Below are 144,179 nucleotides of genomic sequence, written 5' to 3'. Positions count from 1 at the left end.
GGCAGCATATGCATTGTTTAAGCACTGCTCAATCACATTCCATGTGGCAGCATGGCTCTCACTATACACATCGTTTCAACATATGTGCGCCTTGTGGACCGAATTCACAAACCAGGTAGTGTCACCCAGTAGCCACTCCCTGGTCTCTCATGGCAGCTCAAATGCTGAAGGTGCAGCTGACTGGTGCAGAATAGAAGCACCATGACTTATGCCAGAATAGCAGCCGTTGACCTGCATGATGCACTGAGTATGGCCACACACCAGCTGCACATTGAGGGAATGGAACCCTTTGTTGTTATGGTACACTTCTGAATTTACGTGCTTTAGCACTTGCAAAGCAGTCAGTAGCACCATGGGAAGCCCGCTATCCTAGTGAAGCCACATGCACATTCCACTTGTTTCTCTATAGGAAGAGAGAATGTAATGTATTCCCCTCTCTTTGCAAACAGGGCATCAGTCACCTCCCTTATGCGGTAATGGATTGCAAACTGCGAGATGTTGGAGATGGAAAGAAGTTCATCGCCATGATATTTTACTGGCAATGCTGTCAGCTCCCTGCTCTGAGGCTGCAGGTCTACATGCAACAGATGGAAGATTTCAGTGATCACCTCCTTAGTGAAATGGCAATGTCACATACACTGTTCCTGTCTTAGGCTGAGGTAGAAGTATTGCTCCCTGAATACCCTGGGTGGATATGGCCTCCTGCTGAGAGTCCTCCGCTTTCTCTTTCTCCACTCTCTATGAGCAGCTGGTCCTCCTCTGTGTCGCCTCTGCTCATTCTCCATGTCAATACTGCAAGCCAAAGGGGATGGAAACTACAGCATCCATGACTGGGAAAAAGTGGTCTCAACAGAACCCTTGAAGTGAAAACCAAGCCTTTTACCACATGTCACACCACTCCCTGTAGACTTCCCCAACTTTAAATAAGAGTACAAACACCAAACACTTCTACTAGCTCAGCAGCAGCCAGTAGAAATCAATCAGTACCCAACCTGAAAGTGGTTTAAGATCCTTTTAAATAGCACTGGTTGTGGGGGAGGGTGGAACCTCCTGCTACTGAATACATGTTCAGCTGTGCGCTGTTCGCTGGAGCAGGGAGGTCCAAAATGGCACGGCGACAGTCAAATCAGCATTACATGCTGACTGATGTCACAATCTGCCTACTCCACATGCTTCCTGCGCACGCTCCTGGTGGGTGTTACTGACCTTCCCAAAATGGTGTCTGACGTGGCCCACATCAGAAGTGTACTCAGCCAGCGTGGACACCAGTTAAGTGCAAAATGGCACCCAAATATTGCCACCATTTTTTCTAGTTTCCCCTTTCATTCTTTTTATGATTGTCATAAATTTCTATCCCTCGTTATTGTATCACTGACCAATGAAAACAAAGTATTACTATTTGTCTTATTCATAATCTTGAGGGGCTCGGGGTTACAATTATGCCATCACAATGTTAATCATGTTTAGTATTTTATCTTGATAAAAAAAATCAATATAAAAATATTGCTGTAATATTTTTATAAATTTGTTCTGCTTCATTTGTTAGTGTTGCCATGAAAACATGCTATGCTGAATGGTGATTTGTAATTCATCGGCTGGAAACCTAAATTAAACTTTTAAAAGGAAAGCTGTAATCATAATTTCAAGTTTTAAAAGTTTCAAATATATGAATAGGAAGGGAATAGAGGGATGTGGGCCCCGGAAGTGCAGAAGGTATTAGTTTCGGCAGGCATCAAGATCGGCACAGGCTTGGAGGTCCGAATGGCCTGTTCCTGTGCTGTACTGTTCTTCGTTCTTTGTTCTTTGTTCTTTGTTCTTTGTAAAAAGACAGCAGCTAAGATGGCCACCACAATGTGCATCAAAATACCTCACATTCCAAGGTATCGAGGTGGAGACACATATCTGAATAGCCCTCATCCAGAACAATTGCTTGTGCAGTTGAATGAACTACCTGCTATCACTTTCATTAGCAAGACATTCAAAGCCATCTTGGAACATTAACACCAGTGGAGATGAACATTAAAGGGTAATCATTGAAACAATAAGACCTGAGAGAAATTGGAATTCTTAGATTTGGATCTCATTAAAGTGCAAAAGAGAATACACTGGGTAATCATGTGACAGTCTCCCCATCTGTGTGAAACCTTGGAATTCCTTTTGGACACATCAGACAAGCATCTGAAGTAACAAGTGCAGGACTCCAGTGGGGCTATTGCGCTCTCTCTGGAGGTAACACTGTATGTTTCAAACCCTGCCTGCGGACTGCAAAATATCCAAGTCTATCATTGCTGCAGACAGAGAATCCGGGGAGAAAACCATTTACAACACTGTCTCCAAGAAAACCCTGAACCAGGTGGCCACCTCTACCAACCAGAAACTTCAACCAATAAACCACAAGTTCATCTGGAAGACAACTGAATTAGTAAACTCCACAGACTATATATTTGTTTATTTTTTTCTGGACTCTAATCCAGCCAAACTATCCATCTTCACTCTGTAACCTATTTGAGTGTGTGTGTGTATGTGTGTTTGTGTGTGTGTGACTCTCTTGTTTGTGTGTGTGTGAAAGTTGGGTGTAGTTTATTATTTTTACTTAGATCGGGTATTTGTTAGTACAATAAACTAACTTCTTTCTTGTTTAACCTCAAGAAAACCTGTCAGATTGGTTATTTTATGATAATAGCAATAAAGGGTTAAACACTCACTGAATTGGTAAGCACATCCACTGTTTAAAAGAAATAAACCCTGTTGCAGTCAAACAAGGAGAGAGACAAGAGGGGAGATTTTCGAACCCTTCTCACCTGAATGTAATAGTTTATTTAACATGGTGATGTAACAACAGGTAAAGGTGCCATGTGAGCTTGCCCTGGCATCAACATGATTGCTTACAGCTTCTGTCCTGGTATCAAAAGGGGGTAAGCCAACAGGTATAGCTACTGTTGCCATGACATCAACACCAAGTATAGCTCTTGCTATAATGTAAGGTTATCGTGCTATTAACATAGTGGTATTGCAGCAAGTGGCTTGGTTGCGTGTACAACTTATTGTTGCTATGTGAACTTGGCTCTACATCAACATGGTAGCATGGCAGAGGACACTCTTGCAGCACGAACATTCATTAACTTAATGGTATCGCAGCATATATAGGTTTTGCTAGTGTGAACTTGCCTTGCCATTACATTGGTTGTTTGGTAGCAGAATTTGGATCAGATTTTCTGTTTGCTGCATTGACTAAACCTGTCAAAAAACTCCCTGTTTAAGCACTGACACCTCTTTAAATTACTTATTTTGGCAAACAGCCCCTATTCAGTAGTATGCAGGTGTGTTATAACTTTTCACATTGGAATTCACAAGATACAACACAACAACCAAATGTTTTGCATAATTTGAGCTTAATATGTAAGTCCCTATTTCTGAAATGACGCTTGGTCTCCAAAGCACATAACCAAATCTACAGGAGCCCTTAAGTAGCACAGATGAAAAAAAATGAGAGGCAAGAGAAAATGAAAAACAGAAAGGAAGAAGCGATTCAAAATGAAGTAGCAAAAAGAAAAATAAGGATCATACACATATTGAATTTTCATAAGTTTCTTTCCCCATGCCCCATGGTTCTCTGCCACTCCATGTAGCATAAACCAAAATTATTTTCAATATTAGCTGTCATGCACACTGGAAGTGAGATGATGCAAACTACGGACTAACTCTGAAGGGGTATGAAAAACTGACATTGTCTTTTAAAAAATGAACCTTTATTTTAAAAAGTGAACAATGATCCAAAATGGCCACTAAAGAAAACGGGATTGTCCTTTTTGTGTATTCAAACTGTCTGACAAAGACAAAGGACAATGCTTCAAAGCTAAGAGGTGTCAATTGCACCCCATCCTAAAAACATTCCAGAATTGAATGCCTTCTTCTGAAATAAAGAAGGTGTGAAGTAGCCAAGTCCTGGGCCATTGGGCGATCACCATTGGGAAGAGATGGGAACGTCTCCTACTAGGAGGTGAGAGGTGACACGGGTTTACCTTTAAAAAAAAGACAGCCAAAAAAAGAGAGAGAGAGAGAGGAGCAACATTCTAACAGCTTGTGTTCCAGATGCAGAATCCTACATTATACAACAGTGAGAACTACAAGTGGCCCACCGTCTTCATCTGAACCTTCAATCAAGAGAGAAATTTACAATCATCTCAGGTCTGCACCCATTGAGGACCTGATTTCCAAGAGAATCCAATCGGTTTATCGTAACCTCGCCCCCAACAAAGGTAATCTTCCTTTTTCCCTTCTCTGTCTGTCTGTCTCATTTTGTGTGTGTGTGTGTGTCTGTGTGTGTACACGCGCACGCGTGTGTACGAATGAATGTGTAAGTGGATGCGATTGCAACAATTTCGGATAAGGCATATTGATCAATAAACAATTGATTTTCTGTTTTTTATAACCTACAAGAAACCTGTCACTGTCTGTTTATTTGAAAAACTAAAACACCAAGGGGCTACACTCGAATAAAAATACACTTGCTGGAGTCAGGTGGAGAGTTGAACAGTGAGAACCACTCTTAGCACATCATGTAGCAGTGGCGTAGTGGTATTGTCACTAAATTAATAACCTAGAGACCCAGTGTATTGCTCTAGGGACATGGGTTCAAATCCCACCGCAGCTGAAGGTGGAATTTGACTTCAATTTTTAAAAATCTGGAATTAAAAGCTAGTCTAATAATGGCCATGAAACCGTTGTCCATTGTTGTAAAAACCCATCTAGTTCACTAATGTCCTTTAGGGAAGGAAATCTGCTGCTCTGGCCTACATATGACTCCAGACCCACAGCAATGTGGTTGCCTCTTAAATGCCCTCTGAAATGGCCCAGCAAGCCACTCAGTTATATCTGACCACCAAGAAGTCAATAAAGAATGAAATCACACGGCATCAACCTAAGCACCGGAAACGACAACAGCCTGTTGACCCTGCAAAGTCCTCCTTACTAACATCTGGGGCTTGTGCCAAAATGGGAAGAGCTGTCCCACAGACTAGTCAAATAACAACCTGACATAGTCATACTCACCGAATCATACCTTACAGACAATGTCCCAGACACTGTCATCACCATCCCCAGGTCTGTCCTGTCCCACCGGCAAGACAGACCCAGCAGAGGTGTTGGCACAGTGGCACACATGTGGGAGGGAGTTACCCTGGGAGACTTCAACATTGACTCCAGACCCCATGAAGTCTCATGGCATCGGGCCAAACATGGGCAAGGAAACCTCCTGCTGAATACCACCTACCACCGCCACGCCACCACCCACCACCCCCCCCCCTCCCCCCTCAGCTGATGAATCCGTACTCCTCCATGTTGAACACCACTTGGAGGAAGCACCGAGGGTGGCAAAGATGCAGAATGTACTCTGGGTGGGGGATGTCAATGTCCATCACCAAGAGTGGCTTGGTGGCACCACTACTGACCAAGCTGGCCGAGTCCTAAAAGACATAGCTGCTAGACTGGGTATGCAGCAGGTGGTGAGGAAACCAACAAGAGGGAAAAACATACTTGACCTTGTCCTCACTAATCTGCCTGCTGCAGATGCATCTGTCCATGACAGTATTGGTAGGCATGACCACCACACAGTCCTTGTGGAGACGAAGTCCTGTTTTCACACTGAAGATCCCTCCATCATGTTGTGTGGCACTACCACTGTGCTAAATGGGATAGATTTAGAACAAATCTAGCATTGCAAAACTGGGCATCCATGAGGCATTGTGGGCCATCAGCAGCAGCAGAAGGTACTCAACCACAATCTGTAACCTCATGGCCCGGCATATCCCCCACTCCACCATTACCATCAGGTTGGGAGACCAACCCTGGTTCAATGCAGAATGCAGGAGGGCATGCCAGGAGTACCACCAAGCATACCTCAAAATGAGGTGTCAACCTGGTGAAGCTATAGCCCACGACTGCTTGCATGCCAAACTGCATAAACAGAATGCGATAGACAGAGCTAAGTGATCCCATAACCAACGGATCAGATCTAAGCTCTGCAGTCCTGCCACACCCAGGTGTGAATGGCAGTGGACAATTAAATAACTAACTGGAGGAGGTGGCTCCACAAATATACCTATCCTCAATGATGGGGGAGCCCAGCACATCAGTGCAAAAGATAAGGCTGAAGCATTTGCAACAATCTTCAGCCAGAAGTGCTGAGTTGATGATTCATTTTGGCCTCCTCCTGAAGTCCCCAGCATCACAGATGTCAGACTTCGGCCAATTCAATTTCACTACACGTGATATCAAAAAACGACTGAAGGCACTGGATACTGCAAAGGCAATGGTCCCTGACAACATTCCGGCAATAGTACTGAAGATCTGTGCTCCAGAACTTGCCACGCCACTAGCCAAGCTGTCCCAGTACAGCTACAACACTGGCATCTACCCGGTAATGTGGAAAATTGCCCAGGTATATCCTGTACACAAAAAGCAGGACAAGTCCAACCAAGCCAATTACTGCCCCATCAGCCTACTCTTAATCTTCAGTAAAGTGATGGAAGGTGTCATCAACAGTGCCATCAAGCGGCACTTGCTTCGCAATAACCTGCTCAGTGATGCTCAGTTTGGGTTCCGCCAGGACCACTCAGCTCCTGACCTCATTACAGCCTTGGTTCAAACAGAGACAAAAGAGCTGAACTCAAGAGATGAGGTGAGAGTGACTGCCCTTGACATCAAGGCAGCATTTGACCGAGTATGGCATCAAGGAGCCCTAGCAAAACTGGAGTCAATGGGAATCAGGGGGAAAACTCTCCGCTGGTTGGGGTCATACCTAGTGCAAAGGAAGATGTTGTGGTTGTTGGAGGTCAATCATCTCAGCTTCAGGACATCACTGCAAGAGTTCCTCAGGGTAGTGTTCTAGGCCCAACCATCTTCTGCTGCTTCATTAATGACCTTCCTTCAATCATATGGTCAGAAGCGGGGATGTTCACTGATGATTGCACAATGTTCAGCACCATTCGTGACTCCTCAGATACCGAAGCAGTCTGTGTAGAAATATAGCAAGACCTGGGCAATATCCATGTTTGGGCTGATAAGTGGCAAGTAACATTCATGCCACACAAGTGCCAGGCAATGACCATCTCCAAAAAAAAAATCTAACCATCTCCCCTTGACATTCAATGGCATTACAATTGCTGAATCCCCCATGATCAAAATCCTGGGGCTTACCATTGACCAGAAACTGAACTGGAGTAGCCATATAAATACTGTGGCTACAAGAGCAGGTCAGAGGCTAGGAAACCTGTGGTGAGTAACTCACCTCCTGACTCCCCAAAGCTTATCCACCATCTACAAGGCCAGGAGTGTGATGCAATGCTCTCTAATTGCCTGGATGGGTGCAGCTCCAACAACACTCAAGAAGCTCGACACCATCCAGGACAAAGCAGCCCACTTGATTGGCACCCCATTCACAAACATTCACTCCCTCCACCACCGTGCACAGTGGCAGCAGTGTGTACCATGTGCAAGATGCACTGCAGCAACGCACCAAGGCTCCTTACACAGCACCTTCCAAACCCACAACCTCTACCACCTAGAAGGGACAAGGGCAGCAAATGCATGGGAACACCACCACTTGCAAGTTCCCCTCCAAACCACACACCATCCTGACTTGGAACTATATCGCCGTTTCTTCACTGTCGCTGGGTAAAAATCCTGGAACTCCCTTCCTAACAGCATTGTGGGGGTACCTACCCCACATGGACTGCAACGGTTCAAGAAGGCAGCTGACCACCACCTTCTCAGGGTCAATTAGGGATGGGCAATAAATGCTGGCCTTGCCAGCAGCATCCACTTCCAATGAATAAATTAAAAAAATAGCTAATACTCAGTAATGATGCGAAAAGGCCATAAAATGTAACCAGTTTCTAACATTACTTAGTGTCCCCCCTCATTCCACAGAGACAAAGGGGTTTCATGGAGGAACCTTTTAAATGAAGATCATTCTAAATCTATTTAAAGGAAAACAGGTAGCTGCTCTGTAAGGGAGTGATAACACTTACCTGTACAATCAAATTGCATTTAATAACAACAAATTTCTCCAGAATACAGTTGAGACCCGATTATTTTGATTATTTCATCCACAGAGGAGTATCAAATCTCAAACTTGACGTTTCTAGTTGCAGAGAGTATGCACTGAATGTCATCACCAGATCATGTTGTCATGCTGCAGATGGGAACAAGATTAAAAACCACTAATGTCATCCAAAGAATTGCTCGAAACTATTGTCACCAGATCCTATCATGCTGCCTGCTGTTGGTGGGGATTCCATGGAAATCTTGGAGCATTGCATATTATTAAAAAAATTTCCAGTGTCTGGAATAGGATAATTATCAACACACTCAAAACTTCTTACTGATTAAGTCACTAACAGAAAAACATGTTTTTATGAATTTAAATTGCACAGGAAAAAAGTAGAACTATAAATAATGGAAAACTTATTGCAAGAAATGAATGGAATGCATGTGTTGTGTTATTGCTTTCTCAGCAATAATGTACCAACCACTCTTAGGCTGAGTAGTAAGGGCTTTTTATTGCAAAGTAACAGATTTACAAGAGAGCTCTATATTACACATGCTGACTGGTGACTAACACTATTCCAACTGCTTTCTTGCATGCTGGATGACATCATTTCCTGTGATGATGCATACTATACTCAAGCAGTTAAAGTGATACCACAACTGCATGTATTTCAGTCTATGTAATAAGTCAGAATTTGTACATTATGTGAAGATATTGGTGGTCCAATAGATCTGGTGGCAGAGAGCCTGCATGCAAGTCTTGACTGGTCTCTAAATACAATCTTTGGAGTTGATTTTAACTTGTTTTGCCAGGTATTAATGGGGCAGTAACACCCTCAAAATGAGGTTGGTAGCCTCACCCATTCTTTAACCCAATGACGTGGCCAATGACATTTTGAAAAAGGCCTACTGCTGGATGCCCAAAGCATCTGCCTGTTTCAGGTGGTGGACCCCTTTTAATATGCTAAATAGTCTAGGCTATTACTCACCAATAACCTGCTCAGTGACGCTCAGTTTGGGTTCTGCCAGGGCCACACAGCTCCCGACCTCATTACAGCCTTGGTCCAAAACATGGTCAAAAGAGCAGAATTCCAGAGGAGAGGTGAGGTGTGAGTGACTGCCCTTGACATCAAGGCAGCATTGGACTGGGTGAGACATCAAGGAGCCCTAGCAAAATTGAAGTGGGAATCACCACTGGTTGGAGTCATACCTAGCGCAGTGGGTGTTGGAGGTCAATCATCTCAAGGGCAATTAGGGATGGGTAATAAATGCTGCCTTGCCAGCGATACTCACATCCCATGAACGAATAATTTAAAAATAGGATGGCGATTGATATTTTCATTTGGAGCATGTTGTGATGGAGGCTGAGGTGCGAGACTGGTGGAGGAGCACTACAGACCATTATCTGAAGAGATGACTTGCTACATGAACTGTTAGGTGCTATGACTTTGGATTCAAAGCTTGTATTTTTTCTGAGATTGTTATTTACTGGGAAAAGAAGCTGAAAGCTCCAGAGAGTTCTGGGGGAGACAAAATTGCTCCTAAACAGTTTAAAACAGACAGTCTTATGATGAGAGGTGTGACCAGAGACATGTGACTGTAACTGTGACTAAACTTTTAGTTTAGAAGAATACTCTGCAGTCGGTGGAAGCAAATGGCATCCAGCTATTGTTTTAAAGAGACAAGCTGGGAGCTGTTGGCAGTTGTTTTAAAAAGACAGGCTGAGGAAACCAGATCTGAGAGCTGACCATTGGTGAATATGAATTATGGCAGCTGATTTTGGTGACTTAAAGAGTTATCAGTGGAACCACACCATCAAGACTGTTGTGGGCAAGGCCGAGGTTGTTCAAGAGACGACATGACTGAACCATTAAAGAGAAGATTGCATCTGATGGTACATCATTACTTCCATACCTGCATCCTAGAGGACAGGATTTGGAAAACTACCTGAGAAAGTTCCAGATTTTGAAGAACATTGTGACAGTTCAATGTCATTGTGCTGACAGCACTGCTCAGATGACTTGTGAGAACTATCTTTGCCGCATCTGATAATTAATGTGTAACCTTTAAGATACATATATACCGTGATTTCACTGTTAGTTCATGTTTAATTTATGTTGGTTTTGGTTTGAGTCTTAAAATAAAATTTATTAAAGTGGAATCTTGTCTGTTTTGTTTTTATTTCCTAAATTGGGGTCAGTCAGTGGATTTGATTCTTTTGGTTTATTGGTGATCTCCACGGGGATCATAACAATAGAACCATAGAACCATAGAAAAGTTACAGCACAGAAAGAGATCATTCAGCCCATCGTGTCTGCGCGGCTGAAAAAACAAGCCGCCCAATCTAATCTCACATTCCAGCACCTGATTCATAGCCTTGCAGGTTATAGCACTTCAACGTGCCCTGATATTTCCCCACTACTTCAGCTTCGCCAGAGTGTGGTATAACTGCAACTAGGGCAAAATAAATCTTTTCAGCTTAAAAACTGAAATTTAAAAATTGCTCAAATGATCCATTCAGCTGCCTTTGAGTTTCTAGTATTAGAAAAAAACTGACAGTTCAAGGCGAAGAGTAAAGCTCTACACTGAAGTATTCAGTTCTCATGCACCAAACCTCAGGAAATATGTAAAAACAAAATACTGTTGATGCTGGAAATCTGAAATAAAAACAGAAAGTGCTGGAAATATTGAGCAGGTCTGGCAGCATCTATTGACAAACAGAGTTAACCTTTCAGGTACAGTCTCTCCACAGGTGCTGCCAGACCTGCTTATAAAATATATGTTGGGCTTTGAAGAGCTACAACACAGGTTCACCAGAATGCTATCAGAGTTTAATGGGTTAAATTATGAGGACAGGTTGCATAAATTTAGCTTGTACTCCCTTGAGTTTAAGAAAGTTGAGGGGTGATTTAATTAAGGTATTTTAAATGATTAAGTGATTCGATAGGGTAGATACAGAGAAACTATTTCCTGTAGTGGGAGAGTCCAGAACAAGAGGGCCTAGTCTTAAAATTAGACCTACCAATTATAAGTGAAATCAGAAAACACTTTTTCACACAAATGGTAGTGGAAATTTGGAACTTGCTCCCCCATAAGGCTGTTGATGCTGGGTCAATTGACGTTTTCAAGGTTGAGATTGATTAGGTAAGGGTATCAAATGATATAGAACGCAGGCAGCTAAATGGAGTTGAGGTACAGATCAGCCATGATCTAATTAATGGCAGAACAAACTCAAGAGGCTGAATGGCCTTGTCCAGTTCTTATGTAACATGCTCGAGAAGCTGAATGTCCTTCTTCTGTACCCATGCACACACGCATGTATCTGTTATGTCCGAAGAGAGGTGTTTAAAAATGCTGTTGATATTAAACCTCGGGGTACAGTGTAATTGCACCAAGTGTTGATCTAAACTGCCTAATAGTTACTATGATATCAGTTTACAGGTTATCAGGTACAATCAGTCTGAATGTATCAGAAGCCAGAACAAGCATAGATTATCTCATAGATTATGTTTGTGGTCAATCAATTAACCAATTAAGCAATCAAAAGAGATTAGATTTAAACAATAATGTCTGCATCCTCCTTCTGTTTTCACAATGGCAATTCTTTGGTTCATATTTGAGGTTTTTAACCTTACTGTTCCTGTCATCATGGTTGGCCACAGCTTGAGCAAAGAAGATTAAGAATCAATCAGTATGTTTTTCTAAATCAAGTGTATCTTTCTCAATTTATTCATATTATCATATTTAAGGATAGAAATTACTTCTGGCAGCTTCCATCACCCAATTAAAATAATGGATTAATAACCATCTTCAGAAACCAGACAGAAATGTTACAGAAATGTGATAAACCTTCATCTGCTGCTATCCCTGACAGAAGCAGAGCTCCATCACACCTCAAATAGGAACATTTCCATGGCACATGCTTTTCAAATTTAGATAGGAAATGGAAATTTAAAGTTGGCTTCAGTGTACTGTGGCTCAGATATAGGGGTTGATTAAATACGGACTGGCACAAATTGTGCTGAAGCACCATGGATATCAGCTTACGGACTGTATTATGAGGCACAGAGGACTACAATAAACCCAATGTGCTCTGTGTCCCCTGGTTCAGGCCTGAAGCATTTCTGTTGCTCCAAACTGTGCGCATGGCTCATTAAGGGCCTCGGAATATATTTAAATAAGCACAAGTCTCATAATGCAACTGTAGCGCCTATGCGGATTGGAACCCCAGATAATTTCTAAGAGCTTGGAACTTTCCATGTGGCTTTACTTCTCTATATGACTACTCCAAATGGTGATAAACAGGCTCCAAAGGAACTATAACTCATGTAATATTTAATCAAGAACTCAATTAATTCTGGAAGGGACTACAAAGACTTTGAATTCAATTTTTTGAACATTTGTAGAAGTATTGTGTAACTCAGGTATTGTAAGCTTTGGTTTCTGTGCCTTTATCTAATTTGCAAATAAATGTCACTATTTAATTGTAACCCAAATGGTACAGTCTGACATTGTGATATTTACTGCCTTTCGAAGCGGGCAGGGGAATATGGCAGACAGGCTTTTGTGCAATAAGCCTGCAAAGAGTAACTGTTCGTTTTGTGCCAAGTACAATATATATTCACATATATATAACATTGCAAGTTGCAGTTCACAAGATATGGATCTCCTTATGTAAACTGACCTGCTGTTGTGAAGGTGAATTGAGTGTTGGGAGAAACTCCAACATTTAACAATACTCAACAGTAACCTCTAGCCTATATTGTCAAGTGTGATCTTTATCAAACTCACTATCAAATTTGATCAGGCTTGCAATCTATAGCTCAAGGTACATGTTACTCTATAAAACACTTACAATTGTTGCAAATGGCATGGTTATAGAACTATTGGCACTTTTGTTGGATTTTAACTCTGTTGCAAGAAAGCAAATGGGTGGATAAGTTGTCTGATAAGGGGACAGAGTGCAGATTGAAGATCCTGTATAAAGTGTTAGTCAGGCAACACCTGGAGTATTGCGTGCACTCTGCAACCTTCACTACAGGAAGAATGAAGCTAAACTCGAAAATATATCGAGCAGAGTGACTAAAATGATTCGGGCATTAGAAAATAAAGTATATGGGGATTGGCTCACGAAACAAGGACACTTCATGTTGGATGGAAGGCTGGGGAATACTTTGGAGGCATTTAAATCAATAAGATTCTGAGAATCAGTGATGAATATTTGGTTTGGTACCAGATAGCAAAATAAGGAAAGCATGCAGAAACTGTAAAGGGGTAGGACCAGTTTTGGTTTACCAAAATGTGGCACGGAGATTTGATGCTACAGCACACAGGAATTTAATTTTTGCAGAACTTTTAAAATTATCATTCTTTTTGAAATTCACTGCAACAATATTTAACACTAGTTATGTCACAGTTAACCATGACCATTTCCTTAAATACCATGCAAAAAGATTTTGATCCCTTGTGTGTTTTGATTCTCTAGGTAAAGTATTTGATAATGTTAATTCCTGAACGTTTAGGGGTCATAGATTCATAAAATAGAAAAACAGTGGTTTCACAATCCCAAGATGTTTCACAATAGCTGAAGGGATTCAAACCAGCTTTCCCCCTTTCAGCAATTCGTAGTAAAAGATTATCAGGATTTATGTTCATATATGGAGCACAACCCATAATGGTGGTTAATACTTATTATAAATCAACAGGATCTGATTCTGCATAGACATAATAATAATTTTAAGTATCAGAATAGCAAAACAATTGCTTGCTTCAATTTAATGTCAGCAGGATAATAATTAAAGTCCACACTAGCTATACAGATTTGGCATGTTAATTTCCATAGTTTATAATTTTTTTATTCGTTCATAGGATCTGGGCATCAATGGCAAGGCCAGCATTTATTTCCCAGCCCTAATTACCCTTGAAAAGGTGAGACACTTCTTAAACCATTGGATTCCATGTGCTGAAGGTACTCCGATAGTACTATTAGGTAGCGGGGAGTTTCCAGGATTTTGACCCAGCGACAATTAAGGAACCGTTATATATTTCAAAGTGAGCTGGTGTGTGACTTGTGGGGGAACTTACAGGTGGTAGTGTTCCCGTGCGCCTGCTGCCCTTGTTCCTCTAAGAGGTTACAAGATACTGTCGAAGGAGTCTTAACGAGTTGCTGCAATGAATCTTATAGATGGTGCACAGAGTCCTAGAACCCTAGAGTCATTTACAGCACAGGAGGCCATTCGGCCCATTCTGGCACTCCACAGAGCTATCCAGTCAGTCCCACTCCCCCACTCGATCCCCAAAGCCCTGCAAGTCTATTTCCCTCAAGTGGCTATCCAATTTCCTCTTGAAGCCATTGCAACAACGGTGTGGAGATAGTGGAGGAAGTGAATATTTAAGGTGGTGGATGGGGTGCTAATCAAGGGGGCTACTTTGTCCTGGATGATGTCAAGTTGGTTCAGTTTTGTTGGAGCTGCATTCATCCAGGCAAGTGGAATGTATTCCATTACATTACTGATTTGTGCCTTGTGGGAATCAGGAGACGAGTTACTTCCTACAAAATACCGAACCTCTGACCTGCTCTCGTAGCCACAGTATTTATGTGGTCGGTCCAGTTAAGTTTCCGGTCAACAGTGACCCCAAGGATGTTGACAGAGGGACATTCAATGATGGTAATGCCATTAAAGATCAAGGGGAGGTGTTTAGGCTCTCTTTTGTGAAGATGTTCATTGCCTGGTGGCTGTGTGGCATCTATGTTACTTGCCACTTATCACACCAAACCTGAATGTTGTCCATGCAGGCACAGACTACATTGTCTGAGGTCTGAGGATTTGCAAATGGAACTGAATATTGTGTAATCATCAGCAAACATCCCCACTTCTAACCTTATGATAGAGGGTTAGGTCATTGATGAAGCAGCTGAAGATGGTTGGGCCTAGGACACTAGCCTGAGGAACTCCTGTAGGGATGTCCTGGGACTGAGATAATTGGCCTCCAACACCCTTTACCTTTGTGGTAAGTATGACTCCAGCCAGTCAAATGGTTTTCCACGCATTCCCGTTGATTTCAATTTTACTCGGGCTCCTTGATGTCACACTCAGTCAAATGCTGCCTTGATGTCAAAAGCAGTCACTCTCATCTCACCTCTGGAGTTCAGCTCTTTTGTCCATGTTTGAACCAAGGCTGTAATGAATTCTGGATCTGAGGTGGCCTGGCAAAAGCTAAACTCAGCAGCGGTGAGCTGGTTATTGGTGAGTAAATGGCGCTTGATAGCACTGTCAAGGACACTTTCCTTTACTTTGCTGATTATTAAGAGTAGACTGATTGGGTGGTAATTGACAGGATTGCTAATTGTCCTCCTTTTCATGGACAGGATATACCTGGGCAATTTTCCATTTTGGCAGGTAGATGTTAGTGTTGTAGTTGTAGTGGAACCGCTTGGTTAGAGATGCAGCAAATTCAGGAGCATAAGTCCTCAGCGCCTCAGCTGGAATGTTGTCGGGCCCATACCTTTGCCATATCCAGTGTGCTCAGCCATTTCTTGTTATTATGTGGAGTGAATCGAATTGGCTGAAGACTGGCTTCTGTGGTGATGGGACCTCAGGAGGAAGTCGAAATGGATCATCCACTTGCCACTTCTGGCTGAAGACGGTTGCAAACGCTTCAGTTCCTGTCTGTTGCACTCAATTGCTGAGCTCTGCCATCATTGAAGATGGGGTTGTTCTTGAAACCTCCTCTTCCTGTTAATTGTTTAATTGTCCACCACCATTCATGACTGGATGTGGCAGGACGGCAGAGCTTTGATCTGATCCCTTGGTTGTGAGATCACTTGGCTCTCTCTACAGCATGCTGTTTCCACGGTTAGAATGCATGATCTGTTGTAGCTTCACCAGTTTGGCATCTAAATTTTGGTATGCTTGATGTTGCTCCTGGCATGCTGTCCGACATCTCATTGAACTCGGGTTGGTCCACTGGTTTGATGGTAATGGTAGAGTGAGGGATATGCCAGGCCAAGAAGTTATAGATTGTGGTACACTACAATTCTGCTGCTGCTGATGGCCCACAGCATATTATTGTAATCCAATTAAAAATAATAACATCATTTTTCATGTGATTCTGTCACGTAGATGATACAATAGGAACAAAAGATTGTCGTAGCAGATAGTAACGTCTTCCTCTGGATGGCTCTTGTTTCACCTCTGTGTGTGAATCATTGTCCATGGTTATTTTCCTGTTTATAAGCCAGTTTTTTCCATTCCTGACTTTTAGCTAAAGCCTTGCGCAGACTGGTAGCTGTTATAGTATACATGTACTGTGCTTAAGAAGTTGTGATATTAAATTAAATGTTGGAGCACATTTCCCATTCTCCACATCAACTTTAATTTCATGCAAGTTAACTGAACCAATACCTTCTCTTAAGATCGTTAAATCTCCCTGAAAGTTTACGAAACCTAATATCGGTGAACGATATTCAACTTTAAATACACTAAGCCATTGTAGCAAACATTACATGGGGATCTGTCCAATCATAACAAATGCAACGATTTGCGATACGTTATCTCACTTTACAAAGCAGTTTTAGCAATTTCTTAACTCAACATATTCCTACATAAAACCTGCACCTGAATTCTCAATATGTGAGAACATCAGTGAAGATGGCACGATATACTGATAACCTCCTTTCAAGGACTTGAATACATACCATGGACTACAAACCAGGAAAATAGCTCGCTCTTTGTCTTAGTTCTATGACTTTCTCATTATCCTTGATAATACGGCTCCCTGGAAAAACTTTTTGAAAGCCTTGTTTTTCCAATCTTAGAAGGGTAGAAATTCTCGGAATGAACATGAGTCAATTCTCCATGATTCTTTCTCCTCACACATGTTTCTCTCAAGTTGTAATTTTTGCTGAAATTAGCAAAGGGTGAAATATTGGGACCAGTATCTTATAACCATTTGCATCTGGGATTTAGATTTGAATGCAAACTAGAAAGCTGGGAATAGTAAAAGGACAGAGTATATGTAGAAAAGAATGAAAACAACACTGTACTATGTGATCAATTGCTAAGGATATTGAAAAACCTAATAACAATACCTTAAAGCACATGTTATGGAAGATCCTCTTGCCCTATGTTAAATGGAAAGTCGTTTAAGCTGGTGGTACTTGTTCATAACTTGGTCAAATAGTCAATTCTCCAAGGCAACACCTGATGATAATGTAAGTAAGTAGCAAAAGAAGAAAAAAAGACTTGCATTTATATAGCACCTTTCATGACCACCAAATATCTCAAAGAGCCTTACAGCCAGTTTTTTGAATTGTAATCACTGTTGTAATGTAGGAACTGCGGCAACCAGTATGCATGCAGCAAACTCCCACAAAGGGCAATGTGATAATATCCAGATGATCTGTTTTTGTGATGTTTATTGAGGGATAAATATTGGCCATGACACCAGGGATAACTCCCCTGCTCCTCTTCGAAATAGTGCCATGGGATCTCTTATATCCATCCGAGCAATCAGATGGAGCCTCGGTTTATAAGAACAAAAGAAACAGGAGAGGGAGTAGGCCATTTGGCCCTTCGAGCCTGCTCCACCATTTAATAAGATCATGGCTGATCTGATTGTGGCCTTAACTCCATTTACCTGTTAGCCAACACCCCACCCCCCACCCCATAATCCTTGATTCCCTCGTAAATCAAAGATCTGTCTAACTCAGTCTTGAATATATTCAATGATCCAGACCCCACAGCTCCTCTGCGGAAGCGAATTCCAAAGATTAACAATCCTCTGAGAAGAAATTCCTCCTCATCACCATCTTACATGGGAGACCCATGATTTTGAAACTGTTCCCCATAGTTCTAGCTTCCCATCCTCTCAGCACCTACCCTGTCAAACCCCCTCAGAATCTTATATGTTTCAATAAGATCACCACTCATTCTTCTAAAATCCAATGTGTATAGGCCCAACTTGCTCAACCATTACTCATAAGACAACACAGTGGTGCAGTGGTTATCACTGCAGCCTCACAGCTCCAGGGACCCGGGTTCGATTCTGGGCACTGCCTGTGTGGAGTTTGCAAGTTCTCCCTGTGTCTGCGTGGGTTTTCTCCGGGTGCTCCGGTTTCCTCCCACAAGCCAAAAGACTTGCAGGTTGGTAGGTAAATTGGCCATTATAAATTGTCACTAGTATAGGTAGGTGGTAGGGAAATATAGGGACAGATGGGGATGTTTGGTAGGAATATGGGATTAGTGTAGGATTAGTATAAATGGGTGGTTGATGGTCGGCACAGACTTGGTGGGCCGAAGGGCCTGTTTCAGTGCTGTATCTCTAATCTAATCTAAAAACCCCCTCATCCCAGGAATCAGCCTAGTGAATCTTCTCTGAACTGCTTCCAATGCAAGTATATTGTTGTGAGTGCTTCCATTTTTTTGGTTAAATTATGAAGGTTTGTGTTTTAAAAGATTCCATAGATGCTGGAATTTTGTGTTTTTTTTTAAAAAGAGGTCATCAGAAGGTCTTTTGGACTTGGCTTGTAAACAATAGTTACTGGAAGGCACCTGTTTTCAGGTAAATACCCAGCAGGGAGCTTTTTTGACTTGGGGAAGATGTTTACGGAGAAGTGACAGGACAAGGTTTACAGGGGTCAGGAGGCTTGACTCCTGAGATGTTTTTGGTTTTGCTTTGGACAGGCAGTTGGAGTAAAGGACTGCCAAGGACAAACCCCAACTCAGCCTTTTCCAGCTCTTTGAAAGGCCTGCCAGTTTCCCATCTCTTTGAGAAGCTGTTAGAAGCGAGTGTACGAAATAGAGAAATTGATGTTACATTCCTTCTGCGAGGCTTGCCTGAAACCCCTGTTGCTGCATTTCTTCTGGAAAGCCTGCCCAAACTGATCTTAAACGTTGCCTGAAAAGAACTGTTCTGGGAAGATCCCAGTGACAGCCATCTATGCATATTTGGGATGCCAAACCAAAACAAAGGACATCTGACATCTTTCCATATCTTCTCTTTTTTTCTTCAAGAATTAGCATGTATTTGACCAAGGTATTCTTTTTGACTGTTTTTTTTTTAGAGCTCTAAAGAGTAAATCTCTTCATTTTTTCAGTTAGCCGGTATATTTACGTGTGTGCGTGCGTGTGTGCGTGTGCGTGTGTGTGTGTGTGAGGGGCTAAGGTAAAAAGGGAACTTTCATCTTTCAATCTGTGTGTTAATGCTTTGCTTCGTTACTGGTTAAGTCTTGTTCTATAATAAACTGATAATTTGGTTGTTTATTTTAAAAAACCTGGTTAGTGTATTTTATTTTGGGATAAAAATAGAGTCTATGATTGACCATATCGGTAACTGGGAAAAAATGTAAATATATGCTGTGACCTGTGGAGGAGTGGAACTAGAAAAACAGTGCACTCTTCCCGCCTCAGTCGTAACAATACACCTGCTTAAGTCAGGAGACCAAAACTGTACATAGTACTCTAGGTGCAGTCTCACCAATGCCCCATACAGTTGTAGCAAGACTTCCCTACTTTTATACTCCATCTCCCTTGCAATAAAGGCCAATATTCCATTTGCCTTCCTAATTTAACATCTCATCTGAAAGGCAGCACCTCTGACAGTGCAACATTCCCTCAATACTGCACTGGAGTGTCAGCCTTCAGTTTTGTGCTCAAGCCCTGAGTAGATGTGAACCTGGAATCTTGAAACTCAGAGGTGATAGTGCTCCCAACTGAGACATGCCTGACACATCAGTAACAGTCTGAGGACATGGTCATTAAGAGCTACACCTAAAATCTACCAGTTTTAAGAAAAATTGTAAATAATTCTATTGTTGATAAAAGTAAATATATACTTCAAATATGTTAACCTGGAAACAAAGATCATATCTTAGGGTTGACCCATCACAACCAATCTTATTTCCTTCTGGCAGCAGAAGGCTTGCTGGACAGTGTACCAGCTGGAGAGCTGTGGATGAAGATCTTCATAGAGGCCAACTTCAGAAATGAGATGGTTTAAAGTGGTATGTCTACAATGGAATGTTCAGATACCAAGAAGCATGAAGAAATTGAAGTGAGGTAGTAAGCACAAAGGATGTGGTGGCTCCAGCAGAAGCTTGAAGAACAAGTGCTGATACCACCATGGTCAAGGTGATTACAAGGCACTTTTGCCTTGATCATATGTCTTGCCAAAGCCTTTGACCTCGTCAGCAGACGTGGTCTCTTCAGACTACTAGAAAAGATCGGATGTCCACCAAAGCTACTAAGTATCATCACCTCATTCCATGACAATATGAAAGGCACAATTCAACATGGTGGCTCCTCATCAGAGCCCTTTCCTATCCTGAGTGGTGTGAAACAGGGCTGTGTTCTCGCACCCACACTTTTTGGGATTTTCTTCTCCCTGCTGCTTTCACATGCGTTCAAATCCTCTGAAGAAGGAATTTTCCTCCACACAAGATCAGGGGGCAGGTTGTTCAACCTTGCCCGTCTAAGAGCGAAGTCCAAAGTACGGAAAGTCCTCATCAGAGAACTCCTCTTTGCTGACGATGCTGCTTTAACATCTCACACTGAAGAATGCCTGCAGAGTCTCATCGACAGGTTTGCGTCTGCCTGCAATGAATTTGGCCTAACCATCAGCCTCAAGAAAACGAACATCATGGGGCAGGATGTCAGAAATGCTCCATCCATCAATATTGGCGACCACGCTCTGGAAGTGGTTCAAGAGTTCACCTACCTAGGCTCAACTATCACCAGTAACCTGTCTCTAGATGCAGAAATCAACAAGCGCATGGGTAAGGCTTCCACTGCTATGTTCAGACTGGCCAAGAGAGTGTGGGAAAATGGCGCACTGACACGGAACACAAAAGTCCGAGTGTATCAGGCCTGTGTCCTCAGTACCTTGCTCTACGGCAGCGAGGCCTGGACAACGTATGCCAGCCAAGAGCGACGTCTCAATTCATTCCATCTTCGCTGCCTTCGGAGAATACTTGGCATCAGGTGGCAGGACTATATCTCCAACACAGAAGTCCTTGAAGCGGCCAACATCCCCAGCTTATACACACTACTGAGTCAGCGGCGCTTGAGATGGCTTGGCCATGTGAGCCGCATGGAAGATGGCAGGATCCCCAAAGACACATTGTACAGCGAGCTCGCCACTGGTATCAGACCCACCGGCCGTCCATGTCTCCGTTATAAAGACGTCTGCAAACGCGACATGAAATCGTGTGACATTGATCACAAGTCGTGGGAGTCAGTTGCCAGCATTCGCCAGAGCTGGCGGGCAGCCATAAAGACAGGGCTAAATTGTGGCGAGTCGAAGAGACTTAGTAGTTGGCAGGAAAAAAGACAGAGGCGCAAGGGGAGAGCCAACTGTGCAACAGCCCCAACAAACAAATTTCTCTGCAGCACCTGTGGAAGAGCCTGTTACTCCAGAATTGGCCTTTATAGCCACTCCAGGCGCTGCTTCACAAACCACTGACCACCTCCAGGCGCGTATCCATTGTCTCTCGAGATAAGGAGGCCCAAAAGAGTTTATGTCTTGCCAATTTTTATGAGTACCCTCTTCATGTTGTTGGAAGAAATAACAAAAGACATGTTGAATGAAAAGCCACTGTTAATTTTAATTAGAGATGTAGAATGGTTGTCTTGCCATAATACTGAATGCAGTATCTGTGACCTGAATGGTAGTAGAGGTCAATCATTACCATCTAAACATAAGCTTGTCATCTGGGTACTGATTGCTGAAGGATACACAATGGAAAGTGAATAAAGGACAGCTGATTACCTTTTACACAGAAACTGGCTCACTGCCAGTCTTTAGTCGTGGAGGCTTTAACATGTAAAATAAATCAGCGTGGTTTGAATCATAGAATTGTTACAGTGCAAACGAAGGTGATTCAACCCATCGTGTTTGTGCTGGCCTTCCTAAGGAGCAATCCCCACCCTCTCCCCACATCCCTGCACATTCCTCCTCTTGAGATATTTAGACTGTTTAGAAAATGTAGAAACATTTATGGCACAGAAGAAGGCCACTCTGCCCACTGCTAGGGAATATTATGCAACCAAATCGCCTCAGTACGAGGAGTTTGAGACATTGGTTTAATTGACATTATTTAATGGAGTAATCGTGACGTTTCATATCGTACAGTTTAGGGAGTACTGAATACTTCTGTAGTATCATGGTATACTATTCATTCCAATTAGGTCAATGGTCACCCTACTTACCTGTGATAATATTATTTTCAAATTTTAATTGGCTGATAAAAATGTAAGAGGTAACAACACAGTGCTCAGAAAACTTGGGCGGAATTTTATTAGCCCTCCGGCATCGGGGATTGTGGCGGGGTGACCTGGAAAATTCTTCCGGGAGAGGCCTGCCATGATCCGTGATGCTAGGAAGGCCCCGTCGTATTTTACTGGCGGTAGCGAGGCCTTGGTGTGGTTGCCCCCCGCCTCCACCCACCCCCACCGCTTGGCGGTGGAGCCTTCATCTCCATATTGAAATCAACGTAAATAATTGTAAATGAACATACCTGGTCCCGACGGCCGTTCCACACCAATATTCCAGCCACTGGCCAGAACCCCCATGCCTTTAGATGTCTGCACGAACATCCGAGGCGTGGCACTAGTGGGGAGAGGGGAGCAGTGAAATTCCCAGGGCGGTGGCGGTAGTGGAGTGGTGAAAACTGATTCAATTGGCTGAGGGGATGGTGGAAAGGGGTTGAAGGGCAAAGAGTGCAAAGTTTGGGGTTGAAAGGTCGGGACTGGCTAAAATGGTTTTTCAGTGGTGGGGTGGGGGAGAGGGAACCAAATTTATTGGTTTATGATTGAGGGTTGGAAGAGAGGCTTTGATCTGTACTTTAATGTTATTATATAAATTATAGGTAATGGTCATTTTAAAAATTAAATTGCCGGTAAGGGCTTGCAGCCCTTTAAAAATGGCGCCACACCTGCGCAGTGGCGCCGAATGCCATTGCTGGGCATGGAGCAGCTGCCCCCTCTACGTCACTGGGGATGGCCACTGTGCCTTCCATTTAAATGAGCCCCCGTGCTAAATGTCACAGGTGCTCAGCTACAGTGGGTCTGCGCAGGCAGACCGCCGAGATCAGAGCGCGCCGCTGCCGCAATTTGCGGCATGCTCATAAAATACAGCCCCTTCGGCTTACCATAGACATGGTAGTAGATAGAGATGTTACTCTTTTGTTCAATAGGATCAGTATATTTTGAATTGGTTACTTTTTGAACTGCAGATAAGGTTTCTCTTCAAATTAACCTAAGGCACAAATGTATATCAAGTTCAATTAGTATAATTGTTAAAGAATCATCTATAATGACACAACAATTATGCTCTCCATGGTTTCAGACACAGGACTTTCGAGACCTAGGGGAACCCCAGCTTCTCACTGACTTGATTAGCATTAATTATGTATAATTAGCATAATTATAATATCCTGGGCAGTACCAATTGACTTCTCTAATGGGCTGTGAACAGAATAGAAACATGGTGTCATTATACCCTTTGTTTTCACACATCATGACAAGTTCAAATAGACTGAATGTTAAAAGTGAAGGAATGCTTAGGATTTAGCTTGTTTTAGAAGTAAAGCTTCATGATATTGCACCTTTTTGTATGCCAGGCATTGGGAGTTCAACGCTGTCTCTGGGTTATAGTATACTTTGGTATAGTTCCAAATAGCTTTAGGAAAGAATAAAAAGTGTTGACAACTAAGCCTTAAAAAGAGTCAGTTGTTTGACATTAATTACTGTGGTGATTTATGCTTACAGTAATAACACTTTTATTGATAGATCAGCAGTATTAAATGCGGCAACAATCACGACATTTTCATGTATCCATCTATAAAAAGGACAGTAGTTCTCACTGCTAGTCAAGACAAGCTACATGTTTTCACTTTTATCTGCTAATTGAAACCAGCATTTTACAGTCTTGTGTCAATAACACCCATAAGCAACAGATTAAGAATGATAAAGTTCACTAAAGATAATCTTTAGGAAAAAAAATTACATCACAAAGTATAAAGCAGAGACAAAGCAGAGCAAAGCAATTGCCAAAATGAGAGACTATGCATTTTGACCAAGCTATTGATCATCTGTCCTAATACCTCCTTATGTGACTTGCTATGTTATTTTTTATTCATTCACGGCATGTCGGCATTGCTGGCACGGACAGCATTTATTGCCCATCCCTATTGCCCTTGAGAAGGTGGTGGTGAGCTGCCTTCTTGAACCACTGCAGGCCATGTGGTGAGGATATTCCCACAGTGCTGTTTGGGAGAGATTTTCAGGATTTTGTCCTATTGATGAAGGAACAGCGGGTCAGGATGATGTCTTGCTCTTGTTGCATGTGGGCATGGTCAGCTTCAGTGTCTGAGGAGTTGAGAATGGTGCTGAACATTGTGCAATCATCAGTAAACATCCCCGTTACTGTTGCCAGGGCTTGAAAGTTGCAGCTATGAGGAAAGATTGGATTGGCTAGGGTTGTTTTCTTTAGAATAGAGGAGCCTGAGGGGTGACTTAATTGAGGTGTATAAAATTATGAGGGGCCTAGATAGAGTAGACAGGAAGGATCTGTTTCCCCTAGCGGAAAGGTCAATTACCAGGGGGCACAGATTTAAGGTGATTGGTAGAAGGATTAGAGGGAACATGAAGAAAAACCTTTTCACCCAGAGGGTGGTGGGTGTCTGGAACTCACTGCCAGGAACGGTGGTGGAGGCAGAAACCCTCAACTCTTTTAAAAGGTACATGAATATGCATCTGAAATGCTCTAACCTGCAAGGCTACGGACCAGGTGCTATAAGGTGGGATTAGATTTGGCAGCTAGATTTTTCAGCCAGCACAGACACGATGGGCTGAATGGCCTCCTTCTGTGCCATATCTTTTCTATGGTTCTATGGTTCTGAACTTCTGATGGAGGGAAGGGAATTGATGGAGCAGCTGAAGATGGTTGGGCCTAGGTCACTGCCCTGAGGAACTCCTGCAGCAATGTCCTGGGGCTGAGATGATTGGCTTCCAACGACCTTTGCACTAGATGTCAGTGCAGAGTTTTCCCCTGATTCTCATTGACTTCAAATTTACTAAGGCTCCTTGATGCCATACTCATTCAAATGCTGCCTTGATGTCAGGGGCATCACTGTCACCTCACCTCTGGTATTCAGTTATTTTGATCATGTTTGGATCAAGGCTGTAACAAGGTATGGAGCCAAGTGATATTGGTGGAACCTAAACTGAGGCTATTTGTGAGTGAGTGCCACTTGATAGCACAGTCGACTACACCTTCTATTATTTTGCAGATGATTACCAGTAGGCTGATGGGGTGGTAATTTACTGGATTGGATTTGTCCTGCTTTTTGTCGACAGGATATACGTGGGCAATTTTCCACTTTGTCAGGTAGATGCCACTGTTATAGCTGTACTGGAACAGCCTGGCTAAAGGTGTGGCTAGAGCTAGAGCACAAGTCTTTAGCACTACAGTTGGGATATTAGTGGGGCCCATAGCCTTTTTTGTATCCAATATGCTCAATCATTTCTTTTATCATGTGGAATGAATCGAATTGGGGACCTTAGGAGGAGTCTGAGGTGGATTATCCACTCGGCACTTCTGGCTAAAGATGGTTGCAAATGCTTCAGCCTTGTCTTTTGTACTTAGGTGTTGGGCTTCGCCATCACTGAGGATGGGGATGTTCAGAGAGCCCCTTTCTCCCGTTAGTTGTTTAATTGCCCACTACCATTCACGACTGGATTTGGCAGAACTGCTGAGCTTTGATCTGATCCTTTACTTGTGGGATCGTTTAGCTTTGTCTATAGCATGCTGCTTGCACTGTTTAGCATGTTTGTAGTCCTATGTTGCAGCTTCACCAGGTTGGCAGCTCATTTTAAGGTACACCTAGTACTGCTTCTGGGATGCTCTCCTACACTATTCATTGAGCCAGAGTTAGTCCTCTGGCTTGGTAGTAATGGGAAAGTGAGGAATAAGCCAGGCTATGAGGTTACAGATTGCGGTGGATTGCAATTATGCTGCTGCTGGCCAACAGCATCTCAGAAGGTCTAGTTTTGAGCTGCTGAATCTGTTCTGAATCAATTCCATTTAGCATATTGGTAATGCCACACAACACAATGAAGGATGTCTTCAAATGTAAAGACTGAATTTCATCTTCCCAAGAAGGAGGCCACTCCTAATAATACTGTCATGGACGAGAGGTGGATTAGTGAGGATGTCAATTAGGTTTCTCCCTCTTGTTGGTTCTCTCACCACCTGCTGCAGGCTGCGTCTGACAGATAAAACCTTCAGGACTCGGTCAGCTCGGTCAGTAGTGGTGATACTGAGCCACTCTCGGTGATGGACATTGAAGTCCCCCACCAGGAGTAAATTCTGTGCCCTTGTTACCCTCAATGCTTCTTTAACGTGGTGTTTATCGTGGAAAAGTACTGATTTATCATCTAAAGGAGGGCAGCAGGTGGTAATCAGCAGGAGGATTTCTTGCCCACGTTTGACCTGATATCACGAGACTTCAGAGAGTCCAGCGTCAATGTTGAGAACTCCCAGGCTCACTCCCTGCTGAATGTATATGACGATTCCACCAGCTTTGGTGGGCTTGTCCTGCTGGAGGGACAGCATGTACTCAGAGATGGTGATGAAGGGCATGGGACATTGGCTGAAAAGTATGATTTTGTGGTTGTGGTTATGTCAGGCTGTTGCTTGACTAGTTTGTGGGACAGCTCTCTCAATTTTGATGCTAGACCACAGATGTTACTGAGGAGCAATTTGCAGGGTTAACTGGGATGGGCATGCCTTACTTATGTCCAAATTCAGTGCCTTGGCCAATTCCAGGTGCACTACCCAGCTTTATTCTTATTACAGTTTGTTATAGCAGTTCGGATACAAACAGGCCATTTCTGAGTCAATGTTGTGTCTCTGCAGTTGCGCATAGGCCAGACAATGTAAGGATGGCAGATTCCTTTCCCGAAAGAGCATGAGGGAACCAGATGAGTTTTTACAACAATCTGGTAGTTTCATGATCACCATTATTGGAATGAGCTTTTTATTCCAGATTTATTTTTTATTTAATTAACTGAATTTAAATTTCCCAGCTACCGTGGTGGTATTTGAACTCATGTCTCCATGGTTATTAGACTAAGCCTCTGGATTACTAGTCTAGTATCATACCCCCTTTCAGCAAGCAAATATTCAACAAATCAAGATGATTGCAGCTATCAGCTTATTCCCGTTCTCATGTTTGGAGTGTATTTGTGTGTTTAAAAAAATTACACGAGACCCTTCCTGACTTTCATTTGCCTCCTCTAATCTAAGTGTGGACCTGGAATAAGGTTTTATTACAATAACACATTGGGAGGGAACCCTGGAAGGCATTGTCAGTGGTTCTCACACATCACTGGCAGCCAATCAAGTGGCAGTATCAACAACAATCACAACAGACAACTTTCTTTCCTATTGGACAGCAAATCGAGGAAGGAGATCTGAACAGAGGAGGCAGACGAAATGTTTGCAAAATGGATATGGTGAAACACGTATGTGAACTGATACAATACTTAATTTATTTCACATACATTTAATTATATACCTGGGTAGTTAAGGGACGGTGAACTATAAGGCAATGAACTTAATAACTGTTATGGAGCGTTTGGTGTGAAAGTAAAACTATTTCTTTCATTTGAGAGTCTGTTGTGCAATTTATTTCAAGTGACTAGAGCATCTATTTAGGCTTGCAAGCCAAATATTATAGTGAGTAGATGGAAATGTCTGCTGTAGATTATAATAGCCTAACTGCCAGCAGCAACAAAGCTAAGAATATTTCTCTCCCTGGAGTAATTAAGTTCCAGAATCTGGAGGTGTTTTACAAGACAGCCAATTTTTTAAAAAGTGAGAACTTAAGTCATGTTTCTGACTTCCATAAATGCTTAAAGCTATTGCAGAAGCTTAATTCCCAGCTTCTCCTATACGTGATGATGGCTTCAATTTTCTCATTTTTGACTTGTACCTTCTACCACGTGTGAGAGATCTGGAACCCACCAAAAGTATCCATCTGAGAGCCCAGCAAGCACAAAGAATGAGATTTAATTGAAAGCTCTTTTTGCATAATATATAAATACTATGATATATTGTCCTTATAGGGTGGGGGAGACAAAGTTATATCTACTGTTACAATCAAACAAAACTACTAACTATTATATATTAAAAGTCTTGCCTCTTGCACACACTTTCCCCAAAGGCCACACTTGCTTCCTGTCACACTTTAGGGTATCCTCTGACTCCCTGTGAGCCAATGAATGAAGCACAGGATAATCACTGGCTATCATAGTCCAAAATGATGGTCAGTCACATTTACTATAAGTGACTTTTGGAGATGCTTAATTTGGTGGCAAGTAAGGTGCTGAATATTATAGTGCAATGCTTCATTAAAAGAAAGTCAGGTAAGTATCAACAAACCATTTCAAGAGATGCAGTAATATGTTAAAGCTGAACCCTGTAGGTGACACTATTTTACTTTGAAAATGTTTTTGATGATTATAAAACACACTTAGATGATAAAGATGAAAGGTTTAGTCATTATTTCTAAGTTAGTTAATAGTGACCATCATCGGCTTGAGCTTTTGGTCAAAATGGGATCCCTGCATGTAATTGTGCACCCTAATTACAAGTGGTAGAAGGCTCTGGAGTCTTTCAGTTCTGCATCCCAGGTCACTTGAGAGTTGACTCCTCCATGCATGGAGATAGAATTCATTTTTGATATGGGATAATTAAAGCGGCAGTGCTTTTTTGTGCCTCATGTAGGTGCTAAATAGTTTACCTCTGAAAGTATTATGTTTCAAGCATATTTAATTTTTAAGCATTTCGTTTAACACAAGATCATTATCAGATGCTTGTGGTTCATATTACAGACACAGAAAATAGACATAGAAAAAGACTGTCATTAGTATGACACATGTATTACTAATTCTGATGCCAGCAGTAAAAAAAAAACTATCTTAAAAATGGGTTAAGAGAACACTTTTTTTCAGATGTAGCATTCAAGAAAGCACAATTATGATACCTTGCCATTTAATAGTGCCTTGTCCTTTTTCGACCTCCTCTTCCACTTTCCTTATGCATTTTGGTATTCCTCAGGATTCTAATCTTTCTCTCCCCAACTCACCTGCTTGACATAGGCCAGGAAAGAATCAAAGCAGGACATCTATTATGTTGCAATGTCTAATTCCATTACTTCCAACACAGTAACACCAACCACAAACTAACCTAATGACAAAAATGCTGTGAGAATATTCTAAACATCCATCTCAGAAACCTATGGTTCAGGTATAATATTAATAGCATAGAATTTGACTGTGAAATTAAAGTAATAGTGTCTTTTTGACATTGCAAATCTTCCCTTCCTTTCCTATTTCATGTGTGGAAGATGATTGGCAAAATTAGGGTGAAGTAACCAACTTTGCAGGTATTTTCTGATTGTCACTAAAGAGGAACATGCACTGATAATTTCTAGTTTTACCACTGAAAGGGCATTCTGCTGATAATGTTAATATATGTTTGTCAACTCACCAGTAGTATCTCAGTGTGTTACTACGACCAGGTGAGAAAGGTGTCTAGGGGTCTGTTACTATCTTCACCTGGTCTTATTGTAACAGGGTTTTATTTTTAAACACACTGTGTTTCAAGCTCCCCTTTTTGTGAATTCTTGTTCACAGCTTTCCAATTATAAGACAAAGAAAGCAACAATCCAGGTTTTCTCAGGTTTAAAGGAGAAAAGTGAAATTTATTTAGTAAAACTTAGACTTAAACTCTAATACGGTTGACATCTATGGATATACAACGCACCCACGCTAGCACGCACATGCGATATTCACATGCAGATAAGGACAGAAAAGAGAAGAAAAGATAAAGTGGAACAGTTTGAGGCAATATTTTGTTACTGTGCTTCAAGCTCAGTGTATAGTCCTTTTGTAGGTTATTTTGCATTTCGTTGGAGCCCAGTATTCTGTTTAATCCTTGTTCACGTAGGGGACTTTTCTCTCTTTGAGGTTCACCTGTTCTCACAAGATTCAGTTCCGTGAGAAGGAGATGGGTGCAGGCAGACAGGAGAGGGTTCTGCTTCAGTTCCAGGAGCACATGGTGTTCTGAGTTCAAATCCCTTGTTGGAAGTTCAAATCTCAACAGCCAGCAAGTCATGTGACTAAAACTGGTCTGACCACTTCTTCTGTGTTTGTGGATTCTGCTATCTTAGCAGTCAACCTGGAATGCTAGCTCCCCCCACCTTCAATGTCTGGTAATCAAAAGTCCAATGTTGGATGAATGAGTCAGAGCATGGCCCTTTGTCCCTTGTTCCATCATTGTCTGTTACCATAAGAACATAAGAACTAGGAGCAGGAGTAGGCAACTCAGCCCCTCGAGCCTGCTCTGCCGTTCAATACGATCATGGCTAATCTCATCTCGGCCTCAACTCCACTTTCCTGCCCATTCTCCATAACCCTTCAACCCATTACTAATTAAAAATCTGTCTATCTCCTCCTTAAATTTACTCAATGTCCCGGCATCCACCACACTCTGGGGTAGTGAATTCCACAGATTCATGACCCTTTGAGAGAAGTAATTTCTCCTCATCTCTGTTTTAAATCTGCTACCCCTTATCCTAAAACTATGACCTCTCGTTCTAGATTGCCCCACAAGAGGAAACATCCTCTCTATGTCTACTTTGTCCATCCCCTTAATCATCTTATATACCTCAATTAGATCTCCTCTCATTCTTCTAAACTCCAGAGAGTGAAGGCCTAAACTGCTCAATCTTTCTTCATAAGAGAAACCCTCCATCTCTGGAATCAATCTAGTGAACCTCCTCTGAACTGTCTCCAATGCAACTACATCCCACCTCAAGTAAGGGGACCAAAACTATATGCAATACTCCAGGTGCGGTCTCACTAATGCCTCGTACAGTTGCAGCAACACTTCCCTACTTATATACTCTACTCCTTTAGCAATAAATTCCAAAATTCCATTTGCCTTCCTTATTACCTGCTGTACCTGCTTACTAGTTTTCTGTGATTCATGCACGATGACACCCAGATCTCTCATTTACCATGCAAATGTCTTTCCAGTCAGGGGCTTGCAATTTTAAGTTTCAATGTTCATGTGATGGAATAATGTGTTGCCTTAGTCTTGGCAGGTGGGGGGCTTGCCTGACAGTGTGCATTGAAAATAAACAGACATCGTCTTGAATGAAGGGCAACATCGATTTGTTGTTCCTTTCATCTATCATTATTGTCAAGGAAAGATTTTTGTTTTATAATTTTATAATTTAATGGTTGGAGCAGATGATAGCCTGTGTGTAGTGCTGAGCCCATTGACCAGAATAGATTATTTATCTTATAACATTGAATTGTGTTCCTGTTGCTAATTATCAGTTTATTCAAACTGACCAATGTCTCAAATTAGGTACCCTGGTCAGACTGGAGCTTGAGATTGTGTCCAGTTCTGAACACTAAGAAATAAGAAATAAAAACAAGAAATGCTGGAAATACTCAGCAGGTCTGGCAGCATCTGTGGCGAGAGAAGCAGAGTTAACGTTTCAGGTCAGTGACCCTTCTTCGGAACTGGCAAATATTAGAAATGTAAAAGGTGATAAGCAAGTAAAGCGGGGGTGGGGCAAGAGATAACAAAGGAGAAGTTGTAGATAGGACAAGGTCACAGAATAGCTGACCAGAAGGTCGTGGAGCAAAGGCAAACAATATGTTAATGGTGTGTTGAAAGACAAAGCATTAGTACGATAAGGTGTTAATGGACTGAAAAATGAACAGCTGCAAGTACAAACATGAAAAAAACAAATGGGCAAGCAAACTGAGCAAACTAAGATGAAATAAAATAAAATAAACACACAAAAAAATTATATTTAGAGATACAGCACTGAAACAGGCCCTTCGGCCCACCGAGTCTGTGCTGACCAACAACCACAATATTTAGAGATACAGCACAAAAGAAAAGGAAAAAGAAAAAAATAACTAAAAATAAAATGCTCCTAAAAACAAAATTAAATGGGCGGCCCGTCATGCTCTGAAATTATTGAACTCAATGTTCAGTCCGGCAGGCTGTAGCATGCCAAATCAGTAAATGAGATGCTGTTCCTCGAGCTTGCATTGATGTTCACTGGAACACTGCAGCAATCCCAGGACAGAAATGTGAGCATGAGAGCAGGGGAGAGTGTTGAAATGGCAAGCGACCGGAAGCTCGGGGTCCTGCTTGCGGACTGAGCGGAGGTGTTCCGCAAAGCGGTCACCCAGTCTGCGTTTGGTCTCACCAGTGTAGAGGAGAGCACATTGTGAGCAGCAAATACAGTATACTACATTGAAAGACGTACAGGTAAATCGCTGCTTCACCTGAAAGGAGTGTTTGGGGCCTGGGATAGTGAGGAGAGAGGAGGTAAATGGGCAGGTATTACACCTCCTGTGATTGCAGGGGAAGGTGCCATGGGACGGGGACGAGGTGGTGGGGGTAATGGAGGAGTGGACGAGGGTGTCACGGAGGGAACGATCCCTTCGGAATGCTGACAGGGGAAGGGAGGGGAAGATGCGTTTGGTAGTGGCATCACGCTGGAGGTGGCGGAAATGGTGGCGGATGATCCTTTGGATATGGAGACTGATGGAGTGGAAAGTGAGGACAAGGGGAACCCTGTCGAGGTTCTGAGAGGTAGGGGTAGGCGTGAGGGTAGAGGTGCAGGAAATGGGCCGGACACGGTTGAGGGCCCTGTCAACCATAGTAGGTCGCTCAGACCGCAAGCAGGACCCTGAGCTTCCGGTTGCTTGCCATTTCAACACTCCCCCCTGCTCTCATGCTCACATCTCGGTCCTGGGATTGCTGCAGTGTTCCAGTGAACATCAATGCAAGCTCGAGGAACATCATCTCATTCACTGATTAGGCACACTACAGCCTGCCGGACTGAACATTGAGTTCAATAATTTCAGAGCATGACGGGCCCCCCATTTAATTTTATTTTTATTTATTTTTTCTTTTTCCTTTTTTTAATGTATTTTTTTGTGTGTCTATTTTATTTCCTCTTAGTTTGTTCAGTTTGCTTACCCACTGTTATTTTTCATGTTTGTACTTGTGGCTGTTCAATTTTCAGTCCATTAACACCCTATCTGTACTAATGCTTTGTCTTTTAACACACCATTAACATATTGTTTGCCTTTGCTCCATGTCCTTCTGGTCAGCTATTCTGTGACCTTGTCCTATCTACAACTTCTCCTTAATTATCTCTTGCCCCACCCCTGCTTTACTTGCTTATAACCTTTTACATTTCTGATATTTGCCAGTTCCAAAGAAGGGTCACTGACCTGAAACGTTAACTCTGCTTCTCTCTCCACAGATGCTGCTATACCTGCTGAGTATTTCCTGCATTTCTTGTTTTTATTTCAGATTTCCAGCATCCACAGTATTTTGCTTTTACTAAGAAATAAGCTCTGGGAGCAGAGCAGAGAATATCCATAAGACTGATCAGGCTCTGAATTATGAGGAAACATTGGATAAATTTGGGCTTTTGCAACCTGGAAAGGAATTTGAGGTGATATTATATCGATATAAAAGTTGTTAAGGGGGCAGGAAAAGTTAACCCAGAATATTATTTTAAATTAATTTGTGGGAGTTAAATTCGGAAACACATGTTCAAACTGGTAAAAGATAATTTTAGGACTAACTTCAGGACACTGCTCTTCACAGAAAGAATAATCAATGTGGAATAAACTTCCAGGTTGAGTTGTGGAAATTCTGGTATCATAAGAAACAATTAGATTTTACAATGGACGGGGTGTAAGGATCTCTCTGGATGGATGACTTAAGCTGGGCTGAATGGTCTTCCTGATTTGTAATTAAATTTTGATCTCGTATTAGTTAACAAATTCTGAAAAGTTGAAGTCTTCATGCTCTGTATAAAGATCAGTGTTACTCTACAATAAGAGATTCATTGGGCATCATGACAGACATTAAAAACAAGAATGCTGTTAAATGATACAGTGTAACCATTCACATAGAGGACTGGAATACAGTGAGATCATTATTTGCATATAATTTGCATTGCCTTTTGTTGTGAAGCCAAAAAAGAAATTAACCTACCCGTTGGGAAACTGATGTGTTCAGGTGCTGCTGTTGTTTCACATCCCGCCCAATTTTACTCTCCAATGAGGTGTGTGGTGAATATTATTGGGCGGGGTGTAAACTGGCATTGCACCCGATCCCTTGGGTTTCCTGCTGGAGAGTTAGGTTAAAATTAAGCCCCATATTTCTTTCCTCAGAGATGGTTTCTGCCTGGCACTTGTGTGCCCTGAACGCTACTTGTCACTTATCAGTCCAAGCCTGAATGTTGTCCAGGTCTTGCTGCATATGAGGACAAACTGCTTCATTATTTGAGGAGTTGCAAATGGAACTGAACACTGTGCAATCAGCAAATATCCCCACTTCTGGCCTTCTGATGAGGAGAAGGTCATTGATGAAGCAACTAAAGATGGTTGGACCTAGGACACTGCCCTGAGGAACTCCTGCAGCGATGAGATGATTGGCCTCCAGCAACCACAACCATCTTTCTTTGTGCTAAGTAGGACTCTAGCCAGTGGAGGGTTGCCCCGATTCCCATTGACTTCAATTTTACTTGGTGCCACACTTAGTCAAATACTGCCTTGATGTCAAGGGCAGTCACTCTTCCCTCACGTCTGGAATTCAGCTCTTTTATCCATGTTTGGATCAAGGCTACAATGAGGTCTGGAACTGAGTAGTCCTGGTGGAACCCAAACTGAGCATCAGTGAGCAGGTTATTGGTGAGTAAGTGCTGCTTGCTAGCACTGTTGACAATACATTCCATCACTTTGCTGATGATTGAGAGTAGATTGATGTGGTAATTGGATTGTTCTTCTCTTGATGGATAGGATATATCTGGGCATTTTTCCAGATTGTCAGGCCGATGGCAATGTTGTAGCTGTACTGGAACAGCTTGGTTTGGGGCACAGCTTGTTCTGGAGCACAAGTCTTCAGCACTACAGCCAGGATGATATTTGGGCCCATTGCCTTTGCTGTATCCAGGTGGTCAGCCATTTCCTGATATCATGTGAATATGACTGTGATGGTGAGAACCTGAGCAGGAGGTTGAGATGGATCATCCACTCGACACTTTTGACTGGAGATGGTTTCAGCCTTGTCTTTTGCACTCATATGCTGGGCTCCATCATTGTTAAGGATGGCATGTTCATGGAGCCATCTCCTCTTGTTAGTTGTTTAATTTCCCACCATCTTCCCCACCTGGACGTGGCAGGACTGCAGAGCTTTGATCTGATCTGTTGGTTGTGTGATCATAAGCCTCTAATGCTGCTTCCGCTGTTTATCATGCATGAAGTCCTGTGCTGTACCTTCACTAGGTTGACTGCTCCTGGCCTGCTCTTCTTTCTCATTGAACTAGGGTTGGTCCCCTGGCCAAAGGTAGAGTGAGGGATATGCAAGACCATGAGGTTATAAATTATGGTGGAATGAAACTCAGCTGTTGCTAATGGTCCTCAGCACCTCATGGGTGACCAATTTTGAGCAACTAAATCTGGTCAGAATCTATTCCATTTAGTTTAGTTTAGTTTAGTTTAGAGATACAGCACTGAAACAGGCCCTTCGGCCCACTGAGTCTGTGCCGACCATCAACCACCCATTTATACTAATCCTACACTAATCCCATATTCCTACCACATCCCCACTTGTCTCTATATGTCCCGACCACCTAACTATACTAGGGGAAATTTATAATGGCCAATTTACCTATCAACCTGCAAGTCTTTTGGCTGTGGGAGGAAACCGGAGCACCCGGAGAAAACCTACGCAGACACAGGGAGAACTTGCAAACTCCACACAGGCAGTACCCAGAATTGAACCCGGGTCGCTGGAGCTGTGAGGCTGCGGTGCTAACCACTACGCCACTGTGCCGCCCATAGCACGAAGGTAGTGCCACACAACACAATGGAAGATGTCCTCAGTACAAAGAAAGGATTTTGTCTCACAAGGACTGTGCGATGGTCATTCCTACCAATACTGTCATGGATAGATGCAGTTGTGGCTGTAGATTAGTAAGGATGAGACCAAATAAGTTTTTCCATTTTGTTGGTACTCTCACCACCTGCTACAAGCCCATCACTTGGCAGCTAGTTGCACTACCGAGCTACTCTCAGTGACAGACATTGAAGTCTCCTGTGCCCCTGCTACCCTCAGTGCTTCTTCCAAGTGGCGTTCAACATGGAGGAGTACTGATACATCAGCTGAGGGAGGGCAGTACGTGGTAATCACCTGATGCCATGAGATTTCATGGGGTCCGGAGTCATTGTAGAGGACAACCAGGGCCACTCCCTCCTGACAGTCCACCACTGTGTCACCACCTTAAACATTCACTCCCTCCACCACCGGCTGAAGTGCATAGAATCTACAAGAAGCAGTGCAGCAACTCACCGAGGTTTCTCTGACAGCTTTTCCCAAATACGCAACCTTTACCACCTAGAAGAATAAGAACAGTTTGTGCATGGGAGCACCCTCTTTGATGTTTTGAGAATTGCATTGTACTTATTGTTCACTTGAGGCTACCTAACACATGAGCCATCAGAGGAAGCTGAAAGAGAAAGTGAAAGTAAAACAGATAAAGAAGACTCCATATGTTCAACAATGTGCTGTCTCAGTCTTTGCCTCTTATTTATTATTAAACTCAGCAAACCTCACTCCAGTCCCAAGAACATCACACCCTCCAAAGTGCACATTATCCTGACTTGGAACTATATCACTGTTCCTTCATCGCCATTGGGTCAAAATCGGGGAATTCCCTCCCTACCAGCTCTGCGGGACTGCAGCAGTTCAAGTAGCCAGCTCAACACCACCTTCCCGAGAGCAGTTAGGGATGGGCAACAAATGCTGGCCTTGCCAGGGATTCTCACATTCATGAATGAATAAAAAATAAATCTAAAAAATTAAGTCATTTCCAATTAATTTTTTTTTGGCACAAAAAGTACAGTTGTAGTTTGGCTACCTCAGTGATAACTTGGCTCTTTTTGTCCTGCTATTGAAGTACAATTTAAAAACCATCATTTCACAAAATTGATGCAAATAGAATTTAAATATGAAATCAGTGATTTATAGGCAGAGATTTGATAGAAGTGTTCAAAATCATGAGGGGTCTGGACAGAGTAGATAAGGAAAAACTGTTCCCATTGGTGGAAGGATCAAGAACAGGAAGGCACAGATTTAAGGCAATGGCATAAGAAGCAATGGAGTCATGAGGAAAAACATTTTCACACAGCGATTGGTTAGGATCTGGAATGCACTGAGCGTGTGGCGGAGGCAGGTTCAATCGAGGCCTTCAAGAGGTAATTGGACTGTTATCTGAAAAGGAAGAATGTGCAGAGCTATGGGGAGAAGGCAGGGGAATGGCACTGGGTAAATTGCTCTTTCGGAGAGCCAGCGCAGACACGACGGGCCAAATGGCCTCCTTCTGTGCTATAACAGTTCTGTGATTCTGTGATATTGCTCTTGAGAATCTTTTACCTCCCGTGTAGAACATACATGGTTAATATTTCGACTCAAACTGGCTGATAACTCTCAAGATCCGACTGCTTTGTGTAAAGCTGGACCAGTTGCACAAGACAGGAACAAGACAAATTGCAGAAAGCATTGAGCATATTCTGATTCATTTTTCAAATTTAAATTCAACGAATAATGCCTTTTTTAAAGGTTTATAAATATTTTCAAATTTGAAATTCTGTATGCTGCTGAAAACAGCTGAATCAAGTCCGTATGGTTTGACTGCTGAAAAGCATTCAGAGAGTGCCATCTCCTGTATTTTATTGTGAAGTGCTCTGGAAGATGTGTATAAACAGATCAACATTTTTTCTTTGGCCTGTAACAGCAATGGGCATTAAGATTTTTGCTATCTGAACCTTTTGATTTCTTTGAGTCAAATACAGTATTTTGAAAAGTAGCAAATAAAATTATTGAACAATTTCCCAAACTGAGTTGTACCTCTTTGCTATTTTGAACAGACCGTGTCCAAACAGCTGAGATAGTATTCTAAACTAAGTTGCAGTAAATGTGACTTCTTTTTCATTCAGCAGTTGACTACACAACTAAATAACTATTAATGCTGGTATAAAGTTCTACTTCTTACTTGTTATTCTGGAAATATATTTCCTACACCCTAGGCAAGTTGTTTCTTGAAGCAATTTCATGAACCTAGACAATCACAAACACACGTAGTCATTCCCCATTCACCCACTGCCCATTCAGTCACTCACCCATTGTTACAGACAGAGATAAGAGAGAAACAAAACCCCAGTTCTCTACCCTTTACTGTCTGTAATCAGTGTGGTTTTTTTTTGAAAAGGAAGATGTGTGTGTTTCTTAACCCCTGACTGTGTGGCCAATTTGAATAACCAGCAGCACGCTTTTCGTGGGTTAAAATAAAGAGGGTTATTTTTATTCACACATTCACCCCGAAAGTCTGACACTATGCCACTCACTCACCACACCCACACACACACACACCCACACCCACACACACACACTCGAGAAAGAAAGCCATTAAAGAGGATACAAACAAAGGAATAGTTCGTAAGTCACATGATTTGGCTCACCTTGGGGAAAAGGCATGCGTTGTGGGCCCAGTGAAGAAAGCATTTTCACTCCTGAAGTGTAGTAAGGCGGATTCAGTAGCAGGAGTTGTATATCGAAGTCATTGCAGGATTCTCTTCAAGGGTGGATTTTCAGCAGCAAGTTAGTTGCTTGTAGTCTTATTACTAGGAGGTCAGTGTTCTGTACTGGTGGACTTGAAAAGGAACAGGCTTGGAGACCTTCGGATGTGGTAGTCTCCAGTTTTAAGGCACAGGAGTTTTGCCTTTTCTGCTGTCTCTGCAATTGTTGTTTTGCAGACTGCCCAGTCTCTCCCTGGTGCTTGCAGTAATAAGATTCAATAGCTCACCCAGAAAGATTTGAAGTCCGAAGCCATTGCTACACAATGGGGGATGGATGGTGGCCATCCATACCTACTTATGATCGACTGGTTTCTTACAGCTCTCTTTGATAAGTTTTGAGCTCAGAGCCAGTGAGTCCAGGAATCCATAGATATTGAGTTTTGGATCAGACCACAAACAATAGCAGGTGTGAATTCCACAAAAGGTTTAGTCATGGTATGTCCATTCAAGGGAGGCACTCCATCCATGGTCATTCAATTAGGAACTTTTCAGAGGCTTGAGATACTTCTAAGTCTGGGCTGAAATTGCAAAAGATACCTGATGCTTGGCAGCTATTTTATGCAGTGACCATAATTCCATAAGTTTTAAGGTACTTGTGGATAAGGATAAGAGTAGTCCTCGGGTGAAGGTGCTAAACTGGGGGAAGGTTAATTATAACAATATTAGGCAGGAACTGAAGAATTTAGATTGGGGGCGGCTGTTTGAGGGTAAATCAACACCTGACATGTGGGAGTCTTTCAAATGTCAGTTGATTAGAATCCCGGACCAGCATGTTCCTGTGAGGAGGAAGGATAAGTTTGGCAAGTTTCGGGAACCTTAGATAACATGGGATATTGTGAGCCTAGTCAAAAACAAAAAGGAAGCATTTGTAAGGGCTGGAAGGCTATGAACAGATGAAGCACTTGAGGAATATAAAGACAGTCGAAAGGAACTTAAGCAAGGAGTCAGGAGGGCTAAAAGGGGTCATGAAAAGTCATTGGCAAACAGGATTAAGGATAATCCCAAGGCTTTTTATACATATATAAAGAGCAAGAGGGTAACTAGGGAAAGGGTTGGCCAGCTCAAGGACAGAGAAGGAAATCTATGTGTGGAGCCAGAGGAAATGGGCGAGGTACTAAATGAGTACTTTGCATCAGTATTCACCAAAGAGAAGGACTTGGTGGATGATGAGCCTAGGGAAGGGAGTGTAGATAGTCTCAGTCATCTCATTATCAAAAAGGAGGTGTTGGGTGTCTTGCAAAACATTAAGGTAGATAAGTCCCCAGGGCCTGATGGGATCTACCCTAGAATACTGAGGGAGGCAAGGGAAGAAATTGCTGGGGCCTTGACAGAAATCTTTGCATCCTCATTGGCTACAGGTGGGGTCCCAGAGGACTGGAGAATAGCCAATGTTGTTCCTTTGTTTAAGAAGGGTAGCAAGGATAATCCAGGAAATTATAGGCCGGTGAGCCTTACATCAGTGGTAGGGAAATTATTAGAGAGGATTCTTCGGGACAGGATTTACTCCCATTTGGAAACAAACAAACTTATTAGCGAGAGGCAGCATGGTTTTGCGAAGGGGAGGTCATGTCTCACTAATTTGATTGAGTTTTTTGAGGAAGTGGCAAAGATGATTGATGAAGGAAGGGCAATGGATGTTATCTATATGGACTTCAGTAAAGCCTTTGACAAGGTCCCTCATGGCAGACTGGTACAAAAGGTGAAGTCACACGGGATCAGAGGTGAGCTGGCAAGATGGATACAGAACTGGCTCTGTCATAGAAGACAGAGGATAGCAGTGGAAGGGTGCTTTTCTGAATGGAGGGATGTGACTAGTGGTGTTCTGCAGGGATCAGTGCTGGGACCTTTGCTGTTTGTAGTATATATAAATGATTTGGAGGAAAATGTAGCTGGTCTGATTAGTAAGTTTGCGGATGACACAAAGGTTGGTGGAGTTGCGGATAATGATGAGGATTGTCAGAGGATACAGCAGGCTATAGATCGGTTGGAGACTTGGGCGGAGAAATGGCAGATGGAGTTTAATCCAGACAAATGTGAGGTAATGCATTTTGGAAGGTCTAATGCAGGTGGGAAGTATACAGTAAATGGCAGAACCCTTAGGAGTATTGACAGGCAGAGAGATCTGGGCGTACAGGTCCACAGGTCACTGAAAGTGGCAACGCAGGTGGATAAGGTAGTCAAGAAGGCGTACGGCATGCTTGCCTTCATCGGTCAGGGCATAGAGTATAAAAATTGGCAAGTCATGCTACAGCTGTACAGAACCTTAGTTAGGCCACACTTAGAATATTGCGTGGAATTCTGGTCGCCACACTACCAGAAGGACGTGGAAGCTTTGGAGAGGGTACAGAAGAGGTTTACCAGGATGTTGCCTGGTCTGGAGGGCATTGGCTATGAGGAGAGGTTGGATAAACTCGGATTGTTTTCACTGGAATGACGGAGGTGGAGGGGCGACATGATAGAGGTTTACAAAGTTATGAGTGGCATGGACAGAGTGGATAGTCAAAAGCTTTTTCCCATGGTGGAAGAGTCAGTTACTAGGGGACATAGGTTTAAGGTGAGAGGGGCAAAGTTTAGAGGGGATGTGCGAGGCAAGTTCTTTACATCGAGGGTGGTGAGTTCCTGGAACTTACTGTCGGGGGAGGTGGTGGAAGCAGATACGATAATGACGTTTAAGAGGCATCTTGACAAATACATGAATAGGATGGGAATAGAGGGATACGGTCCCCGGACTGCAGAAGGTTTTAGTTGAGGCAGGCATCAAAATCGGTGCAGGCTTGGAGGGCCGAATGGCCTGTTCCTGTGCTGTACTGTTCTTTGTTCTTTGTTCTTTAACGTCCATTGTGGTTCATTTAAAAAGAAAGTTCAGCTCCTCAAGATTCTATGCTGAATATAGTCCATGTTTAAATCATAGGAATCATAGAAAGTTTATGGCACAGAAAGAGGCTATTTGGCCCATCGTGTCTGTGCAGGCAGAGAAACAAGCCACTGAGTCTAATCCCACCTTCGAGCATTTGATCCGTAGCCGTGCAAATTACGGCACTAGAGGTGCATATCCAGACATCTTTTGAATGAGTTGAGGGTTTCTGCCTGCACTACCCTTTCAGGCAGTGAGTTGCAGATCCCCACACCCTTCTGGGTGAAAACATTTTTCCTTGTCTCCCCTCTAATCTTTCTACCAATCACTTTAAATCTATGCCCCCTCGTCACTGACCTCTCTGCTGAGGTGAATAGACCCTTCATCTACACTCTATCCTGGCCCCTCACAATTTTGTACATTTCAATCAGATCTCCCCTCAGCTATCTCTGTTCCAAGGAGAACAATCCTAGCCTATCCGATCTTTCCTTATAGCTGCATTTTTCCAGTCCTGGTAACATCCTTGTAAATCTCCTCTGTACCCTCTCCAGTGCGATTACATCCTTTCTGTAATGAGGTGACCCGAACTGCACACAGTACTCAAGTTATGGCCTAACTAATGATTTATACAGTTCAAGCCTAACCTCCCTGCTCCGATATTCTATAAATTCTATATATTCTATTAAAGTTATGAATAGGACATGCTTTCCTGGGAATTACACCCATCCAAAAAAAAAACCCTGTGCAATCTGTGGCGCTTGTTCACTGTAAAGTGGAAATATTAGTTGTTGTTTCAGTAAGAACTGTCTGGAAAAAAAGTCATGCATTTATATAGCACCTTTCACAACCTCAGGATGTTCCAAAGTTCTATATAGCCAATGAAGTATTTTTGAAGTGTTGTAATATCGGAAGTGCAGCAGCCAAGCTGCAGATAGCGGGCTGGATTTAGTGGAGGCGGCAGGGCTCCTGGCAGCAGGCTGAAAAGACGTTTGGAAACCTGCCTTAGCCATTCGGAGCCCCCTGCCACCCCGGATCTATTTAACAGCGCCCGGGCAATTAAGTGCCTGGTTCTGAAATCCTTTAAAGATGAAGATCCCGCCTCCAAGAGCTGCTAGCCAATCAGAGGGCCGGCTGCTCCGTAATATTGGAGGCACCACCAGGAGTGGTGGCTACTGCCGGTACTACTGGAGGCTTTGGAACCAAAGGTAAGTGAGGAGGGGTCGCTGGCGTCAGTCTGGCAGGCCCCAGTGATGGGGGGAGGGAGGATGGGCAATAAGAGCAGGGGAGGGCACTCTGTGGGCTACAAAATGCCCATGGAGGAGGCCCTCCCCTTCCCAAGCTCGCAGGGAGGCTGCCCCATTTTACTCGCCGACCTCACCGCGTGGCGGAAACCACCCCCCTCCTTCAACCTTCCTGCCGCTGGCTTAACTCCAGCAGCAGAGGAAGAGGCCCTTAAGTGGCTGATAATAGGTCTCTGGGCAGGAAGGCCAATTTCTCCCCCAATTTAATTGTGATGAAACAGGCTCTCCACCCCAATGCTATGAAGCCACCCACCCCCACCCACCCCACCCCCCACCTCCTAGCCTGTCTCTGGGGGGCCCATTAAATCCAGCCCTGCAAGCTCCTACAGACAGCAGGCTGATAATAACCAGATAATCAGCTTTTTGATGTTGATTGAGGGATAAGTCTTGATCAGGTCACCAAGGTTAATGCCTCTCCTTCTTTGAAATAGTGCCACAGAACAATTCTCCGTGTAAAGAAGTTTCTCCTGTATCCGCTTTTGGATTTATTAGTGGCGATCATATTTGTGGCCCCTCGTTTTGGTTTCGCCTATAAGTGGAAACATTGGGCAGAATTTTGGAAGCCCACTGGAGATGGGAACGGAGGTGCCTGGGCCTGGAATTTCCCACTGTCTGTCAGCGGGCCAGTTTACCAGTACAGTCCTGTCTCGAGGCCATTTTTAAGGAAGCTGAGTCTGGGCTAATTGAGGCCACACTAGCTGGAATTTTCAAGTCAGAATGCAGGGCCCCTGCCGTGGCCAAAACAGGACCAGTGAAAGGTGGTGGCTTCCGGGCAGCAGATGCGAGGGGGTTGGGGGCAGTGCTCCTGAGGCACTTTAAGACCCCCACCCCCCCCGGCTGCCAATGCAGGAAAATGGCCACAGCTCTGACCACAGGCCAGAGGGTTTCCCTCCACAAAGGTAGTCTGCCATTTTTATTCTCAAAGATTTTAAAACTGCTGATTGGGCACTTCAATCTTGAGGTGTCTTCTCTCTCTCCTACCTGCACAGCTTTCTCCCTGCTAGAGAACCTCCTATTGGCCCTTCAGTGAGCGGATCCCGCCTGCCATCCTCAATTGGACAGCGAACATGCTTTCTGGCCATTAATTGGCCAAGCCAACAAAAATCGTGTTGGACGTGTTATGCCTACACCGTGCGGGATCGGGACCAGGAAATGGTCCCAACGTCAGGGTCCCGACGCCAAAACAAAAATCCTGCCCATTGTCTCTATGGCTACCGCATCAAACTCTTTAATGATCTTAAAGACCTCTATCAGGTCACCCTTCAGCTTCTCTTTTCTAGAGAATAGAGCCCCAGCATTTCCTGGTAGATGTAACATTTCAGTTCTGAGATTCATGCAATGCAGAAGTTTACTCAGTAACATAAATAGCAAAAGAGATGAGGTGTGGCTGAATAATGCAGTATTACCACCCTGAGGTATACATAAACACTATTAAAAGTTTTGGAGGAGTAGATGCTTGGGCAATTCGTTAGACAATACTGTGTAATTGCATAAATGTCCAGCAGAGAAAGCTAATCATGCAGAAATTACAGTAATTCAATGAACAACTTGGCATGTAGATAACCAGCAAGTTTGAAAGTGTGCTGCTGAAATCAAGTAAAAACAATGGTTTTTGTCAGCATTATTTACCATGGCGTACCATAGGTCTGGAGGCACAACAAAAGCATGCTGTTTTCCAGAATAACCTCAAATATTTTCATTGTGATCCCGAACAATTAGGCCTGAATCATCCAGGTCATAAGCAGAAAATCACATTCGTGGATCTTAATTATCATAGAGTCATTTACAGAACAGAAGGAGGCCATTCAGCCCATCGAGTCCGTGCCGACTCTTCACGGAGCAAACCTGTTAATGTTACTGAATCAACCACCATGACAACACTAAACAACATCAATTTAAATTTTCTGCCTTAATGGGGAAGGAAATTGTAAGGGGAATATTTTTTCTTCAAAGTACTTTGTGCAGGCCTCAACCTCTCCCAAAAGCCTGAGGTTGGATTTGATATTTTTGCCCAGAGTTGTGACTCTGTGGGATGAATTTGGATTGTGCAGTCTGAGCATGTGCAGTATACCTAATTTCCCAGGATTCAGCAGTACTGTTTAGTCAACTGTACCAATGGCATATTTACCTTTAGTTTCTAGTAGATTCAGCTCAAAAGCTTTTCCCAATAATTGAAGAATAGGATAAGGGCAAATCTCAAAATCTTTATTTGTGCAAAATATATATATTTTTTAAATTGTGTGGAAGTAAGAAAATGATAACTACTGATTACATGCCTGTTGTAGCTTTGTTTTGTGTTCTGTACACTTCCAATGGTATATTAGGCTCGGAGGGAGAGGCAGATCGGCCAAAATTACTCAGCATTCCATCTGAGTGCACTGGCAGGAAGACTTAATTATAGTCTGACAAGCTTACCTAGGAAGTTTCCATTATAAATAAGGATCTAGGAATTTATAATGGAAGTATATAATTAAGGACAGAATATATGTATTTAAAAAAGGGATTGAATTATATCTGTATACCCTGGGCCAAATATCTCCTGTCTTCTCAGCCAGCTTCACCTGAAGACTGCACTTGGTTTTTTGACTTCCCATGTGCAGCACTGTGGGAGATCAATTTATGTTTTGAAATCTTGAAGGAATATTTTATGAGGATTTAACTCCACCAAACGAAGGAACATTCTTTCCTTCCTCTTTAAATAAGGAAATCCATTGCTTGTAAACAAAGAAAATGGTATCACCACAACATACACACAGCGGATTTTCGACAACAATACAAAGACTTCAGTAAAGTGATTTACAAAATACAAAGTTAGTTTCTAGATATGAAATCAATATTACTGCAATAGTAGCTATTGATATCTTCTTCTTTGCCCTCCTTGTCTCGAGAGACAATGGGTAAGCGCCTAGAGGTGGTCAGTGGTTTGTGAAGCAGCGCTTGGAGTAGCTATAAAGGCCAATTCTAGAGTGACAGACTCTTCCACAGACGCTGCAGATAAAATTGGTTGTTGGAGCTGTTACACAGTTGGCTCTCCCCTTGCACTTCTGTCTTTTTTCCTGCCAACTGCTAAGTCTCTTTGACTCGCCACTCTTTAGCCCCGCCTTTATGGCTGTCCACCAGCTCTGGCAATCACTGGTAACTGACTCCCACGACTTGTGGTCAATGTCACAGGACTTCATGTCGCGTTTACAGACGTCTTTAAAGCAGAGACATGGACGGCTGGTGGGTCTGATACCAATGGCGAGCTCGCTGTACAATGTGTCCTTGGGGATCCTGCTATCTTCCATGCGGCTCACATGGCCAAGCCATCTCAAGCGCCGCTGGCTCAGTAGGATGTATATGCTGGGGATGTTCGCCACCTCAAGGACTTCTGCGTTGGAGATACGGTCCTGCCACCTGATGCCAAGGATGCTCCGGAGGCAGAGAAGATGGAATGAGTTGAGAAGTCACTCATAGCTGACGTATGTTGTCTAGGCCTCGCTGCTGTAGAGCAAGGTATCGAGGACACAGGCTTGAAACACTCGGACTTTTGTGTTGTATCAGTGCGCCATTTTCCCACACCCTCTTGGCCAGTCTGGACACAGCTGCAGACGCCTTTCCCATGCGCTTGTTAATTTCTGCATCGAAAGACAGGTTACTGGTGATAGTTGAGCCTAGGTAGGTGAACTCTTGAATCACTTCCAGAGCGTGGTCGCCGATATTGATGGATGGAGCATTTCTAACGTCCTGTCCTGGATGTTCGTTTTCTTGAGGCTGATGGTTAGGCCAAATTCATTGCAGGCAGCTGCAATCCTGTCGATGAGTCTCTGCAGACACACCTCTGTGTGGGATGTTATTGCAGCATCGTCAGCAAAGAGGAGTTCCCTGATGAGGACTTTCCGTACTTTAGTCTTCACTCTAAGACGGGCAAGGTTGAACAACCTGCCATCTGATCTTGTGTGGAGGAAAATTCCTTCTTCTGAAGACTTGAATGCATGTGAGAGCAGCAGTGAGAAGATCCCAAACATTGTAGGTGTGAGAACACAGCCCTGTTTCATGCCACTGAGGATAGGAAAGGGGTCTGATGAGGCACCGCTATGCTGAATTGTGCCTTTCATATTGTCATAGAATGAGGTGATGATACTTAGTAGCTTTGGTGGACATCCGATCTTTGCTAGTAGTCTGAAGAGACCACGTCTGCTGACGAGGTCAAAGGCTTTGGTGAGATCTATGAAAGCAACGTAGAGGGGCATCTGAAATAAAAACAAGAAATGCTGGAATCACTCAGCAGGTCTGGCAGCATCTGTGGAAAGAGAAGCAGAGTTAACGTTTCGGGTCAGTGACCCTTCATCGTAGAGGGGCATCTGTTGTTCGCGGCATTTCTCCTGTAGCTGGCGAAGGGAGTACAGCGTGTCAATGGTGGATCTCTCTGCTCAAAAGCCACACTGTGCCTCAGGGTAGACACACTCAGCCAGCTTCTGAAGTATGTTTAAACGACTCGAGTGAAGACTTTCCCCACTATGCTGAGCAGGGAGATTCCACCGTAGTTGTTGCAGTCACCGCGGTCACCCTTGTTCTTATAGAGGGTGATGATATTGGCATCGCGCATGTCCTATTGTACTGCTCCCTCATCCCAGCACAGGCAAAGTAGTTCATGGAGTGCTGAGAGTATAGCAGGCTTGGCACTCTTGATTATTTCAGGGGTAATGCCGTCCTTTCCAGGGGCTTTTCCACTGGCTAGAGAATCAATGGCATCACTGAGTTCCGATTTTGTTGGCTGTTCTTCCAACTCATCCATGACTGGCAAAGACTGGGCTGCATTGAGGGCAGTATCAGTGACAACATTTTCCCTGGAGTACAATTCTAGGGAGTGCTCCACCCAGCAGTCCATTTGCTTGCATTGGTCAGTGATCGTTTCCCCTGATTTAGACTTGAGGGCGCGCGATCTTCTTGATGGTTGGCCCAAACGCTCTCTTAATACCATCATACATTCCTCTGATGTTTCTGGTGTTCGAGGCCAACTGAATACGACTGCATAGGTGTTGCCAGTAGTCATTTTAACAGCGTCGGGCTGTTCTTTGTGCAGCGCTTCTGGCTACTTTAAGTGCTATGGATGTTAACTCGCTGGGGGCTTTCTTGTAGTTCAACAGTGCAGTGCGCTTAGCGGCTGTGACAGGTTCCAGCTCTTCAAAGTGAGATTGAAACCAGTCTGCATTCTGCTTCTCACGTTTGCCAAAGGTGGTCTTTACTGAGTCATAGATGGCGTCCCTGATGTGGGCCCACTTGGTCTCTGCATCCCCTGCAGGACTATTTTGAAGGGCTTTTTCAAGTGAATTTAGAAACTTATGTAACAGCTGTGGAGAAGACATTCTGTTAGTGTTGATGGCAGCCCTCCTGCTTGGAGTGATGTAGCTACTTTGGTTTGAGTCTAACTTTGTGCGCACCGGGGAGTGGTCGGTGTTGCAGTCAGCACTGTGGAAGCTGCGTATGATTTGGACACTGTTTATAGAGGCTCTCCTTGTGATGATGAGGTCCAGCTGGTGCCAATGACGTGATCTTGGGTGTCTCCATCAAACCTGGTGACAGGGTTTAGTATGAAAGAACGAGTTGGTAATGCAGAGGTTGCGTAGATACACAACTCCAGCAGTCTCTGTCCATTCTCATTCATCCTTCCAATGCCACAGTGTTCAAGACAGGAGAGCCATGAGTCATTGTCGGCCCCAACCCTGGCATTAAAGTCCCCCAGCAGGAACAAATGTTCAGTATTAGGAATGCTACTGATGATGTTATGGAGTTCCTCATAGAACTGGTCTTTAACTTCAGGTGGGGAGCAGAGTGTTGGAGCATAGATGCTGAGTAGGTGTACTGGACCAGAGATGGTGAGCAGTCGGATGGACAGTATGCGTTCCAAGCCTTTATAAGTGGCTCTATCATGCTGAGCAAAGAGTTTCTGTTGGCGAAGCTCACTCCATGCTGTTTTTGTTCTTCAGGATCCCTACCCTGCCAGTAGAAGGTGTAGTCTTGCTTTCTTAGAGATCCGCTCACAGGGAGGCATGTCTCCTGAAGTGCTGCAATGTCCACATTGAGTCTAATGTGCTCGTTGTTGATGATGGTGCTCTTCCGAGAGTCGTTGATCTGTGTAAGGTCTTCCGACAGGACAGGACACATAGTTCTGACACTCCAGCTTGCAAAATTAAGGGCTGGTACCTTCTTTCCTTTTTTTGTCGTGTTGTTTGGTGCGGTGTTACAGTCCACTTGTCGGGCAATGACCCTGAGCTCCAAGCACCCATTGAAGCAGGTGGACTGTGGTGGGACAGAACCTTACTGACCGGGGGCTGCCCAGTTTGAGGCGGGCGGTAGCAGTCCAGTGAGATGCGATGACGTCTCCCACCGACAAAGGCAACCCGTGGCGCCCAATCTCTACGCCAATTGAGCTGGACTTATAACCCATAACTGCTGCCTTCCGTGTTGTTTCAGTCGCTGTGAGGCGACTATGGAGCGACCTCTCCATGGCGCATGCCTGGCGGATGTATGGAGGTTGTGAGTTGCCCAAGCTCAAAACCCCCCTCTCGGCCTTCCTGGTGGGGTCCAAAGGAGTGCAGAGCATGATCTTTGGCACCGGTATGTCTGCAGGAACTGCTGGAAACATGCCAAAGGTGACACATGACCACTTTCGGGGTTCCACTCTGGATTTTATGTTAGGGTTTACTCCCTTAGCCTTGGTTTCTCCCAAGACACCCCCAAGGCAGTGAGGTTGTTAGCTCCTATCCCTGAGCAGGGGCCCTAACAAGTAAACTGTGCGATTTCATGCAGGGAGAGGGAAGGGGGGAGGGGGTGTGAGGAGGGAGGGGGTGGGGGTGCAGGGGTGCGGGGGAGCAGGGGGTGCGAGGGGGAGGGGTTGGGGGGAGGGGGTGTGAGGGGGGAGGGGTGCAGGGGGAAGGGGATGTGGGGGGAAGGGGGTGTGGGGGGAAGGTGGTGCGAGGGGGGAAGGGGGTGGGGGGGGGTGTCAGTGCTATGGCCGGCCACAATATGGAGCCTCTTCTCCTGGGATCCAATCTAGGATTTTCTTTAACAAAGGGGATGCGCGCAGATAGCTCAAACTCCTGCTGCTTGTTTAATGCCGGAGCATATGGGGTCATGTCGTAGCCGGAGCCGCAGTGCCCGGACTGGGGCGACGATGAGCGCATGCCAAAGGCTCAGCGAGGCCTCGGTACCCCCACCCCGCTGGTCTCTTATGGAAAATCCTTGATTGGATCCCGGGAGAAGAAGCTCCACATCGCGGCCGGCCATAGCTATTGACATGGTCGACATGTTATTGCTAAAAAAATGAACAAAGTTCAGAAGTCACAGACACGGTTGGGGAATTGTCAGATCGTCTGCAGCGTTCATTGGTGGTATCCCTGTCCCTGCCCCATCACAGTGTCAGAGCTTTCACAAAGGAAAACTTAGATCCATACACCAGATACTGGATCAACTTGTGGAAGTACAGGTTAAACCACATACCTTGGGGCCTTGGATATATTCAAAAACTTGTACAATAACATCAAGACCATTTTCACAGTAGTTTGGCTCATCCGTGCATATGATATACACATGCAGTTGTGCAACTGAGCTCTTCTAATCTGGATTCTGACCTACATAAAGAACAGAGATCACATGACTCTCTCTTTGTGATTTGGATCAGTGTCCTCTCCTCCACTTCAGACACTTCATTCCCTGTCATTATCTTTCCTCTTTAGTCTTCATGGCATTTCTCCCTCCTGGTGCCATTTTTATGTGTCCCAATGCAGCCAAAATATCTTCTTGAATCTCCTATGCCACACAATTACTAACCTTGTCTCAACTAGATTCCTATTATTCTGTAACTTATTTTCTACATTCTAATCTTTGGTGGCATCATCCATATAATCAGGCCTGGTTTTTGTATGCATGCTGATGACATCCAAGTTTATTTTTGTTTCTACCTTCAACTCTAGGATTGCTGCCATACTACCCACTATTTGTCTGAAATCAAATTGTGAATCAGGCAGGATTTCCTTGACTGTAATAATCTTTTTATCTTTTACAGCCTCTGGCTCCAACTCCATCACCCTCCCAGGTTGTCCTCGGGCTGAGGTTTGTGATGTGCAATTTCAGCATTCCAAATGAGCTGTGCTTTAAACCCCACTTCCAGTTTATTGCTAAGTTCGTCTCCATTTCATTTCCACCACTGCTGCACTGTGCCTTCATCATCTTGAGGCATGATTTCTCAAACATTTCCTTCACCAGCCTCTTTAACTTCTCCCTTCACAAGCTTCACCTCATCTAAAATTCGGCAAGCTTCAAACCTCTCCTTTGCAAAATCTCACATACCCTTCACAATATTCTCACAAAGCTCTCCTGGCTCCTGTGGCTTCGGGAATTGATTTCGAGGCCCTTATACCTGTCTTCAAATTCTACCATCACCTCACTGCACCTTATCTGAGCAATCTTCTCAAGCCATACACCCCCAGTCCACATTCTCTGTTTCTCCAATTCCAGATTACAGCTCATTTCACTCTGCTTCATCATTGGAGGACAATCCTGGAAGTATAGGAGTTGGTGTGGGCTATTTGGCCCATTGAGCCTGCTCCCCATTTTATGAAATTTCCTGCTCTGTATTCATAACCTTCCTTTGAGTAAATACCTTTCAGTGATTTTGTCCTTGCGATCTGGAATTCTCTTTCAAAACCATATTGCTTTGCCTTTCTATGCCTACCTTCAAAATTCTACTAAAAATCTATCTACTTGACTATGCTGCACCCACCCCACTGCCACGGATTGCTTCAGCTTGTGTTCTGTCCCCATCTGCCCCTGGTAAAGTGCTCTGAGACTTTATTTTATATGAACATTACATGTGTACATTATTATTATTGTTGAAGGAAGGGACTTGCATTTATATAACACCTTTCTAGATCTCAGGACATCCCAAAGTGCTTTACAGACAAAGAAGTACTTGTGAAATACAGTTACCATCGTAAAGTAGGAAAGGTGGCAGCCAATTTGCACACAGGAAGGTCATACAGACAGCAATGCAATGCATGACCTGGTAATCTGTTTTAGTCATGTTGGTTTTGGGCTAAACATGGGTCAGGACATTAGGAGAACATTCCTGCTTTTCTTTGAATATTGCCATGGAATTTTTTTATGTTCACTTGAGAGGAGAGACTGCAGGGCTTTTGTCTGACACCTCATCAGAAAACTGGTATCGTCAACAATTCAGCACATCTTCAGTATTGCACTGCAGTGCCAGCCTGAGTTATGTGCTCAAGTCTCTGGTGTGTGACTTGAACCCACAACTTTCCTGACTCCATGGCAAAAGCCAATGCTGACACCTGTTTGTCTATTATGTCATTTTGAAATATGGTCTGATAGCTGCATAAATTTGGCACTAATTTCTGACTATAACAATTGTGTCAGTGTTTAAGTTTATCATCTACATGTTGTAAATTGGGTATGTTGTAACTAACATTCTGTCTAAGCTGCACAGGTGCATGACCTCGTGGCAAATGTGCCATGCAGGGAATGACCGGACCATGCACAAGCAGTGGTCCCTGTAGGACACGTGTATGCATGGCCGCACGGGGCGGCACAGTGGCGTAGTGGTTAGCACCGCAGCCTCACAGCTCCAGCGACCCGGGTTCAATTCAGGGTACTGCCTGTGTGGAGTTTGCAAGTTCTCCCTGTGTCTGCGTGGGTTTTCTCCGGGTGCTCCGGTTTCCTCCCACAAGCCAAAAGACTTGCAGGTTGATAGGTAAATTGGCCATTACAAATTGTCCCTAGTATAGGTAGGTGGTAGGGAAATATAGGGACAGGTGGGGATGTGGTAGGAATATGGGATTAGTGTAGGATTAGTATAAATGGGTGGTTGATGGTCGGCACAGACTCAGTGGGCCGAAGGGCCTGTTTCAGTGCTGTATCTCTAAACTAAACTAAACAATCATAAAGGGATCACACAGTGCAAGAAATGAGCTGTGCGTAGTGAAGGGAATTTAGAGGGAACTTTGGTTGTCACCATCCCGTAACAAGCAAACCAATACCTGAGAGCAAGTGAAACTATGTTAGTGACCGATATGCCAGTATTAATCTACCATCCCTGATCGCTACAATAGCTGTATAAATCATACTTATATCATACTTATCTCTTGGCAGATCTCCTCTATTAGTGGCAAGTAGCTCCCTAAGAAAGTGCAAAACTGCTGTTTCCCACACCATGCAGGACAACAGCTGTTGCCAGGTATCATTGCATATTTGGTCCTGCACAATATTATGGCTTAACCTGGGAGGGGTGACTTGTGGGTTATCAGCCTCACTAGCTGCTGCACATCATTCCTGCCCTGAAAATTTTCTTATGTGTAAGTTAACATCCTCATCTCTGCTGATAAACTTTCAATAGTCTTCATCATACTGGCAGCCTGTGGGCTGCTCGTCCCCAGGCTTCAACTTGTCTATCAATGTTTTCATAGATCCATCACATCCCATCTTAGCCACATACATCTTGCATCTCTGCACATAGCCACTAACTCCCAGCAATTTTCTTTTATATGCATCAACTCCATTATATGCACACTCTATTTGTATGATGGGCGTACAAGATGCTCATGGTTGTTTTTTGCAGTGTCTGCTGCATCTGAGTCTTGGCACTATCTCGTTAATTTTAGGTAAACATCCAGGAGATTTGTTACATACTTGTACATTGCTGTTAAAACTTTTGTTCCCTGAATATTTCAGTCAGAAATATGAGTGCTTCACCTCATGGGCAGTTAGCTCATTGCACAAAATAATTCAATCATCTTCGTCACTTCCTCAAAAAACTGAATCAAATTAGTAAGACACGACCTCCCCTTCACAAAACCATGCTGTCTCTCGCTAATAAGTTTGTTTGTTTCCAAATGGGAGTAAATCCTGTCCCGAATAATCCTCTCTAATAATTTCCCTACCACTGACGTAAGGCTCACCGGCCTATAATTTCCTGGATTATCCTTGCCACCCTTCTTAAACAAAGGAACAACATTGGCTATTCTCCAGTCCTCTGGGACCTCACCTGTAGCCAATGAGGATGCAAAGATTTCTGTCAAGGCCCCAGCAATTTCTTCCCTTGCCTCCCTCAGTATTCTAGGGTAGATCCCATCAGGCCCTGGGGACTTATCTACCTTAATGCTTTGCAAGACACCCAACACCTCCTCCTTTTTGATAATGAGATGACTGAGACTATCTGCACTCCCTTCCCTAGGCTCATCATCCACCAAGTCCTTCTCTTTGGTGAATACTGATGCAAAGTACTCATTTAACACCTCACCCATTTCCTCTGGCTCCACGCATAGATTCCCATCTCTGTCCTTGAGTGGGCCAACCCTTTACCTGGTTACCCTCTTGCTCTTTATATATGTATAAAAAGCCTTGGGATTTTCCTTAATCCTGTTTGCCAATGACTTTTCATGACCCCTTTTAGCCCTCCTAACTCCTTGCTTAAGTTCCTTCCTACTGTCTTTATATTCCTCAAGTGCTTCATCTGTTCATAGCCTTCCAGCCCTTACAAATGCTTCCTTTTTCTTTTTGACTAGGCTCACAATATCGCGCGTTATCCAAGCTCTCACCCTTTATTTCCTGCCTGTCAACAAACTTTCTATCCATTATACCACATTTCCTTTTATTCTGCTAACCGCTGCTTTTTTCTTTTGGTGATGATCTTAATGTTATGCCCTCTAGTTACTGACTCACCAACCAGTCAGATAGATCTTCCCTATTTAGCTGGTCATGGTCAGAACGCTGTTGGAGGTGTCATCTTTCAGTTGAAACGCTAAACCAAACCCTCACCTGCCCTTTCAAATGAATGTAAAAGGTCCCATCGCACTATTGGAAGAAGAACAGCGGAGTTCACCTGGCATCCTAGCCAACATTGATCCCTTTCCCAACACCTAAAAACAAATGATCTGGTCACTAATTTAATTGCCTGTGGGATCTTGCTGTGCACAAATTGACTGCTATGTTTCCTACATTACAACAGTGACGAGACTTTAAAAATACTTTATTGGCTGTCCTGAAATTGTGAAAGGCGCTATATAAACACAAGTTTTTTGCAGAATTTTGAACAACTGGATTAAAAGAATGTGGAACTTGTTATCACATAAGTAGTCGATGCAGAAGCTGTATAAGTACACGAGGGAGAAAGGCATTGAAGGATATGCAGATAAGGTGAGATAAAGTCGGGTTGGAGGAGGCTCATGTGGAGCATAAACACTGGCATAGACCAGTTGGGCCAAATGGCCGCCTGTTTCCTGTGCTGCAAACAGAATGTGGCCTGATTCCGTCATCTGTGTAGATGTGTAAAGACATTAGTTACAAGCTCACTTTAAAAGAACGACCCACATGCTTAGATTTTTACGTCAATTTACGTGGCAATCACTGCTCACTTGTAACTCTGAGCAGCACTGAACCAAAGCGCTTGCAGTAAACAGAAGCTGTCAGTCATTCTCTTCCACCAGTGATTGTGTGGAGGTCGGACCTTTTTTGTATCACATGCTTAACGGGAAGTGGTGATTTTAGTAATTTCTGTAAGTGCATTTAACTCGCTCCAAAGTTGCAGTCGTTGTTTTGTGCTCTTCTCTGGGGATCCAACATTTTAGTGGTGATTTACAGGTGAGTCCAGTGACACGGGTAATTGGTAGAAATTTCTGATCGAAGCCAAATATGTATTTACAGGTGACGTTTAACATTCGAGTAGCATTATTTAAATGCTCAGCTGTTGCTGGCTGCTTGAATTCCTAAAACTTCTAAAAAGGGAAATAAAAATTCAGGAAGTGGGGTTGTGTTGGCAGCTTTGCACTGGGACTGAGATTAGCTACATCACCGTGAGTTTCTCTTTCTGTTTTGTTCCTGGTCCGCTTCAACAAGTCCGGGAATGGTTCAAACTCAACCTGTCAGGGTTTGTGAAAGGCGTGCCAGCACCCAGGTGTCCATCCTGCTCATTGTCGGGTGAAACTGGAGTAAGAGTACTGAGGCCATTTGACCTCATTTTGTTACCCACATCCGGAAAAATTCTCCTGTAACTGCATGAGACCAGCGACTGCAGATTGCAAAGTGAAACTTGGGCCACCTGTGTGGCCTTCCGGATGTCAAGTTGCCCCCCACACACTTGCACAGAGCTCGATAAATGTGTGTTGCCTAGAGCTGGAAAACAATTCTGTTAGTTTCAACTTGTTTGAATTAGTTTGTCAGCATGATATTTTTCCCCTTTTCAAAAGAGTCAAGCTTTGGGTATACCACATTTTCAAAGGTTATCAAAGATTGAATTAGAACATTACAGCGCAGTACAGCCCTTCGGCCCTCGCTGTTGCGCTGACCTGTGAAACCATCTGATTGGTCAAGTTCTTAATCCATGGGCATGCATTCTCAGCCATGGCACACATAATGGTTTTGCATCGTTGGAGACTAGGCTTGCTTATGGAAACTGCCTTTGTCTCAGGAAAAAAGGACAGAAGTTTTAGGAAAGCTGTAGTAAAGGCCTCCCACCAATATATTCTATAGCAGCAGTTCTCAAACAGGGGTCTGCGGACCTTGGGTGAGGGGAGGTGCTGCAGAGACTTTCCAGGGGGTCTGTGAAATCATGTGAATAAAATGTGAACCCGTTGCCGTGATGGAACAGGTCAGGCATGTGCTGTTGGCCATTATTTTGATTTCCTCTGCCCTCTTGGGCGGCGTAGCTGAGAGTTTGCGCACTGGGGAGTTTAATGCCAGGCCCAGAGGCTGAGTGCACTCGCACCGCAAGACACTGATTGCCTGCTGGGCACTGAGGTTAAAGTAGCTCTGGAAGCAGACGCGCCACTGGATTAGCAGGGCTTCGGACTGACTGAGAATTCCGAGAGAGATGATGAGAGGCCCCAAAAATACGAGAATGTATTCGCAGGGCTGGAGGAGGGTAGGAAGGAGCTGCTATGTCAGCCTTGTCCATAGCCCAGGAATGATGCTCAAGCCGAGCTTTGTTGATTGAGTATGGCAGCTGGGCCTGTGAGTAGGCCTGGACTAAAGCAGTGATTCCAGTTACTGGCGGTGTCCCGATGGCAGAAATGCTGCAAACGAAGTAGTGTGTCAGCGATAATTCTAGCGCAGACAGACTGGTAAATAACAGAGGGAGAGGAACGAAACCTTGAAACGCTCAGCACCTGGAGTGAATAGGCATTGTTATGGCCACGTGCTGAGGTTCGGGTGGTTCCCACTGTTCAACTCCCCACCTGACCACAGCAAGTGTGTTTTGTTATTGGAGTTTAACCCCTTTGTGTTTTATTTGTCAAATAAACAGACAGCAACAGGTTTTCTTGTAGGTTTAAAAACAGAAAATCAATCGTTTATTGATCAATAGACCTTATCCCGAAATTGTCGCAACTGCATCCATTCGCGCGCGCGCACACATACGAGACAAACAGAGAGGGGAAAAAAAAGAGGTAAGTGATTATAAGTGGGGGGTAGGTTTCGAGGCAGGTCAAGGTAAACCTGTTGGATTCTCTTGAAAATCCAGTTCTCGGTTGCAGGCCTGAGGTGATTGTAGATTTCTCGCTTGGTTGAAAGTTCCGTTGAAGTCAGTGGATCATTTCTAGTTCACTGCTGAAAAGTGTAGATGTAGGATTCTACAGCAGGGCATGTGCCTTCTGGTTTGCTGCAAACCAGCTTCTTGGATGCTGCTTCTAGACTGCTTTTTTTTTAATGTAAAGCTGTGTTACTTCTTGCCTCAGGGTAGAAGACGCTTTGGTCTCTCCCCCAGGTGATTGCACAATGGCCCAGGACGTGGCTGCTTTGCACTTTCTTTGTTTCAGAAAAAGACATTCAATTCTGGAATATTTTAGGATGGGTGCAATTGACATCTTTTAGCTTTGAAGATTTTCCTTTGTCCCTGTCAGACAGTTTGACGATACAAAAGCCAAGTCCTTTGTTCTTCCGTATCCTTTTTGGAAAAAGTTCACATTTTTAAAGGGTCCTTTTTTTTAAAGACAAAGTCAATTTTTATAACTCTTTCGATTTTGTCCATAATTTTTGTATCATCGCACTTCTTGTGTGTGTGACAGTAGGCAATTGAGGGTTACATCTCAAATGGTGCCAGTATTCCCAACAGGAGCCACTGAGCCTAATCCTCTTCATTGAAGAGCAGGGAGGGATTGTGTGGCAAAGTATTCAACAGACATGTTGCTGAACCTGTATGGTTAACTTTCAGCTGGAGGGAAGAAGTCTCCATTCACATCAATGTTCACTATATCAGACAGCCCTGGCAAAATTTCATGCAAGTCCCTTTCAGGTCACTGATAAAGTTTACATTCAGAAAAGTAAATATGCATGGCGTTTATAGTATAAATTAGTTGGGGCAGGTATGTGGTGGTGAAGAGGTGGGGTTGTATTTGATCCATTTGAAAAAGGGTCCTTCAACCAAAAAGGTTTTGAGAACCACTGTTCTATAGCCCCACAGGACTTGACTTTGGAGTTAATCTGACACTCTTTGTTGGTGCACAACGAAAATCACTTCAATTGATGCAAAAGTAATGGTATAATTGTACCCTTATACTAAATAGTCTTGGAATCAACTTCATGAAATTCATTTCTTTTAGTGGCCAGTATAGTTCATAAAAATATGATTTAGTCAATAACAATTTATGTGAAGCTATTTGGAAAAAAAAGCATCTTTAAAAAAGAAATGTATGTGGTCTGACACTGTTATTTTAGATGTTCTAATCTTGCAAATCAGACTATGTATGGTATTGGAAAGCATTGTGCTGTTTAGGGAATTGAAAGTACAAGAAAAATGCTGCATTTTAAAACTTTGAAAAGCAGATATTGGTGTATTTTAAATGTGCTTGCAAAAAACTGGCCAGAAGTAGTCTTTCTGTATGTTTAAAAGGGGGCATCGTCGCCATTAACATTAGGAAAGATGTGAGCCATGTTTCTATACCAGAAAGCAGGGAACTGAAGATTGTCTATAAGTTTTGGCTGGGCCCCATTAGAATTGCATCTGCTGGGGCTTTGTACTCACTTAATTTATGCCTGCTTGTTGTCATGCAGGCCCCCACCTGCCAAGAATGAGGCACATTAATTTCACCACATGGACATTAAATTTCAAGTTGTTGGGAAGAAGAGAAGGCCTGTGACGAGGGGTTGCCAGGCCGCTGTTTGGAAAGACATTTTTGCATATTAACACAGTGCTTGGAACAAAGGAGCTATCCCCTGCTCCAATACAATCCACAAACAGATGTGGTCGAACCAGTTAGTCACATGATTAATCTGCTTGGCAATCTGAGTATTTTTTCTGAATTGTACAGTTTGAACTAAGACTGCAGAAAGCTGTTTGCTCCCGGATTGAAAAGACCTCTCCTGGCTGGCTCGCCACAGCCTCTCCTGTCTGCTCCCATCTCTTTCTCATGGAACTCCAAAACCCACTGAAGACGCATGAACCCCAAGAGAGAAAAGTCTCCTACAGTGAACAAGATTTGAGAAGAATACTGGGCCCCAGTGAAAAGCAAGATCTACCTATAATCAAGGACACTACAGCGAGCTCGAAGCACAGTAACAAAAATTCCTATTCAGATATTGCCTCAAACTTTTCCACTTTATTTTTCTTCTGCTCTTTTGTGTCTCTATTTGCATGTGTGTATCGCGTCTGCATGCTAGCATGGGCACATCACGTATCCGTAGGCGTCAACCGAATTAGAGTTTAAGTTTAATAACTTAAAACTTTGCTTCTTTAAACCTAGGAAAGCCTGTTTGTGCTGGTTTCTTTGCCTTATAATTGGAAAGCAGTGAACAAGGATTCACCAAGGGGGAGCTAAAAACAGTGTGTTTAAAAATAAAACCCTGTTACAGTAAGACCAGGTGAAGGCTGAAAGAGAACCCTAGACCTCTTTCTCACTGGGTCGGAACATTGTTCTGGGCAGGAATGTAATGGAACATGCAGATATGGGCTTTTAGCAGGCATTTTCATATTGCTGATATTTGTGCAGAAGTTTTCTGTGAACAGCAGGTGTAAAGAGGAAGCACCTTAAAGTACCAATTTAAAACACCCATTTTAGATTTTTTTAAATTAATGCAATGTTACATTGGTAATTTACATAATGACTGAAGGAACAGAATCTCAAAGGTAATAAGCTCTAGTTTCCTACTTGAGTCCCTTGCAAATTGGCAGAGGGTCAAACGGGTCAGAGAGTTGAATGCATGGTTCAGAGCGATGTGGGAGAGGCAGTTTTGATTCATGGGGCACTTGGATCTGTACTGGGGCAAGAGGATGTAATTTATTGAGACTGGCTCCACTTAAACCAGGCTGGGACCATTAAACTGGTGAATCGAATAAGTAGGGCTTTAAACTAAAAATGGTGTTGAAGGGGTGGCTGGTGAACAGGGTTCTGGTGAGGGGAAATTTATAAATCTAAAGAAAGATCAAGGTCATAGAGCAGTCGAGCAATTTGGATAAAGATAAGCAGAGTGACAGGAAGGGACAAAGAGTTTAACAGTAATAGTGCATCAGTGAATAAGGTCAAATCAGGGAAAAATGGTAAAATTAAAATTAAAGGTGCTTTATCTGAATGCACAAAACATTTGTAACAAGATAGAAAAACCGATGGCACAAATAGAGATAGATCGGTTTGATTTCATAGCTCTTGCATGGAGAGCAAAGTTGGTAGCTTAATTTTCCAGGGTACTTGACATTTCAAAATGACATAAAAAGGAAAAGGAGGGCCCCGGGGGGTAGTCCTGATTAAAGGATGACATAAAGACAGTAATGAGGAAGGATCTTAGTTCAAAGGAGAATCACTGTGGATGGAGATAAGAAATAACAAGAGACAGAAAACACCAGTGGGAGTAGTTTATAGGCCCCTTACAGTAGCTCACTGTTTGACAGAGTATTAATCGAGAAATAAGGAGCTTGTAATAGAAGTAATGCAATAATCATGGGGGACTTAAATTTTCATAGACTGGACAAATCAAATTGGTAAAACTAGTTGGGAGGATGTTCATGGAATATATTTGAGACAGTTTCAGAGAACCATATGTCCTGGAACCAACCAGGGAATAGACTACTGTAAATCTTGTCCTGTGTATTGAGACAGGGGCTGGAAGTTTACCGTATAAAGACAGGGGTCCTACGAGGTAGCCGAGACGTAAAATGGCGGGCGATGACTTCGGGTCAGGTCCCTGCGTCATGACGCCCAAACGCCATTTTACACTGGTTGGACGGCGGGTGAGATCGAGGCGCCGCTCGCCGTCCACTTCGAATCAATTAAAGGCCACTTGAGGTCGTTAATAAACCAATTGACAGTCATTTTACATCAGCTGTCAGATTTTACGGCAGTAAAACTAGTCGAAGGATGAGTTGGGAACCTGGCAGCTTTAAAAGAGCAGCAGGCAGTGTCTCTATGAAGGAGTTGAAGGTACTTTTTTTGGTTCTTTGTTCACTGATATTTCTTTGCACGGCTTTAAAGTTTGGGGTAGTTTCTGCTTGTTCAGCAGGGGTCATCTGAGTGTTAGTCACTCCTGGTCAGGCCCCAGCAGTATTGATTTATTGGGTGAAGTGGGGGGGGGCGGGGGGGGTGGGCGTTGTGTGTGCCTGTCCTTACAGCAGGCTGGTAATACCTGAGCTCATTGCATCCGTGGAACATAGCATCAATGGGAATTGTGCGCTCTGGAGGCGGCTCATCTAATGAGCAGGACTATGCCCCAAGGAGAGACAGGAGGACAACTGGCCAGGGGAACCAGCAACCTGCGGCCTCAGTGCAGTCTCGTAATGGGGGAGGGGGAAAGGTGACAGAGTGGCCCGGGTGCAAGCCCTGTCAGGAGACGAGTGTACCCAGCAGGCAGGGTCTACCACCCACATTTGAGCTTTCTACAACTGTCAGCGCCAGTGTCGAAGAAGACTGTGTCTGTCATGGGAGACTGTCACATCTCTGTGTGAGATGCTGGCAGCGAAGGTCACTTCCAACTGTGTGGGTGGCCATCCAATGCCAGTCACACTGAAGCTAACAGCAGCACTGAATTTCTATGCTTCAGGTTCGTTTCTGGCTTCATTGACAGACATGTGCAGAGTCTCTCAAGCATCAGCGCATCACTGCATTAAGGTTGTGACTGATGCATATTCAGGTGTGCCAACCAATTCATCAAGTTCAAGACTGACGCTGCCAGTCAGGCCAAGAGAGGATTCAGTACCATCGCTGGGTTCCCCATGGTCCAGGGCATAATAGACTGCACTCGTGTGGCCATTCAAGCACCAACAGATCAGTCAGGGGCCTTCATTAATCGCAAGGGGTTCCACTCCACGAATATTCAAATTGTCTGTGACCACCATAAGGGAAACTTGCAGGTGTGTGCTCGTTATCCTGGGAGCAGTCCTGATTCATTCTGCGGAACTCCCAGGTGCCAGCACTATTCAGCCCTCCTGAGTGCCTGCAAGGATGGATACTTGGTGACAGGAGTTATTCGCTGAAGACATGGCTGATGACACCGGTGAGGAACCCAAGGAATGAGTCAGAAAAACGTTACAATGAGAGCCATGTGACCACGGAACAGACTATATGTCTTTTCAAAATGAAATTTAGGTGTCTCGATCGCTCCGGTGGAGCCCTGCAGTACTCGCCAGCAAGGGTTTCTAGAATTATTGTCGTCTGCTGCGCCTTACATCACCTGGCGATGGAGAGGCACTGGATTATGATCAAGTTCAGTGTGAGGCATCCTCAGACGAGGATGGTGATACAGATGAGGAAGAGGGGCTGCAGCCACCTGAACGGGGAGAGGGAGCTGGAGGTCTGGGGGAGTTAAGTGCAAGGGAGACCCGGGAGGCTAATACTCAGGCATTTCTCCTGAACAGAGACTCGCATGGCAGTCTGAGATGAGGCATTAACAGGAGCTGGAAGGGCAGAGACACTCCCCTTCAGGGGGAAATCTCAGCTGATACAGGCCACCTTTCTATCAAACACCACACAGCCCAAATGTGTTACCTCCTGAAATAATTCTTCTCATAGATGTAAACGGGTGTGAAATAGTCGGGATTATGGAGACATGGCTGCAAGGTGACCAGGGATGGGAAATGAATATCCAGGGATATTCAGTATTTAGGAAGGACAGACAAAAAGCAAAAGGCAGTGGAGTTGCATGACTGGTTAAAGAGGAAATTAACGCAATAGTGAGGAAAGTTATTAGCTCTGACGATGTGGAATCTGTATGGGTCGAGCTGAGAAACACTAAGGGGCAAAAAATGTTAGTGGGGGTTGTATATAGACCCCCTAACTCTAGTGGTGATGGGAATGGCATTAAACAGGAAATTAGAGATGCATGCGATAAAGGAACATCTGTAATTATGGGTGATTCTAATCTGCATATAGATTGGGCAAATCAAATCAGTCACAATACAGTAGAGGAGGAATTCTTGGAGTGTATACGGGATGATGTTCTGGACCAATACGTTGAGGAACCAACTCGAGAACAGGCCATCCTAGACAGGAATAATTGACAATCTAGTGGTGCAAGACCCTTGGGGACGAGCGACCATAATATGGTAGAATTCATCATCCAGATGGAGAGTGACGTAGTTGATTCTGAGACGAGGGTCCTGAATCTTAGTAAAGGAAACAACGAAGGTATGAGGCGCGAGTTGTCCATGACTGATTGGGAAGCGTTACTTAAAAGGATGACGATGGATAGGCAATGGCAAACATTTAAAGAGCGCAAGGATGAACTGCAACAATTGTTTATCCCTGTCTGGCGCAAAAGTAAAATGGGAAAGGTAGCAAAACCATGGCTTACAAGGGAAATTAGAGATTAGATTAGATCCAAGGAAGAGGCATATAAATTTGCCAGGAAAAATGAAAGACCTGAGGATTGGGAGTAGTTTAGAATTCAGCAAAGGAGGACCAAGGGATTGATTAAGAAGGGGAAAATAGAGTATGAGAGCAAGCTTGTGGGGAGCATAAAAACAGACTGTGTAAAAGTTTCTATAGGTATGTGAAGAGAAAAAGATTGGTGAAGACAAATGTACAGTCAGAAACAGGGGAATTTATTATGGGGAACAAAGAAATGGCTGACCAACTAAATGCATACTTTGGTTCTGTCTTCCCTAAGGAGAACACAAATATCATATCAGAAATGTTGGGGAACACAGGGCTTAGTGAGAGAGAGGAACTGAAGGAAATCAGTATTCGTAGAGAAATGTTGGGGAAATTGATGGGATTGAAGGCCGATAAATCCGCAGGGCCTGATAATCTGCATCCCAGAGTACTTAAGGAAGTGGCCCTAGAAATAGTGGATGCATTGGTGGTCATCTTCCAAGATTCTGTAGACTCTGGAACAGTTCCTACAGATTGGAGGGTAGCTAATGTAACCCCACTATTTAAAAAGGGAGGTAGAGAGAAAGCAGGGAATTATAGACCAGTCAGCTTGACATCGGTAGTGAGGAAAATTCTAGAGTCAATTATCAAAGATTTTATTGCAGAGCACTGAGAGAACAGTGGTAGAATCGGGCAAGCTGCATGGATTTATGAAGGGGAAATCATGCTTGACAAATCTACTAGAATTCTTCGAGGATGTAACTAGTAGAGTTGATGAGGGGGAGCCAGTGGATGTGGTTTATTTGGATTTTCAGAAGGCTTTCGACAAATTCCCACATAAGAGATTAGCGTGTAAAATTAAAGCGCATGGAATTGGGGGTAGTGTATTGCGAAGGATAGAAAATTGGTTGGCAGACAGGAAACAGAGTAGGGATAAATGGGACTTTTCCCGAATGGCAGTGATTAAAGGGGTACCTTAGGGATCAGTGCTAGGACCCCAGCTATTCACAATATATATAATGATTTAGATGAGGGAACTAAATGTAATATCTCCAAATTTGCAGATGACACAAAACTGGGTGGGAGGGTGAGTTGTGAGGAGGATGCAGAGAGGCTTCTGGGTGATTTGAGCAAGTTGAGTGAGTGGGCAAATGCATAGCAGATGCAGTATAATGTGGATAAATGTGAGGTTATCCACTTTGGTAGCAAAAACAGGAAGGCAGATTATTATCTGAACGGCTATAAACTGAGAGAGGGGAATATGCAGCGAGACCTGGGTGTTCTTGTACGCCAGTCGCTGAAGGTAAGCACTCAGGCGTAACAGGCGGTAAAAAAGGTAAATGGTATGTTGGCCTTCATAGCGAGAGGATTCGAGTACAGGAGCAGGGATGTCTTGCTGCAATTATACAGGACCTTGGTGAGGCCACACCTGGAATATTGTGTGCAGTTTGGTCTCCTTATCTAAGGAACGATGTTTTTGCTATAGAGGGAGTGCAGTGAAGGTTTACCAGACTGATTCCTGGGATGGCGGGACTGAAGTATGAGGAGAGATTGAGTCGGTTAGGATTATATTCGCTGGAGTTCAGAAGAGCGAAGGGGGATCTCATAGAAACCTATAAAATTCCAATAGGACTTGACAGGGTAGATGCAGGAAGGATGTTCCTGATGGTGGGGGAGTCCAGAACCAGGAGTCATAGTCTAAGGATACGGGGTAAACCTTTCAGGACTGAGATGAGGAGAAATTTCTTCACCCAGAGAGTGGTGAGCCTGTGGAATTCGCTACCACAGAAAGCAGTTGAGGCCAAAACATTGTATGTTTTCAAGAAGGAGTTAGATATAGCCCTTGGGTCTAAAGGGATCAAAGGGTATGGGGCAAAAGCAGGAACAGGTCACTGATTTGGATGATCAGCCATGATCATAATGAATGGCGGAGCAGGCTCAAGGGGCCGAATGGCCTACTCCTATTTTATATGTTTCTATGCAGATCAACCAGCTCGCCTACAACATCAGCAATGACTTGTGACATATGAAAATGCCAAGTGAAAAATGTAATAAGTTTTAGTACATTTATACATCCAATAAATATTTACAAATTGCACCAGTGATCCCGGAATGCTGTTAATGTGATTTTTTTGAAACGTTTGGGAGTGTTCAGGCTTGTGGATGACCCCTCACCACCAGCCACACCAGAGGCAGGGGGCTGATCATGCTGCCGCATTGCTCTGAATGACTTTGGCGGGCGTCCTCTGCCTGCCCTAGGTCGTGCGGGCTGTGGCTTCTCAAGGTGACCCTGAGACGTCTCGGGACCACCCTCTGACACCCTGGGAGGATGCAGTGCTGATGTCACTGGCTGAGGGATCAAGGAGCTGCAGGATGCATCAGGAGCGTCCTGAGAAGAGCTCCCATATGAAATCTGCTGCTGCCCCTCTGCCCTCTCGAGGCTCAAATGGTCCTCAATGCTAACCTCAGAGGGATGAGCTGCTTCCAAATGTCGCCTGAGCATCAGTCAGATATCTAATGCTCTGGTCCGTGGATCCCGCTCTCTCTGTGTGGTTAGGCATAGCCTCCAGGATCGGGCCCTCCACTGCAGCCGCCAATCTGTTAATGGAGGAAGCCAGATGGACAGATGTCAGAGAATGTGCAGTACTCAAGCCCTGGATGGACATTTTCTGAAGTCTGAGTCAGAGCATGCAAAGTCTCTGGTAACTCTGCCAGATCTCCACGCACCGCACACAGCACTTGCAGCATCTCCCGCTGAATGGATGTCAGCAGAGGTTCATCAGCTTGTGGCTCTGCACTGGCCTGGCCTCCCACAGTCCTCCGATTGTTGGAGGCATCGGCCGATACTGCCTCTGGCAGCTGGTCCAGCAATTGTGTGGTGCTGACACCAGGTTGTGACCACGAATCCGAGGAGACCCGCATCCCAACCGAGGTGAATGTCTTTGAGCTGATGCTTGGTGCGGGGTGAGGATGTGATGCTGCACCCTCTGAGGTCCTCTCCTCGTCTTCAAAGGTGGACGGATGAGCCCTGGAGTTGCTTCCTGGTGCTGCTGTGTTTCACCCGCAGGGAAAATTAGAATGATCGCTCCTGACTGGAGGACATGTTATAGACTGCATTGTGGGCATTTCTCTGTGATTTTAAGTTGAGAGCACCCTTCAGTGCCTGAGACAATAGCTGCATCACATCCCCAGCCCCCGCCCCCCTTGACCACACACTGGGAACTCACTCTCCTGGCCAGGTGCGCCAGCCTCACCATCAGCTATAGCGCATCCTCTGTCCTCCCCAGCTAGCATTGAGCAGACTGGAGGAGGATGCATTAAATATGCCAGGTTAACCACACCACCACCGGTGCGAGACCTCTCACGGACATTATATGCATATACATTCGGTTGAGAAATAAAACCCCACGGAAAAAATTATCCACCATGGCTTAACTAAAGAGGTTAAGGATAGTATTAGATTAAAAGAAGAGGTTTAAGATGCCAAGATGAGTAGGATGCCTGAGAATTGACAGAGCTTTAGAAACCAGCAAAGGATAACCAAAAAATTGATAGAGGGAGAAAATAGAATACTAAACTACTGAGAAATGTAAAAACAGATTGTAAGAGCTTCAACAAGTATGTAAAAATGAAGAGTGTAGTGAAAGTAAACGTGGATGCTTTTGAAACTCAGACAGGAGAAATTATGATGGGGAATAAGGAAATGGCAGATATGTTAAACAAACATGTAATGTATCCAAGTTTTCTGACTATACAAAGTTAGGTGGGAAAGTAAGCTGTGAGAAGGACAGTCTGCAAAGGGATATGGACAGTGAGTGGGCAAGGAAGTAACAGATGAAGTATAATGTCGGGAAATGAGGTTATTCACTTTGGTAGGAAGACAGTTTTTTTTTTATAAAGGTTAGTAATTGTTTAGAGGGATTTGAGTGTCCTTGTACATGAAACACAAAGTTAACATGCAGATACAGCAAACAACTAGGAAACATGGAAACATAGAAAAATAGGAGCAGGAGTAGACCATTTGGCCCTTCGAGCCTGCTCCGCCATTCAATACGATCATGGCTGATCAAAGGAAGGCAAATTGTTTTTATTGTAAGGAGGTTAGAGTACAAGAGCAAGGATATCTTCTACTTTAAAGGGCTTTGGTGAGACCACACCTGGAGTACTGTATTACTTTTGTCCCCGTATCTAAGGAAGGATATACTTGTCTTAGCAACGAAGGTTCACTAGATTGGTTGATTCCTGGGTTGAGAGGGTTGTCCTCTGAAGAGGGATTGAATAGAATAGGCCTATACTCTCGAGTTTAGAAGTATGAGAGGTGGTCTCATTGAAGCAATAAGATTCTGCGAGGACTTGACAGGTAGATGCTGAGAGGGTGTTTCCTGTGAATGGAGAGTCTAGAACGAGGGAGCATAGTCTCAGGATAAGTGGTCGGGCATTTAGGACTGAGAAGAAATTTCTTCGTCCAGATGTTAGTGCAACTTTGGAATTCTCTGTCCCAGAGGGTCGTGGATGCTCCATCATTCAGTATATTCAAGGCTGAGATTGATAAGACTTTTGAACCCTAGGGAATCGAATATGGGGATTGGGTATGAAAGTGGAGTTGAGGTTGAAGATCAACATGATCTAATTGAATGGCAGAGAAGGCTTGGGGGGCTGTATGGCCTACTCTTTTTTTTTTTTAATCCAGTTCATGGGATGTGGGCGTCACTGGCAAGGCCAGCATTTGTTGCACATCCCTAATTGACCTTGAGAAGGTGGTGAGTTGTCTTCTTAAACCTCTGCAGTCCATCTGGTGTGGGTATACCCAGTGCTGTTAGGGAGGGAGTTCCAGGATTTTGATCCAGTGACCAGTGAAGGAATAGCAATATAGTTCCAAGTCAGAATGGTGTGTGTGGCTTGGAGGGGAACTTACATATGATGGTGGAAGAGGTTGCAGGTTTGGAAGGTGCTGTCGAAGGAGGAGTGGTGAGTTGCTGCAGTGCATGTTGTATATGGTACACCATTGCGCATTGGTGTCATGTTTAACAGTCATTGTTACCAATATAACAGAGAAATCTACTTATAGAAACTCTGTCCAAGAGTTGTGTATAATAGGATGATTTTTAAAGATGAGCTTTGTAAAATGTCCCCTATAATACCAGTGGTCATTTTGTCATAAGGTGTGCTGCAGCATCTAACTTGGAACTGTGCTAAATTCAATGCCCTTTGGCATGTATTTATTGCTGGGGGCTGTGAAGCAACTACCTCACTTGCATTTTTTCATATTTTAAATGGTGCTAAATGGAAAATGGGTATGATCGGGAGATCAGTTGCCAGAGCCATACTGGCAGCACCTGTCATTAAGTCACAAGCCTTATATGCTGGTCCTGGCACATCAACCTGGAGATAACTGGTTCTGCCCATAGGCTGTAGTGCTACAGTGCCAAAGCACTTAGTGCCAAAATAAATTTCCATTGTCTGTTCTTGTTCAGAGTATGAGAAGGTAGAATTCTGCAAATTCATTCAACAGACCTGCATATCGTTTTGCTTCCCAGCCTCCTAATCAAGTAAGTTTCTAATGCTGAAAAGAGTTGAAAAGGCTGTTCCTTTCAGTCAGTTGAAATTGAAAACCTGCTGTGTGGTTAGTTTGATTTTAAAAAAAATTACATACTTGGGGAGGTGGGAGTGTAGTGACAGTCACTGGACTAGTAATCCAGAGCCCAGGCTAATGCTCTGGGGACATGGGTTCGAATCCCACCACGGCAGATGGTGAAATTTGAATTCAATTAATAAATCTGGAATTAAAAAGCTAGTCTAAAGATGACCATGAAACTATTGTCGATTGTTGTAAAAACCCATCTGGTTCATTAATGTCCTTTAGGGAAGGAAATCTGCTGTCCTTACCTGGTCTGACCTACATGTGACTCCAGACCCACAGCAATGTGGTTGACTCTTGAAATGCCCTCTGAAAAGGCCTAGCAAGCCACTCAGTTTAAGGGCAATTAGGGGTGGGCAATAAATGCTGGCCTGGCCAGTGACACCCACATCCCACAAAAAAAAGATCTGTTTCTGAGATTTAACAAATATACTTGATAATAGAAACCATTAAGCAATAATACTAAAACAATTAAGCTCAGTATTCAGTACAATATCTTATCTCCAGTACCTGCTGAATAACTAGTTATGTGAAACCAGTTTTTAATTTTGTCTGGCTTTGAAACTGCTTTGCATACGTATAAGTAGATAAAGAGCATTAATCTTCACTCTATGTAGAAACAAAGTAACACTGTTCAATATAGTGCCTAAAATATTTGGGTATTAAAAAGTTTATGCCAAATCATACGTGCTGGTGGGAGGCAACTAAATTCTTATTCAATGACTATTTTAGTTGTGTGTACACTCCATTTACAAAATGGAAGCTAGGTGCTGTGTAAATTGTGGATTGGAGGTGTGATTCAGACAAAATAATCACCTACGAGTGTTGAATTGCAAAAAAGTGCTTGTATGACGTCCTGCAGTCTCTAACTAGTATGAAAATTATGGAAAGAGTATGTATTGTGTATATAGTTTGTGGAACAGCCTTGAATTGCACTAATTTGAGTTTTTAATTAGAGAGCACTTCAGCATTTTAAATAAAAAGTTTATTCAGCACACTTCCCATTTGCAGGCAGCATAGGTGCTTGAGGCTGACAGTTGTTGTTTATTGGCGTGCACCAACAGAAATATGAACCATCTTGGAGCTGGATTAAGAGGGAGCTAATACTCAACTTGACATCTAAGGGCTGAATTTTACTAGCCGTCAGGGTTCGTGGTGGGGAGGCCTGGAAAATTCTTCCGGAAGAGGCCCGCCACAACCCCCGAGAAGGCCTTGCCGCATTTTACCGCTCAGCAGCGAGACTTTCATTTTAATATTAGAATTAAGTCATCGGGGGGTGGCCACTCCGCGCTTTCCATTTAAATGAGCCCCCGCACGAAATATCGCAGGGGTCAGCGATGGCGGATCTGTGTGCGCAGAACACCAAGATCAGAGCGTGCTGCCGAGATTTGCGGTGTGCTCATAAAATTCAGCCCTAAGTGTTTGTATTAAATAAAGGCTGCAAATGTTTGTTGCTGCCTATGCTTTATTAAATAAAAGGAGGAAATTAAGGTATTCGTATTAAAAATGTTGTGTTCTGAAGATTTTACTAAAGCCTTTCTATCTTCCTTTTGGTTAGCCTTGATACTTGCCTTATTTCAGGCATATCTACCTTCTGGTACCATATGAAAGTTATTAATGGAAACAAATTTATTGATTTGAAATCTGTCTTGATAGACTAAATGCTACTGGATTTTCTTTCAGGATGAGCACTGGACTAAGAAATATTTATGAACAATATAAGCAGTTTTATGAAGATGGTCCTTCAGGACATGATGGAATCTGCCATGATAAGGAATTAAAAAGACTAATCAAACAGCAGTTAATAAAAAGGAGTGCAGATTTGGTCATCTTTCTACCGGATGATGTGGCTGAAACGGTTTCCAAGTCTCTGTACAAGACGGTGAATTACGCAAGTACATTAAAGTTGCTGATTAGGGCTTTTGAATTATTTGAGTTGGCTGCTGTCAACCTCTTTCTGTACCCATGGAGAAATGAGTTCAAAACAATAAAAGTAAGTCCGTTATTGAACATTCATAAAGTAACTTTGCCATTTATCTTATCCTGCACAGAATATGTCACAACATATTAAGGGATCGAAATGATAAAATTTATTAATAATCAGTTACTGTTGCATTATGCTTATTTTCATTTTCATGCCTTGATTGCTATGCTATACATGCCAGTCCAAAATTTGGGTACTCTTGATTATTCACTAATTTCCAACATGAACTGGGGTAAGGAGTGGGTTGTCTTCCAATTGAGGTTCTGACCTAGAGGATGCTATTCATTATTTTTCCAAAAATAAAAATCTTAAACATGTAACACTTTTTTTCTTAGACTTTTTCAGGAGCTTATGTGCACTACCTAAAACCTGCAATTTACCATGAAGACCTTGTAAGAATTTTTGAAAAAATGGGTTATGAACTAATGGATAACCTCCAACTAGAAATTAAAGACCCTCCACATTCTTTGGATTTGATCAGGCTGGCATTTGAATTCTTTGTTACAAGAATTGAATGTGAAATCTTGTTGGAAATAGTAGGAAAGTTGGACCACTACAAAATTTCAGTTGATGATTTGCTTCGAGAAAGGAAATCGATGGAAAGCATTGACAATTGTGTAAGTAGACTGAAAATGAGCCTTTCGGCTGCTAATAGAAGCCAGAGAGAAAGCCGATTCGAAAAAACTGCATCTCGTGGAGAAAATATAGACATGGATTTAAAATTGAATTCCAGTGCAAGGAATCAAGCTGGTTGTTCTTCCCAAAAGGAATATGACGGAAGTGCAATCAATTCACTGCTGTGGCCATTAATAAGGTCTGCTTCTGGTCCCCAGTACAAGGATGATACTTACAGCAAACACATTACTGAAATCCCTGGTATAGATTGTGCTCATTCAATGAGCCACCAGGACAGTAAATTTAATGTGTCCCGAGATCTAGCTAGCGACAGATGTGGGTTTAACTCTGATATGAGCAACCCCCATACAGATGGAAATACCAAAATCATATTTTTGGAAGACATCAGTACTAAAAACTACAAATGGCATAGCTGCCTCGCTAATGGTGAATCTGCCAACTACTGTTGTGAAACATGTCACACTGTGCACAACATTTTGTGTGATAGTTTGAAAATGTGTGATAGTCATTCCCTTAAATTTTTTGCTGCTGAAAACTATCTGCAAAACCCTGAAGCTTCAAATAGTGACTTGGGGCAACTATCATATGCAGACATATTAAAAACAGATCCAAAGTGTGGGATTTGTAGATGTTCATCTGTAAGTTTTCATTGTAATTGTGGCACACGTGTGTGTTCGAAATGTGGTTATCAAAATATTTTGGCATGCAAAAACTGTGGCAATAAGCTTCATAAGCTTGCATCCTGATTTTTAAAACCCATCACTCCTGGCTTAATATTCAGTAGTTTAGGATGAAAAACATATAGATGATGAACATTCATACATTTATAAATATAAAGTAGTTGTATGGGATGGGTTGGTAAAATTGTGGCTCTTTTGTAAAAGCTATTATTATAAATACTTCGCACTATTTTTACCTTTTTTTTGCTTTCATATGTATTGGCATGTAGCATTTTCCACTTGTGACTTGGTTATGAACATTTTGATAAGAGGAATTATGTTAAATGCAAATTATCAAATTCTTTATTTTCTTAACATGCACAGTGATGTTGCAGTCATTTTGTAATAGCAGTTTAAGTGGAAGCTGAGCAAAATTCTTGATCCATATTTAGGGTCATGCACACAACCAGCAATTTTACACAACTTGTTTTTAAAGTTTATAAAACACTTTTAAAATTGCAAACTCTGGAAAATGAGCTTCCATATATTTTCTTGGAAAAATAAAAATCAATACCTGCAGCTCTTGTTTCTACTTTGAAATTTTAATTCCAAATGTAAATACCAATAATGTTGACTGTGGATGAAGTGCAAGGTTTTTTGAGATTATATGCACAAGAAAGCAAAGTATTAAATCTAATAAGACACTTATGAAAAATGATTTTTTACTGCTATCTCATATAGGTTTTCTAAGTCTGTTGTGTTGCAACAGTCCGTCTGCTGCTGAAACCATTTTGTAACCTCCAGATGCGACTATTCTAATGCTGTCTTTGTAAACCTTGCTGACTGTGCAAGTTATGATACAGAGTCTTGTTCACCTGACCTACATTAGCTCCCACCTCCTTGTCCAGCAACGTATCAAATCTAAAATTCTCCTTGTGTTCAAATCCCTCTATGGTCTTGCTCGTCCCTATGTCTATCACCTTTAGCCCTAAAACTCTCCCTGAGCTGCTCTGTGTTCCAATTCTGGCCTCTTGTGCTATCACACAGTTTGGTGTCAAATTCTATTATAATGCTCCTGGGCAGTGCCTTGGGACGTTTTACTACATTGAAGGCACTATATGCAAGTTGCTTCCAAAACTTCAGACAGTGGGAAACAGCGAGAGCAGCACCAGAGCACAAAGAGACTGTGGTGGAGATAGAGTTCACTCAGACAGCGCAGGAGGTTTGAAAAATAGTCAACAGTGACATCGCAGGAAAGCTGCAAGGTGATTGGTTGGTTGGTGAGTAACTGCTGTTAGGGAAGAATGCTGAATAGCTGGGTTTATAACTAAAGTAAAGAGAAAGGTCTACAGTTCTTTAATATAGTAGGTAGTGTGCTTTTTTTGTGGTGGGGGGGCGGTGGAATCAAACTTCCTGGTGTAAATCTAATTTTTGGGTAATTTAAGGGAGTAAAAAGAGTGGGAAAAAAAGTGACATCACAGGAAAACCATAAGTTCATTGGTTGGTAAATAACTGCTAATTTGAATTACCTATTCTAAGTTGATTTCAGATTAAAGGTGATTAGGAGAAATATTTTACAATTTAAAACTAAAGACCAGTCGGAAATTTAAAAAAACAAATTAAAATCTAATTAAATAAAATTGAAATGCAGGGCCAGGCGATGTGTTGTACCTGCATGATGTGGGAGCTGGTGACCGCATCTGTAGCAAGTGTTGGCTGCTCGAGGAACTCAGGCCTCAGAGTTAATGAGCTGGAGTCTGAGCTTCAGACACTGCGATATCGGGAGGGGGGGGGGGGGAAGAGAGTTACCAGGAAGCTGTGTTTCAGGAGGCAGTCACACCCCTTAGATTAACTACCTTGAATTCGGTCAGTGGTCAGGGTCAGGAGGGTGTGACTGAGTGAGGCAGGTAGAGGGATCCATGAGGTAGTGCTGCAGGAGCCTCAGCCATTGTCCTTGTCCAACAGGTTTGAGATTCTTGCTCCCTGTGTGGACGAGAGCAGGGACTGTAGGGAGGATGAGCAAACTGACTACAGCAGCGTGGTACAGGGAGCCATTCAAGTGGGGGGAGAAAAGAGAAATGTAGTCATAATCGGGGATAGTATAGTTAGGGGCATAGACACTGTTCTGTGGCCAGGATTGAGAGTCCCGAAGGCTCTGTTGTCTACCTGGTGCCAGGGCTCGGGATATCTCATCTGGACTGCAGAAGAACTTGGAGGGGAAAGATCCAGTTGTCGTGGTCCACATAGGTACCAATGATGTAGGTAGAACGAGGATAGAGGTTCTGCTGAGGGAATATGACCAGCTAGGGGCTAAATTAAAAAGCAGAACCAAAAAGGTCAATCTCCGGAATACTACCTGAGCCACGAGCAAGTTGGCAAAGTGTCAATAAGATTAAAGAGGTAAATGCGTGGCTCAAAGATTGGTGTGGGAGAAATAGGTTCGAATTCGTGAGACATTGGCACCAGTACTGGGGAAGGAGGGAGCTGTTCTGATGGGACGGGCTCTACTTGAATCATGCTGGGACTAGAGTCCTGACGAATCGCATAACTAGGGCTGGAGATAGGGCTTTAAATTAAATAGTGGGGGGGAGGGTTCAGTTGCATAGAAAAACAGGAAGTTAAAGGAGAAGGTAGGAGTGCAGGTTAATGGTGAGGTTGATTGTTACCAAACTGCAAGAAGTTAAACCAGGAGAGGGAAATAATAAACAGGTGAATAAAGCAACAGTGCTGAGGGCCAGGTTAGTGGGTATAGCCGAAATAAGAGTTCTATATACAAATGCACGGAGTAAGGAATAAACTAGATGAGCTGCAAGCGCAAATTCAAATGGAAGATTATGATGTGGCCATTGCGGAGACGTGCCTGTAGGATGGTCGGGACTGGGAACTAAATATACCTGGTTATAAAGTTTACAGGAGGGACAGGGAAAATGGCAGAGGGGGTGGAGTAGCCTTACTGATTAGAAATAATATCACTTCATTGGTGAGGGAGGATATAATGAGGGGAAAGCATCCAGTGGAGACCTTATGGGTGGAATTGAGGAACAGAAAAGGATCTAAAACTGTAATAGGTGTTGTGTATAAACCCCCTGGTAGCAGTTCTGAGGTGTTAGATTGTATAAATGCACAAATTAGGCAAGTGTGTAACAAAGGCAGAGTAGTATTAATGGGGGATTTTAACTTGCACACAGATTGGGAGAGGCAGACTAGCACCTGTCAGAAAGGTAGTGAATTTCTGGAATGTGTCCGGGATAGTTTCCTACAGCAATATGTCCTAGATGTAACAAGACGACAGGCAATATTAGATTTAGTTATGAGTAATGAGCCAAATTTAATTAGTAGCCTGTGCGTGAACATTTATCAAATAGTGATCAAAACATGATCGAATGCAAGGTAACGTTTGAAAGTGAAAAGCACGAATCAGCTACTAGAATTTTAGACTTGGGTAAGGCTGACTTTACCGGGATGAGACAGTCCACGGTAAACTGGGTAGATCTGTTAATAGGTCAAACGACTGGAGAACAGTGGAGAATATTTAAAGAAACATTTAATGAAATACAGAGCGAGTATATATCCGAGAGGAAAATGCTCCATTTCACAGAAAAAACAGCCATGGACAACTAAAGAGATTAGGGATAGCATAAAACAAAAAGGGCTTACAAAAATGCAAAACGCAGCACAGATCCGGCTGAATGGGATTGATACAAAGACCAGCAAAGGGTCAGAAAGCAGCTTATAAGAGCTACTAAAAGAGATTAAGAAAGGAAACTTGCAAGGGACATCAAAATCAATGAAGAAATTTTATAGTTACATAAAGGGAAAGCAGGCAGTCAACAGGAATGTAGGCCCACTAAAAGCTGAAAATGGAGATGTTGTCATCGATAATGGGGAAATGACAGGCATGTTGAACAATTACTTTGCCTCAGTATTTACAGTTGAAAAGGAGGATAACTTGCCAGAAGTCCCAAAAAAATTAACAGCCGATAGGGGACAGGGACTTAATATAATTAACGTAAGTAAAACATCAGTAACAAGGAAATTAATGGAACTAAAGAGTGAGAAATCCCCAGGACCTGACGGTTTCCATCCGAGGGTGTTAAAGGAAGTAGGGGAGCATATTGTAGATGCCCTAACTATAGTCTTTCAGAGTTCCCTAGATTCAGGAGTGGTGCCTCTGGATTGGAAAGTTGCACATATCATAGAAACATAGAAAATACAGCACAGAACAGGCCCTTCGGCCCACGATGTTGTGCCGATCCTTTGTCCTCTGTCAAGGACAATTTAATCTATACCCCATCATTCTCCTTTATCCATATACCTATCTATAGAAACATATCACTCCACTTTTTAAGGGGGAACCAAGGAAATTACAGACCAGTTAGCCTGACATCTGTGGTGGGCAAGTTACTGGAGTCTATAATCAAGGATAAGGTGACTGAACATCTAGAAAAATTCCAGTTAATCAGGGACAGCCAGCATGGATTCATGACGGGAAGGTCATGCCTGACAAATCTCACTGAATTTTTTGAAGAGGTGACTAAGGTAGTGGACAGGGGAATGTCTATGGATGTTATTTACATGGACTTCCAGAAGGCATTGATAAAGTCTCACATAAGAGACTGTTAACTAAGGTAGAAGCCCATGGACTTGAGGGCAAATTATTGACATGGTTAGGAAGTTGGTTGAGTGGTAGGCGACAGAGAGTGGGGATAATGGGTAAGTACTCCGATTGGCAGGATGTGACTCGGTGTCCCGCAGGGTTCTGTGTTGGGGCCTCAATTATTATTCATTAACGATTTGGATGATGGCATAGTAAATCATATATCCAAATTTGCTGATGATACAAAGTTAGGCGGCATTGTAGACAGTCTAGATGATAGCATAAAATTGCAAAGATATTGACAGATTAGGTGAGTGGACAAAACTGTGGCAGATGGATTTCAATGCGGGCAAGTGAGAAATTATCCATTTTGGACCAAAAAAGGATAGAGCAGAGTACTTTCTAAATGGGAAGAGGTTAAGTATAGTGGATGTCCAAAGAAACTTGCGGGTTCAGGTGCATAGATCTTTAAAATGCCACGAGCAAGTGCAGAAAATAATCAAAAAGGCTAATGGAATCCTAGCCTTTATATCTAGAGGATTGGAGTATAAAGACACAGAGGTTATGCTGCAGCTGTACAAAACCCTGGTTAGACCCCACTTGGAGTACTGTGAGCAGTTCTGGTACCACACCTTAGGAAGGATATATAGGCCTTGGAGGGAGTGCAATGTCGGTTTACAAGAATGATACCTGGACTACAGGGGTTAAGGTACAAGGAGAGATTACACAAATTAGGCCTGATTTCGCTCGAATTTAGAAGGTTAAGGGGTGATCTGATCTAAGTCTTCAAAATATTAACAGGAAAAGACAGGCTAGATAAAGATAAACTATTTCCACTGGTTGGAGATTCTAAAACTAAGGGGGTATAGTCTAAAAAATTAGGACCAGACCGTTCAGGAGAGATGTTAGGAAGCACTTCTTCACGCAAAGGGTGGTAGAGGTTTGGAACTCTCTCCCACAAACAGCAGTTGAAGCTAAAACAGTTGTTAATTTTAAATCTGAGATCGATTTTTTTTTTTTTTTTTGTTCAGTAAAGATATTAGGGGATATGGGCCAAAGGCAGGTATATGGAGTTAGGCCGCGGATCAGCCATGATCTCGTTGAATGGTGGGACAAGCTCGAGGGGCTGAACGGCCTACTCCTGTTCCTATGATGGCAGTGCTAAGTAAGGACTTGAGTGGGTGTTGTCAGATTGATATACTTGCCCTTGGTCAGCAATTTGTAAATAACTGGTACATTACTAATGGAAAGGCTACTCCCTTTTCAGTGCTGGTGCTCATCAAAGTGAAGAATATTAGTGCTAAGCAACAGTATATTTTTCAGTCATTACAGTGTGCCACACTCCTGGTTCCGACATTGCATAAGTTAAATACAGAATAAAGTGTCATCTACAGTATCACAACTTGATTCTTCCCTCAAAAACATATGTACTCTACCAGATTTCCACCCCAGCCATCGTTCTCGGTCTATTTTAGGGTTGATTAGTGCTGGGATTCTTTAGTTTGTGTTGCAGTTTAAATTGAATTTATTAAATCATCCTGCTTCGAATCTTTAAAGCTGAGGGATTTTAGTCCAATTGTTCTATGCTGAATTTGAACGATAGCTCTAAGAACCCTGCTGTATTACATGAAGTAGTTCAATATTTTCAAACGGCCTCATCCCTTGCACTCGCAGAATGTAGTCAACAATTGAGCTGTCTTTTTCATATTAGTTTTCAGCATGAACCACTTTGTACATTTAAGTTACAGTATTAAATTCAAATTTATATCTTAACTGAGATTAGATTTAAATGAGTTGTTTAAATCTGTAAATTAGTTTGTTTGCAATAAGGTCAACCTTGGTGTATCAAGGTTGGTGCATTTTAACAATATTTCACTACATTGAGCTACATTCCTCTGCCTTTCATTTAAAACTGCATTTTAGGATTTCCCAATTTTTGGGTGATTTCACCGTGGAGCAGTGCTGAGTAGAAGCTAGGACCTTCTGGGGTTCGGGTGGTCATTGTCAGACCATTCTTGTATTTCCTAGCAGCAAGTTTTAAGGCAGTGTTCGTGAAAGCTGAAGGCAAATCAGTAAGGGATGTTGCATGGTATGGTAAACCCCAATTGATGGAAAAAGGTGCTTTAATATATGATCCTACTTTTAAAAAAACTAGTGGTTAAGCGAATGGAGGGGTACATACATCATGCATTTGTAAAGTTACAGAATCATTGTACAAAGAGGCAGTTCAACCCATTGTAGAATGAGGCCAAGCTACAGTGGCTTCGATTTTGCTTTATTATGGAGCAGATCTATCTTTTCATCTCATTTTGTCAATGAAGTACAGGCTGTCATCAATCTTTTCAGATAGAAGACCACTGACCATCTGCTCTTAAAAGAATGATCCATTTATTTCCACTCCCCCACTCTTCATTCATAGCTCTGCAAAAATTAGGAACAGTAGGGCATTCAGTCCCTTGAGCCAGTTCCACCTTTCAAAGTGATCATAGCTGATTTGTATTTTCACTCCATCCACTTGCATTGACTCTATATCCTTTTTATGCTCTTTTCATTATGAAATATATACCCTATTCCCTTTTGAAAGTTAGTATTGAAGCATTTTTCACCATCCTTTCAGGCAGTGTGTTGTAGATCAGAACACATCATTGCGTTAAACAGATGTATCTACAACTCCCCGTTCCTTTTACCAATCATCTTAAATGTGTGTCCTTATTGACCCTCCTGCCAGTGGAAACAATTCCTCCCTATCTGCTCAATGAAAACCTTTTTTAATTTTGAACACCTCTATCAAATCTCTCCTTAACCTTCTCTGTTCTAAGAACAATCCCAGCTTCTCTGATCTCTCCACATAACTGATGTACCTAGTCCCTAGTCTCATTCTAGGAAATCTCTGCACCCTCTCAAAGGCTTGCCACCCCTCCTTCCTAAAGTGTGGTCCAGAATTGGGCACAATACTCCAGCTGAGGCCCTTCAGTGATTTGTAAAGGGTTAGCATAACTTCCTTGCGTTTGTACACTCTGCCTGTATTTACAAGACAGGAATTCTGTATGCTTCTCAAAAAACAAAAATTTCTACTTGTCCTGCCACCTTCAAAGATTTGTGTATGATTAGTTTTTTTTTATGTTGGGTAAATTAAAACCTTTCTAGTACACAATATATTGCATGCTCAAAGGTGAATCCAAAATAATAAGCAAGGATTATTAATGATCTATGATTATTTCAACACTTTCCAATACAGGAGACTTTAAACATAGGTACAAAATTTGTAAAAAGTCAATGGCCTGACACTGTGCTCTAAAGAACCTTAGCTATGCCAGAGAAAGATGACCGCTCCATTAATATTGCAGTAAAGTAGATATGTTCGAAAGAGAATTGGATGGAGACAAATACTAACAATGTAAAAGTCTGCAATTGTTTTAAACTTCTGGTATCATGAGTCTAATTTTAAGAGCAGAAGCACACTACTAGGATTGTAGTGAACTGCGATTTTATTTGTTTTTGGCACAAGACTGGATCTGAGCTATCTGCAGCAGTATTGTGTTGGTGCCATTAAACAAATAGAATTGGTTTCAATGAGTTCACATTTATTTCTGACGCAGATCTTAAATTATGATTCGGGTGCATATTCTTCTAGAAAATCTGAGTTCAAAATATATATTGGTCAATACCACAAGATGAAGTTAATTTTGTAGAAAATGGTATTTATAATAGCTTTAAAACAACAAAAGTCTTCAATATATTTCTGTAAGCTTACAGTGTCTGCAGTTAAACACAATCACACCAGTTTGGTTAATTCAAAGCATTTTTCCCTTCAATCATTGCCACTCCTGAGCATTGTTTTAGCTGGAGAGTTCTCTTATGCTAGGTTTGTTAATTGTAACATCCACCTCAACCCACACAGGCATGGGTACAACACACCAGGAACAGCACATTCTTCATATCTCTTCAGCATAATCTGAATGAATGAATACATAGCTGAAAAAAAAAAGAAAATGTTACAATATTTTGACAATTTACTTACTGAAGTTTTCCATAATGTTAGACTATGATCACAGAACGCTGATCTACTATAATAGCATTCTTATTCACGTGTGGTCGATCAAAAACAGAATAACAATGCAGGTTTCTTTACGATCTGGATCAGAAGTGAGTCAAAATTCAACTTGTGCGTACTATGGAATTGAGGTGACCTTTCTTTTGAAAACTGCAGTTTGGGATGTAGATATTTTCCAGTGGTTAATACTTTACAATGAATGAAAAATATTTTTAAATGCTTTTGAACAATGAGGTTCTGATTCATAAATACAATAGAGTTAGAGGGAAAAATAAGGATATTGGCCCTTAACGTAATTTTTGAAATTTTGAACTGAATGATAGAGAGGTACATCCAATTCCCTCAAGAGAAAAGCACCCATTCACCACATTCCAAATGGGACTAGAGCAGGAGCCATGACCTTGCAGTGTTATTTACAATCTTGAAATTTGTTTCCTACACGCACTGCAATAGGGATAGGATACACTAGCCAGGACAAAGACACAGCCACCATATATAAGGATAAGAATCAGCCCTGTACCTGAGATGGCCTTAGGCATCAAATTCATTGCTTCACACCTTTAGACGTTTTTGCTGATTTTCCACACTAGAAGCAGCTCGTTTATTACGATGATGGGGGAAGGTAGGCATCAGCTCTGGTTCACATGCTTCAGAGAAACAGTTTTTGATTTAATTTATAATAACACAAATTATTACTTCCATTTCAAATTTCAATAAAAACACAGACTTTGTTTTCTACTAATCAGTGAGGTATTTGGATAAAAGTTCTACCCTGAACTGCCATGAATTATACAGCTTGAATTCAACACCTTTATCACATTTAGCACTGAAATGCAAACTGAAATTTTGCATTCCAGCGTATTGTACTAGTTTTGCAAAGGTCCATATTTTGCATATTGAAAATAATAGTGAGGCTATCAGGAAGCTGCTGTCCAAAATGCTCTGCTCCTCCAGAAGCTTCGCTATACTGGTATCTCATCAAAAGATTCTACATTGAAATAGATGGAAGAGTGCGAAGTTTCTGTTCTTATGTGATAGATGGCAACTAAATATGCCAGAAAAAGTTAGGACTTGTCCATTCCAGTGTAAATAATATTTTAACGGTGTGATGAATCTTAATTACTGCCATTCAACCTCAAAAAAATTAACTTATAAGAATGGAGTCTCATTCCTTTAGATTATAATTATTATTGGCGATAAAAATATTAACATTTTCCTTTTTTTAAATCATATCTTTCTCTCAATCTTATATTTATTTTGCATTCTGTACATGATTTGACATTGAATTAACTAATCTAACTGATACCTCCTGGTTCGGACTTTACGTGCCTCATTAACAATTCTTCCATCTGATTGTCTGCTTCGCCATTGTCGCTTGTTCACACTGCCACCAGATCCCCGGTAGAGGGTGCTGCACTGAAATGTCATAGAATCTTAGGGCAGGTTTTTCCCCTGCAGGCTTCAAGATCCCACCATCAGGCTCATAGGGGATCAGAAGCTCGCACTTTGTGGCCAACAGCCACTCATCTGTAATTATCCCCGAATTGACCTATTAATGGCCAGAGGGCAGACTCAGCCTCCAATTAAGGACAGCAAGCAAGCTTTTGAAGTTGGAGTGCCAATAGGAGGCTCTCCAGCTTGGAAGCAGCAACAGGATGTCATGGTAGGTCAGTGAGGGAGAGGGCACCCCAAAATGGAAATGGAGAATGGCCTGGGGGTGGGATGGAGCCAGGGAACCAGCATGTAAGTCAGCACGAGAAATTCTATGTCCGCCTCATAGGGGCCTAAAAATTCAGCCCATAGAGTCATTACAGTACAGAAGGAGGCCATTCAGCCGATCGAGGGTGCAGAAAAGATTTACCAGAATGGTTCCAGGGATGAGAGATTTTAGCTACAAGGTGAGGGTGGGGGTTGTTCTCCTTGGAGCAAAGAAGATTGAGGGGAGATTTTGATAGAGATGTACAACATTATGGCAGGCTTAGAAAGGTTGTTCCCATTAGCTGATTGTGCAAGGACTAGGGGGAATAGGACTAGGAAGAATTTTTTTTATGTATGCCTGTGAGGGTGGTGAAAACAGACGATAAATGATTTCAAAAGGAAATTGGGTGGATGCTGTAGGGAATTAAACTTGCAGGGCTATCGGGTGGTGAGAGGGCGGGTAATTGGAATTGTTAGATTGATCTACAGAGACATGATACGGACTTTATGGGCTGAATGGCCTCCTGTATAGTAATGACTGTCAAATTTTAATTTTTTTAAAAAACTTTCCCTTAAATCTTTCTTCTCTCTCGTGAATCCAATCTTTCTTTGCATCTTTATTTCTCTTTCTGTACCTGGTTTGACATTGAATTCACCCACTCTAAGCCACATTTCCTTCAGTCCTTGTACTGTTTATTTCTCATTATTTCAACTGGATTGGTTCAAGAGATACAGTTTCTTGCCCTATTCACTCAGATGCCTTGTTTCCTTCACTGCACTGTTATCAGCTTGTACTTTCAGCAACCAAGTGGGAAAAATGTTTTCAGCCAAAGGGTGCAGCAGCATACATTCTTAATGTTTTTCATTGCAGCCAGGCATTGAGTGGAAATGACTCAGCAGTCGATTAAGAAACTGCTATTATCTTATCTACTTGAGTGGCAGAAATTATTATTTCTGATTGCCTGACAATTAAAATATCTTACCTTCAGAGGAAATCTGCCTTTTAGAGATTCAAAAGGATTGTGTTAGAGGGATGGGTTTTCCAGTTCCATGCTCTCACTATGTTTTTAATACAAGGTGGTCAAAGGGTTTGTCAGTGCCTCAGTGAAAATTTTCAGGAAAGAATTAAGATTTTGGACTTAGTTTAAGTATTGATTGTCAATTGTTATACTGCCATTTACTTGGGTGTTTCTGTATCTATGTAAATATTTTCTACTTCTAAATTTAACTTTGTTTTTGCTTGAACACAAAGGGCAGGATATTTGTTTTGGGGTTGGGATCCCAATGTCAGGCACATGCCTAGGTGTCATCCCACATGTGTCAGCACCTGAGGCCCAACATGATTTTTGAATGAATGGCCAATCAGTGGCCAGGGTGCCTGTGTGCTGGCTGTCCAAAGAAGAATTGTTGGCAGGCTCTGAGGCTGGAAGGCCAATAGGAGGCCCTCCAACACAGAGAGAGATTAGCAACCCCACCATCAGAGGTGAGAGCTGTTGTTGTAGGGGAAAGAGACAAAGTCACCTCAAGATGGAGGCGCCCATTGAACACTTTTTAATAAAGATGAGATTTGTACTGGCCACTGCAGCCAGACCTGTTACTTTGGAGGGGGCGCCCCTCCACAGAGCATCCTCTGGCCGTAGCTGTAGCCATCTAACACATGCACCCATGGGGTGCGGTTAAAGTTATTTGGAGCACCAGCCACTCTATCTGCTGCTGGAAGGCTGCCTTCATGCGTCGGCCAGGATTCAGCTGCCGCGAAGGGCCCGACTGCCGACTGGAAAATTCCTGTCAACATCTCCCTAGTACCCTATATAAGCCTGTTAAGGGCCTTAATTGACTACTTGCTGCTTGTGGGAGAGCAACTGTCACCAATCCCCTCCCCTCAAAAAAAAAATACCCGGAGGTGGGAAGATGCCCGAAAACCGGCATGCTGCTCTCCAAGGCTCATTTTCAGCCCTCCCACCTCCAGTTCCGCCTATGATGCAGATCAAAAACTCTGCCCAAAAAGGTCTGAATGTAGCATATTCTACTGTTCAAAGTGGACAGGAGAACATGGTGGGCAGCTGACACAACCTCCAGTACACAATACTGAGGCACAATTGTTAGTTCTATGGCATACGATGGGATTCGTTTCACATAGGTGCACGGTTTAGATCATAGGAGAAACTGTCCTCTTAATGTGGGCTTCAGTTTAAAGCGTTGGAAAATAGCAGAATTATGGCAGTATCTATTCAATCAACTGTTCAGTAATACCGAGAAGTTACAACATGGAAACAGGCAATTCAGCTTTCCCATTTCAGCAACTAATCCTAATCACATTTACCTTGTTTCCATATCTATCTATCCAATATAATCTTGAATAGACATAGTTTCTGCCTCAATCACTATCTCTGGAAGTGTTCCCACAGCCCCACAATTCCACATGCAAAGATTTTTTTTCTTGCTCTCTTGCACTTAACCTCATATCTATGACTTCTCATTCTAGACCCCTCAACTATCTACCCTATCCCGTCCCTTAATTATTTTAAGCATGTCTATCATGAAACTGTTGCAGAAGGCAACAATAATTAAAAATTACATCAGAATTCCAAGGTACACAGACATTTACAAAATGCAAAAGTATGCAAGACTGCAATACAAGGTAGTCAGGCAACAAGGAGCCAAATAATTTAAACAGTGAAGGCAATATGTTGATTTGTACATTTTATTCACACGCAATTCATACCATAACAAAATCAAAACTTTATTAAAATCAGCTTTTCTTCAGTAAAATGAAATTGATTGTATTCAAGCTCCATTATGTGATACTTCTATTTTGTTCAAAAAGAATTGGCATATTCAGAATTAGATTTGCATTTCCGTACACAATAAACCAATGAAAATTTCAAATTATTGCAAAATATTTCTGAAATTACTTACGTAATGGTTTTTCTTTAAAATAGGAACTTTCCAGACTGTCCTCTGCTGTTGCCCTTAAACACAGAATAATATCCATCAGCCCCTTGTAGTACATGCTAAATACAGAATCACAGGCCAGAATTTTACACCTCCTGCACGAGTGGACTGGGCTGGGGGGTTGTAAAATTGAATGGGAGGTGCCATTCCTGATGCCTTCCCACCCCCGCTGCAATATTATGAGGGGCAGCGGCAGTGGGAAACAGCCTGTCCATCCCAGGTCAATCAAAGCCCTTAACTGGCCAATTAATTGCCACTTAAGGGCCTCCTGCTCCTGGAGGGCACCCCCTCTCCCCACCATGGCCCAACCTCCCCCACTACACTATACTCACAACCCTCCCCCCCACCGCAATCCCCAACCGACCTCCCTTGCCTCACAGAGCCTGGCTGATTGTCTGAGTGCAGTTCCAGCAGTGGCCACCGCTCTCAGTGGCCACTGCTGGGACTGAGAGCTGCTGGCCTGCTGATTGGCAGGAGGTCCCGCCCAAGGCCAATTAAGGGCCTGGCCCATGCAAAATCTTGGCATGGTTTCCAGGCCCAGCAGAGATGAGCTTGCCCTTGACTTTTTGGCCAGTGGATGGGGCCTAGTGCCCAACGTAAAATTCTGGCCACAGTGCTATAAAACACAAATGCACAAATTGCATTAATTGAGATCTACTCGACCAGTTGTTTGTAAAATTCTGTCGAGTTCACAATCATTCATATTGCAAAGTTACAGAACCATCAACCAGTTATAGCTTTTTGATGCAAAATCTAATCCAGCAAACAGAAATACACATTTAGGGTAAATGAATGCCTTTTGCAGCACTTAAGCTTGTGAAAGTACAGTGGGGCAAAATTTTACAAATGAACACTCCCTGAACAAAGCTTCATATGACAGGAACGCACTGAGGGAATTTGGGCAGAGGACAGAAAATCTTATGAGGTGCTCTGACTTTCATCAGTCAACACAGACTAGAAATCACAACTAAATATTAGTATTCCTCAGAAACCAAGAGGTGTTGGAACATCCATGATAGAAAACACACAGATGGACTCAGGACGGAGCAAGCTTGATGGGACGGGTTGCAATTTTAATCACTCTGGGCTTTATGCTCCAAAGAAACGACAATCCAAATCTTTATATTTCTAGGCCTAGAGTGGCTGAAAATAAAAATGCCTCTCACGTCAGTTTTCAGTCCAAGGCCAGGTTTTTGGAATTGGTTCCCATTTCCATTGGTGATATCCAGAAGACAGGAGAAAAAGTTACTTTTCAACAAAAAGCTGTAGAATAGATTATATATAAAATAAATTAATTGAAAATAAAAATTGGATAAAATATTTGGGGTATAGGAAGACAGAGAATGGGAATAAATGTTAAACCTTTTTGTAAAAAAAGTCATTTTTGTAGTGGTGTTCAGATTACAGTATTAAAAATAATCAAAGTTCAGGAGCAGCATTATTACTCTAAAGCTTGACCATAGACTACAAAAAAAAAGTTCCCAACATTTGAATAGGTTTATTACTGTAATATAAATACTTGTTTCAATGTCACATAAGCTGAAAATTTAAAAGGAAGGCCAAGCCAGTGAGGCTGGAAGTTCGCTGGTGCGTCCAACAACATAAGGGGTAAGAATCTTTTAGAGTAAGGGCCAGCACCCAAGCCCAACCAGTATTACTACCTGACCGATGCTGCCTCCTAGAGTGGAACCTTATTTTGCTGTGCTATCTCAAAGATAATGATGTAATACATGGAAGCATTAACTTCTCCATAGAAACTATTTCCATCAGAACAAAATCCCCTTGCTATATATGAAAAAAAACATGTTAAAATACCTCTTTTTTGGGTCATACATGAAGAGGAAGTTGAGAAGTCGGAGGCCTGCTTCTGACAGCCATGGAAATTTGTGCTTCAGGTTATTGTAAGGTTGTTTCCTCAGAGTGTACTGACCCACTAATGGCAGCTTGGAAAAACCCTAGATCGCATCATAAATGCAGGTAAATAGCTACTCAACAAAATGGGAGCAGCATCAGAAGCAGTCTGATAGTATCTGCGTAACCCCACTTATTCAGGCGATTATTATTTCCAACAATTTCAAGACTTATTGTGATCAAACAGTTGTCACTCTTCATTCAAAACTCTCAAAAGTAGGAAAAAGGAACCTTTCAAAACAGAAGGACACTTGAGCAGATTTCAACATGTGGAAAAATAATTTTAAAAGCTGTTGGAAAAAAAGCTCAGTTACATTCAAACCTGCTATTTTCAGCACTCATTGCTACAAAACAGTAGAAACCTAAAACTGAATAATTGCATGCAACATTACTCCTTGATCTCTAAAAGGCACTGGTGCATGTTATAAATGGACCACCACCAAATGTGCCAACTGACTGATTCAGGTAGAATTCTCTATCTCCATAATAATTAAACACACCCATTATTTACAATAGAGACATGCTCTTTAAAGCTGCATATTCCACCATGAGTAACTGGTTAGCAGTGATTGTCAGTGGTAGAAGAAAAAGATTTTGAATTGATATTCATATCTGAACTAGTGAACAAAGCATTGATTTCAGACTGGAGAAGGAGTACTTAAAAGGTAACAAATTGAATTGACGTATCAAGTTTCTGAGTTTCATAGTCAAAAAGTCATGCCTTACAACATTTAGTGCACCTGAATAAATATGACATGCTGTGCTTGCAGTCAGGTTACAGACCTCTGATAAGATCACACCATGACTTACTGGCCATATATTCTCATTAGGAGTCCCTAATAACTGAACTATCAGGTCAATCTGATGGATCTCAGAGCTTCCTGGAAGCAAAGGTTTGTGGGCCAGCAGCTCTGCAAGGATACAACCTACTGCCCTGTGAATAGCAAAAAGAACAGATTGTAAGAAAATCTGCAACAAGGTTAAGCAAAAAAAGCAAAAAAAAAAGCTGAGTAAGGCCAAGTAAATAAGACACCTACCACATATCAATAGCTGTAGTCTGGGTCTTCGTTCCCAATAGTAATTCTGGTGCTCTGTACCTAAAAATGCAAGTATGCAGCATAAGAACATAAGAAATGGGAGGAGTAGGCCATTCAACTCCGAGCTTGCTTCGCCATTTAATAAGATTATGGCTGATCTGATTGAGGCCTTAACTCCACTTTCCTGCCTGCCCCCCCAGAACATTTGACTATCTAATGCAAGATCCAATGAAGAATTCAGAGCTCCTAAGCATGTAAAAGCAACCTCCATTGGGCAATCAAAGCAAAATACTACAGACGCTGGAAATCTGAAGAAAGAACAGAAAGTGCTGGAAATACTCAGCAGGCTTTTTAAAAAAGTTTCCTTTTTTTATTTTACTTTTTAACCATGTACCCATTTTTATGTGGTGCTTTTGGACAGAACTGCTCATTACTCTGCCATGAACACTCTCTCTGGACTAATGCTTTGTCATTCACCACAAGCATTAACCCTTTTAAGTATTGCCGAAAATAGAGACATGTTGTCGAAGGTTGTCATCTTGCACTCATGAGGACAATCCATAACAATACCAATGTAAGGGGAAGCAACAACTTTATACTGTATGAGAAGAGAGTGCTGATCGGTTGGCAAGTGAACTCTGATTGGTAGAGGCGTTGCTGTGGAGAATGCACCAGTTAATGGTGACTGACCGTTAACTGTCAAGCGTTGTTTGAAATTTAAACCGGGCAGTTTGACTCGGATTGGTCAAGGCATTGCCCTGAGCAATGAGCCAGTAAATGGCTGTCACTTACTTTGTTTAGCTGAAACAGGCACATGTAGGTGCATGTTCTTTCTGTCTGCAAAGAACAGGGCTCTGTGTATTAATATATGTAGCTTCTAGTAAGCGCAAAAGCGCCACACTGTGAGCCTGACTGACAATCTTAAACTGGTTGTCGGCGTAATTCATAGCACACTGAGGATTATTTAGCAAATGTTGTCCAATTGCGGAATGACATCTCATGTTGGACAATGTGTTTAGAGTTTTGCAAGCACAGGCTGGTTGGGCTTCGACAACATGTCTCTATTTTTAGCAATACTCATCAACACTCGCTTTGTCTTTGTCCCATGACATCTTTGTTATTTATTATCTCCTGCACTCTGCCCTATCACAAACCTTTCCTTTTGTTCTCTTCCCCACCAACCGCACCCCACCCCCTTCACTTGCTTAAAACCTACCTCTTTTCTAACCTTTGCCAGTTCTAATGAAAGGTCACAGACCTGAAACATTAACTCTGCTTCTCTCTCCACAGATGCTGCCTGACCTGCTGAGTATTTCTAGCACTTTTCGTTTTTATTAGAGGGAAAAACCAACTTGACCAGGCCCTTACCGATCTACCTATCGCAGATGCATCTGTCCAAGACAGTATTGGTATGAATGACCACCGCACAGTCCTTGTGGAGACGAAGTCCCATCTTCATACTGAGGACACCCTCCATTGTGTTGCGTGGCACTACCACCATGCCAAATGGGATGAAATAAGAAGCGATTTAGCAGCTCACTGCTGGACATCCATGAAGTGCTGTGGATCATCAGCAGTGGCAGAATTGTATTCAACCACAATCTGTAAACTCATGGCCTGGCATATCCCCCACTCTACCATTACCATCAAGCCAGGGGATCAACCCTGGTTCAAGGAGTACAGGACAGCATGCCAGGAGCAGCACCAGGCTTACCTAAAAATGAGGTGCCACCCTGGTGAAGCTACAACACAGGACTACTTGCATGCCAAACAGTGGAAGAAGCATGTGCTAGACAGAACTATATGATCCCACAACGACTTGATCAGATCAAAGCTCTGCAACCCTGCCACAGCCAGTCGTGAATGGTGGTGGACTATTAAACAACTAACTGGAAGAGGCGGCACCACAAACATCCCCATCCTCAATGATGGGAGAGCCCAGCATGTCAGTGCAAAAGACAAGGCTGAAGCATTTACAACCATCTTCAGCCACAAGTGCTGAGTGGATGATCCCTCTTGGCCTCCTCTTGAGATCCCCAGCATCACAGATGCCAGTCTTCAACCAAGTCGATTCATTCCACGTGAAATCAAGCAACAGCTGAAGGCACTGCATACAGCAAAGGCTATGGGCGGCCTGACAACATTCTGGCAGTAGTACTGAAGATTTGTGCTCTAGAACCCGCTGCGGTCCTAGCCAAGCTGTCCCAGTACAACTACAACACTGGCATCTACCGACAATATGGAAAATGGCTCAGGTATGTTCTGTCCACAAAAAGCAGGGCAAATCCAATCCAGCCAATTACTGGCCCATCAATCTACTCTCAATCATCAGCAAAGTGATGTAAAGTGTCGTCAACAGTGCTATCAAGAGGCACTTACAGAGCAATATCTGCTAACCGATGCCGAGTTTGGATTCCACCAGGGCCATTCCGCTCCAGAGCTCATTACTGCCTTGGTCCAAACATGGACAAAAGAGCCGAATTCCAGGAGGTGAGGCGAGAGTGACTGCCCTTGACATCAAGGCAGCATATGACCCAGTTTGGCATCAAGGAGCCCTTGGAAAATTCAAGTCAGTGGGAATCGAGGAAAACTCTTCACTGGTTGGAGTCATAATGAGAACAAAAGGAAGATGGTTGTGGTTGTTGGAGGCCAAACATCTAAGCCCCAGGACATCACTGCAAGAGTTCCTCGGGGTAGTGTCCTGGGCCCAAACATCTTCAGCTGCTTCATCAATGACATTCCTTCGAACATAAGGTCAGAATTGGGGATGTTCGCTGCTGATTGTACGATGTTCAGTACCATTCCCTGCTCCTCATATACTGAGGCAGCCCATGTCCAGATACAGCAAGACCTGGATAACATCCAGGCTTGGGCTGATAAGTGGCAAGGAACATTTGGGCCACACAAGTGCCAGGCAATGACTTTCTCCAGCAAGAGAGAATCTAGCCATCTCCCTTCGACATTCAACAGTATTATCATCACTGAATTCCCCACCATCAACATCCTCGGGGTTACCTCTGACCAGAAACTTAACTGGACCAGCCATATAAATACCGTGCCTACAAGAGCAGGTCAGAGGCTGAGAATTCTACGGTGAGTAGCTCACCTCCTGACTCCCCAAAGCATGTCTACCATCTATAAGGCACAAGTCAGGAGGGCAATGGAATACTCTCCACTTGCCTGATGAACGTGGCTCCAACAATACTCAAGAAGCTTGGCACCAGCCAGGACAAAGCAGTCTGCTTGATCAGCACAATATCCACCATCTTAAACATTCACTCTCTTCACCACTGGCACACAGTGGCTGCAGTGTGTACCATATACAAGATGGGCTGCAGCAACTCACTAAGTCTCCTTCAACAGCACCTTCCAAACCTGCAACCTCTACCAGATGCAGCAGATGCATGGGAACACCACCACCTGCAAGTTCCCCTCCAAGCCACACACCACCCTGACTTGGAACTATATCGCTGTTCCTTCACTGTTGCCAGGTCAAAAACCTGGAACTCCCTTTCCCAACAGCACTGTTGGTGTACCTACGCTAGACAGCCTGCAGCGGTTCAAGGCCACTACCTTCTCAAGGGCAATTAGGGACGGGCAACAAATGTTGGCCTTGCCAGCGATGCTCACATCACATGAAAGAATTTTAAAAAAATTAAATGTTGCACAAGTCAAAATATCCAACATAACTGCTTTAAATAAATTAACTCATGGGGCCTTGGATTTTGAAAGATGAAGGCTATTGGAACATGGCAGAAGTTGTAATCATTGAGGTTGCATTTTTAGAAGTCTGTAGTTTTCAACAGACTTGAGAAATTGTCAGTTTCATTTCTTTGACTCATTAATGAATACTGATGTTGATAGGAATAGGAACATTAAAGCCGCAGAATTATGCACAAGCACATTGACTTTACAAGGAAATAAGTTGGCAAGTTATGATATCATTACGCAACAACTACAGGCCAAAAAAACTTCAAACTCTTTTCAGAGATTCAGAAAGACCTTTAACACTAATAGCAGCATAATGATGCCTGGAGAGAGGCAGGAATTTGAGTATTAAAATGGACAAACGTAGATGCATCTTTAGCCCCAAAAGTTGTAGTGTTACACCAAGGTGGCTTTGTAGCTCCTTTAAGCAGTTGTGAACAAATAGGTCACAAAGTTGCAATAAATTCACCACCCAAAAAAAATGTCTGACAGAATGAAATTATTGTAAACTGGTTTAACTTGAATGTGACATGAGAAGGATTTAAAATTGATAAAGAGGGCGTATTAGATAGGCTGTCTGTACTTAAAGTGGATAAAACGGCAGGACCGGATGAGATGCATCCAAGGATACGGAGGGAAGTGAGGGTGGAAATGGCGGAGGCACGGGCCATAATTGTTCAGTCTTTCTTAGACTCGAGGGAGGTGCCAGAGGATTGGAGAATTGTCAACGTTACACCCTTGTTCAAAAAGGATGTAGAGATACAAAAAGTGATTCCTCACAACGCAGTGGCCTGCTGACGTCAAAGTGCACCAAGCTGCGTACATGCGCAGTTACATCTTGCCAGGACTTAGTGGCGCATGCGCGGGATGATGCCATCACGCTGTGCAAACGTCATCGCGTATCTGCGCCAGGTCCATCTTCGTCATCTGGTATCCAGTCCCTCACTCGGCTGCAGGAAGTAGCTGAATGGGAGATTTTGCGGCTGGAGCTCTCCCCCCTTGCTCCAGGCCTCGACGCTTCCTCCCCTCAGCCGCTCGCTGCTGACCTCACTGCTCCCCTCCACTCCCCGATTGTTCTTCGCTTCGCGCCACCCCGCTCTCCGGCCGCTCGCTCTCCCACCCCCCCAACTGCTAACTCTAGGCTGTGCCGCTTCCCTTCTCTCGGCCACTCACTCCTACGTTGTCCCGATACCTTTTGCTTCTTTGGGTGGCGCGTGGAGACTGATGAAACGTGGGAGCGAGTGGAGGGAAGCAGTGCAGCCCAGTGCTCGCGGCTGGGGATTGGGGGGGCACGGTGGAGTGAGCAGCCAACTGGAGAACGGGGTGGCATGAGCAGGGAACAATCGGCTATGGAAGGGGGGGGGGGGTGTGGGGGAGCAGCGAGGTCTAGAGCTAATGGCTGAAGGGGGAGGGGGAAGCGGCAGGTTGGGAGGAGGGGGAAACATCTAGAAAGAATAATTCGGGACAAAAGTAATAGACACAAGGACAAGTGCGGGTTAATTAAAGAAAGCCAGCATGAATTTCTTAAAGGAAAATCATGTTTGCCTAATTTGTTGGAGTTTTTTCAGGAGGTAACAAGAGCGGGTAGATGAGGGGAATGCAGTTGCTGCGGTGTACATGGACTTTCAAAAGACGTTGGACACCGTGCCACACAATAGACTTGTGAGCTACGTTATAGCTCATGGAATAAAAGGGCAATAGTAACATGGATACAGAATTGGCTGAGTGACAGGAAACCAAGAGTGGTGGTTAATGGATGTTTTTTGGGTTGGAGGAAGGTTTGTAGTGGAGTTCCCAAGGGGTCAGTGTTGGGACCCTTGCTTTTCCTGATATCTATCAATAACCTAGTGCAAGAAATGTGGATTCTATCATTTTTACCGGCCTTTTTATTTTCTTTTGTATTATGAATTTTATGTGCGTTCATATACATGTGTGTTTTGTATAAGCTTTTTGTAAATGAAGAGTTAGCTTTAACTGTGTATCTTACTGGAAAAAAAAACTGCCTATACAGTTTGAGTCAACCAGAATTACTTGGTGATTACACTTTGGTAATCACAAGGAAAAGAACAGATATCAAAAACTATGTAACAAGTTGTGAACAAAATGTAACAGAAAAGTAGGATGAGTCTCTCCAGAAATGTATGGTCTAATGGACCTCAAGGTTATAATGCATTGTTTGTACATATTGTTTTGCTCATGTAATCATGATTAATATACAAACAGAACTACTGACAAATGAAATGGCAGGACCAATCAAAACAATGATGTACATGACCCATCCAATTAGTGCACAGGAAGAGCCACCAGCTACAAAGTATAAAAGGACAGATCAGGAGAGGTTCGGTGTACGGATCTGAAGACGCCAAAAGGGAGAGACAAGAGGAGTCACGAGCTATCTGTGCCACTAGAGCCAGTGGAGAGTAAAGGCCATCTGGACTAGGATATCGACTGCCTTGGATTTGTTAAGTATTGCTTTTAGCCTTAATAAATCAACCTGATACCACTACATCAGGTGTCTCCTTGTCCGAATTCTTATTGTCTGGTCCAAGAACAAATTATGAGTAAGGTTCTAAATCTTACATTGGCACCCCGGATGGGACCAGACTAGGACTTGGAATATTTGGTGTTAGTGGGTAGGGACCTCAGTAGCATTTGGCCGGCATCATTCACGCCAGAGAAGGAGAGCCTTGGGATTGTGGGATCAGTAGAACCTACCAGTGGATTAAAGGCAAGTGAAAAGATGTTAGGGAAAAATAAGAATAATGTTCTGTCGCGATACAAAGAGAAACTAGATAAAGTGTCAGATATTGAGGTTCAGATTTTGTTGACAGAATGTTTAACAAAGGGAGAGAGTGCTCTCTTCGACGAAGTAGTTGCATTCATTCAAGGGAGAGTGGACAATAAAAAGTTGAAAGCAAAAAAGGCAAGAGACCTACTTGCCTATGGAGCATTTTATTATGCTAATAAAAGTAACAATTGGGCACAACAAAAGCAAACTGAAATAGAGAATTTGAAACAACAATTACAAGACTTACGAGCACAGAAAGATCAGGAGATTAGTCGGTTAGAAAAACAAGTCCAAAGTTTAGAAAGAGACCAGCAGCAGAACGCAGTGATAATACAGCAACAAAGCTTTACTTGCTTACAGGTTAATTCACTAATGGTTAACTGTGAGCAGCAGGAGGAAGAATTGAATACTTATGTTGGTCAGGAATTACAGCATGCTCGGGGTGCCCTAAGAGATGTCAGACAGCCATATAATGAGGCTGACCACTCCCAATGCCAACTTAAAATCCTGGAATTGAAGGGACGATTAGGGAAACAACAAGCCCTCGTCTCCGCTGTGACAATGACAGGCAAAGTGGGAGGTGATTTAGATTGGAAAAAGGCATCCCAATACAGCCATCATGATGACTGGCCGAAACCCGAGACGTCCGTTGGATCCCAGGTTCGTCCTGGCCCTCTGGTGGTGGTTGTAACTACCACAACCACTTCAGGCAGGGATGGTGATGTCATCCTTGGAGAGGAACGCTGTGCTCCATTGACCCATACTAAGTTGCAAGCCTACATGCATGAGTTAGGGACCATCCAAGGCAGGGATGATCCCCTTGAGGTTAACAGGCGCTGGGCAACTTTCCTACAGGGTCACTCAGAATTAGAAACGGGAGATCGGAAGCACATCCTGCTTACTGCATGTGACTCAAAATTGAAGTCCAACCTAGAACACGGCGTCTATGACACTTTGACCAGCCCCCATGCCACCATGACCCATATCCTTAATGCCCTTGGTGTAAGGACTATTAACACGGCCGAAGCACTGCATCGGACCAGACAAAATGCTGAGGAGTCACCACAAGCTTTTGCCAAGCGGCCATACGTTGTGTACAGCCACATTCAGAATGAGCCTGCCGATGATCCCACTGATGGCATGGAGGATGAACGGTTTAAGCTCATTTTCCTTAATAATCTGGCACCCCTTATTAAACAGACAGTATGTGTAACTGTGGGTTTGGTACATCTGTTTCGTAGCATACTAGACTGCGCTACCCGAGCCTGGGACCTCATAAAAGGGACCCTAAAGTCCCGATCCAAAGGGGTTTTGGGCAAGAAACTAGTTGCAGCAGTGGAGGGCCCAAGATACGCTCCCAACCGGGGACCCCGCCCCACCAATTTGTTCCAGACCTGCTATAAATGTGGAAGACTCGGCCACTTGGCACGTGACTGTTGGGGCCATAAACCCTCTCCAACAGACCAGAGGACTCAGAAACCACTGGAGTGCGATCCACCCCCAAATTATACCCCACTGCCTGAACCCAAGACCTCAGGACTTGAGCGGGAGGTTGCACAACTAGTGGCATTAATGAAGACCCAAATAATTACCGGTGGTCCCCAAACCACCTGCCCATTCACTTCCCCTAGTGCTCCTCCTCCTCCCATTGAAGGGCCATTGGGGTCCAGATGAAGGGGCCAGGCCCCCTCTTGGTCGGAAGTGGGGTTCCGACGTGACGATAACGGACGACCGGGTCATCTCAGTTGCCCTACCAGGGGGCCAGCAACAGGCTATGCTAATTGATACCGGTTCTGCCGTTATCATCATCCATACCGCAGACCCTGAACATTCTGCAGTGGCAGGCAAGGGTTGCTTGTCACTTTTGGGATTTGATGGAAAAGCTACTACTGCTTACACAGGAAAGGCTTCCGAACTTCGATTGGGAGGTCTCACCTATGTATTATCTTCACTTTTGCTAATGTCTATGCCTGACAGGCGAAGTATTTTGGGAACTGATGTTTTGAATCAATGCGGAGCTGTCAGTGACTACAACCGAAATTGCATTTGGTTGGGGTCAGGCAAGCAAAATTTTACTGATGCTCACTCTGTCTTTGCTATTAAAAAGCCATGCCCCTACAATCCTCCTGAACATGGGGACCCTCCGCTGTGTTGACTTGTTCAGCAGCACTTGGACGCCTTTGCTACTAACAAACATGACCGTGGTAGGATGGAAGGTGAAGAGTCCGTGAATAGAACCCCTCACTCCTTTGTTAAACAGTACCCCATCCCCAAAGATAGTTATCCTTACATCAGGGACACAATTCAGTCCCTTGTTAAACAAGGCATTGTTAGGCCTGGCACTTCCACGACCAATTCACTGATTTGGCCAGTTAAAAAAACAGATGGCAGCTGGAGGCTAACCATAGACGACCGCAAGCTCAGTTCTGTGACCCTGGCATGCTCCCCAGTTGTGCAAGAAACCCCTACCTTCTGGTCACAAGTGCCGGTAGAATCGAAATATTTCTCCACCTTGGATATTGCAAATGGGTTCTGGAGTATCCCAAATAGAAGAGAAAATTAGTACAAGTTTACTTTCACGTTTGAAGACCAAAGCTATACTTGGACTTGCTTACCTCAAGGGTTTCACAATGCTTCAACAATCTTCCACAAGCAAATGGCAGCAGCTCTGAAAGGTTTTTCTAAGCCTGAATGCTTTTTGCAGTATGTGGACAATCTGCTCCTAGCAACAGCAACTGTGGATGAGCACCTGTTACTGTTAGATGAATTGTTAACAATCTTGACATGTTTGGGACTTAAAGTAAATCCTAAGGAGGCCCAATTACTCCAAGAGGAAGTCACCTTTTCAGGAGTATTGATCTCCCACTACGGCACAAGTCCAGACACTCTCAAAGTTGGAATCATCCAAAAACTTCTGCTCCCTACCCCTAAAACTGTTCTCCGATCATTCTTAGGCCTTGTTGGCTATCAGCAAAATTTTATTCCTGACTTTACCGAGCTAGCGAAGCCCTTGTACGAACTTTTAGAAGACCCCGATGCTTGCTGACGCCCAATCCCACTCAACTGTTTCACCTGGAAGTAGGGGCTACAGACCAAAGCCTGACTGCTGTGCTGTGCCAGGAACACAATGGGAGACTACAACCAATAGCTTACACCTCGAGGATTCTGCAAAGAACGGAAACTATGTACTGTGAGTGTCACCTTCTAGCTAAGTTTTGGGCTGTTCAGCACTTCACATACATTACGGGCCTTCAACAAATAATCTTACATTCGCTACACACGCTACTGAACTTGTTAATGAAACTTGGAGACTCACTGGTCTCCTCACAGAGACTGAGTAAATGGGCTTTCGAATTACTGCAGTGGGACATTGGTATGACCCCTAAGTCGACGACACTGCTCCTACAGCTCCTGGCATATGAGGCTGACCCCTACATATGTCCGCTGCCTCTTATTGATTTCGATTCACACCCTGTTTAAGGAACCCCTGAAGGAGGCCCCGGACGTTTATGTCGATGGTTCTTCGTATCACGTGCAAGGTACACCGCAGACGGGCTATGCAGTGATTCTACCAGAAAAAGTAATCAAACGACGCTGTTCCTGACACTCCTCCCAGCTCGCTGAAATTCTTGCTTTATTAATAGCTGTTAAGGAAACATCCGATTAGCCCGTGAATATTTGGTCTGATAGTGCCTATGCCATCAATGCGGTACTGGTCCTTCCCCTGTACCACAATAATGCCCACTGAACCTCGGATGGGAAACGTTTGGCTCGTGACCCCTGGTTAGAGAAGTTATGGGCGGCCCTACATAACCGTTCCCAGCCCTGCCACATTGGCAAAGTTGCAGCTCACAAAAAAGGACAAGCTCATAGTTAAGTTAACGCAGAAAACAACGAGGCAGCCAAAGAAGCTGCACTCTCTGGTGAATGGGAATCTGATGACACTGACCAATGTTGTCCCATTGCAGCTACAAAACCCTCCAACCCTATAGATCTTGGTTTACTTCAGCAATAGTATGGGCCCTAAGCCACAGTCGTTGCCTGGCAGAAACAGGCCAAACCACTGCCCGCCCCCACAGCCTGGGCAATCCATACAGTCATGTCTCACAAGTCAGCTAACACAGTCCTATTGCTCATGTATCAGCCCAGCCCAGATAACCTTCCTTGGTGTGTGTTCCACCAGTGGTTGGAGACGAGCTGCTTTTCCTCTTCCATTCCCACCCGACCGGGGGTCACTACTCAGCAGAGTCCACCCGAGACAAGATCCTGGCCACAGCTTGGTGTCCCACAACAGAGAATAATGTCAATCTCTGTGTCCCGTTGTCTACCATGCCTACAATACAACCCGCCTGCCAATACTAACCGTGTCCTTTTGCGCAGTTCTCCACCCCAGAAGGCCCTTGGACGCACCTTCAAATTGACTTTATTGGCCGCTTGCCCCCAACCCAGAGCAATTACACATCTGCCTTGGTTGACATAGATCAATTTACCAAGTGGATTGAGGCCTTCCCCTGTAGATCAAACACTGCACTCACTGCTGCCAAAATTTTGAGTAAGGTGATCTGTAGGTGGGGACTACCACTACAGGTGGACAGTGACCAAGGGTCCCAGCTCACAGGAAAAATCTTTTCCCAACTGCAAGAATCGTTGGGAATCCGCCATAAATTACACATCTCTCACCATCCACAATCCTTGGGGATAGTGGAACGGGGAAATAGGACTCCTAAAACAATGCTTAGAAAGCTATGTACAGATTACCCCGCTCAATGGGCTAACATGCTGCCTATGTGTCTCATGACCACATGGTCCACCCCTCACAAGATGAGGGGAATTTCACCCTGTCAGGCAATGACTGGAAGGTTGATGAGAATTCCAGGACATCTCACCCTCACTGGTATGGTCCCATTGACCATATGGTAGCTCCAAATGGTTAGAATAGATGATAGAACACACGGGAAAAGTTAACCGATGTGTTATTAGAAACCTGGGAAAATCTAAAAAAAAAACAGATCCAAAGGTATTTGACAAGAATATATGACCATTTGAGTATGAAGTAGGTGATACTGTCACGGTTTTAAATTATGGGAGATGGGAAAGTGCATTTGAACCCAAGTAGAATGGGCCATTTCCCATTATTGACAAACTCAATCCAGCCGTATATTTGACTCAATCCACTCGGAAAAAAGGGAAAGATGGTGATAAAGAAAGGAAATGGTATCATATCAATCAGTCAAAACTGTGAAAGAGTAAATCCTGCACTTGGATCATTTTAGATGGAGCTCTGAGACATCATTATGCTTTGTACTCTGGTAACAACGGGAGCTGGTGGACGTATGATAAGAACAATCGTCTGAAAGGAAACAAGCAAAGACAAAGCAGCAGACCTACCCAAGTTTGAAACTTTCTGTATTATGACAATCTTTTGTGACCAATGTAACAGAGCCATGAGCGTTGACAAGCAGACCATACTAGTATTTTTATAAAACCAGGTGAGGGACTGAGGATCAAATGCAAACATGCTTCGTATGGGGTAATTGGTACCCACGTTTGCAGTCGAGACAGAAGCATGTGCTGGAAGAGCAAGACAAAGAATAGGGATTTCCTATACTAGCATGGACTTACAATTGTTAAATTGGCCCAAGATAAGCCTGAGACACCAAGGGACGGTGAGCTGCTGCGCATCACCAAGATTAGGATTTGATCCAGTGACAATGTCTAGTATCATCAAGAGTAAGAGTATGGCAATGGAGAGTGACAAACCCTAGTCCTCCATAAGAAACAGCACAGGGACAGGAAAGGAAAGCGACACTGACCCTGATTCATGGTGTCCCCAGATGAATAAAGGTCCAGTGGTTACTTGAACATATAAATAGCTATATAATGATGTGAGGTATGAGATGGTGCCTATTCTGTGCCACTTCTGATGAAAGGTCACTGACCTGAAACATTAACTTTGCTTCTCTCTCCACAGATGCTGCCAGACCTGCTGAGTATTTCCAGCACCTTTTTGGTTTTATTTCAGATTTCCAGCATCTGCTTTTATATTATTATTATATGAGATGGTGCCTGTTCTGTTGCGGTTTGGAAACATACCCCTTCCACTAAGCCTATGTCCAAAAGAATGCCAGGTCTTTTACGATCGGCTAGTAGAGAAAATAGAGAGGGACTTCTTGGCTAAAAATCATGCTCAAAATAAGTGGGGATCCTGGGACTTGAACCAGAAGCCAGTCACTGTTTAGGGAACCAGCTTTGCCAATGGGAATGGAACCCATTCTAGGAAAAGGAGAGGACTGTGGGAATGGATAGGTATCGGTGCAACCATGGCTTGGAATAGATTAGATATTGAAAACATGTGGAAACATGACAAGGCAATGAGGAGAAAGCTGAAGGGAATTCTATCAGATATAAACAAGGACGATAGGGATGTGTTTCGAGAGTTTAACCAAAATATCCTAACTGCCCACGATGAGGTAACCCTCTTTCAGCAGATCCAAAAGACTGTAAATGAAATAATTAAGGATAAATGGGAGGCAGAGAAAATCACAGCTAAAGGTGTCATCTAACAATCATATCCCAGTCTTTATAAACGGCAATATGATCGGGAGATGGTTTGGAAATGGAAGTAAGATCAAGACAGCGTGACAACATGGAATAATCTACTTAGTGAAGGAAGTTAGGGACTACGGTGATGAGGCCGTGGTACTGATGGTTGCCTCGTTTGTGGGAGAGTACAGAGTGGGAAGTCTTCAGGGCGGAATCCATAGGGACCCTGGAACAAAATGTTTATGTGTCCTATGCATCCCACCCAAACCTTGATTTCACTTGGGCTAGCCCTAGCCTCGAGTCATGCTCAGAAAGAGGAGGAATCTATATATGTCGATGCAATGTCAGGAACCCAGAGAAGGCAGCTTACGGGTTCACTTTAGACCAGTAATCACCAAACAGTGATATATGAGCGTACAGAAATGGGGAGAAGAGCATGATTGACCCACGTACCTATACATGGGAACAAATTGTGTCATCACCACTGCTCGGAAAATGCAGCATGGGGCAACATGGTGCCCCATCTCAGAGCCCGTGTTCTGCTTCAAACCCACCCAGATTACCCGGATAGGAAGTAGTGTTTTGCTTCCTGTACCGGTCCACAATATCACAGAACTAAGAATGAACCTTGGGTTGTAAGGGGAAGCATTAAAAGCAGTAGCTCAGTTTGGGCATCCCATACCCACTCTGTCCTAAATCTTAAATCTAGAATAGAAAGAATGACAACTTCCCAGAAACATCTCATTAAAATGAGTCAAAATGATGACCAGAGGGAGAGAGCGATTAAAAGATTGGGAGAAAGTCACTGATGGGAGACCGCATATAAATGTATGGCAACACCCTTGGGTGAGGATGTTGTCCCCGATTGTTTTGCTTGTGCAGGTAATATTGATTTGTGCTTGTTATTCTCGCATTGCTTCATTTAAAATGTGGTACCAAAAGACTTACCCTTAGAGGCCGAATGCTTAATGAAATTACCTTATTAAAGGAAAACAATGATTAATTGTGAGGATTCAATGCTATGCTGCATTTCCACCTCAAGGTGGGGACTGTAAGAAATGTGGATTCTGTCATTTTTATTGGCCTTTTTTGTATTATGAATTTTATGTACTTTCTTATAATATATATATATATATATATATATTATATATGTTTTGTTTAAGCTTTTGGTAAATGAAGTGTTAACTTTAACTAGCTATCTAATGGGACAAAAATGCTGCCAAAAATGCTTGGTAATCACAAGGAAAAGAACAGATATCGAAAACTATGTAACTTTGTGATCAAAATGTAACAAACGCAGGATGAGTCCTGCCGGAAATGTATGATTTAACGGACCTCAAGGTTATAATGCATTGTTTGTACACCTGGTTTTACGCATGTGATCATGATTAGTGTACAAATGGAAATACTGACAAATGAATTGGCAGGACCAACTGAAACAGTGATATGCATGACCCAACCAGTGCACAGGAGAAGCCACCAGCTGCAAAGAATAAAAGGACAGACCAGGAGAGGTTTGATGCACAGATTTGAAGATGACAAAGGGAGAGACAAGAGGAGTCACAAGCCGTTTGTGCCAATAGAGACAGTGGAGAGTAAAGGCGACCTGGACTAGGATATCGACTGCCTTGGATTTGTTAAGTATTGCATTTAGCCTTAATAAATCACCCTGATACCATAATATCAGGTGTCTCCTTGTCCGAATTCTTATTGTCTGGTCCAAGAACAAATTGTAAGTAAGGTTCGAAATCTTACAGACCTTGGTGTGCAGGGCACAATTTCGAAGTTTGCAGATGGTACAAAACTTGGAAGCATTGTGAACTGTGAGGAGGATGGTGTAGAACTCCAAAAGGATATAGACACGGTGGAATGGGCAGACAGGGGGCAGATAAAGTTCAATGTGAAAAAATGTGAAGTGGTTTGTTTTGGTAGGAAGAACATAGAGAGACAATATAAAGCAAAGGGTACAATTCTAAAGGGGGTGCAGGAGCAGAGAGACCTGGGTGTATATGTGCATAAGTCATTGAAAGGGACAGGACAGGTTGACAGAGCAGTTAATAAAGCATACAATATCCTGGGCTTTATTAATAAGGACATAGAGTACAAGAGCAAGGAAGTTATATTAAGACACTAGTTTGGCCTCAGCTGGAATATTGTAGAGATTACAGAAAAGATTCATGAGAATGGTTCTAGGGATGAAGAACTTCAGTTATGAAGATAGTCCCAAATTCTCTAGTCTGTTTTCCTTGGAGAAGACAAGGCTGAGAAGTGATTTGATAGAGGTATTCAAAATCATGGGTCTGGACAGAGTAGATAGGGAAAAAATGTATCCACTCATGAAAGGATTGAGAACGAGAGGGCACAGATTTAAAGTAATGGGTAAGAGAAGCAAAAGCGACATGAGGGAAAACTTTTTCACACAGTGAGTGGTTAAGGTCTGCAATGCACTGCCTGAGATTGTGGTGGAGGCAGGTTCAATTGAAGCATTCAAAAAGGAATTAGGCTGTTTTATGAAAAGGAAGAATGTGCAGGGTTACAGGGAGAAGGCGGGGGAATGGCACCAAGTGAATGGCTCTTTCAGAGAGCTGGTGCAGACACGATGGGCCGAATGGCCTCCTTCTGCACTGTAACAATTCTGTGATTCTGTGTCTCAGAGGACAGCAGTATTAGCATAAAATGCTTTCAAAAGTCCTCTGTACACCTGAGAATCTGAGGGGGCTTCAGTATATTGGCCGGGATTTTACCCTAGGTGGATGAGAGCTGGCCACCGACTGAATATCCGACCCCTATTTTGCAGGTCACCGGGCTTTAATAGGTGTGAGGCAGGACTTCCACCCAGTTGAGGTAGGAAGTCACGCCTAATAGAGCTGCCGGCCAATCAGCGGGCTGGCAGATAACTGTCCCAGCAGCGCTACTGGGAGTGGTGGCCACTGCTGGGACTACAGCCCAGCCTATAGAAGATGTCAGGGAGCCTGGAACAAGGGCAAGTTTTGGTTGCCTCGCCGGGGGTAATCGGTCGGGCCCCGGCGAGGCAGGGGGAGTGTTAGGTGTTGGGGGTGTTTGGGGCAGTGGGAGTGGCCCTCCAATCGGGCACAAGGTGCCCGATCATGAGGGCCCCCCTCAGACGTCAGAAAGCCACAGGTAAAATCCCCGTGGACGCAGGTGAAGGCTCTTCAGTGGCCGTTAAGTGGCAACTTAAGAGCCTTGATTGACCTGGGATGGGTGGGCCGTTTATCGCCACCACCGCCCTGCACAACGTGGCGGCAGAGGCTGGAGCGGGTCGGGAAGGGCCCTTGGAGCCTCCCGCTCCATTTTACATCACCCCACCCCCGCCACCATCCCGCTCTTTGGGGGGGGGGGCATAAAATTCAGCTCATTATGTTTCATTAAAGGTTGGCCTCCAAAGTTTAACCAAAATATGCAATGCAACAGTCATGGTGGGTTTTTGTACTTAGTGTGTCCTTTCTGGTAACTCACTGGGGGAAAAAAAGATATCTGCCATCTTTCCAGAGATTTTGAATAAGGCTGAGGGTGATTACAATCACTTGAACTCCACCATCCCCTCACCTTCCCCAACAAGTCCAACATTATAATGTATAACTTTATGGAGCTAGATTTCATAGATGCTGTGGGTAACAATAAATGTATAGTGGCAAGGGAAAAGTGAAAGGAAGATAGCGAGAAACAACATCTGTAGCACACACCTAGCTTAGTAACAAATCACATCATAATTGCAGAAGACAGGGCCTAGATTAATTTGCATCAGCCAACTTACCATAGTGTTACCACTTTTGGGGTCATAGGCTTCAGAGGCACTCCATATGCACGTGCCAGCCCAAAATCCGCTGCAATGAAGAATATCACATTTAAAAGATTTAAAATAGTAAAGCAATGTGGTGCCCAATCACTATAAGGTGGAAAGGAAAAAAACTTCTATTTATATAATGCCTTCAACCACTTCAGAGCATCCCAAAGCAATTCATAGCCAAATAATTACTTCTGAAGTGTAGTCGCTATTGTGACAGCCATGTGCACAGCAAAGTCCCATAAAAAGCTAAGAGATAAATGATCAGATAGCATGTGGGTGCGGAATACCTAAAACTTAGAGAGAAAAATAGTGAAAAAAAAAGAATTTCCAAATTAAAGTTTACATTAATTTTCAAAAGTTTACAATAAAATGATTCTATGTAATACAACACAAAGCATAGTCCATATCAGCCTGAAGAAGGCCCACCTTAAAATTTTAAAACATACAGAATTGATGAAAGTTATTAGTCATAGAGTTGTACAGCACAGAAACAAGGCCCTTCAGCCCATCGTGTCTGTGGCGGCCATCAAGCACCTAACTATTCTAATCCCATTTCCAGCACCTGGCTTATAGCCTTGTACGCAATGGCGTTTCAAGTGCTCATCTAAATACTTCTTAAATATTGTGAGTGTGTAACTTCAGCTGACTCAACCAATTTTACAAGGCCAAAAGCTAATACCACCAAAGAGAATAAATATAAATAGGAGGTTACAAATCTCACCTATCTTCACACACCCTTTATCGGTCATCAGCAAGTTGGACACCTTAAGGTCTCTGCAGAAAAGAAAGGGATTGTTATGATTCTGAAGCTGTGTGTTTAAAAGCTTGCCCCAAAGATGCAGATGAGGCCTAAGGCCCAAATTTAGGATGGCTTGAGCCTTTATTTTTGATTCTGTATTGCTCATGCACAATGAATGTGAGCCAGCTAGATTAATTTCTGCTCCAAATAATCTCGAAGGCAGTTAACAGTAAAAATTATTTATACAGAAGGAAATAAAAAGGATATTTTTGAAAAGTGTCAACAGCTATAAAAATAACTCTTTCCTAAAAGTTAAAGCATCAGGCCTGGGAAATGCACATTTTCCTCTAGTTATGCCGATTTCAGTTTGTGCTGTACCTAAATATTTGGGTTTAAATCGACAGCAGCACATTACTGGTGTAAATTCAGGAAACTTGGTGAGAGCTGGTTATTGCATGAGGGTGATGAGCTATGTAAATCAGTGACAGAAGGATTTGGGAGACATATCTTGGAAGCTGTGCAAACAATCGAGTAAATGTGCCAAGCAATGTTTCAGTTTAGAACCAACCCAAGTCTACTATGTGTGAATTTCCTTGAAAAAAAAAAGGTGCAACTACCCTCTTATGAGGTAGTTACGCCAAAATGTTCCAGGGTATTGCTCTGGGGACATGGGTGCCAATCCCACCACAGCAGACGGTGGAATTTGAATTCAATTAATTAAAAAAAAATCTGGAATTAAAAGCTAGTCTAACGATGGCCATGAAACCATTGTCAATTGTTGTAAAAACCCATCTGGTTCAATAATGTCCTTTAGGGAAGGAAATCTGCTGTCCTTACCTGGTCTGGCCTACATGTGACTCCAGACCCACAGCAATGTGGTTGACTCTTAAATGCCCTCTGAAATGGCCTAGCAAGCCACTCAGTTGTATCTAACCGCTATGAGGTCAATAAAGAATTAACCCGGATGGACCACCCGGCATCAACCTAGGCACTGGATATGACAACGACAAACCCAGCCCTGTCGACCCTGCAAAGTCCTCCTTACTAACATCTGGGGGCTTGTGCCAAAGTTGGGAGAGCTGTCCCACAGACTAGCCAAGCAACAGCCTGACATGTCATAGTCACGGAAACATACCTTATAGACAATGTGCCAGACACCACCATCACCATCCCCAGGTATGTCCTGTTCCACTGGCAGGACAGGCCCACCAGAGGTGGCGGCACAGTGGTATATAGTTGGGAGGGAATTGCCCTGGCATTCCTCAACATGGACTCTGGACCCCATGAAGTCTCATGGCATCAGGTCAAACATGGGCAAGGAAACCTTCTGCTGTTTACCACCTATCACCCTCCCTCAGCTGATGAATCAGTACTCCTCCATGTTGAATACCACTTGGAGGAAGCACTGGGGGGTGGCAAGGGCGCAGAATGTACTCTGGGTGGGGGACGTCAATGTCCATCACCAAAAGTGGCTCGGTAGCACAACTACTGACCGAGCTGGCCGAGTCCTAAAGGACATAGTTGCTAGACTGGGTAAGTGGCAGGTAGTGAGGGAACTAACAATAGGGAAAAACATACTTGACCTCGTCCTCAGCAATCTGCCTGCTTCAGATGCATCTGTCCATGACAGTATTGGTAGGAGTGACCACCGCACAGTCCTTGTGGAGATGAAGTCCCGCCTGCACATTGAGGATACCCCTCCCTCGTGTTCGGCACTACCACCGTGCTAAATGGGATAGATTTCGAACAGATCTAGCAATGCAAAACTGGGCATCCATGGGGCGCAGTGGGCCATCAGCAGCAGCAGAATTGTGCTCAAACACAATTTGTAACCTCATGGCCCAGCATATCTCCCACTTTCCCATTGCCATCAAGCCGGGAGACCAACCCTGGTTCAATGATGAGTGCAGGAGGGCATGGCAGCAGCAGCTCCAGGCATACCTCAAAATACGACAACCTAGTGAAGCTACAACCCAGGACTACTTGTATGCCAAACAGCGTAAGCAGTATGCTAAGTGATCCCATAACCAATGGATCAGATCAAAGCTCTGCAGTCCTGCCATATCCAGCCATGAATGGTGAACAATTAAACAACTAACTGGAGGAGGTGGGTCCACAAATATTCCCATCCTCAATGATGGCGGAGCACAGCACATCAGTGCAAAAGATAAGGCTGAAGCATTTGCAACACTCTTCAGCCAGAAGTGCTGAGTTGATGATCCATCTCGACCACCTCCTGAAGTCCCCAGTATCACAGATGCCAAACTTCAGCCAATTCAATTCACTCTGCGTGATATCAAGAAACGACTGAAGGAACTACTGAATAGGCTATGGGCCCTGATACCATTCCGGCAATAGTACTGAACTTGCCGCACCACTAGTTAAGCTGTTCCAGTAGAGCTACAACACTAGCACCTATCCAGCGATGTGGAAAATTGCCTAGGTATGTCCTGTACACAAAAAGCAGGACAAGTCCAACCCAGCCAATTACCACCCCATCAGTCTACTCTCAATCATCAGTAACGTGATGGAAGGGGTCATCGACAGTGCTATCACGCGGCACTTGCACAGCAATAACCTGCTCAGTGATGCTCAGTTTGGGTTCCGCCAGGGCCACTCAGCTCCTGACATCATTACAGCCTAGGTTCAGACAGGAACAAAAGAGCTGAACTCAAGAGGTCAGGTGGGAGTGACTATCCATGACATCAAGGCAGCATTTGACCAAGTATGACATCAAGGAGCCCTAGCAAAGCTGAAGTCAATGGGAATCAGGGGGAAAAATCTCTGTTGGTTGGCGTCATATCTAGCACAAAGGAAGATGGCTGTGGTTGTTGGAGGTCAATCATCTCAGCTCCAGGACATCACTGGAGTTCCTCAGGGTAGTGTCCTAGGCCCAACCATCTTCAGCTGCTTCATGAATGGCCTTCAATCATAAGGTCAGAAGTGGGGATGTTCGCTGATGATTGCACAATGTTCACCAGCATTCGCGACTCCTCAGATACTGAAGCAGTCTAAGTGGAAATGCAGCAAGACCTGGACAATATCCAGGCTTGGGCTGATAAGTGGCAAGTAACATTCGCGCCACACAAGTGCCATGCAATGACCATCTCCAACAAGAAAGAATTTAACCATCTCCCCTTGACATTCAATGTCATTACCATCGCTGAAGCCCCCACCATCAACATCGTGGGGGTTACCATTGACCAGAAGCTGAACTGGAGTTGCCATATAAATACTGTGGCTACAACAGGTCAGAGGCTAGGAATCCTGTGGCGAGTAACTCACCTCCTGACTCCCCAAAGCCTGTCCATCATCTACAAGGCACAAGTCAGCAGTGTGATGGAATACTCTCCAACTGCCTGGATGGGTGCAGCTTCAACAACACTCAATAAGCTTGACATCATTCACGACAAAGCAACCCTCTTGATAGGCACCCCATCTACAAACATTCACTCCTTTTACCACCAAAGCACAGTGACAGCAGTGTGCACCATCTGCAAGATGCACTGCAGCAACGCACCAAGGCTCCTTCAACAGTACCTTCCAAACCCACGACCTCTACCACCCAGAAGGACAAAGGCAGCAAAGGCATGGGAACACCACCACCTGCAAGTTCCCCTCCAAGTCACACACCATCCGGACTTGGAACTATATCGTCGTTCCTTCACTGTCACTGGGTCAATATCCTGGAAATCCCTTTGTAGCAGCACTGTTGGTGTACCTACCCCACATGGACTGCAGCAGTTTAAGAAGGCAGCTCATAACCATCTTCTCAAGGGCAATTAGGGATGGGCAATTGCCTGCGATGCCCACATCCCCATGAATGAACAAAAAAAAAAAGAAAAAATCTGCGCCACTGTATCCGTCGAAAATCAATTGGACAGACAGTAAGAAAGAAATATTGGCCTGGACACTGGGGAATAATCTGTGTTTTGTTCAAAATATTGTCATGCGATCTTTTATGTCCACCTGAGAAGGCAGACGGGCCTCAGTTTAAAATCTCAACCATAAGACAGCACCTTTGACAGTGCAGCACTCCCTCGGTACTGCACGGAGTATTAGCCTTGATATTTGTACTCAAATCCTGGAGTGGGATTAAATCCCCAACCTTCTGATTCAGAGTTCTATAACTTGAGCCACGCCTAGCTTGGAGATGAGCTGCAGTGAGGTCCACAATATGTGTGGGAAAGAAATTTCACAATCTATCACAGCAAACAATGAGCGAAATCAGTGCTCCAAACTGCTAACAAGCGATTGACATAATGTAATGAAAATTCACTGCTTATTAAAAGGAATTCCATGCAGTTATTACAACTGTGTTGAGTATTTCTGTAAAGGATGAGCTGGCAAAGACTAATCTGTGATGAAAAATATATGATTTTCACCCCGCCATCAAGCAAATAGATGGCATATCTTAGTGTAGTGGTTATTGTCTTGGACTACCAATCTAGGAGGTCATGAGATCAGATTCAATCAATTGTAAAAATTGAACTCAGTAAATTTAGTAATTTGTGGGTAGCACCAGAAAAATAAACGTGGAAGTTAAAGGATTGCTGTAAAAATCAAACTGGTTCATTTATTTCCTTCAGGGAGTAATCCTGCCATCCCTGGTCTGGTCTACACATGACTCCAGTCCCACTAATTGGTTGACTCTTTAGCCCCGCACGGAGTTCCAAGGCGAGAACCTGGTGGGGGGGGGGGGGGGGGCGGTGGGGAGCAATAATATTTTCAGGTCAGGAGGGGTGGAGGAGCGGGAAAACATTTGTGATTGATTGCGGGGATGGTGGGAAGGGTTTGCAGGGCAAATGTAAAGAGGTTGGGAGGGAAAGGGTGGGGGGTGGGGTTGGTAATAAAGTTTCATTTTCTGCTAATGTCCCATTAAAAATATTGGGGAGGGAGTGGTGGGGAGCTGGGAAAGGGCCTCCATTATACATGTAATTTTTATTAAATAATCCTTCACAATATTCCTTTAAAATGTAAATTTCTCCTAAGGGTTTGCAGCCCCTCTATTTAAATGAGCCCCGCAAGAAATATCGCGGGGGCTTGGCGGCAGCCGCTAAATGCGGGCACGCTGTTGTGTTCAAAGGGCGCCGCCACAAAGGGTGCGCCCAAATAAAATTCAGGTCCATGTCATCAGGTACAAAGTGGTCAATGAACATTAAGATTTGAATTTCATGTGCAAAGACCAAGAGCAATTCTGTGGTGGAAAACTCCACATTCCAATACATCAACGTTTGATTATATTTCAAACTTTAGGAAACTGAAAGATCAAATTAGTCACCGTATTTGTGAAAGTTTATGAGGTAGAAATTTGTCTTGGGTGGTGGCGCAGAATGGGCAGTATCAAATCAGCCGCCTGTTATACGGAGCGCAGATAGTCAGTTTCACTGCAGTCAATGGAATTAAATAGCAGTTGCTGTGTATATTGGGTGACACCACCGCCCAAAACAAATTTCCAGCCCAATGTGTTTAAATTTTCCAGCTACAACCCATCATTGTTTTTTTTTTTGCTGCATCAGATTTTTAATGGCTTATTGTAGCTCTTCTGCTACTCACCAGTGTCAAAGTGTTTTTTTATGTATGTTAGCTTGACCAAATGTCTTAAATTACTGCTTCCAGTCTGTCTGTGTTAAAGGAAACAATGGCACTTACATTTTCAATTCACTCACCTATGAATAATGAAGTTTTCATGTAGATATCGCAATCCCTTCAGTAACTGCAGGATTATGCATTTCACCTTAAGAAAAATGGAAGCAATCCAATAGTTAATGCATTAAATTTTAGAAAGCCAAAGGAATAGTGACTGAAAAGTGCTTTATAAAACTATGAGAATATAAAAGAACTAAAAGTATGTGGTGCTTTTATTTGAGAATTACCTAGCTAAACTTTGAATTTCTTTTAACAATCAACTACTATAAAAATTCTAAAATCTTATACAGTTCTATGTTCACCTGAGCTTCTGAGAATGGTGACTGCATATTTTCCAGAAGACTGGCAAGGTCCTGTTCACAGTAGCCCATTACCAGGAAAATACTGTAGGAAAAACACGAGAAAGAAGTGACAACTTCATCTATCTCAATTATCTTCATGTACTACTTTAGTGGGAGCATTACATGATAATAAAGACCAACTGTGTAACAACACATTGTCCCTAAGGGTATTTAAAATTCTCTACAGAGGTCTAGATGTTTTAAACATCCAGATAGATATGGCATTACTTTGACACCAATTAAAGGATGGCACTTCTGAGAATGATGGACTATCTCAGTACTGCACTGGACTAACATCAGCAAAAACCAGGAATGATGCATTTGATGTAATAGGAAAGAAATTAAGCCTCACTGAGCGTAAACATTTTCTGGCAATAATCCTTCATTATAAAAGCATGACCTTTTTGTGCATTTACTCGTTACAGAACTTGCAACTAAATGATCCTCCATTTCCCTCTTAATACGGAAGTAAAAGTGAATACAGGGAGTATTCTGTGAATCTTGACATGGAAAACTAAAGTAATAAAAGAAACATTTGTTACAGGAAAACTGAGTGCACATAATCTCAAAACAAACTTTGTTCTTTTTTGAATAATAATAACCTTGACTATGACAATAAAATAGCCCTCTGTCCCATCCACGACTGAATATGCCCTGAATGAAGCAATGAGAGTGTGATCTTGTTCTCCAAAGTAACTTTTATTCCTATGTATCCTTGTAATTTTCTAAGGACAGTCTTGGATTGATCCAAAATGTTAAACAGTAATAAAGTTGACATAACTATTCTTGCCCGTTCTCTTTTATGAGCTGGTTTTTGATATCTGTGGGCAAGGAGGCTTCCCATTCTGTATAAAATTATATGCAGTTTTGTTGAAAAAGTAAACTAATGGGGCGTACAATGGGAGCAAACTCAATATGTATTTTGCTAGAGCTGCAAGCATTATTTTAATAGTTTTCCCTGACTCATAGCATAAGGCTTAAAGAATCTCAACTGAGCAAAACAATCTTTACAGGTGTTAGCATTGTGTCACAGACTTGTATTATTTTTTCTCCTCAAACTAAAAAACTGTGTGTGCCTTTAAGACTGATTAAAAAAAAAAGTTCACCTTTATGGGAGTGAACTTTCTGGAGACACAGTGTACCAGCTGCATTTTTGGTTACTATGAGCAACAGCAGTAGAGAGAGAGGTCACATGGGATGATGTGTTCATTTGACTGTGTGTGGAGCTGGCAGGGACTGGTCTGAACCAGTTAGTTCTGACAGACTTTTCCAGTGAGGCAATCTGAAGAAAGGAGCTGTTTTATTCTCTCTCAAGAAAAATTCTACAAAGCTACAAGCCAAGTGAATTCCCTGAGTAAGGAAGAAAAGCTTTTCTTTTTCAACAAATTATTTGTATTGCTGTGCTCATCACTGAAAGAAATGTTCAATGCTACTGCAGCCGAACTGTTTGAATGCCTGTCAAGAACAAAGTATTTTCATCAAATCCAGATGAAGACTTCGAGTGAACTTTGATTATCTTCACATCAGAAGACCTCATTCACCGGGAACGTAAAACACAGAAAACGTACTTATTTATTTTATTCTTTAGAGACAGCTAATTTTTTTTAAAACTCTGCCTTTAAAACCGGACCACTGTTATTTTTGAATGCACGTGCATGAGTGTGGGAGTTAGATCAAATTAAGTAGTTATAGGGTCATCAGACATAGGTTTATCTCAATAGTGTTTAAGATATAGTTTTTAAAAAATATATAGTTAATTTGTTGTTGTCTAAAGATACCTGGTTTAGTCAGCTTCATTCTGGGGATACTAGAGTGTTTAATTTGGCTGTTTTTTTCTGATTTGAAGAAAGTTTAATAATATGCTACAATCTGTGGAGTGATGGGAATGAATTAATAGTGTGTTGTTCCCATCGTGGTCGTAACAATGGTCAATATATTTAGTGTGCTCTCTTGGGTCAGGATAGCAGAAGGTGCAAAGATATTTAAAGCCTTCCTTGGAAATTTGAAAAAAAAATTCAAAGAAAGTTATCATACATCTTAATGACAGCGGCAATACTGATGTTCCCCTGTTGATCTTGTACCTGAACTAATAGAGAAAATCATTCCTGCAGACTTGGAACAGAAATGCTTTGGTCTTTAATAAACAGAAGAATGTTACCAGTACAGGGTGATATTCTTCAATTACAGATGCCATATTTAACTCTCCCACTAGAGGTGCAAATCTCCATCCAATCCACCCCACCTACACTTCCCCCACATGCTGAAATCAAAGTCTAGAAACCTCCGCTTGCTCCCTCCCATCCCACACCCCGCAGCTAAGGCAATGTTTGAATGAGGGTGCTACTCATCCCCAATGAGACAAAGGGGCAAATTTTACAGACCCCCCCTGATGCCGGATGTCATTGCTAGGGGGGCGGAAAATACCTTCGGGGAGGCCCACCATGGACCTTGACGCCAGGAACGCTTGGTCCCATATTGCTGGCAGCAGTGAGGCCTTCTGGCGGCACCCCCCCCAGCCCTTGGCAGCGGCATCAAAATTGAAATTTATTAAAAGTACTGATTTAAATAGTTACCACTCCCGCCGTCGATCCTGGAGCGATATTTGTGCCGGTGGCCAGCAATCCCACGCCTTTGGATCTCCGTCCAGAGATCCGAGGCGTAACACTGGTGGGGAGGAGGGAGCAAATAAGTATTTCAGCGTGGGGGGGGGGGGGGAAGTGGGGTCAAACTAAAATGATTGGTGTAGGAGATGGTGGGAAAGGTTAAAGATGAAAGCTTGTGAACTTTGGTGGTGGGGGGGGGGAGGGAGAAGGTCAGGTGCACAAGGTAAATATTTGGGGGGGGGAGAAAGAGGGCAAGGAATGAAGTGTTTGGTTATTGGGGAGGGTGGGAGAGGGGCTAGGAGAATTAATTTAATTGTTTTGAATAAAACTGAACTTTCTATTTCTTTAAAAATTCAAATGAAATAGAAGGGCTTGAAGCCCTTTAAAAATGGTGTCGGTGCCTGCGCAATTGTGCCTCATTGGGATGGCATGGTCTGCCCCAGCCATATAAATGATCCACCACGTTTAATACCACGACGGCTCTGCGGTGTAAAGCCCGCATGTGCGGGCCGCCATTTTTACGGCCGTCACTGCACATTACAATCCAGCCCAAAGTCTCCTTTGTCTCTTCCCGGTACTTGTCTTTACTTTTTTTCCTACTCTTTTTCTATTCTTGGTGTGGGGTATAACAGTGGTTCTCAAACTTTTTTTGGTTGAAGGACTACTTTTCAATTGGATTAGGAATCATGGGCCTCCCATCTAATTTAAATTATAAACCCCTTGTACATTTATATATCTGAATGTAAAGTTTATCAGTGTGTTGTTAAAGGAACTTGTAAGAAACTTTTCCAGGTCTGTCTGATACAGTGAACATTGATGCGATTGGTGATGTGAAAACGTTTACCTTCTCTTCAGCTAAAAGGTAACCCTACAGGTTCAGCAACATGCCTGTTGAATACTTCACCCATGACATCTGTCTGCTCTTCTTGGAGTAGGATTAGGCTGTGGCTCCTGTTGGGAACACTGGCACCGTTTCAGGTGTAACCATCTACTCACTGCACAGGTGCTGAGTGTTTCAGGGTTTTTTTTCCTCTCTCTCTGCTGTTTATCAGCCTGCCTGCACTGGAATATTGCTGACACACTGCCTGGTGTGTGTCATTTCTGCCATCAGGACACCACCAGTAACTGGGATCACGGCTTTAGTCAAGGTCTAATCACAGACCCAGCTATCATACTCAGCCAATGAAGTTCAGTTTGATCATCATTCCAAACCCCAGGACAAGGCTGACAGAGCAGCTCCTTCCTACACCAACACCCCCCACCTCCACCCCCGCCCTGTCCCCACCCAAAGAATACATTCTCAATATCTCTGGGACCTCTCATCTCATAAGATGCTCAGTCAGACCAAGGCCCCTCTAACCCAGTTATGTACCGTTTTCCAGATATGCCTCAGCCCCAGTGTCTGCCAGGCGATCACTGATCAGTGTCTCTCTGTGCGAGTGCACCAGGCACACGAGTTCTTGGCTGTGCCACTTGAGCAGATGAAGGAAATCAACAGCGCACACCCAACCCACACCAGGTCCGGGTCACATTATTTTGTGGTCGCCCAGGGTTGCGTGGACTCCAGTTTCAGAACCACTGGGTTAGGATAGCAAAGGAAAGACCAGACCATTATAACCAGAGGAGATACAGAGCAGCAAAAGAAAGGACTAACGGTTATAATGCAGCATTCACTGATTTCATAGACAATTATTTTGTTTTAATGCATATGTAACCTCTACTGCCGGCAAGTGAAAGCTGGCTCAAGTCTCACATTGCAAGTCTGATTCTGTATGTCTGTGAGGGAGAAATGAGAGATTCTTACAGCTACAAATTCCTCATCAAAAGGTTTGTCTGTCCTCTTTGCCAAGGATGGTACATGAAGTAGGGTAATCTCAGAGGCCACACTTTTTTTCTTTTTGTTTAAAAAGAAAGGAGGCCACAGAACAAACCTGGCAATTTTCAAACGTAATCTATCAAATTTCTGGCTAGTTTAAATCTTACTGGTTGCAAATGAAAAGAAGACATTTTTATATAATGATTCAAATCACTGACCTGTCCAAGTGGTTTCCCACCACGACTTCTTTTAGCTCCACAATATTAGGGTGTCGCAGTTTAAGGAGCAGATTAATCTCTCTCAAACTACTGATGGGGATTCCTGCAAATGAACGGAAGAAACACAGCAGCTTGTAAGCGCAGTGGATCAGATTTTATTGTACCTAATTCTATTTGTGTTTATACTTGTATTACAACATTATTACATTACAAGTGACTACTGTCATGGTCCTGTAGATTTTTGGGGGGAATACATGGTTTGCCTTTAAGGCTTGCAAAGGATCAGTATTGCTTTAAGAACCAGCAAGCCTCAGGAGTTATAGGAAGGTGCATTTTCGTTGCCTTAGAAACAGACATTTGGAGACTGCGATTCAAAGGTTGCATTCTCGTTACCATAGATACAGCCACTGGGAGTGGGTATTAAGTGTTACATTTGCTACAATTCAATTTTGAACTGGCTTTTTAGTTGAAGACAATTTGTTCTAACAGAACACACAGACTCAGAGGACACAGACGCAGACAGCTGTGGTGTTTAGCACACCTGAAAAAGAGCTCACAACCATTTAAACTGAAGGAATAGGATTTTAGTCTGTTTAATTATTATCTCTCAAAATTCTAAATAAAGTCAAGCCAAAACAGAGATCTCTGGTAATTTAAACTGAAATAAGGGAAGTTAGACTGTGACAATCTTTTATCCCTCAAAAAACGCTAAAGTCAGCTTGATTCTATTGAAAGTGTTTGCAAGTCGCTAATTGTTGAAATTTGCTGGAGAAGGAAAGCATTACCTACTGCTGAAGTTAGACTATGGACTGTTCTACTGTGGAAGAACCTTTTTTCCCCCATCGAACGGCTGTGGGACTTCAAGCAACATTCTGTGAGGACTTCAAGCAACACTGGACTGTAAATTTGCAAGGACTCTAATTTTTTCTATTTTTAAATGTTGTTATATCTTCATAGTGTTTAAGAATTTAGTTCTTCTAATTAAACAGTTAATTTGTTGATTTAAAGACACCTGGTTTGGTTAGCCTCATTCGGGGGTTAATAGATGGTACAATTTGGCTGGGTCTTTCTTTAATTTGGAAAGTTTTAAATGATATATTAGACGATCTGTGGAGCGACGGGGTTGAATTAACAGTGTGTTTCTCCCACCACAATCAGAATCATATATTTTGATTGGGGGCTTTGACTGGAGCGGTCGGTCGTAACACTACACTTCAAAAAGTATTTAAGTGGCTGTAAAGCACATTGGGAAGTCTGTAGGTCATGAAAAGTGCTAAAGAAATGCAAGTTTTGTTCATTATTTTATTGTACCCAGTTCCATTTGTGCTTATTCTTATTTTCTATTTCTTCCCATTCAAATTAGAGGGCCTGGAGGGTTGGAAAGAGCCGTTTTTAATGCTGCCTAATTGGTGAATAAATCCTAAATTGGAACTCCAATTTTATATGTGGCCTCCAAAGCTGTATGACACACATCTATAAAGACCCACAAGAAAAAAAGCTTGTACATTTCTATGTTAGTAGATTATTACCTTTTAATCTGCATTAGTATTCCAGTTTGCAGAGTGATGCCAGCAAGCAATAGCATTCGATGATGATGAGTGAACAGACATCAATAATGATAAAGCTAGTGCTTAGCAGAATTTTAGGCCACAAGTTATCACTTAAAGGACACTGAATACAGAAATGTCCCAGGTGCTACAATGCGCTATCAATCATTTCCATTAATATTGGTTCACTACTATAACCCTATCTGTGTTTGGCATTTGTGTCATAACAGAATGTGATCTCAAATAGAGGTTATTAGACTCTAGCAGCATTTTTATTCATTATTTTCACAAATTAAAAATAAAAATTTGAATAATTTTACCATTACACTTTCCCCAGAAATTTTTTCTCACTGTAAAGAACAAGCTGCCTTGTGTCAGGAGCACTGTGTCAGGCATGGCTCATTGAGCCAGAATGTTGTGGGTTCGAGTCCCACTCCAAAGACTTGAGCTGAATCTGGGCTGACACTCCGATGCAGTACTGTGGAATTGCTCCACTATTGGACAAGCTGTCTTTTGGACAAAACATTAAACTGAGGCTCCATCTGCTCTCTCAGGTGGACGTAAATGCTCCCATGGCATTTTTTCAATGAAAAGCTGGGGAGTTATCCCCAGAATCCTAGCCTATATTCATCCTTCAATCAACGTCACAAAACAGATTATCCAGTCATTATCACATTGCTGTTTGTGAGAGCTTGCTTTGTGCAAATTGACTGCTGCGTTTCCTACAACAGTGCCTATACATCAAAATTTGTGTAGTCTGACTATCAAGCACTTTGAAACATCCTGAGGTCATAAAAGGTGCTATATAAATGGAAGTCTTTCTTTTCTTTTTTAGATAACTGGATTAACTGGTAAATTATGCATTTCAAATTAAGAGCATGGCTACCTGACCCAAACTCAATGGGACCCGACAACATGCGTCGGGTTCGGGACGCTCTTCCAGGTCCGGCATTCGGGCTTGGGTAGGGTCGGGCCGGGTCGGACACACTCTATCACCACCTCCGGTACATGGCTCCGATCTTAATGTACTTTTTAAACAACCTTTCAAGTCCAGTTACAGTTTTTGTTGCTTATCGGCACAAGCTTAAAAAGTGAAAAACAGAAGCTAGGCTAACTGAACGTTCTGGGGGTTGGGTCAGGTGCAGGAAAAAGTGAAAGGACTCGGGCCGGGTCGGATGTGGACTGTCGAGCTCGGGTCGGGTGTCATTTGCAGACCCGAACAGGCCTTTATTTCAAATAAGATCAAGGGAATAGTGGTTCAAAATATACATCTGGTGTGTAATCGGTTTCAGACATTATTCTTAAAAGGTCTAGCAAGTTTTTAAAAAAATTAAGTTAACTACAACAAATTAAACAAGCCATTGGTTTGAACTTTGATATTTCTGACTTACCATCCTTCTCTTTATCCATTCGAACCTTCTTAAGGGCAACAATTTCATCACTTTTTGTATCATGGGCTCGGTCTAAAGTAACAAACAGTTAATGCAGAAACTACAAGCTTGCAGCTTATCACTGCTGTTCGCAGGAGCTTGCTGTGTGCAAACTGGTTGCTGCCTTTTCTACATTACAACTGTGAGTACACTTCAAAAGTAATTCAATGGCTGTAAAGCACTTTGAGACGTCAGGTGGTCATGAAAGGCACTGTACAAATGCAAGTCTTTCTTGTCTTTTTTATCCATGATCAATACTAATAGGGTCAAATCATCATATTTGAATTAAAAAAATGTTTATCTTCACAGGCCCGTAGGGACCAGAGTTAAGGAATTCAACAACAAACATTTCTATAGTGCTCATTGCATATATAGAGACATCTCAAAATGCTTTACAAGGCAATGGACGCCCAGTGATGGGGAGAGAATAGAACAGAATCAAGAGATAGCAAAAGCACAGAGCAGAAAGACAGCCTTAAAGAGATTCTTGAAGAAAAGTTAGGAACTGGTGAGGAGAGATGCTGAGGGAAGGGGTCCCAAAGGGCAGAGGAAAGGCAGCTTAAGAAGCAGCCACTAATGGTCAAGAGGAGGGAGAGGGGAAGCAGAAATTGGCTTGTGCTGGAGGACAGAAGATGCAAACGCCAACATACGGCTGTAGGAGATTATGAAAGTAGTGCAGAGTGAAGTCATGGAGGTTTATAAAATTGAAGCTGGGAATCCTGTACCGATTTTTAAAGACATTGTTTAAGAGGCCAGTGGAATTTGCTGAGTACAAGGGTGATGTGGATGCAAGTTGTTGTATGGGTGAGAATATGGGCTGTAGCATTCTGAATAACTAGTAGTTTACGAATGGTAGAAGTGGGAAGGTCAATTAGAAGATAATAGAAGAAGCCCAGTCACAAGGTGATAAAGGTGTGGATTAGCATTTCAGCAGTGAAGGAGAAAAAGGGTGAAGGTGAACAAAAGCAGTCTTTCTGGCAGATTGAATTTGACGGAGAAAGCTCAGCTGAGAGTTGAATGATAACCCAAAGTGCAGACCCTTGAGCTAAGTTTGGGATAACAGTCAAGGAGAGAGATGAAGTTGAAATGAGAAGTGGAAAGTGTTTAGTTTATAGAAATCAAAGAAGATAGCTCTGTTGCTGCCAACATTAAGCTGGAAGAGGTTTTGGCTCATTCAGTCGAATGTTGGGAGGTAGTGGGAACAGCTATGGGATGGATGGAGGAGGTGGCATGGTGGAGCTGGGTGACATTAGCATACATGTGAAATATGGCCCACAGTTCTGCATATTTGACAGTAACATAAAAATGATGAAGAGGCCAAGGCCTGAACCCATGCAGATGCAGGAGGAGAAATGAGTTGAAGCAATATTATGGAGGTGGACTGTGGAGAAAAGACGTTTGAAGAGGGTGAAGTAATTGATAATGATAAAGGCGGCAGACAGGTCAAGGAGGGATAGTGAGCTGTAGTCACAGTCACGCATAATGTTGGTCACTTTTACAAGAGCAATTTAGTGCTGTGGGAAGGGCAGAAGCTTTAATGAAGGACTGAATTCTATTGTTCACACCTCGTAACAATACTGAATACTCCCAATTCAGGTATAACATGAGTCAGGTATGTAGAAAATCTCCAACAATGTGCTTAATTCCAACCTTAGAAGACTTTTCCTAACAGCACCAGTATGAACAAATTGATACACATAACAACCATCCTTATAAACTTTCTAGCCTACCTTTGTCAATCGGCATTATTTTAACACTTGCAGTACATTTATTAACAGAGATTTAAATAATACTGATAGGAAAATCCAGACATTTGAATGGCACTACCATTTTAATCCCAATTTCTGTTCAACTGTGATGAAAATTGTCTGTATTAAAACGACTGATTTGAATTTTTTTATTTCTCCAAGCAGTACTTACACAGTTACGATCAGTTTTTGTTAGCCGTTTTCTGCAAACTGGAGGGAGTGTATAGTACCACCTCGCTAATATTAGTATATCACAGCAAGGCATGACGCATATAGTTCTGGATGTGCCCTGTGGGGGTGGTTACTCTGGCTGCCATCATCTCTTTTGTCGCCTTGTCCAGGTGGCCCTGGAGAAGGAGCTGGTTGTGTCCACCGGTACCCTGGAGGCCTTCTGCGACCAGTGGGCACCACAGGGACTGGAGGGCGTGGTGGACAGTGCAGATAATATTGGATTCAGAAATTTCCTCTGTTTTTAATTAAGTTCTTTATTAAATTAGCCCTCTAAAAAAGGGACTCTTTTGTTGTTCTTTGTTGACAGTGAAACAACCCAGTAGCTCCTTATAAAAACTATAAAGAAAGTGCTGGAAATACTCAGCAAGTCTGGCAGCATCTGTGGAGACAGAAGCAGAGTTAACATTTCAGGTCTGTGACCTTTCATTAGAATTGTCAAAGGTTAGAAATGTAATAGGTTTAAGCAAGTGAAGGGAGTGGCAGGGGGAGGGTAAGAGAACAAAAGGGAAGGTGTGTGATAGGGAAGACGGCAGGAGAGATTTAATGACAAAGATGTCATGGGACAAAGGCAAAGGCAGTGCTAATGGTGTGGTGAAAGACAAAGCATTAGTCCACCATTAGTGAGTGTTAATAACAGAATAATGAACAGCTCTGTCCGAAAGCATGAAAGGAGTCGGTGGGCAACAGCTACCTCGACTACACTTCCTCACACACCCTACTTCCTGTAAGGACTCCATTCCATTCTCCCAGTTTCTCCATCTCCACGCATCTGTTCTGATGATGCAATCTTCCATAACAGTACTTCTGATATGTCTTCCTTTTTCCTCAGTTGAGGATTCTCCCCCACTGTGGTTGATAGGGCCTTCAACCGTGTCCGACCCATTTCCCGCACTTCTGCCCTCACCACCAAACGCATCATCCCCTCCTGTCAGCATTCCAAAGGGATCATTCCCTCCGCGACACCCTGGTCCACTCCTCCATTATCCCCAACACCTCGTCCCCTTCCCACGGCAGCTTTCCATGCAATCGGAGGAGGTGTAATACCTACCTTTTAACTTCCTCTCTCCTCACCATCCAAGGCCGCAAACGCTCCTTCCAGGTGAAGCAGCGACTTACTTGTACTTTTTTCAATTTAGCATACTGTATTCGCTGCTCACAACGTGGTCCCCTCTGCATCGGGGAGAACAAACGCAGATTGGGTGACCACTTTGCAGAACACCTCTACTCGTTCCGCAAGCATGAACCCGTGCTTTCAGTTGCTTGTCATTTCAATTCACCATCCTGCTCCCATGCCCACATGTCTGTCCTTGGCCTCCTGCAGTGTTCCCGTGAACATCAATGCAAGCTGGAGGAACAGCACCTCATCTTTCAATTAGGCACTCTCGAGCCTTCTGGACTCAGCATTGAGTTCAATAATTTCACAGCATAGCTGGCTTTTTTTAAATAATTATTTTATTTTATTATTTTTAACCATGTGCTTGCCTCAAACTTGTTTTTTCATGTTTATGCTTTTGGACAGAACTGTTCATTATTCCACCATTAACACTGTCTGTGGACTAATGCTTTGTCTTTCACCACACCATTAGCACTCCCTTTGCCTTTGTCCCATGACATCTTTGTCATTTAACCTCTCCTGCCCTCTGCCCTATCACACACCAACCCTTTTGTTCTCTTTCCACCCCCTTCACTTGCAGAATACCTATTACATTTCTAACCTTTGCCAGGTCTGATGAAAGGTCACAGACCTGAAACGTTAACTTTGTTTCTCTCTCCATAGATGCTGCCAGACTGGCTGAGTACTTCCAACACTTTGTTTTTATTTCAGATTTCCAGCATCCGCAGTATTTTGCTTTTATTTCAGTGTCTCCTTATTGTCTAATTAAGAAAAAGTATATACTTCTGGAGCTCCTTAACATGCATGGTCTAGTTGCTGTCATTGCCATGGGAACCCAGACGGGTTGCCAGAATGAGTATCAACATGGAACAAAATCCATTGCAATTATGTGCAACAAAAGTTAAATAATTGATAAAATAACAAAGTGAGCTAAACTGATCTTTATCCCAATGGAAAATGAGCTTGTTAGTAAAAATACAAATCTAGTTAAATAGTCCTCTTAATTAAACCTTTGATATCATCACATAATACAGAAACATGCAAATTATCATAGTCGGGGTGAAAGGAATGTATAAAAAATGTGTCCAACTGAAATCACTATTTCGACTTGTAAAGGTTTGATCGACCCAAAATACTGAGCTCAGAAGTGACATTTGAGTCACAACTATCAAATGTGTTTTTAAGCAATGTTCCCTCTAAACTGTGCAGTTGCAATCCAAAAGTTTCCGCGCACGCTGCACACAAATTGGCCCCTTTAAAGTACATGTGCACAGTCACACAAAAGAATTTAAAGGTGCCGCGCACTTAAATAAATCACCCGCATACTCCAAAAAAATTAGAGACATAGTTGTTTGTATTATCTTTAAAGCAAATACTTAAATACCACTGGATACTTATATTTTTGAACACCTCAACATTTCAAGAACCTTACCGATTTTGAGGAATAGATGGAACATTTAATTCTGAATAAAACTATCCTCTAATACAAATATATCAGTTTATTAAACTGGACTTACACACAATACCGTAGGTCCCTTCACCAATGCGATTTAACTTTACAAATTCTTTCACACTTCTGCTTCTTCCCAGCTGCAAAGCAAAAACATAAACAATCCATTTCACACAATGAGTTTCAGTCCAGGGCGTTTGGATTATGGCTGGGAGTAACTTTTTCCGTCTTAAAAGATTTATTTTTTATTCTTTCATGGGATGTGGGAGTCGCTGGCAAAGCCAGCATTTGTTGCCCATGCCTAATTGCCCTTAACAACTAAGGGGCTTGCTAGGCTATTTCAGAGGGCAGCTAAGAGTCAACCACATTGCTGTGGGTCTGGAGTCACAGGTAGGCCAGACCAGGTAAGGATGGCAGATTTCCTTCCCTAAAGGACATGAGTGAACCAGATGGGTTTTTATGAAAATCAGTGATAGTCTCACGGCACCATTCCGGAGATTCGCTTGCAATTCTAGATTTTATTAATTAATTGAATTTATTACTTAACTGAATTTAAAATTCCATCAGCTGCTGTGGTGGGATTTGAACCCGTGCTCCCAGGGCATTAGCCTGGGCCTCTGGATTGCAAATCCAGTGACATTACCAGTAAGCCACCTTCTCCCCTTCCAGCAGCCAACAGACAAATTCAATTACATGAAGCAGAATTGCTCAGGTACCTGAAATTGCTTAAGTTCCCTGGAAGCCAATGATGCTCCACAAACCTCAGTGAGAACTGGCCTCCTCAAACATCCTCAACCCAAGAAAGTACGTAAACATACCAAAGGTATGGAGATAGCTTTCATTTCTACACTGAAATACTCCACAAAATGTCTAAGAGTAAGACCTATGTCAGTAAACAAGGAGAATAATGGTGGGAAATTTGTGAATAAGCTATCATAGCTGCCACTTGCAGCAAAATGTATGAGTGCTAAAATGGATACCAAATGTAATGCTTAAAGCTCAGGAATTCCACTCCTCCCTGTTGGGTGAATGGTGAAAAGAATACAACCAGATGAGCATGCTCCTATAATAAAAACAAAATACTGTGGATGTTGGAAATCTGAAATAAAAACAGTAAGTACTGGGACTACTCAACAGGTCTGGCAGCATCTGTGGAGAGAGAAACAAGAGCTAACGGCCGGGAGTTAACAGAGGTCTCGACCTCTGGCAAAAGAGTCAGCGAGATCCCTGTCTCACCCCTTCTGTGGGAGGCCCGCTGAATCAAGTGCCAATTAGGCACTTAAGCTGACAGCGGGGTGCCTTCCATAGGATCAAGGACCCCGGCGAAGGAGGTCCCACCCTCTGAAAGCTGCTGGCCAATCTTTAACTGAGCCGCGTCACTGCGGAGGCGATGGTTGCTGCCAGTGGAGCACCCACCTGAAGTCGAGGAGCGGTGTTGGACCCAGGCCACAAGTAGATCAGAGCGGGAGGGGTCCCCCCGGGTAGAGATCGTGGGGCAGGGGGTTGTAAAGGGGTCGGCAGCAAGGGAGGTGGGGTGGCTCTCAGCAGGCACCTCCCCCCACCCCCCGCCCCTTCCCGATGCCAGGTCCCTCATTCAGGCACTAACTGCCTTTTAACGAGGGACACCCCCAACCCCTGGAACCGGCGAGCAACCCGCACCCTTTTCCTTGCCATGCTCCCCATGTGGTGACAGGCCCACCCACCACTGGGCTGATTGCAGTGGCAGCAGCAAGGCCTTTCACAGGCCTTCGTGCCCCGACTTAATTACTGTGCAGGCGGGATGGTAGCGGATTCCCCCGCCACCATCTACAAGAATATGAGAATGTTTTGATTTATTAATTAACCTAATATTCTACTTAAGTGTAATCAATGTTGGACACTGTTTCCATGTGATTGCATCTTTGTGAAGATGTAGCTGCATTCCTATCTGACAGGTGAAACATACCACATGGCTTAGGCCTATGTGCAAAACTATGGTTTTGCAGTTTAATTACAGAGATATTGCTGTGAAGACAGTCGAGGTTGAATGGTCCGGTGTCTGGAGCTGTGTCCAGACACAAACTCCCTAGCCATTAGAACTTAACAGCTATACCTGATGCTTAGAACTCAAAAAGGGAATTAATAGTGTCCCCTTTTGTGATAAAACAATTGTCAGTCTTCAGTCGTGTGTTTTAAATTAGTTTAGTTCTTTTAATATGGCATTAACTTGTTAATTGCTTTTTAAGGCATTACTATGCAGTCACTTTCTTTCAAAGAGAAATTATATAACGGCCCTACCTATCACTTTGGTACTGTAAGCTTTTGTACTCTTTTATTATGTTATTCACTCTTAATTAACTCATACCAAGCACTGGCAGGTCCCTTCAAAGTTCCACACTAGTGCTACAGTCCTTTCAACCATAATAATGATAAAAAAGCCTACATCATATTACTTTCCAACCTCAGATAAATGGATAAGGAGAATTTATAGATTTGTTAAGGGACGATCTTGTTTGACCAACTTGATCAAATTTTTTGAAGAGGTAACAATGAAGATAGATGAGGGTAGTGCAGTTGATGTGGTCTACCTGGATTTTAGCAAGGCTTTTGACAAGGTCCCACATGGCAGACTGGTTAAAAAAATAAAGTCCCATGGGATCCAGCGAAATGCAGCAAGATGGATACAAAATTGGCTCAGTGGCAGGAAATAAAGGGTAATTGTTGACGGCTGTTTTAGCGACTGGAGGACTGTTTCCAGTGGCGTTCCGCAGGGCTCAGTACTGGGTCCCCTACTTTTTGTGCTGTATATTAACGATTTGGACGTAAACATGGGGGGCATGATCAAGAAGTTTGCAGACGACAAAGATTGGCCATGTGGTAGATAGCGAGGAGGATAGCTGTAGGCTGCAGAAAGATATTGATGGTCTGGTCAGATGGGCAAAAGGTGGCAAATGGAATTCAACTTGGAGAAGTGTGAGGTGATGAATTTGGGGAGGTCAAACAAGGCAAAGGAATACATGATTAATAGGAAAAGACTGAGAAGTGTAGAGGAAGTAAGGCACCTTGGAGTGAATGTCCACAGATCCCTAAAGGTAGCAGGACAGGTCGATAAGATGCTTAAGAAGGCTTATGGAATCCTTTCTTTTATTAGCCGAGGTATAGAATACAATAGCAGGGAAGTTATGCTGGAACTGTATAACTCATTGGTTGGGCCACAACTTGAGTACTGTGTCCAGTTCTGGTTACCTTATTACAGAAAGGATGTAATTGCACTAGAGAGGGTACAGAGGAGATTTACAAGGATGTTGCCAGGACAGGAAAAATGCAGCTATGATGAAAGGTTGGATAGGCTGGGGTTGTTCTGCTTGGAACAGAGAAGGCTGAGGGAAGATCGGATTGAAATGTACAAAATTTTGAGGGGCCTGGATACAGTGGAGGTGAAGGGTTTATTCACCTTAGCAGAGAGGTCGGTGAAGAGGGGGCATAGATTTAAAGTGATTGGTAGAAAGATTAGAGGGGAGATGAGGAAAAACTTTTTCATCCAGAGTGTGGTGATGGTCTGGAACTCACTGCCTGAAAGGGTAATTGAGGCAGAGACCCTCAACTCATTCAAAAGGAGTCTGGATATGCACCTCAGGTGCCGTAAACTGCAGGGCTACGGATCAAATGCTGGAAGGTGGGATTAGAATAGGTGGATGGTTTTATCTGCCGGCACAGACATGATGGGCCATGTGGCCCCTTTCTGTGCCTTAAACTTTTTATGATTCTATAATGATGGGTACTGCATATCACGAGGCACCATATTATCCTAATAGAAAACCATTACATTTAATAAAAAGACAAAGAGACGCTGTAATAAGGGGTGCTATTCCACAGGTGACTGCACTCTTCAAAAAAAAAACAATCAGCGACTGATCACACAGTGCCTGAACCAGAGGCCAGGACCGCCACTGACCATTAGCACTGCACCAGAAAGGGTTAAAAAGACTAGCTGCCAGCAACATGGCACGCAGAGTGTGAAGTTGGAAAGAGATTACCGAATCCGAAGTTGACAGAGAGGAGACCCCGTGTTGTCTTGCACCCAAGGCTAAATCAGGAGGCAAGACCCACGTTGAGCCAGTAAAGTCGCTGCCTAACTTTTGCTAAGTATTAATTTTGTTACTTAATAAATGTTTCTTGAAATTATGACACCAGATTATCTCTTATTGCTTGCATGGTTATAGTCTCAAAAGAACAAATTAATACTAAGTGGGTAAAGACTTAGAGTTAGTTATAAGACCCAGAACTCTTACACATCCCACCTGATTACATGCTCTCTCCACCTCCAAACTCGTGGTGGCAGAAAAGCATAAATGCTCCCCCAATGTTTCAGGTCGATGACCTTTCACAGCATGCTCCTATACATTTTTTGTTCTGCCCCAGATGCAACCATTCTGGGCAGCTATCAGGATATAACAAAGCCTATGACCAATACTGAGACATGACTACTAAACCTATTCCAGGATCCACAAACCAGCACAACTGCTAGAAACAAAAAGATGCACATCTCCTGCTACGGCACAGGTGAACCTCCCCGCCCCGACATTTTGATAAAACAACTTCGAGACAAATGCCAGTCAGCGTGTGCGAAGCAGCCTCCACTGGAAACGGGAAAAATACGAAGCAGCCCTCCCTGAAGGCCCATACAAGACCCTGACCAAAACCATGGCCTAGGGAGGGGCAAGCTTATCCTAGCCAAAAACAGAAACAATTACCACTCTCTCTCAGGTGCAATAGTTAAATGTTTAACTGGTTTCTTGTTTGAAGTTATAAAGGTCATTTTTACAGCAAAGATTTATTCATATAATGTCATACTTTTTGAAAATACATTTTAAAAGTAACCAACAATAACAGTGCAATTGAAATTATTGATATCGCACTTTCCCTTTCATTTTGGCTAGAGTACTACACAAATTCAGTAACGTTTAACAAAACCTTAACAAATCACCCCTCTGGCTAGTTATTGATCATATTTAACTAAGTATTAGAAATAGCACAGTGTATACAATATCTAACTAATCCTTTAGAGGATAGTATACTCTATATCAAATCCATATCTTTTTCTCTTTCTAAGAAAATCATTTAAAATAACATAAAATTAGAACAAGATATAGTCACATTATAAGAGTGTGCAAGCAAATAGGGCCAGAGTTTACAAAAACAGGAACAAAAAAGGGCTCTGTATCTGAATGCCTGCAGCATTTGCAATAAAACAGATGAATTATCAGCTCAAATAGAAATTCATTTGTATGACCTGATAGCCATTATAGAGACGTGGCGACAAGGAAACCAAAACTGGAACCTGAATATCCAAGAGTATGTGACATTCAGGGAGAACAGGAAGCTGGGAAAAAGTGGTGGGGTAACTCTGTTAATTAAAGAGGTAATAAGAGATTATCTTAGTTCTAAAGATCATGACGTAGAATCAGTTTGGGTGGAATTAAACAACAGCAAGGGGCAGAAAACATTGGTCAGAGTTGTTTATAATCCACCAAACAGAAGTGGTAATGTAAATCACAGTATAAATCAAGAAATTAGAGGTGCATGGAACAAGGGTAATACAGTAATCATGGTGGATTTCAATCTGCACATAGACTGGGTAAACTTAATTAGTACAAATGTTATGGAAGACGAATTCTTGGAATGTATGCAAGATGATTTTATACAGCAGTAGAATCAAGTAGGGAATGGGCTATTTTAGATCTAGTATTGTGTGATGAAAAAGGGCTAATTAATAAACCTGCTGTAAAGGAGCCTTTAGCAAAGAGTGACCATAATATGATAGAATGTTACATTAAGTTTGGATAAGTGATACATCAGAAACTAAGGTCTTAAATCTAATCAAAGGAAATCATGAAGGTACGGCGTTAATCATGGGGGATTTTAATCTACATATAGAATGGAAAAATCAGATGGGCAGAAGTAGTCTATATTAGGAGTACATAGAATGTTTTCGGGATAATTTCTTGGAACAGTACGTTCTGGAGCCAAAGAGAGAGCAGGCCATACTAGACCTGGTATTGTGCAATGAGATAGGATTAAATAATGACCTCATAGTGAAGGCACCCGTAGGTAGCAGCAATCGTAATATGATTGAATTTTACATTCAGTTTGAGGGAGAGAAGAGTGGGTCCAAGACCAGTATTTTAAACTTAAAGAAGGGCAATTATGAGGGCATGAAAGCAGAGCTAGCTAAAGTAAACTGACAAATTAGGTTAAGGGATAGGTTAATAGAGATGCAGTGGCAGACATTTAAGGGGATATTTCAGAATACACAGATTGGATACATTCCAACAAGAAAAATTCCAAGGGAGGGACCAGCCATCCGTAGTTAACTAAAACATTTAAGAATATATCTTCTTCTTCTTCTTTGGCCTCCTTGTCTTGAGAGACAATGGGTAAGCGCCTAGAGGTGGTCAACGGTTTGTGAAGCAGCACCTGGAGTGGCTATAAAGGCCAATTCTAGAGTGACAGACTCTTCCACAGGTGCTGCAGATAAAATTGGATATCGGGGCTGTTACACAGTTGGCTCTCTCCTTGTGCTTCTGTCTTTTTTCCTGCCAACTGGTAAGTCTCTTCAACTCGCCACTCTTTAGCCCCGCCTTTATGGCTGCCCGCCAGCTCTGGAAATCACTGGCAACTGACTCCCACGACTTGTGATCAATGTCACAGGACTTCATGTCGCGTCTGCAGACGTCTTTAAAGCGGAGACATGGACGGTCGGTGGGATTGATACCAGTGGCGAGCCGCTATACAATGCGTCCTGAGGGATCCTGCCAACTTCCATGCGGCTCACATGGCCAAGACATCTCAAGCGCCACTGGCTCAATAGGGTGCTGGGGATATTGGCCGCCTTGAGGACTTCTGTGTTGGAGATAAGGTCCTGCCACCCGATGCCAAGGATTCTCCAGAGGCAGGAAGGTGGAATGAGTTGAGATGTCGCTCTTGGCTGACATACGTTGTCCAGGCCTCGCTGCCATAGAGCAAGGTACTGAGGACACAGGCTGGATACACTCGGACTTTTGTGTTCTGTGTCAGTGCGCCATTTTCCCACACCCTCTTGACCAGTCTGGACACAGCAGCGGATACCTTTCCCATGCACTTGTTGATTTCTGCATCGAGAGACAGGTTACTAGTGATAGTTGAGCCTAGGTAGGTGAACTCTTGAACCACTTTCAGAGTGTGGTTGCCGATGTTGATGGATGGAGCATTTCTGGTGTCTTGTCCCATGATGTTCGTTTTCTTGAGGCTGATGGTTAGACCAAATTCATTGCAGGCAGCCGCAATCCTGTCGATGAGTCTCTGCAGACACTCTTCTGTGTGGGATGTTAATGCAGCATCGTCAGTGTGGTAAAAGCAAAATACTGCGGATGCTGGAAATCTGAAACAAAAACAAGAAATGCTGGAATCACTCAGCAGGTCTGGCAGCATCTGTGGAAAGAGAAGCAGAGTTAACGTTTCGGGTCAGTGACCCTTCTTCGTTCCGTTTCCCCACTATGCTGAGCAGGGAGATTCCACGGTAGTTGTTGCAGTCACCGCAGTCACCTTTGTTCTTATAGAGGGTGATGATATTGGCATCGCGCATGTCCTGTGGTACTGCTCCCTCATCCCAGCACAGGCAAAGCAGTTCATGGAGTGCTGAGAGTATAGCAGGCTTGGCACTCTTGATTATTTCAGGGGTAATGCCGTCCTTTCCAGGGGCTTTTCCACTGGCTAGAGATTCAATGGCATCACTGAGTTCCGTTTTTGTTGGCTGTTCGTCCAGCTCATCCATGACTACCAAAGACTGGGCTGCACTGAGGGTGGTATCAGTAACATTTTCCCTGGAGTACAGTTCTAGGTAGTGCTCCACCCAGCAGTCCATTTGCTTGCGCTGGTCAGTGATCGTTTCCCTGATTTAGAATTGAGGGGGGCGATTTTCTTGGTGGTTGGCCCAAAAGCTCTCTTAATGCCATCATACATTCCTCTGATGTTTCCGGTGTCAGAGGCCAGCTGAATACGACTGCATAGGTGTTGCCAGTAGTCATTTGCACAGCTGTTCTTTGTGCAGTGCTTCTGGCTGCTTTAAGTGCTACGGATGTTAACTAACTGGGGCTTTCTTGTAGTTCAACAGTGCAATGCGCTTAGTGGCTATGACAGGTTCCAGCTCTTCAAAGTGAGATTGAAACCAGTCTGCATTCTGCTTCTCACGTTTGCCAAAGGTGGTCATTGCTGAGTCATAGATGGCGTCTCTGATACGGGCCCACTTGGTCTCCGCATCCCCTGTAGGAGTGTTTTGAAGGGCTTTTTCAAGTGAATTTAGAAACTTATGTAAGAGCTGTGGAGAAGAAATTCTGTTAGTGTTGATACACGGGCAGCCCTTCTGCTTGGAGTGATGTAGCTTCTTTGTCTAACTTTGTGCACACCAGAGAGTGGTCGGTGTCGCAGTCCGCACAGTGGAAGTTGCGTGTGATTTGGACACTGTTTAGAGAGGCTCACCTTGTGACGATGAGGTCCAGCTGCTGCCAACGACGTGATCTTGGGTGCCTCCATGAAACCTGGTGACAGGGTTTAGTATGAAAGAACGAGTTGGTGATGCAGAGGTTGTGAAAGGTACACAACTCCAGCAGTCTCTGTCCATTCTCATTCATCCTTCCAATGTCATAGCGCCCAAGGCAGGAGGGCCATGAGTCAGTATAGGAATGCTACTAACATTTAAGAATAGTATCAAATGAAACAAAAAGCATATAACTGTGCAAAGATGGGCGGCAAGTCAGAAGATTTGACAGAATATGAAAAAACAGCAAAGAATGAAAAAGATTGATAAGGAAGGTAAAATTAGAGTATGAGAGAAAGTTAGCTAGAAATATAAAGACAGATAGTAAGAGTTTCGATAGATATTTAAAAAAGAAAAGTGAACAAAGTGAACATTGGTCCTATAGAAAATGAGTCTGGGTAATTAATAATGGAGAATAAGGAGATGGCAAATGAATTGAAAAGGTATTTTGCATTGGTCTTCACTATAGAGGATACAAGTAACATACCAGAATTAGCTGTAAGTCAGGAAATGGAAGGGAGGGAGGAACTCAAGAAAATTACGATCACCAGGGAAGTGCTAATAAATAAATTTTTGGAGCTGCGGGCTGACAAGTCCCTGGGTCCTGAAGGACTTCATCCTAGGGTCTTAAAGGAAGTGGCTAGTGAGATAGTTGATGCGTTAGTTTTAATTTTCCAAAATTCCCTAGATTAGGGAAGGTTCCGCTGGACTGGAAAATAGCGAATGTAACTCCTTTATTGAAAAAGGGAGAGAGGCAGAAAGCAGGAAACTACAGTCCAGTTAGCTTAACATCTGTCTTAGGGAAAATGTTAGATGCTATTATTAAAGATGTTATAGCGGGACATTTAGAAAAATTGAAGGTAATCAGGCAGTCAACACGGTTTTGTGAAAGGGAGATCATGTTTAACCAGTTTATTGGAGTACTTTGAGGGAGTTACATGTGCTGTGGATGAAAGGGATGTACTGTACTTAGATTTCCAGAAGGCATTTGATAAGGTGCCACATCAAAGGTTATTGCAGAAAATAAAAGCTCATGGTATAGGGGTTAACATATTGGCATGGATAGAAGATTGGCTAGCTAACAGGAAACAGAGAGTAGGCATAAATGGATCATTTTCTGGTTGGCAAGATGTAACGAGTGGTGTGCCATAGGGATCTGTGCTGGGGTCTCAACTTTTTACAATGTATATAAATAACTTAGATTAAGAGACCAAAGGTATGGTTGCTAAATTTGCTGATGACACTAAGATAGGTAGGAAAGTAGGTTGTGAATAGGACATAAGGAGTCTACAAAGGGGTATAGATAGGTTAAGCGAGTGGACGAAAATCCGGCAGATTGAGTATAATGTGGGAAAATGCGAAGTTGTTCATTTTGGTAACAAGAATAACAAAGAAGCACAATATCTAAATGGTGAGAGATTGCAGAGCTCTGAGATGCAGAGGGATCTGGATGTCCTAGTGCATGAATCGCAAAAGGTGAGTATGCAGGTACAGCACGTAATTAGGGAAACTAATAGAACGTTATCGTTTATCGCGAGGGGAATTGAACACAAAAGTAGGAGAGGTTATGCTTCAGCTATACAGGGCATTGGTGAGACCACATCTGGAGTACTGTGTACAGTATTGGTCTCCTTATTTAAGGAAGGATGTAAGTGTGTTGGAAGCAGTTCAAAGAAGGTTTACTGGACTGCTACCTGGAATGGGCAGGCTATGAAGAAAGATTGGACAGGCTAGGCTTGTATCTGCTGGAATTTAGAAGAATAAGTGGTGACTTGATTGAAACATATAAGATCCTGCAGGGTCTTGAAAGGGTGGATGTGGAAAGGATGTTTCCCCTTGTGGAAGAATCTAGAACTATGGGTCAATGTTTAAAAATAAAGAGTCGTCCATTTAAGTCAGAGATGAGGAGAAATTTTTTCTCTCAGAGGGTCGTCTTTGGAACTCTCTTCTTCAAAAGGCAGTGGAAGCAGAGTCTTTGAATTTTTTTTTTTATTCATTCATGGGATGTGGGCGTCACTGGCCAGGCCAGCATTTATTGCCCATCCCTAATTGCCCTTGAGAAGGTGGTGGTGAGCTGCCTTCTTGAACCGCTGCAGTCCATTTGGGGTAGGTATACCCACAGTGCTGTTAGGAAGGGAGTTCCAGGATTTTGACCCAGTGACAGTGAAGGAATGGCGATATAGTTCAAGTCAGGACGGTGTGTGACTTGGAGGGGAACTTGCAGGTGGTGGTGTTCCCATGTATTTGCTGCCCTTGTCTTCTAGTTGATAGAGGTCGTGGGTTTGGAAGGTGCTGTCTAAGGAGCCTTGGTGCATTGCTGCTGTGCATCTTGTAGATGGTACACACTGCTGCCACTGTGGTGGAAGGAGTGAAAGTTTGTAGATGGGGTGCCAATCAAGTGGGCTGCTTTGTCCTGGATGGTGTCGAGCTTCTTGAGTGTTGTTGGAGCTGCACCCATCCAGGCAAGTGGAGAGTATTCCATCACACTCCTGACCTGTGCCTTGTAGATGGTGGACAGGCTTTGGGGAGTCAGGAGGTGAGTTACTCGCCTCAGGATTCCTAGCCTCTGACCTGCTCTTGTAGCCACGGTATTTATATGGCTACTCCAGTTCAGTTTCTGGTCAATGGTAGCCCCTAGGATGTTGATAGTGGGGGATTCAGCGATGGTAATGCTGTTGAATGTCAAGGAGAGATGGTTAGATTCTCTCTTGTTGGACATGGTCATTGCCTGGCACTTGTGTGGCACGAATGTTACTTGCACTTATCAGCCCAAGCCTGGATATTGTCTAGGTCTTGGTGCATTTCTACACGGACTGCTTCAGTATCTGATGAGTCACGAATGGTGCTGAACATCCCCACTTCTGACCTTATGATTGAAGGAAGGTCATTGATGAAGCAGCTGAAGATGGTTGAGCCTAGGACACTACCCTGAGGAACTCCTGCAGTGATGTCCTGGAGCTCAGATGATTAACCTCCAACAACCACAACCATCTTCCTTTGAGCTAGATATGATTCCAGCCAGCGGAGTGTTTTCCGTCTGATTCCCATTGACCTCAGTTTTGCTAGGGCTCCTTGATGCCATACTCGGTCAAATGCTGCCTTGATGTCAAGGGCAGTCACTCTCACCTCACCTCTTGAGTTCAGCTCTTTTGTCCATGTTTGAATCAAGGCTGTAATGAGGTGAGGAGCTGAGTGGCCCTGGCGGCACCCACACTGAGTGTCACTGAGCAGGTTATTGCTAAGCTTGATGGCATTGTTGATGACACCTTCCATCACTTTACTGATGATGGACAGTAGGCTGATGGGGCGGTAACTGGCCAGGTTGGACTTGACCTGCTTTTTGTGTACAGGACATACCTGGGCAATTTTCCACATTGCCGGGTAGATGCCAGTGTTGTAGCTGTACTGGAACAGCTTGGCTAGGGGCGCGGCAAATTCTGGAGCACAGGTCTTCAGTACTATTGCCGGAATATTGTCAGGGCCCACAGCTTTTGCAGTATCCAGTGCCTTCAGCCGTTTCTTGATATCACTCGGAGTGAATCGAATTGGCTGAAGTCTGGCATCTGTGATGCTGGGGACTTCAGGAGGAGGCCGAGATGGATCATCAACTCGGCACTTCTGGCTGAAGATTGTTGCAAATGCTTCAGCCTTATCGTTCGCACTGATGTGCTGGGCTCCCCCATCATTGAGGATGGGGATATTTGTGGAGCCACCTCCTCCAGTTAGTTGTTTAATTGTCCACCACCATTCACAGCTGGATGTGGCAGGACTGCAGAGCTTATGTTTAAGGCAGAGGTAGATAGATTCTTGATAAGCAAGGGGGTGAAAGGTTATCGGGGGTAAATGGTAATGTGGAGAAATCAGTTCAGCCATGAACTTATTGAATGGCAGAGCAGGCTCATGGGACCGAGTGGCCTACTGCTGCTCCTAATTCGTATGTTCGTATGAGGGGCAAATTGGCTATGGTGGATTGGGAAACTACATTAAAAGGTATGATGGTATACAGTCAATGTTTAACATTTAAAGAACTAATACAGAGTTTACAACAAAAATACATTCCTTTAATGCACAAAAACCCAGCAAGGAAACTGTTCCAACTGTGGCTAATGAAAGAAATCAAGCATTGCATCAGAGTAAAGGAAGAGGCACATAAAGTTGCCAAAAAATTGTAAGCCTGAGGATTGGGAGCATTTCAGAATTCTGCAAAGGAGGACCAAGAAAAAGATTAAGAAAGGGAAAATAGAATGACAGTAAACTAGCGAGAAACATAAAAATGGACTGTAAAAGCTTCTATAGGTATGTTAGAAGGAAAAGATTAGCAAAGACAAACGTGGGTCCATTACAAGTGGAGTCAGGAGAATTTATGATGGGAAATAAGGAAATGGCAGAGAAACTAAAATACTTTGTGTCTGTCTTCACAGAGGAAAATACTAAAAACCTCCCAGAAATAATGGAGAATCAAGGGACTAATGTAAACAAGGAACTGCAAGATATTAATATTAATTTTTTTTTAAAGTACTAGCGAAATTAATTGGGCTTAAAGTAGATAAAACCCCTGGACCAGATGATCTACATCCCAGAGTTTTGAAAGAAGTGGCTGTAGAGATAGATGATGAATTGGTGATCATCTTCCAAAATTCTTTAGATTCTGGAATAGTTCCTGCAGATTGGAAGGCAGCAATTATTACCCCACTATTTAAGAAAGGAGAGAGAGAGAGAAAAAAGGGAACTACAGACCTGTCAGCCTAACATCAGTCGTAGGGAAAATGCTGGAATCCATAATAAAGGATGTGACAACAGGACACTTAGAAAATAATGGTAGGACTGGGCAGAGTCAACATGGATTTATGAAAGGGAAATCATGTTTAACAAACCTGTTGGAGCTTTTTGAGGATGTAACCGGCAGAATAGAGAAGGGGGAACTGGTGGATATGGTATATTTTGATTTTTAGAAAGCTTTTGAGAAGGCCCCACATAAGAGGTTAGTAAACAAAATTAGAGCACATGGGATTGAAGGGAAATATACTTGCATGGATTGAGAACTGGTTAAAGGACAGAAAGCAGTGAGCAGAATAAATTCGTCATTTTTGGATTGGCAGGCAATGACTAGTGGGGTTCCACAAGGATCAGTGCTTGGGCCCCAGCTATTCACAATCTATATCAATGATTTGGATGTGAGGATTAAATGTAATATTTTCAAGTTTGCAGATGACACAAAACTGTGTGGAAGTGGGAGTTGTGAGGAGGATGCAAAGACAGGAGCATTATAAAACAAAATATGACACTGAGACGCATAAGGAGATGTTAGGTTAGACAACCAAAGGTTTGATCGAAGAAGTGGGTTTTAAGGAATATCTTCGAGGAAGAAAGCAAGGTCGAGAGACAGGGAGGGTCTTCCAGAGCTTAGGGCCTAGGTAACTGAAGGTGTGGCCACCAAGGGTGCAGCACTTAAAATCGGTGATGCTCAAGAGGCCAGAATTAGAGCAGCGCAGCTATCTCTGAAAGTTATGGGGCTGGAGGAGGTTACAGAGATAGGGAGGGGCGAGGCCATGGGGGGATTTGTAAAAAAGGATGAGAATTTTAAAATCAAGATGCTGCTTGAATGGGAGCCAATGTAGGTCAGTGAGTGCAGGGACAATAGGTGAAAAGAATTGTGCGAGTTCAGACAGGGACAAGAGAGTTTTGGATGACCTCAAGGTTACAGAGGGTAGAATGTAGTAGACTAGCCAGGGGTGCATTGGAATAGTCAAGTCTAAAGGTAACAAATGCATGAACAAAGGTTTTAGCAGCAGATGTGTTGAGACAGTGATGTCAGGCGATCTTAGAAGTGGAAATAGGGGTCTTAATGATGGTGCGAATATGTGGTCAGATCATCACCTCGGGGTCAAAGATGACACAAAGGTTGTGAACATACTGGTTTAGTCTCAGACTGTTGCCATGGGCAGGGATGGAGTCGGGAACTAGGGAATGGAGTTTGGAGCAGCGACCAAAAACAATGGCTTCAGTCTTCACAATATTGAATTGCAGGATTGTCAGCTCATCCAGTACTGGATGTCAGATAAGCAGTCTGATAAGTTTAGCAACAGTGGAGGAATCGAGAGTGATGGTGGCAAGGCAAAGCTGAGCGTCATCAGCTTACATGTGGACACCAGGGCTGTGCTTATGGAGGATGTCGCCAATTAATTTTCAATGCATATTAGAACATTCACTGGAGATCCCCTCTCGGCCATCTTATTAACTTGAAGATGATTTGGTTAAATTGATCCAAATTGGGTGGGAGGGAAGGGGGTGTCTGTCAGAATCATGTGACCCATGGGCGAGGATGACCATTATCAGTCATGTGATGGTAATGGACCAATCCCTCCCTGCTCTTCATTATGTGCCCCATGGGCATCGCAGCGCACAGTTTGAGTTTTTTTTAAAAGTCCGGTGCTGCGGTCTCAATTCCTGGGCTGGTTGCTGTCAGTTCACAGCGGGATGTTAAACTGCTCTGCTCTCCGGTCCCATCCACTTCCTGTTAACCGACGGCGCGCGAGCGAGCGAGCCTGCCACCGTCACCGCGGCGGCTCGCGCAGCAGCTTCACAGGGCGGAGTGGGAGCTGCCAGTCAGCATCAACCAGCTTACCCTCCATTTCCCCCACCCCAACCCCAGGCGCTACCTTGTCCTCCGGCGGCACGGTGAAGCTCCCTTCATATTTCAGAGATTTCAGTCTGATTTGATCCTGCTCCTCATTCAAATCGCCCATCATCTCGGAGCAGCCTCGGAAGCGGCTGGCCAAATAGCGGCTCTCTCGAGTTTCACACATTGATGGCCAACCATCGCCGCCCGGCGGCGAAAGCCCATTGGAGTGATCGTTGACAACACCCCGACTCCGCTGCCTTACAACTATTGACAGCCCAATACGCCAGTGCTGAAAGGGTGTTGGTCACTGGAGTTGTCGATGTTAGAAATACACCAATGGTCCCCATTGCAATTTAGATTTTTTAATCAGCTTTTTGCTGTCCAATTTCGTTTACATTTTTTTTCAACATACTTGGGAATTGCCCTTCAGAGATATTTGCAAGTATTACGACCAGCTGAGGAAGGGTCTCAGGCTCCCTTTTCGCCCCTTCTCTGATTTGACCACAACAGGGTTTATCCTTGTTTAACACAGTGACTGAACTTACCACATCCGTGAGTGCGTGCTCCTATTCCTCTGATAGAATTGCAAATGAATCAATCAGACAGCTTTTCTTGAGTTTTATCAAGATGTAAGTTTATTATCCATATCGCTCTAAACTGGTTAAAATTTACTAAAATACACTACACATCCACATTCTTGCAAAAGCCATACACAAACACATAAATAGACAAAGAGGAAAGCAGAGTTGGGAGGTTGGAGTAGAGTCTGTAATAAATGGAATTTCAATACAATTCGATAGTCCCAGAGTTCTTAATTGAAATTGTAGTACTCGCTGGGCCATGTGCATGGTTGCAGACTTGCTTTTATCCTAGCTGTTGGTTGTACGGGTCTGTAGACCTGGCTTCACCAGCTGCAGCTTGAGACTTCTCTGGATCTCTACTGGAGAGAGAGCTGTTCTCTTGATCGCTTTCAGTTACTGTCTGCCTTCTGAGTCACAACTCACAATCTCCTAGAGTTGCACAAGTGGTCACATGACATGACCACTTCTTTGTGTTTCAATGAGGTTCTTCAGGAATTTTTTCTGAAATTCAAGGCACTCCCCTCAGGCTGTTCAGACATACTTGGTGGGGGGGGGGGGGGGCGGTGTTGGCTCTTTCAAAGTCATTGGGTGTCGAGGCTCGATGATCACATTGATAAGGCTATCTCAGGTAATTGAATCGGAGAGCACCCCATTGGTCTGGCTAGGTTGAGTCAATCATGTTTGTCTCCAGTCTAATCCTTTGGTGTTCATGGCCATCTTGGATGACAGCTTTTTTTTTGTTATTTGTAACAATTTCCAGTAAAAGTCTCAGGCAAGAGTTCCAATTGATGAAATTAATATTTCCTATTTGGCATGTGGGGTTTTCATAACACAAGGAACTATCATCTGACACAAAATTAGTACTTGCATAATGAAACTAGACACCTGGGAAGAGACAGGACAAGGAGAGAATAAATAGAGTTGAGATAGGAAGAAATTCTCTCAGGTACAACGCTAACATTGTCATCAAACCTGCTGACAATAGTGATACTGATGTTGTCTGGCAAACATTACCATACAGAGGCTGAATGGCAACTCTCCAAAACTTTCTCCTACCTCCCCCCAGACCATGACCTCGTTACCAAACATCAAGCCATTGTATTCAGGACTGTCACTGACCTCACCTCTGAAGATCCTCCTTCATGGCTTCCAACCACATTTCCCCCAACTCCAAATTGCTCTCTTTTATCCTTTTCCCAAGATCCACAAACAGGACAGTTCCTGCCCCACTGAACTGATTTCTTCCTATCTTGATTTTTTTCTTCCCTTGTCCAATCTCCACCAACATCTGTGACTCTTCCAATGCCTTCCATCCCTTTAACTGTTTCCAATTTCATGATCTTAACTGTCTCCATGGACATCCAATCTCTACACCTCCATCCCCCACCAGGATGGTCTGAGGGCCCTCTGCTTCTTCGTTGAACAGAGACCAACCAGTCTCCATCCACCACCATCCTCCTTTGTCTGGCTGAACTTGTTCTCACATTGAACACCTTCAACTTTAACTCTACTCACTTCCTCCAAATAAAAGGTGTTGCTATGGGTTCCCACATCGGTCCTAGCTATACCTGCTTTTTTGTGGGATATGTGGAAAATTCCTAGTTCCAGTCCTTCTCAGGCCCTCTCCCTCACCTCTTTTTTGGTATATTAATGACTGTATCGGTGCCAATTCCTACTCTTGCCCTGAACTGGAAAATTTCATCAACTTTGCTTCCAATTTCCATCCTTCTCACAGCTTCACATGGTTTGTTTCAGACTCTTCCATTCCTTCTCTGTCTCTATTTCTGAGGATGAGCTGTCAGCAAATTTTTGCTATAAGTCCACTGACTCCCACAACTACCGCAACTACGTTGCCTGACAACCTGCTTCCTGCAAGGACGCCATTCCATTCTCCCAATTTCTCCGTCTCCGTTGAATCTGTTTTGATGATGTAATCTTCCATACCAGCGCTTCCGATATGTCTTCCTTTTTCCTCAACTGAGGATTCCCACCCCACGGTGGTTGACAGGACCTGTGACCGTGTCCATCCCATTTCCGCACTTCTGCTTTCAGCCCTTCCCCTCCCTCCCAGAACCATGAAAGGGTTCTCCTTGTCCTCACCTTCCACCCCACCAGCCTCTATATTCAACGGATCACCCTGTGCTATTTCTCCAGCATGATGCCACTACCAAACACATCTTCCCCTTCCTCTTCAGCATTCCGTAGGGACTCTGATACTCTGGTCCACTCCTCAAACACCCCCTATATCCCCTACCCTCCCATGGCACCTTTCCATGCAAGCACATGAGATGCGGTCTGCTCTACATTGTGGGACCAAACCGAGATTGGCAGGACACCTCCATTCACTCCTCAAGCACAATCCTGAGCTTCCAGTCGCCTGTCATTTTAATTTTCCACCTAGTTCTCACTCTGACCTCTCTGTCCTCGGCCTCGTGCAGTGTTCCAATGAAGTTCAACATTAGCTCAAGGAACAGCACCTTATCTTTCAATTAAGCACTTTACAGCTTTCCAGATTCAACATTGAGTTCAAAAGTTTCAGACCATAATCTCTGCCCCTCCCCATTTTGTTTCCTTTATCTTTGCATGGTTTCAATTTTATTCTTGCTTTTCTTTTCTGCTTTCAGACGGCAGCTGTTGATCATTCTGCTATTCACACCTCCTCTAGACACTCTTTTGTTTCTTTACTTGTCCCATTACCAGTGGCACAGTAGTTAGCACCGCAGCCTCACAGCTCCAGTGACCCGGGTTCAGTTCTGGGTACTACCTGTGTGGAGTTTGCAAGTTCTCCCTGTGACCGTGTGGGTTTCTGCCAGGTGCTCTGGTTTCCTCCCACAGCCAAAGACTTGCAGGTTGATAGGTAAATTGACCATGGTAAATTGCCCCTAGTGTAGATAGGAGAATTGAGGGAAGGTGGGGACGTCGTAGGGAATATGGGATTAATGTAGGATTAGTATAAGCTGGTGGTTGTTGGTCGGCACGAACTTGGTGGGCCAAAGGGCCTGTTTCAGTGCTGTATCTCTCTATGACCACCTGCTTTGGCCCTCCACAACAAAAACAACTTTTGTTTATATACTGTCTGAAACATAATTGTCCCAAGGCACTTCACAGCAGCATTGTAAAACAAAGTATGACACTGAGCCAGAAAAGGAGATATAAGGGCAAATGATCAAAAGCTCGGTGAAAGAGTTAGGTTTGATGCAGTGTCTCAAAGGAGGAAAGGGAAGTGGTGAGGTGTAGGAAGGGTATTCCAGAGCTTGGGGCCAAGGCAACTGAAGGCGAGACCACCAATGGTGGCATAATTAAAATCAGGGCTGCACGAGAGGCCAGAATTAGAAAAACGCATATATCTCAGTGGGTTGTGGGGCTGGAGGAAATTACAGAGATAGGTAAGGACGAGGACATGGATGCATTTGAAAAGAAGGATAAGAATTTTAAAATAAAGGCGTGCTTGACTGGGAGCCAATGTAGGTCAGTGAACACAGGGGTGATAGGGGAACAGGACTTGATGTGAGTTACGACATGGGCAGCCAAGTTTTGGATGACCTCAAGTTTATGGAGAGTAGAGTCTGGGGGACCAGCCAGGAGTGCATTGGAATAGTCAAGTCTAGAGGTAACAAAAACCTGAATGAGGGTTTGAGCAGCAGGTAAGCTGAAATAGGGGTGAAGTCGAGCAATGGAGGTGGAAATACACAGTCTTAGTGATGGCAGGAATATGAGGTCAGAAGCTTATTGTTACGACCTCAGTGAGACCGTTAATATCAAAACATGCGATATG

At 43.3% G+C, this 144,179-nt stretch overlaps 2 protein-coding genes across 5 annotated transcripts; one reads left to right on the top strand and one right to left on the bottom strand.

The window, feature by feature from the left end:
- The first annotated feature begins 55,465 nt into the window (after window positions 1-55,465).
- On the top strand, window positions 55,466-73,241 carry spata2l (spermatogenesis associated 2-like). The gene is made up of 3 exons (XM_068049187.1): window positions 55,466-55,595; window positions 71,067-71,376; window positions 71,703-73,241. The coding sequence occupies exons 2-3, from the start codon at window positions 71,068-71,070 to the stop codon at window positions 72,747-72,749; spliced, it is 1,356 nt and encodes a 451-aa protein (XP_067905288.1). The 5' UTR covers window positions 55,466-55,595; window position 71,067; the 3' UTR covers window positions 72,750-73,241.
- On the bottom strand, window positions 72,857-140,010 carry cdk10 (cyclin dependent kinase 10). Of its 4 annotated transcripts, XM_068049188.1 has the most exons (14): window positions 139,861-140,006; window positions 124,715-124,787; window positions 120,066-120,137; window positions 117,128-117,230; window positions 112,452-112,533; window positions 112,170-112,237; window positions 106,483-106,535; window positions 105,729-105,798; window positions 88,915-88,974; window positions 88,688-88,811; window positions 87,782-87,921; window positions 85,931-85,983; window positions 81,834-81,960; window positions 72,857-81,234 (listed from the first exon to the last, which is right to left on the bottom strand). In XM_068049188.1, exons 1-13 carry the CDS (start codon window positions 139,948-139,950, stop codon window positions 81,866-81,868), a joined length of 1,083 nt encoding a protein of 360 aa, XP_067905289.1. In that variant the 5' UTR covers window positions 139,951-140,006; the 3' UTR covers window positions 72,857-81,234; window positions 81,834-81,865. The 4 variants fall into 4 exon arrangements, with proteins under 4 accessions (XP_067905289.1, XP_067905292.1, XP_067905291.1 ...); XM_068049191.1 differs by lacking the exon at window positions 124,715-124,787 and having other exon boundaries at window positions 139,861-139,944; XM_068049190.1 differs by lacking the exons at window positions 87,782-87,921; window positions 88,688-88,811.
- Between the last annotated feature and the right edge of the window lie 4,169 nt (window positions 140,011-144,179).

This window comes from Heterodontus francisci, chromosome 17, assembly GCF_036365525.1.
Source record: "Heterodontus francisci isolate sHetFra1 chromosome 17, sHetFra1.hap1, whole genome shotgun sequence".
NCBI lineage: Eukaryota > Metazoa > Chordata > Chondrichthyes > Heterodontiformes > Heterodontidae > Heterodontus > Heterodontus francisci.
This window is presented reverse-complemented; position numbering and strand designations above follow the sequence as displayed.

What these genes read in the sequence shown, in the direction of transcription:
- spata2l (XM_068049187.1), top strand. Translation starts at nt 71,068, where the DNA reads ATGAGCACTGGACTAAGAAATATTTATGAACAATATAAGCAGTTTTAT. An exon ending in ATGAGTTCAAAACAATAAAA is followed by an intron (nt 71,377 to 71,702) that starts GTAAGTCCGTTA and finishes TTTTTTTCTTAG; the next exon opens with ACTTTTTCAGGAGCTTATGT.
- cdk10 (XM_068049188.1), bottom strand. Translation starts at nt 139,950, where the DNA reads ATGATGGGCGATTTGAATGAGGAGCAGGATCAAATCAGACTGAAATCT. An exon ending in AGGGACCTACGGTATTGTGT is followed by an intron (nt 120,138 to 124,714) that starts GTAAGTCCAGTT and finishes TTGTTACTTTAG; the next exon opens with ACCGAGCCCATGATACAAAA. An exon ending in CACCATTCTCAGAAGCTCAG is followed by an intron (nt 112,238 to 112,451) that starts GTGAACATAGAA and finishes ATTTTTCTTAAG; the next exon opens with GTGAAATGCATAATCCTGCA.